At 58.3% G+C, this 138,127-nt stretch overlaps 5 protein-coding genes and 1 long non-coding RNA gene across 12 annotated transcripts in view; 2 read left to right on the forward strand and 4 right to left on the reverse strand.

Annotated features, from left to right (window-relative positions):
- FGFRL1 (fibroblast growth factor receptor like 1) overlaps nucleotides 1-5,805 on the forward strand; it is a 13,299-nt gene extending 7,494 nt beyond the window's left edge. Inside the window, exons 3-7 of one of the 2 annotated variants that reach the window (XM_079920445.1) lie at nucleotides 2,117-2,389; nucleotides 3,549-3,629; nucleotides 3,736-4,020; nucleotides 4,102-4,455; nucleotides 4,550-5,805. In XM_079920445.1, the coding sequence (XP_079776571.1) occupies nucleotides 2,117-2,389; nucleotides 3,549-3,629; nucleotides 3,736-4,020; nucleotides 4,102-4,455; nucleotides 4,550-4,986 (1,430 nt within the window). In that variant the 3' untranslated portion in view covers nucleotides 4,987-5,805. Of the gene's footprint in view, nucleotides 1-2,116; nucleotides 2,390-3,548; nucleotides 3,630-3,735; nucleotides 4,456-4,549 lie in introns of both variants that reach the window. The other variant, XM_079920444.1, reaches the window with a different exon arrangement.
- A 20,394-nt stretch (nucleotides 5,806-26,199) lies between these two features.
- RNF212 (ring finger protein 212) lies at nucleotides 26,200-51,619 on the reverse strand. Of its 3 annotated transcripts, XM_079920641.1 has the most exons (13): nucleotides 50,066-50,078; nucleotides 48,663-48,724; nucleotides 48,382-48,473; nucleotides 45,051-45,125; nucleotides 42,077-42,133; nucleotides 41,785-41,843; nucleotides 40,011-40,063; nucleotides 39,863-39,923; nucleotides 39,060-39,105; nucleotides 35,694-35,757; nucleotides 27,448-27,517; nucleotides 26,464-26,597; nucleotides 26,200-26,313 (listed from the first exon to the last, which is right to left on the reverse strand). In XM_079920641.1, the coding sequence occupies exons 4-13, from the start codon at nucleotides 45,096-45,098 to the stop codon at nucleotides 26,276-26,278; spliced, it is 630 nt and encodes a 209-aa protein (XP_079776767.1). In that variant the 5' UTR covers nucleotides 45,099-45,125; nucleotides 48,382-48,473; nucleotides 48,663-48,724; nucleotides 50,066-50,078; the 3' UTR covers nucleotides 26,200-26,275. The 3 variants fall into 3 exon arrangements, 2 of the variants coding, with proteins under 2 accessions (XP_079776767.1, XP_079776766.1); XM_079920640.1 differs by lacking the exons at nucleotides 48,382-48,473; nucleotides 50,066-50,078 and adding an exon at nucleotides 51,469-51,619; XR_013828232.1 differs by lacking the exons at nucleotides 26,200-26,313; nucleotides 48,382-48,473; nucleotides 50,066-50,078 and adding exons at nucleotides 27,071-27,302; nucleotides 51,469-51,619 and having other exon boundaries at nucleotides 26,501-26,597.
- Nucleotides 51,620-51,963: 344 nt separating this feature from the next.
- On the forward strand, nucleotides 51,964-66,164 carry LOC307186103. The gene is made up of 4 exons (XR_013828249.1): nucleotides 51,964-52,078; nucleotides 52,604-52,815; nucleotides 53,861-53,892; nucleotides 65,589-66,164. It is a non-coding gene; the product is annotated as an uncharacterized lncRNA (long non-coding RNA).
- Nucleotides 53,087-77,227, reverse strand: LOC307186102 (transmembrane emp24 domain-containing protein 11; the record flags this gene model as incomplete). The annotated part of the gene is made up of 5 exons (XM_079920785.1): nucleotides 53,087-53,508; nucleotides 54,291-54,437; nucleotides 55,123-55,248; nucleotides 66,066-66,166; nucleotides 76,978-77,227. The coding sequence occupies 5 exons, from the start codon at nucleotides 77,225-77,227 to the stop codon at nucleotides 53,359-53,361; spliced, it is 774 nt and encodes a 257-aa protein (XP_079776911.1). The 3' UTR covers nucleotides 53,087-53,358.
- A 13,468-nt stretch (nucleotides 77,228-90,695) lies between these two features.
- Nucleotides 90,696-94,136, reverse strand: SPON2 (spondin 2). Its single transcript, XM_079920510.1, has 6 exons — nucleotides 94,021-94,136; nucleotides 93,371-93,596; nucleotides 92,796-93,019; nucleotides 92,526-92,717; nucleotides 92,253-92,424; nucleotides 90,696-91,093 (listed from the first exon to the last, which is right to left on the reverse strand). The coding sequence occupies exons 2-6, from the start codon at nucleotides 93,591-93,593 to the stop codon at nucleotides 90,909-90,911; spliced, it is 996 nt and encodes a 331-aa protein (XP_079776636.1). The 5' UTR covers nucleotides 93,594-93,596; nucleotides 94,021-94,136; the 3' UTR covers nucleotides 90,696-90,908.
- A 28,127-nt stretch (nucleotides 94,137-122,263) lies between these two features.
- Nucleotides 122,264-138,127, reverse strand: part of CTBP1 (C-terminal binding protein 1) — a 24,044-nt gene continuing 8,180 nt past the window's right edge. For 2 of the 4 annotated variants that reach the window (XM_079920781.1, XM_079920783.1), the window contains 8 exons: nucleotides 137,234-137,388; nucleotides 129,029-129,173; nucleotides 127,556-127,762; nucleotides 125,443-125,657; nucleotides 124,666-124,796; nucleotides 123,937-124,064; nucleotides 123,322-123,439; nucleotides 122,264-123,166 (listed from right to left, as the gene is read on the reverse strand). In XM_079920781.1, the coding sequence (XP_079776907.1) occupies nucleotides 122,980-123,166; nucleotides 123,322-123,439; nucleotides 123,937-124,064; nucleotides 124,666-124,796; nucleotides 125,443-125,657; nucleotides 127,556-127,762; nucleotides 129,029-129,173; nucleotides 137,234-137,388 (1,286 nt within the window). In that variant the 3' untranslated portion in view covers nucleotides 122,264-122,979. Of the gene's footprint in view, nucleotides 123,167-123,321; nucleotides 123,440-123,936; nucleotides 124,065-124,665; nucleotides 124,797-125,442; nucleotides 125,658-127,555; nucleotides 127,763-129,028; nucleotides 129,174-129,599; nucleotides 130,352-137,233; nucleotides 137,389-138,127 lie in introns of those variants that run through there. The other 2 variants (XM_079920782.1, XM_079920784.1) reach the window with 2 other exon arrangements.

Raw genomic sequence — 138,127 nt, forward strand, 5'->3', positions numbered from 1 at the left:
TCCAGCCGGGGCCTCTGGACGGGCGCTGCCTCGTCCCCCTCACTGCTCACAGGCCGGCCCACGGGGCCACACTTGCGGCCCATCTGGCGGTCACTTGGCCCTGTCCCTCCACTCCGCAGGACCGAGGGTGGCGTCCCTGCCACCCAGTAGGTGCCCCCCAACATGGTCTCCTCTGGTGGGTGGGGAGAGGGAGGGGCCGCACTGTCAGGCGGGCGCGTTCTCTGCCACTGAAGCGGGCTCCTTCGGGAGTCGGGGGTGTTGAACCAGCCGCCAGCGGTGCCCCCACGATGCCGCTGGGACAGGCGGAGCCCCAGCAGGGAGCGATGGTGTTCCTCGCGCGGGCGCCGTCCTCCCCGCGTGCTGTCCGGGCCGTCGCGTGTGTCCGTGTGGACGTGTGTGGGTCCGTGTGCCTGTGCTTGTGCGTGTGATGCTCGCACCCAGGTGTCAGCCCGGGAAGGGCTGGGGGGTGCCCTTTTGTCCTGCAGCCTGGGAGGCCCCTGTGAATGGTGGAATTTCAGGCAGTGACAGGTGGTGGACAGGGTCTGCCTGGGAATGAGGCCCGGACCCTGGGCGGCCTGGGGGGCCTCAGAAGGTCCACTTGTCTGGGGGCCCTGAAGCCTCTCCCACTGCGAGCTGGGTAGGTGCCTGGGGGGCCCTGGAGACAAGTGAGTGATTAGGGAGAGGCGGGTATCAGGGGAAGCCAGAGGGCTGGCTGGCTGGCTGGTACCTCTGGCATGGCCCACTGTCCAGGGGCTGCGTGGAGGGGGTGGGGCCACCCGAATGGGGCAGGATGTGGAGGGGGGAGGCTGTAGAGGGAAGGTGCCTAGTGTCTCTGTGTCCCTCACACCCCAGTCCCCTGGGACCCCCTCCCCACCTGGGGCCCCAGAGAAGCTGAGCCCTGGGCTGTCAGCTCCCTGCATCCCAACGGGGATGGCCCCCTACCCTCCGTCCGCACCCCAGGCGGAGGCGATGGGGGCCCGTGCTCTGTGAGGGTCCCTGGGCGCTAGTCTCTGGGGGACCCGCAGGAGCACTTTGGCTGTGAGGCGGCAACAGAATCAGCGGCGACTGCACGTTGAAGAAACACCAGCTGGTTATTAAAAACACATGCCGCTCTCAGGCCCGGGCCCAGCGTCTCAGCGCAGCCACGCCCCCGGCACCTCCGTGCGGCCAGGGCTCGGGGCGTGGCCTTCACGGCCTGGAGTGGCTGCCGTGTGGGGTGGGTGCCCCTTCCAGTGGCTGGTGGGCGGAGTCCTGGGAGCCAGGCCCAGCCAAGCCCCTGGGAAGGGCAGCCGGGTGCCCGTGGCTGCCTCTCCTGGTCCGGGGGGGCCGTCCGTGACCATGTAAGAGCCCTCCACCCTCGCGGTCCTCCCGTGGTGTAGGGGCTGCACACCAGCCCCATCTCAGGGCGTCAGGCACGGGGGGCACGGCAGGAGGGGACTGAGGGTCCACCAGGAGATCGCTCCATAGCCTTCTGATGTCCGCAGCGTCCTTCCCAGCTGGCCCGTCTCTCGCGCCCTCTAGGCCTGTCATCCCCATTGTCCCTGGGTGGCCCCGGGCCGGTGGGGACGGGGATGGATTTCTTCCCGCTGGTGAAGGGCACCACGGCCTCAGCCCGGGACGCAGGCTTCTCCCAGGGCAGATAGTGGTCACCCAGGGCTGGGAGGCCCAGCTGCTTGCCCTCTGACTCCAGGGCCTTGGTGACCTGGTGTGGCCTGGCTGGCAGCAGGGAGGCTCTTGTCCAGGCAGGCAGACCTGGTTTGGTGCCGCCCATGTACACACAGGCACAGACATGGGCCACCAGACGCAGGGATGCTCGCACGTGCACACACAAACAGATGGGGTGCCTGCAGGGAGGCGGTGGGGGCCGCCCTCGCTCGCCTGCGGACGTGCGTCCTGGGCGAGCCGCATCCCGGCTCCCGTGCGGGAGCGCAGTGGGCCCTGGGTGAACGCCGCCTCCTGTGGTCTGGGAGCTGGGTAGGCGTATCTGGGTGGAGTCCCGGGGTGGGGGCCCAGCAGGGACAGCCCTCGCCTGGCTCCCAGTGCCCACACCTGCCTTGGCCCCGACCGACCACCTGCTGGTCCCCTCCTCCCTGAGCGAGCCCTCTGACCCCCACAGGCCCCCCGAGGATGGCGGACAAGGTAGTCCCGCGGCAGGTGGCCCGGCTAGGCCGCACTGTGCGGCTGCAGTGCCCCGTGGAGGGCGACCCGCCGCCACTGACCATGTGGACCAAGGATGGCCGGACAATCCACGGCGGCTGGAGCCGCTTCCGCGTGCTGCCCCAGGGGCTGAAGGTGAAGGAGGTGGAACGGGAGGACGCCGGCGCCTACGTGTGCAAGGCCACCAACGGTTTCGGCAGCCTCAGCGTCAACTACACCCTCATCGTGATGGGTCAGTGCTGGCCGTGCCAGGGCGGGGCCTTGCTGTTCGCGCCTAGTCAGCTCGGGCAGGGAGGCAGACCCTCCCTCTGTGCCCACCCTCACCCTGCATGAGCTCGGCCCACTGCCCCCGGGACCAGAGCCGCCCTGCTCCCCTCCCGGCCTCTGAGCCCAGGACACCACCCCCAGGCCGGGCCCCGCCCCCTCAGGCCTCACCTTGGGGTCCCCCTTCCTCCCGACCCCTTGTCCCCCAAAGTTCTGCTGACCTGGGGGCCAGGGCTGGCTGGGGGGGGCGGCAGGGGTGGGTATGGGGGCCCCAGGTGGTGGTCCCACTGAAGGGCAGCCTGGTGGGGCAGGCGGGCCGGCAGCCTTGGCGTCGGCCATGACTTTGAGGCTCAGGTTTCGGAGTTCAGAGGGGCCGCTGGGAAGGAAGGGCCTTCTGTTCTCCTCTGCCTCTGGGGCCCGGGCTTGGGGACTGGGCGGCGCCCCCAGGAACACGCCCTCCACTCGCTGGTACCAGGCGCTGGCGCCTCGCCCTCCCCCTGGGCTCCCGGGCGGGTCCCTCGGGGCAGGTTCCCTGGCAGCACAAAGGAGGAGCCTGACCCACGCACCCCTCCACTGGGTTCCGGGGTGGGGTCCGAGCGCCTGGCCTTGGTCCTGGGCCGTGGAGGCGGCGGCTGTCACTGGGGGGGGGGGCATTCCTCAGCACGCCGCCCCCCCCAGGCCCCACAGGCCTTCTCTGGGCTGTGGAATGGGAATACTGTGGGTGTCCCCCCCAGCGTCCTTTCAAAGGGCAGGACGACCAGGCGGTATGCGAGCCATGTCAGCTCACCAAGCCCTCGGCCCCTTGATGTGGGCTAGGGTTACTGCAGCTGCCGGCTGGGCCTGGTCGCCACCTCCCCCCGGCCCTGCAGACCCCCCGGAGCCAGGGTGGGGGAGCCAGATCTCCGTCCCACCCACGCCTGTCGGGGTCACCTGCACCCAGGGAGAGCGCCGGGTGGGCGGCTCCGGCCCAGCTGTCTCTGGGATTCTGAGACGTGGGTGTGCGCCCATGGGCTCCTGTCGGTGTTTCCAGAGCTTTCCCAGCTGGGCCTGAGGCTGGGGCCCGGGAGCCAGTCCTGGGGTCTTACAGGGGCTGCCGAGGCCCCTCTCATGCACCCTCCCCTCTGCAGACGACACCAGTCCAGGAAGGGAGAGCCCGGGGCACGACGGCTCTTCCGGGGGCCAGGAAGACCCAGCCAGCAAGCAGTGGGGTGAGCACAGGGACAGACGCCGCCATCTTGGTGGGGGGCGGGGCTGTGCCTCCCCCCAGTGCCCGCTGACTTGTGTGCCCCGCCCCCTCCCCTGCGCCCCGCGCAGCCCGGCCCCGCTTCACGCAGCCCTCCAAGATGAGGCGCCGGGTGATTGCGCGGCCCGTGGGCAGCTCCGTGCGGCTCAAGTGCGTGGCCAGTGGGCACCCACGGCCCGACATCATGTGGATGAAGGATGACCAGGCCTTGACGCGCCCGGAGGCTGGTGAGCACAGGAAGAAGAAGTGGACCCTGAGCCTGAAGAACCTGCGCCCCGAGGACAGCGGCAAGTACACGTGCCGCGTGTCGAACCGCGCGGGCGCCATCAACGCCACCTACAAGGTGGACGTGATCCGTGAGTGCCGGGGCCGGGGGCGGGGCCGGGGGGGCGCGGGCTGGCGCCTGGGGCCTGTGCCCAACGCACGTCCCTGCGCAGAGCGGACGCGCTCCAAGCCTGTCCTCACGGGCACGCACCCCGTGAACACGACGGTGGACTTCGGAGGCACGACATCCTTCCAGTGCAAAGTGCGCAGCGACGTGAAGCCCGTGATCCAGTGGCTGAAGCGCGTGGAGTATGGCGCCGAGGGCCGCTACAACTCCACCATCGACGTGGGCGGCCAGAAGTTCGTGGTGCTGCCCACGGGTGACGTGTGGTCGCGGCCCGACGGCTCCTACCTCAACAAGCTGCTCATCACTCGCGCGCGCCAGGACGACGCGGGCATGTACATCTGCCTGGGCGCCAACACCATGGGCTACAGCTTCCGCAGCGCCTTCCTGACCGTGCTGCCCGGTGCGTGGGCCCCGCCCTGCCCCGCCCCGCCCCGCCCGGGCCACGCCCACACGTGACGCTCCCCTCCCCGCTCCCTCCTCGGTTTCTCCTGCAGACCCCAAGCCGCCAGGGCCGCCCGTGGCCCCCTCGTCCTCCACCACCAGCCTGCCGTGGCCAGTGGTCATCGGCATCCCAGCCGGCGCCGTGTTCATCCTGGGCACCGTGCTCCTGTGGCTCTGCCAGGCCAAGAAGAAGCCATGCGCCCCCGCCCCTCCGGTGCCTGCACATCGCCCGCCCGCGACGGCCCGCGACCGCGGCGGGGACAAGGACCTGCCGGCACCCCCCACCCTCGGTGCCGGCCCCGGTGTGGGGCTGTGTGAGGAACTCGGGCCCCCGGCGGCCCCCCAGCACCTGCTGGGCCCGGGCTCAGCCGCCGGCCCCAAGCTTTACCCCAAACTCTACACGGACACGCACACGCACACGCACTCACACACGCACTCGCACGTGGAGGGCAAGGTCCACCAGCATCAACACATCCACTACCAGTGCTAGGCTGCCTCGGGGTGGGCTTGCGGAGGCCCGGCCAGCCGCGCAGGCTTGGGGCGAGGCCACAGAGGAAGATGGACTGCGGGTGCGAGGCGCCCCACGTGAGACACACACACACCTGGACGCACACACATGCATGACATACCTCTGGACACACACACAGAATTACACACACACACACACACACACACACACACTCAGACTAAGAAGCCTTTGGGAAGGTCTGTATTGTAACTCTGCAGTGCGCATGTAGCGATGGGCTAGCTCATGAAGGAATCCCTTGGCCCCGTGATAAGGATTTCATGGGGGCCATGGTCACCCCCCCACCCCGGCCTGGCAGGAGATCTGAGAGGCACCCTGGCTTTGCAAACCAAAAACTCCGACCCCTTCCCTACGCCTGCCCGCCTGTGTCCCTGCCCAGGCTATTTTTGCCACCACCTGTCCTGGGTGTCCAGGAGTCCACCAGTGCCCTGGGCAGGGGGGTCGGGCGGAGCAGCCCTAGGCTGCGTCCTGAGAGGCCGGAGCTGGCTGGGGGTGCCTCCCGTCCCACTGCCAGAGAGAAGGGGCCCTTGATATTTATATTTAAGAAATTAAGATAATAATATTAATAATGATGAAAGGAGGGCTGGGCCACAGAGACTTGGCCTCTCCTGAGGCCCAGGACCCACCTGGCCTTTTGGCCACACTGGATGTCCACCTCGGAGCCGGGCATCCATTGCCCCACTCCCCGTGGCGGCCCCAGGCCTCTGTAATTTTATATAGAGTTTGAGCTGAAGCTTCGTATATTTAATTTATTTTGTTAAACAAGAAAATGTGCATCCTTTCCTCTAAGCTGGTGTTTCTTTCTGTGTCTGCATCTGTGTGTGCCCGTGTGCCTGTTTATATCTTCCTGTGTCTGCATCTGTGCGCGCCCGTGTGCCTGCTTATAGGACGGATGGGGGAGCGCTCAGGAACCCCATCACCAGGCCTTAGGCTCGGGGGCCGAGGCCTGAGGGTCCCCAGGGCCCGCCATCAGCGCTCTGAGCCGGAGGACTCTTCCCCACTCACCTGTACGCGCCTCCTTGGCCAGCCAGAGTCCTGCACATCTGGCCCGGGGGGCCCCCCTCTCTGTGCTGGTGTGGTCCCCCAGCCCTCAGTGCAGGGCCCGTGTTTCTCCCGTCCCACATTCTGGGGTTCCCTGCGTGGCCTTGGTGGGGAGGTGGGCTAGGGCCAGTTGCCTGCAGGGCACCGTCCACCCTGGGTGTGCAACCGTGGCCTCGCTCTCCTCACCCAGCCAGCAGGCAGGGGTTGGGTTTCCCCTGGCCCAGAGGTTCTGGAGCATCTTAAGAAAGGCACTAAGAGCTGGTGTGATTCTAGCAAAGGCCCCGGCGCAGCATGTCCGAAGAGCGGCAGGAGGGGCGAGGCTGAGCCGCTGGCTCTCAGTGCTTCAGGAGACAAGCCCAGGCTCTGCCTGACCTGCCCGTCGGGATGCCCGCCATCCTGACCAGGCAGTGCTGGGCCCACGGCTGGGGCCGAGTCTCCCCTCCCCCGTGCCTCGGCAGTGAGCTGCCGTCCGCCCCCGCCTCCTCCCCAGCTCCGGGCTGGGTCACCTCCCTCTGCTCTCGTCTCCCAGGGCTCAGTCCCCAGTCCCCTTGCCCCTCCTCTGCTGGGACCCCCATGCAGTGCAGGATGGGATCCCCTGTCCTTCTCAATCTCCCCCCATTCTTCGGCTTCCCAGGGTGGACCCCACTCCCGTCTCGTAGGAGGCAGGGGCTAGCTCTGAGGTAAGCCCCGCTGGGGTGGTCCTGACTCCGTGGGCAGTGACCAAGCTCCGGCCTGGTGATGGAGACCACCTAGAGTGGACACCGCGGGAGACCTAGGGCCTGGCTGGCTGTGGGGAGCCGGGCTGCAGTGGCCAGGAGAGTAGCGTGGGCTGCAGGCAGCCCGCAGCTGGTGACCGAACAGATGTTCCCCAGACGGGACAGGCTGCATCCGACGCCTGGTTGGGTTTCAGTCTGAGCGGGGAAGGGTGGGGAGAGGGTAGACGCTGGGCAGTGGGGAGACCTCAGGCTGTGGGCCATCTTTGGGTCACAGGGGATGAGCTGCCCCCTGCCCAGCACCCCTGAGGGTACAGTCCCCCAGAACCTCAAAGGAGACTCTGCCACTCCCAGCCCTGTGCCCTTTTGGCCTGAGGGACAGTGCTGTCCACCTGGGCTCACGTGGGGACCACCCTCGTCATCTGCCCCAGGGAAGCCTGCGGGGCTAATGACCTGACGGGACCTGACGGGCCCCGACAGGCCCATCGGGGCCGGGTCCTGGTTCTCACGAGACCAGTGGCTCCGGGCCCACCCCCCAGTGCCCTTTCAGGAGCGAGGGCTGCTGATGTGCTGGTCGTTCTGTGGACATGTTAGGGCGCCTGGCTGGGCGGGGGGTCTGGGCGACCAGACAGACCCATCCTCTTGGGGCTGCCCGGCCACCACGAAGCCCACCAGGACAGACGTCTGCTCATTGGGCCTCCAACTGACCGGCCCCACTCCCTCTGCCCAACACCCCCTCTTCCTTCCCTCTCCCTGGCGCCCCGCCCCCCTTGGGGGCTCCCAGATTGTGCCTGGGCGGAGCCAATGGGAGCGCGAGTGGGCGGGGCCAGGCGGCAGGCGGGGCCAGGTGGCAGAGCAGGCTGAGAGAAGAGTCTTTGGGCTCCAGAGCCCGGGCTCCGGGGGAGCCCGGAGTGGCACGAGGAGGGGCACCGCGGCAGGGCTTCACCTCCTGTGTTCTGAGGCACCGCGCCCTGGCTTCTCTTGCCACAGTTGCCCCTCCACAAACACCAAGGCCAGGCCCTAACGTGCCCTTGGCCACAGGCAGAAAGACCAGTGCACAGCCACCCGTGATGCTACCAGGACCCCCAACAGGAACAGAAATGCCTCCCGTGCTCAGCTCTGTGGGGCTCCCTGTGGGGTGGGAGTGGGGGCCCCCAGTCTCAAGGGAGCGGAGGGGGATCCAGCTGTGTCTCAGAGGGACTCCCAGGCCGGGCTGGGGTCAATGTCTTGATCTGATTTCACAGCCACTAATGGCTCGTGCTGTTGGGGCTTCTGAGAGCCATTTGGGCCGAAACTCCTGATGTCCATGGTGGGGGTGCTGGGTGGTGGGGGTCCTGGGTGGTGGGTGCTGGGTAGTGGTGGGTGCTGGGTGGTGGGTGCTGGGTGGTGGGGGTCCTGGGTGGTGGGTGCTGGGTAGTGGTGGGTGCTGGGTGGCGGGTGCTGGGTGGTGGGGAGGGTGGGTGCTGGGTGGGTGGGTGGTGGGTGCTGGGTGGGTGGGTGCCAGGAGGGAGGAGCCCCAGGCCAGCATCTTCCCTCTGATCTGGGCTGTGATAAGCTGGTCCCCTTGAAGCCTGGTGAGCCTGAAATGGCGGCCCAGGCTCTGACACCCTCGGGTGTGACCGCTCCCTCCCCACCCCCAAGCCCCGCAGCCCAGCCCTCCTGGCTTCAGAGGGGTGGCCGAGAGTCTTCTGCAGCTGTCCCGGGGTGGGGGGGGCTGAGGCTGATGTCCAGGGACCAGGCGATGTGACAGGAGCTGAAGATGAGGGGACGTGGGGCCACCACAGCCCGTGGACCTGGGGTTGGGAGGGCCGGGCAGGGGATCAGAGCCTCGTCTGGGGGCCAGGCCAGGGGACCTGGGACAGGAACGCAGGATGTAGGACACAGGAAAAGGGACAGGAACATAGGACGTGGGGTCGGGACCAGCACAGACTCAACCTGGGACTCGGGGCATGGGGTTAAGGACCTGCAGGCGCCAGCCAGGCTCTCCCAGCCCCCCGGTGGCGCTGCTTGGGGCTTGCAGGGCCCTGGACCTGCTGCGGGGCCTGAGGTGGCATGGAGGAGCTGGGACCCGAGGGGCCGAAAGGTGAGCGCCCCCGGCGCACCTTGCCCAGACCCAGGGCGTGGGCTGGACTGCCCTGGGACACACGGGCCTGTGAGGCGGGCTGCTGCAAGGTGGGGTACGGAGACAGGGGACTCCCACAGGGTCAAGCTTGTGCGGGGGCCGGGCCCCCTGGCTGGGCTGGGAAGCAGCCTCCACCCCATGCCTGGCACCAGCACCTGGCACGTCCCTGCTGCATCTGGTGGGCAGGGACGGAGGCTGCTGATCAGGGGGAGGGGCGGGGATTGGGCAGGGCAGGGGGCGGGCCCAGCACGGGGAGGGGCGGGGACTGGGCAGGGCAGGGGGCGGGCCCGGCAGCTGGGGCTCCCTCTGTGCCCCGTGCTGACCTCGCCCGGTGCCGGGTGCCCGTCCTGTTCAACCGCCCAGGCCTGGCTGGGCTCAGGGCCCTCACAAGATGGGCCGGGCGTCAGGGGAGCTGAGGGCCAGGGCCTCTCCTGGGAGCCCTGTGGAGGTCCGTGCATTCCTTCCCCAGATTCAACCCCCATCCTGCCAGCCCCACCCAGGGGCTGCCCCGCTGAGCCCTCTCCGGTCCTGCCTTGGCTCAGAGACCTCCACAAGCCGGTGCTCCCCCGGCCCAGTCACCCTGAGCCCTCGACTGCCGCCGTCTGTGGAAGGGAGGGTCGACCTCCCATTCAGGCCAGCACGCGTCAGTGACCCCAGGTGGGAGATTGCAAGGGTCCCCAGACCTGGGAATGTAGGGCCCTGGAGGTGGGATCTGCCTCCCAAGGGGCTTCTCCTGTGGAGACCCCCCAGGGGGTGGCACCCAATGGAGCCCTGGGTCAGCAGCTTCCGACGCCTTTTTCTGGCAGTGTTGCCTGGGGTCACCTGGGGTCATGCCCGGTGGGCTCAAGAGCCCACCCCCCAGTGTCTGCCGAGCAGCCCAGCCCAGACCCCGCGGCCAGTGGCACCCCAGTCAGCGGCCCGCACCGCTGGCACCGCTGACTTGAGGCGTGGAAGCCGCTGACACAGGACTTGCACTGGCCCCAGCTGGGTGTGCCCATCCACCACAAGGCTACTGACGACCCGGCCCGGCATCTCATGCCCCCACCTTGGCACCCTGGGCAGCCTGGGGAGCCGGGGGGAGGGTGCTTTGCCAGCACCCAGCCTGCATCAGCTCGGGGCAGAACGAGGCCCCGGGTCGGGGTTCCTCAGCGCACTCCTCCTCAGGGTGCAGGCTGGCTCCTTTCCGGGGCTCTTGTCTCTGGCACTCGTCTGGGGTGACAAGGCAGAGTGCTTGGGTCAGGCTGGTGGCCAACGCAAGGGGCAGGGGGTCTCGGGCTGAGATACGCACGGCCCCTCCTTCCTTGATCTGGGTGCAGAGCTCGGGGACTGGCTCCCTCGTGTCTCCTGGGCCGCGGGTGTCCAGCCCCAGAGGCTGCGCTGACCCACGTTCCCCCCCGCCCCCCCGCACCTTCCAGACCCCAGGGAAGCTGAGCCGGAAGCATGAGCAGTGCGGTTCTGAGGGCCCCGCCAGCCACCCAGACGAGCCCTGGGGAGGGAGCGCGGGCCGGCCTGGCTGCATGGGGCAGCCTCAGGTTAGGACCAGAGGTCCCCCCCGCCCCATGGTGGCTGGGCGCAGACACACACTCGATTCCAGGATGGGGTGGGGGGATCCGTGAAAGGTCCAGCAGCTCCGGTAAGGGCGTGGGCGGGGCAAGACACCCAGCACCCAGACAGCTGTATGCCCCACCCCCGCTCGCTCCACAGCCGTGGGGCATCTGGCCCCGGGCCGGCAGGTGGTGACAGCTGCCAACAGCTGGCCAGAGGGGCGGGGCCGCTTATCCTGAGTCACGGGTGGGGGATGGAGAGGGTCTGGTTGGGATGACTCGCTGCCTTTGAAGGGAAGGCCGAGCTGTCCACCTCATGTCCCCAAATGCCATCCCTGGGCCCTAGAGAGACCCTGGCGGAGAGCACAGCCCGCGAGAACAGGACAGGCAGTGGGTATCTGGGCCCTGGTGCCAGGACTGCAGACCCCCAGAGGCTCCATCTGCCTCTGCGGGGTCCCCAGGGTCTGGGGGCTCCGTGCTGGGGTTGGGCAAGGCCAGTGGGTGGGGGTCTTTGCTGGAAAGCAGCAGCCGTCCCCCAGCAGCGTCCACCCTGACGGCAGGCAGTGCAGGTGGGTTTTGGTGGGGAGGCCCCGCACTGACGCTGTCTCTTCCCCCAGCTCACAGACTCCTGAGCTTCCTGGAAAACTGGCAGCCCCCGTCAGTGGGTCCCTGGACTCTCGCTTGGGGCCGCTGCCTCATCCCCCCAGGCCCTCCCTAGTTCTGCCCCAATGTTGTCCCAGTGGCCTTTTCACGAAGCCCGCCAGCCCAGGGCAGCGCTGAAGCTGCCCACTCCCTGCTGGAGCCCCCCCTCCGGCACGCCGTGGGGACCTGGTTTGGGATGGCTTTACGCTCCCAGCAACGCCAGGGCCACCCAGCTTCACGCAGGACCTGATGAGCGAGGGGCAGTGAGCTCTTGGTGGCCACGCCCCCCTGCCCCCCTGCCCCCCTGCCCCCCGGATCACAGGGGAGTCACGGCCAGCCTCCAGGACTGCTCGTGTGGCCCAGCCACTGGCAGAAAGTGTGGCTTGCGGTCAACTGCCAGGGCCTGGGGACAGGAAGGTGAGAGTCCGGGGGTGACCACCCTATCCTCTTAGGGCCCTGGGAGGCAGGGAGCCAGGACCCCAGCCTCAACCCTCACCGCGCTCTGTGCAGCCTGAAAGCGCCCGGCAGCACCTCCCACCCAGCGTGCACAGGCCGTCTTCTCGGGCCAGCAGCCTCTCTGTGTCATGAGACCCTAGGCAGATACCCAGCTACTCTGACCCTCAGTCTCCTCGTCTGTGGCCTGGACGAGAGGACCTGGCTCAGGGGCCTGCCTGGGTAGGAGGTGAGCTCAGGCCTGAGCACGGAATGGCCCTGGCGGGGGGTGGGGGTGGGTGGGCAGGACCTCAGCCTGGACCCAGGCCCAGGGAGGGCTGGGGCGGCACCGGGCTCAGCAGAGGCAAATTCCTTCTTCCTTCACAACTTTTTCCTCTTATTTTTTTTTCAGTTTCTTCCAAAAGCCGTCCTCCGCTGTTCGTTCCTGGAGCCCCTCCAAGACCATGGGCACCGGCTCCACTCGAGGCCACAAAGCTCCTTTGACAGCAGCGGCGGGAGCTAAACCAACAGTGGGGGTGGGGGAGGAGGGAGGGAGGAAGGGGACACGGGATGCCCCAAGCGGAGGCCTCTGGGCGTCTTCTGGGGGCAGGGCTCCACGGGGTGGGCGTCGCGCCGGGACCCCAGGCCCCGGCTCGGCCCCGTTTCTGGTGGGGAGGACATTGGCCCCCCTCTGCCTGCCTAAGCCCAGCACCTCCGGTCTCCCCTGGTTGAAGCGCTGCTCTGAGCGGCCCGCCGGCCCCGGCTGCTCTGGGGGAGGCCTTGCGGACATCCCTGTGTCCACCAGCGTCTCCCGGGTGTGGGGGCCGGCCGGGCAGGGACTGGACCACCTGCTAGGAGGTCTGCCGCCACAGGACCCTGGGCCCGACGGGCAAACGGGATGGCGTTGGCCTCAGACTGTCTGCGCCCTGCCACCGTCCCCATCTGTAGGCTGCGGAGGGCTGGGGTTCTGGGGCCCACACGTGCACACGGCAGCGCTCATTAAATGTTTGCCGGAGGGGTGCTGGACGCAGGACGTCGGGCACAGTTCCTCTGCTTCCTTTCTGCCCACTTGGAAACTGAGGGGCCTGGCCCCCGTGGCCCCCCAGAAGCCAGCCCTGAGCGTTGGGCACCCCCAGATGCCCAGTGACGGGGAGGCCTGGCTGGACGGACAGCAGGGGGTGTCTGCCTCTGCTCCAGCGGGGCAGATGGGTGGTGGTGAGAGTCGCAGGACGTGGGGGGCCTGGGCTGGGCAGGGGCCGGGGCTGGAGAGCCGTGCGCTGGTGACAGGAAGTGTCTGCACAGGAGAAGGTGAGGGGCGGGCACAGCCGAGACCGCCTGGCTGCTGCCGCTGGACTCAGGGAGGCCGGCAGGGCGGGTGGCGGGCCAGCTGGGCTTAGGACAGGCTCCCAGGCTCCCGGGCCGCGGCCGGTGCCCGCGGCCGCCCGCTCGCTGAGCCCTCGCAGCGTGGTCGGAGGAGCCTTGCTTGGCTACAGACACAAGCGTCGCCCATGGGGCCCTGCAGGGGCAGCAGCCGGGCGGGGAGCGGGCCCAGAACGAGGCACAATCCACCCTTTGTTCCCGCGGCCGCCTGGAGCCTTCGGGCCAAGAGGAAATGAGGGGAGCGCCAGCCAGCAGCCCTCGCCGCCAGGGCCCCGCGGACGCCAGGGACGGGCCCAGCAGAGGAGCTGGAGGTCCCAGTGGCCTGGACCTGGAGGCCCACACCGCTCTGCACCCTGCACGCCCACCTCAGGAAGGCCTGGCCGCGGCCCCACCCCTGCACCCCGAATGCTTGGCCACTGCAGAGGGCCGTGGCCGGAGCACAGGCCCCAGGCAGCCGCTGCTCCAGGCTGTGGCCGGCCCCCATCCGTGGCCTCCCCCCACCCTCCCTCCTCTCTCCTCTCCTGGCCGCTGACAAGCACCCGTGTCTTCCCTGGCCGAGGGTGGATGGGGGGAGGCGGGGTCTGTCCAGCTGGGGGGCTGGCCCACACCCCACCCTGCACTTCGCCGCTCCCTAGAGCCTCCTGGACGTGACCGAAGGGTCTGTGGCCCATTCTTGAAGCAGCCAAGTTTCTCCCTTCCCCCCCGGGGGTCGTGCTCTGGGCCTGGAGCATTGTCCAGGCAGCCTGGGCCCCGGTGGGAGCGCGCGCACACTTGTGTGTATGTGCACACGTGCAAGTGTGCGTATGGGTGTGAGAGGCTTGGGACCCCTTCCGTCCCCTCCCTCAAATGTGCCTTCGCTCCATGCACCCTTCCTAGAGGGGCCTGGGGCAGGAGGTGTGAGGCCAGAGGACCGCCGGGAGCCTTGTTTGTGAGACTGCCTGGTGGGGTCTCCCTTGGCGTCTCCAGGGCAGGCCAGCCCCAGTGGGGCTCAGCGGGCTGGGGGCCCAGGCTGCCTGATGTCTCCATCCCGGATGCATTTCAGCCTCTCCTTAGCCTGTGTGGAGGCTGAAAGGTGACCCCTGAGGCCCCTTTGTTGCTCCGAGATCAGTATCTCCCCTGGGAAGGGCTGACTCTGCCCGGCGGGGCACCCCGCGGGGCCCAGCTTTGATGCTTGCAGACAGAGATCGCACCAGTCCAGACACCAAAGCAGGTGCCGGCCTCGGGTCCCACCAGAGGCACAGCAGCTTCCAGGTTGCCTGGCAGGAACACCTGCGGTGATCCCCCAACGCGGCTCAGGTCCGGGTGCTGGACCCTCTGAGACGGCCTGGGGCCTGAAGCCCACCCAGAGTGGGAAGGCTGTGGGCGCACGGGGTGTCACCACATCCCTGAGGCCCCGGCTCAGCCGGGGGGCCAGGATGGGGGCCCAGGGAGGGCAGGGGGCGGCGGGCAGCCGACAGCTTCCTCCACCCGACGCCAGACCCGAGTCCACTCCTGGGGGCCCAGGTTCAGCCCCAGCAGGTGGGACTTCGGGTGAGGGGCCTGCCACGGGCTGGGGTCCGCAGGGCAAGGAGAGGGGCTCTGAGGCCTGGGAACCCGGCCGCCCTGCCCTGCGAGGGGCCGGGGCTCCGTGCCGGGGGAGGCGCGTGTGCACACACGTGTGTGTGTGTGACAACCACGCCAGCCGTCGCTCACCGGGGGCTGCACAGTCCCGCACAGACAACGAGAGCTGGGCCCTTGCTGGGCGTGGGGTGGTGTTTGAGCCCCGCCGGCCCTGGCGGGGGCGCCAGCCTTCCCGGCACCTCAGCCTGCGGCCCTGTGGCTTTGTGGGAGACTCTGATGCTCGAGGCACTCCCGCCCCCGCCCCCACCCCCAGCCTGGGCCGAGGGACTGCGCAGGCCCCCTCTGCCTCCCTCCTGAGGCGGAGGGGAGGCTGCGCTCTGCGAAGGGTGGCCGGACCTGTGGCTCCTGTCCCTGGCAGGGCTGGCTTCCCGTGGCCTTCCAGCCCCAGCGTGGCCCCCGGCCCGCCCTGTGCCCCTGGCCACCGGCGCTTGCCCGGGAGGGGGCCGCAGCGGGGCGGTCCTGGGCTGCCCCTCCCGTCCACCAGGGCCTCCCCAAGCGATGTCCCCTCCCGCTGTCTGGCCAGGGCTACCGCACACTCAGGACAAAGGAGCGTGTCCCCGTTTTAGGGGAGTGGCCGCCCACGCCGGCTGGTCCCACGACCTCCTGGTCTCCCTGGAGCCCTCAAGGCAGGGGGGCAGCAGGTTTTCCTCTGGGCCCCAGGTGTGCTGGCCTGTGGCTCCAGGCCCCTGACACCACCCAACCCACCCTCGGCCCTCTGGGCCTGGAGGGGGCCCTCAGCTCAGGCAGGGAGCCTGGGTCATGCGTATCCCCCAGTGCCCACCTCCTGTGGCCCTTCCCCCGCTAGGGGCTGAGAGCGGTGTGTTGTCCCTCTGGGGAAGAGGTGGCCGTGGCGGGGACCCATCTGCCTGCCGGCTCCTGTCAGCTCCAGGGACCCGCAGGCAGCGCCCAGGTGTGTCCAGCCCGTGGGGGGGTCTATCCTCTAGGGCACGTCTGTGTCAAGGACCTGGGGCTCAGTGTCCGAAGTAGTGGGGAGCAGAGGCCCCTGTGGGGTGGGGGAGAGTGGTCTGGGGCTCCCACCCGTTTCTTTAGGGCCCAGGTCCTGGAGTGAGTGGTGGGTGAGGGCAGCCCCGCTGGGCTCAGGGGCTCAAGGCTGGGGCTGGGGACCTCCTCTGTCTGCCCGACGCCGGCGCCTGGAACGGTTGGAGGCTCCACTCCGTGAACAGCCTCGAAGCACCCCTGGGTGCCGCCCTCTGGGCCACGAAGCCGTAAGCACCGTCCCGCGTTTCCCTGGCTTAAGCCAATGCGAGTGGGGACAGCCGCTCCCCCAAGGAGGACAGGTGCGCGCAGGGGGGCCCAGCCCGGGGGTCCCTGGGGAGGGTGAGCGAGAGCCACAGCCCGGCGGTCCAGGGAGTCGCGCTTGAGGGCGCTGGGCTCCGGGGCTTGGCTGTCGGGAGCCAAGTGCTGTGCCGTCTCTTGCGCCCCGGCCGGCCGGCTGAGGGCGGTTCGGTGCCACCTGGGGTCTGAGCAGAGCGGAGGCTGCAGGGCGCGGCGCTCGCCGCAGGGTCTTCCTCCCGGCCCTCGTGTCGGCCAGGCCGGGTGGGCAGCCCTGCCCTCACTCCAGGGTCGGGCCGGTGTGTGCAGGGGGCTCCCGGCGGGCCGGGGCAGGGCAGGCGCTGCAGTGGGACCACCCCGGCCGGGGGGCGGCTGGCCTGGCGTGGCCCCGAGTGGGGTGTCGGCCTCACGCGCCGAGGGGGTTAGTGGGAAGCTTCTGGGCTCACGCTACAGTTTCCACTGGAAAAACAGCCCCATCTTGAACGCTGGCTCTGAGCTTTTAAATAATTGCAAATATATCCAGTTTCCTGACCGGCGCTCGCTCGGTGGTGGCTGAGACCCAGGACAGCTGACGGAGGGCCAGGCGGCAGGCTGACCTGCAGTTCTGGGGGGACACCTCCGTCGGCCTGGCCGAGGGGCACCTGGGGTGCGGGCCCAGGTCCGGGGAGGTGGGGGGGCTGGGGCCGCTGTGGCCAGAGTAGGAGGGAGACGTCAGGAAGGGCTTCTCTGTCCCGTGGGGTCATCCACCGCCCAGGGCTTCGTGGGCTGCACCCCGCCCCAAGGTCAGGGAGGCCGAGCCCTGGGAGCTGCCGTCTCGGTCCCGTGTGTGCTCGGACGTCCCAGGCTGGACATGAGGACCGGGTGCAAAGCCGGGCTCCCAGGGTCTCGGGGTGCAGGGCGGTGGGTTTGCTCTGGGGCTCGGCGAGCTGTCACCTGTCACCTGGTGTTGCCGACACGGTGTGAGCAGAGGGGGCCGGGCTGGGTGTGCACGCACGTGTCCGTGCCTCCGTAAGTGTGCACACGGTGTGCATCTGGGCGTGTCCCCAGCCTCCTCCGCACTCAGGGGTCAGGGCAGGGCTCCGGCACAACAGGGCGAACAGGTCTCCAGGGAGGGCGCAGAGGTCCCGGGCTTCCTCTGTCTGCTGCCCTGGTCCCTGTGTGTCATCCATGCCAGACACCCCCGCCAGGGGTGAGGGGTGCCCAGCGGCCCAGTGCAGACATCCTTGGTGCAGTGCGGCTGCCCATCCAGAAGTGCCCATGGGGACCCCTGCGTCCACCGGCCACATTTCCAGGTTCACAGAAGGCTCTTTCTGATGCCAAAAACCTCTGGAAATGCTTCCAAGGGCTGGACTCAAGCTTTTCACACTTGGAAGTGGGGCTGACTCGTGTAGGATGGGAGGCTGGCAGCTCCGACCTGTGCGCCCGACGACGGCACTGCCCGAAGGGTGCTCCCAGCTTGGCGGTGCGGACAGCAAGCCGGGGGCCTGGGCAGAAGGTCTAGACGCCCAGTGGAAGCTCCTCTGGGCAGGAGCTGGAGGTGGTTCCAGGAAGGACAGCCAGCCGAGGCCGCCCTTCAGCCCTGGGGGAGCCAAGTGTTCCTGTGGGGGACTCTAGAAGCCTCGGTGACCCCAGCTCCTCCCCGGGGTGGGGGACCAGCAGAGGGGCCGGAGGGGGCCCCCAGCACCAGGCCACAAGGCAGGAAACCACGACGCCCTCCGGGTTTACGCGGAAGCTGCCGATTCCAGCTCCACGGAAAAGAAAACAAACTCCGCTCCCAGGATGCCCCCCGGCTCAGCCGCCACGCTCCCGAATCAGCCCACCGGGGCCTCGGTGGGAAAAGCCCTGAGGCAGATCGTCTTTCTGCCAAATTCTGGGGGAAGATGCAGAAAACGCAGAAAACCAGCAGCAATAAAAGTAAGAAGATGCCTGGAGGAGTCAGCTCGGGAGGAAGAGCTGGAAGGGCCCGGTGCCGACCACCTGCCTGGGGGCGTCGCCGGGTCCTGCTCACACCTGCCAGGCTCACTCCCTGCTGGCCTGAGACGGAGTCAGGACCAAGCCACCTGGGGCCAGAAACAGCCGCTGCCGACCCAGACCGAGGCCTCAGGACGCTGTGTGGACGCCCCCCGCAGGGGCTGAGCAGGGGTCCCCGCCCACATCCCCACAGATGCATGCGCACCTGTGCGTCCATCCCGCCCCTCAGTGTGCCCAGCTCTGGTGCCACCTCAGGCCAGGCTGGAGGCCCCTGCTCGGGTCCTGCGCCTCGTGGGCCTGGGGGACAGTGTCGTGGGTGCCCGGAGACGGGAGGGGTTAGCCACAGGCGGCAGAGTTGGCTGGGGAAGGTGCCAGCTGGACTCCTGGACACAGCGACCCAGGCTGGCCCACTCACATGTGGCACCTGTGGCTGGAGTGTGTCCCGAGGGCCACGCCCGGAGGCCCACGCCGCTCTGGACATGGGGGTGAAGGGCGCCTCACCCAGAGCAGGGTCCTGCCCTGCTCAGCACGGGCAGCGCTGTGCCCCCTGCCGAGCCCGCACCCTCAGTCCTGTTCCGACTCCTGCGCTCTCCACCCTCCCAGTCAGCCCCACCCTCTGCGGGGGCTCGGGGCACGCCAGCGACGCTGCCCTGGTTGGCGACACAGATTCAGCTCACCGTGTCGCCAGCCGTCCCTCCACGGGAGCAGGGCGGGGGCGGGGAGGCCAGTGGGGCAGCTCCAGCCTCTGGGCCTGGGCCCCTCTGCTTGGCGTCCCCTTGAGCTCCTGGCCGCCTGGACCGAGTCCCGCCCTGCCACGGGGGTCCGCACGCAGCCCGGAGCTGCCCAGTCTGGCCTGCAGACGGTGCTGTGTGCCGTGGATTCAGGAAGAAAACACGTTTCCTGCAAACGGGCTATGACCTGAGTCATGGAATTCCTCCCGCTCCTCCTGTGCTTCTGCGGCGCCAAACTTCCCTTCCTCCGAGGCTCTGAGGGTCCAAGCACCCACTCCCACGCTGGAGCCTCTCCTGGGGGCCAGGCCGCTGCCTGGAGCTTCCAGGTGCCGGGCGCCATCCTCACGTCAGTGGGAGCGGGCGAGGTCTCAGTGGGCTGCCCGAGCCCCACCCGGCGCCGCCGCGCCCAAGTCTGCAGCGCCCTCCCCCGGCCCCCCCGGGCAGTGCCGGGGGCTGACTGCCGGGGCAGGCGGTCAAGGGGAACAGGCAGGGCACCTATGTCTCCAGGGCGCAGAGCTGTCCGCCTGCTGCCAGAGGGCAGTGGTCCGGTCCCCACGTGGGCAAGGCCCTGCCCGCTGTGGGCCCACACATCTGTGGAGCCCAAGGGGGGGCCCCGAGACCACCGCCATGATGGGCCTCCCCCTTCCCTGCCCTGGACGGCGCCCGAGCCGCCGACTTGGGTCCTGCACTGTGAGCCCCAAGCGCACCCGCCAAACAGACGACAGCGTCACTGCGTTCCCTGCTCCTCGGGTCAGGCAGGCCCTTCCGAGAGCAACTTTCCAAAAGGAGAGGATGGTGATGGAAATACACGGCACTCAGAAAGACGGGGAACGATTTCTCTGCAGCCCGAGCCCCGCCTCGTGCGCAGCCTCACGGGGACTCGTGCTGCCTCTGGACTCCGCCAGCCTGTCCAGTGCCTTCCACTCCCCCGTGCCCGCCTGGAGCGGGCCGGACCTGCAGCCGCCCTCCGTGCCGGGCTCCTGCGAGGCGGCTGTGCGTGCCTGTCCTGAGGCTCAGCCCCCACCCGGTGCCGATATCCTGGGCCGTGGACACAGCCAGTCCTGTGTCCGTGAGTCCAGCAGGCAGTGCAGTGACCACTAGCGACACATGGGCCCTGCAGCTCCCCACAGGGGTGGCGTCACCTGATTCCCATTGCTGTGGACAGTGCTCACGCGCTGGGGCAGCTCCTGTGGGACGCTGGTGCTGCGGGCAAAGGGCCTCACTTCTAGAAGACGCGCGAGCTGCACGTCCTCCGGCCTCTGGGCCCACGTAGCCCCCAGCCTGGCCCTTGACCACAGGCGGGGAAGGCACTGGGCTGGGGGTGCGTTTCCCCTGGCAGCAGTGTGTGCTGTGTAAGAACAGATTTTCTTTCTTTTTTAAAAAAAATTTATTTATTTTATTTATTTTTGGCTGCTTTGTGTCTTCCTTGCTGCGCGCGGGCTTTCTCTAGTTGCGGCAATGGGGGCTACTCTTAAGGCGCGCGGGCTTCTCACTGCGGTGGCTTCAGTAGTTGTGGCGTGTGGGCTCAGTATTTGTGGCATGCAGGCTCAGTAGTAGTGGTGGTAGTGCCACGGAGGTGCGGACCTGGGGCCTTGGTGGCTGAGCAGCTGAGGTCTCCCAGGGCCTCTCCAAACCAGGCAGGGACCCACCCCAGCCCTTGTCCGGGATTCGATCCCTCACCTGGCCAGCAGCCTTTTGTCCCACTTACGATGGTGGCACTGGAAGGAGGCATGTGACCTGACTTCAAAAGCACAGGCTCGGAGCTAGCGTTCCACATCGGTGCAAGTTACATGGAATGTTTTAAGCTGTGAAAATGGTGTTTCTGCGTGTGAGCATCTTGAATTTCAGTGTGCCTTAAGGTTTTTTTTTATCGTGGTAAACTCCACATATCACAGAATTTACCATCTTAAAGTGTAGAGTTCCGAGGCATCCAGCACATACACACCGTGCGCTGTCTCCTCACCAGCTCTAGGACGTTTTCATCACCCCAAGTACAAACCTATCCAACTAGCAGCTCTGCCCCGTCCCCCTGCCCCAGGCCCTGAGACCTTAAAACTCGACTGGCGTGTCCGCACAGCATGCAGTGCGCCAGCTTCAGGGTTGTCGCGGATGAAAATGCGCGTGCGCTCGGTGTTTTGTTTAGCATCCTCTGGCTTCTTATTCTGAAATGCCGCTTTCTGTGCCCCTGCGCATCTTCTGTGTCCAGGTTTGGTGACACATCCTGTTTGAGGCAGGTGCAGTGCCCCCGGCGCCCACCCCCATGGCCTGTGTGCCGTTAACACAGTGTTATTCTCATTTTTAAATCCACCTGACATCAGCTCTGGAGGGTGAGTCCTGTGGATACGTTTGGCCCTCATTCGAGGATTTCAGTGGCTGCACGACGGCTGCAAAGCCTCCCACCTCGGAGCTACCCTGCAGCGACGCCTGGGCCGGCTCTGCCCGGCCTCCTCCTTCCGAGGCCCCGAGAGCTGGCTGAGCCCCGGGCCCCGCCCCATCTCCTGGCCGGCCCCCAGTCTCCCTCAGGACACTCAGACTTTCCACTTCTTACCGGGGGTTGTGGGGGGCAGGGCCTCCTGAAGTCGGAGGGCGGGGGAAGGAGGCTGCTGCGGTCCTCATCCCTGAGCTACTGGTGACCGTCCCTGGAGAATGCTCGGGGCGCAGGGGTCAGCGTGAGCCTGCGTTTGGAAACTTCTGTCGCAGTCGGTCAGGAGATTGTACATCTGTTGGATCTCATAAGAAGGAAACAGGCTTGTGCTTTTGAAATTTCATCTTCTGGTCATTTAAAAGTTTTTAAAATCTCATCTTCTAGCGATTCTTTTCTTTGCCTTATTTACCCAAGTATGGCCCCGTGACAGGCTGGCAGTTCCAGAGCAAAAGCCCTTCCGCGTGGGGAGCGCGGGGCACCCGTGTCCCATCTCACGGCACCGGGCGCCTCCCCCCGCAGCTCCTGAGGCTCTTCCCGCCCAGCTGCCAGACCTGGGCAGGGGCTTGGCGACGCTCGCCTTCCTGAAGCCCGTGCGTGTCTGCACAGGGGCGTCGGGACCCCCACCGCAGAGGACTCCGCTGCGCCGTGCTCGCGTCCCTGAAGTCCAAGGAGGCCGAGGGAGCCGTGTTGAGTGTGGAGGTGCGTCCGCACGGTGCTGGTCGCCAGCAGGGGCGCCGACCCTCGGTGCCTGGAAGCACAGGCGAGTGGGTCTCTGTCCGGACGCCTGCAACCGGCCACGAGAAAACGTCAGACGAAGCCAGAAGGAGAACCACTCTGCTTGAAGAACAGCCCTGGGCGTGCGTGTGCAGAGTACGTGTGCAGCCGAGTGCTGAAGGAGATGGACAGCTGCCCACGACGGTGAGTCTGGGGAGAGGGTGGCCTGCCCTTGGCATCCATGTTACCTGGTAACTTTTCTGTGTGAGATTCCTTCCAAGTGGGAAGTTCGGATGAAGGCTCGACCGTGGGGCCTGAGCAGACTCGGGGGTGAACGGCCAGTGTCCAGGCGGGCGGAGTCCAGAGCGCTCGCCTGCGTGCCGGCTGCATCCCTGTTACAGGGTGATGTGTGGTTTCCATGACTCGGGGCTGGTGGACGTCCCTCCCGGGGCCTCTCCCGGTTGCTGGGCACTGACTCACACAGATGGCGGGTGGGGCCCCGAGTTTGAAGCCTGGTGGGTCACCCGGCCGAGGGTGGCGTCAGGCTGCTCCCGCCGAGGACTGTGGACGTTCCGGCCACAGGACCTGACCCGCTGGGTGCCTTCCTTTACGGCCAGACCCCCAGGGGTCTGGAGTCCCCAGCAGGCGCAAACAGGGAGTACGGGATGCCCGGCCTCGTCTCGCCACGCGCATCCTGGCTACGCCGGCTCCCTGAGCTCCACGCAGGGGCCTGGATTTACCACCGAAGAATTCTAGGAATTTCCTCTTAGTCTGAAAAGAAAACTCCTTCAAAACCTCCTTCGTGTCCCACCGAGGGGCGTGCAGGGGCCTCGGTGCTCTCCATGCGTGCGGCCGTGTGCCTGTGTCTGGGGGTGGGGGCTCTGCTCCCAGGTGCCCCGCCCCAGCTCCCGCTCCCCTGGGGCCAGGCCCGACCGGGGAGGGCCCTGGTGGTGGATGGACGCTCCCTGGGAGGGCCGACCCCGGGGCAGCAGGGGGCTTCTCTCCAGAGCTCAAGCGCCTCCTGGGGCTTCCTGTCTGTCTGCAGGCCTTTCTGGATTATTCTATAAAACTCGTTGTGGGCTGGCGGGTGGAAGCCACGGAGGGCTGGCCCGTGTGCCGGGAAACAGTGTGCTGCTCGGAACCCTTTCTTTCACCTTTGAAAAACACATCCAGCGCCTGTAAATTAATACGTAACTCGACACTATTTGTCCACGGACATTTCCTGGCTGAAAATGAACTTTCTGCCAGCTGGCCTCAGCTTTGTCTCTTACAGACGGCGATGTCCAGACTGAGAGGGTCTGGCTCCTGCACAGCCCGAGGCACTGGCCTCTCCTCCCACGAAGGGCCCCAAACGCCCGAGGACAGCGGCGAGGGAAGGGCGGCAGCTGGGAATACCCGTCTGGGCGCTGACTGCCCGCGACGCCCCGGGCGCAGGAAGTGAAAACATCTTTATCCAAGGAGAAGAGGGGCAGGAGTGCCTCCTCCGGGTGGTAAAGATGGAAGCCCGAAACTAAGACTAGCTCTGTCCAGGGGAGCGGGGAGCAGGCGGGGGTCAGACAGACGCTGGCCTCTTGGAAGATTTCTCTTAGGGTAGGTCTGACTTCAGAAGCACAGAAATACACGATGCAGCTATGAACAGATCAGACTGAAGCACCCCCTAAAAACAGGGGGTCCGAGGAGACAAGTGTGCCTCTCCGCGTGTCCCCGGGGGTCCCCGTGGGGCGCCGTGTGTCTGCCCCGGGTGGCCTCTCCAGCTTCGTGCGGGGGCCGTTCTGCCAAGCCGGCCAGCGTCTCCGCTGCAGCAGCGACCACCAGGTGCCCGCGGCCTGCGGCGCATCCTCACCTGCCCCTCGCCTCGCCCTCTGACTCACCCCGCGCAGCCCTCACCGTGTCCCACCTCACCCGCCGGCCTCGTGGGCCTCCTCTGGGCCCACGTCTCCTGTTCGGGAGGGGGCCCTAGTGGGGGGGCCCAGTCCAGCTCCCCCAGCCCAGTCCCCCGTCAGAACTCCGGGACCCTCCGCATCCCCCAAATGCTCCCGCCCCGCGGCTTTCCTGGGTCACGGGCTTGAGGACGCTCACGAATTGCTGGGGCCTCAGCCCCGCGCCCCTGCCCGTGGGGCCTCCACGTCCCTCTCCGGCCTCGTCCCCATCGCAGGTGCTGAGGGCAGTGTGGCTGTGGTGCTGACCGTCACGCTGTGGAAGCCACACGGCTGTAGAGAGCGGGACAGCAGGCGCAAAGGCCGCCACGGAAGCCACGGGAGGAGCTCACGGCCCAGCCGGCCCCAGGGGCCCGTAGTGGGATCCCATTTTTCATTTAAACCACAACCAACAACCCCACCCACTGAGCCAGGTTCTGAGAGATGGGACGCTCTGGAAGAGGCTGTGCTGCCTGGGCAGGGCAGCCTGTGGGGTCCGCCTGATGGGACTCGCTTCCGCTCCCTCCGTCCTGGGGCTGAATGAATAGGTATCACCTTGTAATTAAAAGAAGATGAGAAACAAGATAAAACCACGTGGTAGATACACCGTCAAGTCTTTAGCCAGCGCCCGCTGAGTGCGCCGTACCTAAATGGATCAGGTATAGGATGCAAGTAACAGCAACGGCACCTCTGAATAGAACACGCTATAGAAAGGAAAACAGGTGCTACCCTCCGCCCCGAGCTTGCGGTCAGGCCCGTGATTTCGCACCCGCACTCTGCACAGGACTCTTGGTACCGAGACCGAACCGGGCTGTGCGGGCGCCTTGCTGCCGCCGACGCTGCGGCGCTCTCTCGGCTGTGGCGCGCTCTGCCCACCCCTCGCCTCGGGGGCGCGTCCCCGCCAGCCTGCTCCGTGGTCCTCACTCTGCAGACCGAGCCTCGGGGCGTAGCCACGTCGCCCATGCTGTCTGTGTGGTTTTGGTTTTCCTTCTTTCCGGCCTAAAGCTCTCATAGACTCGCCCGGCAGCCCCGGCAGCAGCCCCCTTTCCCGAGAACGGGGCCCACGCGTCTGCGCGGTGCTGCAGGAACAGAAAGGCCCCGGGTGGTGAGTCTGGCGGTCACACGACCCCCCCAGGCTACAGGTGTCGAGACGCCCACCACTGTCCTTGTGTGACACGTGGGGCGGGACGGTCTCACTTAATTTCCACATCGCAGACAAGACACTGAGGTCCTGACACGGCCTGAGCAGGCCCGGCGCCCCCGTCTCCCCATCCCCAGGCCCTGGCTGTGGCCCGCCCCTCATGCCACCCCACGACGACCCTTCACCCTGCCGCTGGCCCTGGGCTTCCCCGCCACCTGTTTTCCTGCACTCACACTCCCCTTTGTCGGTCAACGTCCAGGCTGAATCTGGACGTCCGTGCGTCCACAGACAGAGGGTCTGAGCTGGCGTGACACCAGGTGCTGGGCTGCGACGTCGCCTTTGTCTACAGCAGGGGGTGCGCTACTATCTGGATGTGTTATTTAATTCTGCCTCTCCGGTGAGAAGAATTGAAAAAGGAAAGCGATGTGCTGATGCGAGTGGTCAGCTGAGCTGAAAGGGCAGGTGGCACAAGTGCTGACCAGATGCCCACGGGACTGAAGCCCAACTGGGAAGAACAGCAAAGATAAAGAACAGAATATGCGAAAAACGTGGCATCAAAGTTTCTGTCTGAAGAGCGAGGTGAGGTGGTGGAAGAGAGTGGGGTTTCAGAACCGTGGACCGACGAGCAGGCCCCAAACCCGCAGAGCCAGGGCTCCATCTGCAGGAAGCCGGGGGGCGGCAGCGCGTGGGACTCCTCTTAGGTGCCACCCGCCCCCTCTCGGCTCCCGCCAGCCCCTCCCCCTCGTCCCCGCTGCGAGCGGCAAACAGGTGAACTCTGCTCTGCACACGTGCCTACGTTTTCCCGCCTGAGGTCGTCACGCTCACCACGCTAGAAGGCACGCAGGGGCCACAACGGGGCAGGGATTTCACAAGACGCCCCACGGCTTTTGCTATCTCGCGGCAGGGAGGGCTGCACACCGAGAGCCCCGGGGAAGGAGGGCTCCTCCCTGCCCCGCCCCGCCCGGCTACAAAGCTACAAAGGGCAACCTGCCCAGCCTCGGCTTCCCAAGTGCGCAGCGCGTGGCGTCTGCTTCCCGCCCTTAGGCTGTGGGCCTGACCCAGGTGAGAGGAGCCGGGAGTCTGGGGGCAAGTCTCAGGTAACCGCACCACGAAGGATCATAATCATAACCGTCTTTGCAGCCGGCCTTGTCCAGAGCGACACTGGGGTGAGGAGGGCACATCGGCCTGCAGGGAGAAGCCACACACGAAGCCCACGTCTGGAGACAGATGAGCCTCACGTGACAGGCACCCCCGGCCCTGGGGCGGGTCTGACCCACGTGGCCACCCGCAGGCCTCGGTGGTCAGCGCCCATACCCCCGCTCGCCTACCCAGGAGCCGAGGCTGGAAGCCCCCAGCAGGGAGGAGGCAGGGGACGGTCGTCCCTAAGGAAGTTCTAAGGTACCAACTGCAAACACATCATACACTGCTGCCCCGAGAGAGTCCAAAAAACACTTTATTCACTCGTATCACTGAGTCACTCCATCAGGAAAACGCAGAATCACGGTACTGGATACGTGCACGTGCTGCAGGCGGGCGCAGAGCCGACGCCCAGGCGGGCGGGCGCTTGCTCAGTGCTCGTGCACGAGCCCCCCGCGGCCGGCAGACCCTGCAGGAAGCGGCAGTCACAAGCCCCAGAGAACGCACAGGTGAGCGCGGCTGGGGTCTGGACTGCTGCCAAGGGCGCAGAAGCACAGCTCTCGGGGGCCCCAAGCTGTGTCTGCTCCTCACAGCGTCTGCCTTTCCCCGCGGCACTTACCTAAATGCCGCCTCTGCAGCAGCCCCGAGATGCTGAGGGGCTGCCTGGGTGCCGCCCCTGTCCCGGCTCTGCCTGCCGCCTGGGGCGCAGGGCTCTGGCTGGGCCACTCCCAGCGCGTCTGCAGGGCTGGGATCCTAGCGGTAAATTTAACAGACAAAATCACCAGCGCCTCTGGCCACGAGGTCATTTTCAAGGTGGCGCGGCCAGCCTGGGGCCACGGCAGGCAGGCCCGCAGGAGGGCTTCTCTGGGCCGTGGGGACCGTGGCAGGGCCCCCGAGAACTGCTGCCCGTTACCAGGGCCAGGACCTGTGTCGCTGGACCCTCCCACAGGGCCCCTCTGTGCTGATGCTGAAAGAGGCAAGTTACAGTCAGAGGGCGCGGAGCTGGGGCGGCTCCTGCCGTGGAGTGGGGTGCAGCAGCCCCACAGAGGCCACGGGCGCAGCCTGCGGTCAGGGAGGTAGGGGGGTGGCCCTGTGAGTCGAGGGGCGGCGGGCACGCAGTCTGGAGGCCAGTGGCTGGACTGTGCCGAGCCGCAGAGCGTGGACAGGCCTTGGGAGAGGGGTCAGGGGTCAGGGGTCAGGGGAGGGTCCACCTTTGGAGACAGCACCTGAGTGCCCAGCGCTGAGGAGAGCGCCCCGCGTGGAGGCGGCCCTGCGTCCAGGAAGGGCACGGCTGCTCCTGTGCAAATGGTGGCGCTGGGACCTGGCCAGGCAGAGGGGCAGCACTGGCCACAGCGGCCACCTGCCCTTCAGGAAACCCTGCCGACCCCGGGCTGTCCTGGAGTAAAACGTCCTGCAGCCGTAATGGCTCTTCCGCGGTTTCTCGCGACAGAGCACCTGCTTAAATTACGTTTTAGCTTCAAGAACATGACGTGGTCTTCTGGGCACCGCCTCACTCGGGGCCCGCAGACAGCACCGGGACGAGCGGGTCCCTCCCGCCCCCACCTAACCCTGTCGCCCCCCAGGAGCCACGAGCGGGACCTACCTGAGTGCCTGGGGCTCGCTGGCGTGACGCGGTGTCAGGCCGAGGTGCTGAGGGCGGTGGGCAACGCTGCCTGGGGGTGGGTGAGAAGTGAACGAGCTGCTTCCCCATCCCTGCCACAGGTGGAGCCCTGCCCCCGCCCCGGGAGGGTGCGGACCCCACCCTCTTCCCCATCTTCTCACCCACGTGCGCCGTCCTTGACCGCGCAGTCTCATGCCCGGACCGGCCGGGGCTGGCCTTCAGCCGCCGCCCACACCCACACTGCCCGCGGACTCCGTTGGGGGCCACCCTTGGTACGCGGCAGGCGCTCAATAAATGTCTGGACACCTGCTTTAAGCCTTGGCTCCTGTTACTCTGACAACCACTCCGGGTGCAAGAGGGAGGGCGTGGGGCTGCGGGCGACCCCTGGCGCCAGGACAGCCGTGTCACCTCCACCCAGACCGCAGGAGTTTTACACAGCTCGACTTCTGCCCGTTGACAGCTTCTGGGCTAATAAGAAGCTTCTTTTGAAGATGCAAATGAACCCTGGTAGGCTTTAGTCACCCCAGGGAGCAGACGTGAAAGGACTGCTCTTCCTCAATACCTGAACCCCTCTGCATCTAAATTTTGGAGAGTTTCAAGAGAAGGAAGCCAGGGAAAGAAGGGTAGACAGCATTTAGGTTACGCTCCCTCTGTGTCCTTTCATGGTACCCCTTTCATAACCAAAGAACCTGGACCAGAGAGGGTGAGTGCCTTTCCCAAGGCTGCACAGCATGAAGTGGGCAATGGGGGTCTCATCTCTTTGTCTTGGGCCGTGCGGACTGTGAGGACACTGCCCACTGCAGGTGACCCTCAGGAAGCCCCAGAGAACAGCTGAGAACCAGGCGGACAAACCATCTGGGCAGCTACGTTCACCGTGTTTGTTGTTTTCTGTACTTTACGAGGGTCTGGCGTCTGGGGGCCTTGCTGACTCCCAGAGGTGGCGCCGGTCTGCCTGTGAGCGAGCGCAGCCGCCAATCCAGAGCCAGCTCTGAGCCCCCCTCCATCTGCTGCCCCACTCGGCCCTCATCAGCCCGGCTGGACCTCAGACAAGCGGGGCGGCCCCCACACCTGCGACCACAGAGACGGCTCAAGCCAGCCAACCTCAAGCCTGCCAGCCTCTCCCGCGGCCCTGCCGTTCCTCCCTTGAAAACCGCGGCCCAGGCTCCGGCCCAGGCCTCCGCCTCACCCCTCCTGGCGGCTGTGCCGCCTGCTTCCAGGGACCGTGAGTCCACCTTCCTCCTGCACGGCGGTGGCTCCTGATCTGTTGGCCTCACACACCCGACGGGTCCCGGGTACAGTCCTCTGTTCAGTGGCTACACGCTCGGCCCCACGACGGCAGGCAGCAGCACTTTCTCACGCACGCTTTACAGGACTTCATGGGGACAACGGCTGTCAACACAGCCGAGGCTACCGAGGCCTCAGGAAGTCAACAACTCATGGGTCGTGTGGGCAGCGCTCTGGCCACAGGAACAGCGGGTGCCAGGCCCTCAGTAGACCCGAGAACCATGAGCCACGGCAGGTCTCGGCCCTGAGGGCAGTGACCCGGGCGCTGCAGGAGGCCCGGCAGCACCGAGGAGCCGCCCCCTGGGCCGGTGCCACTGAAAGCCAATGACCAGACGAGGCCCCACAGCCAACAGCACACATCCAAGTCAGGGCCGAGCTTCTGCTCAGGAAAGTGGCGTGATTCAGTGCATTTGGAAAGATTTCCATTGAAAAAGTTAAACGGAAAACATGGTGACATTTAAAGAGGGTAAGTTTCCAGGTCGAGAGTGTGGGGACGCTCGTGTCCCTGTGCTGCCAGGTGGACAGGCTGCGTCCTGTGGACGAGACCTGGGCACTGGCGGGTGGGCGGCCCGAGACGTGGGAGCGGGTCGGCCTCGTGCACAAGCTCGTGGGACAGAGTGGCAGGGGGCAAGGCTGAGGTGCCCGCGGCGCGTCAGCTCACCCAGGCAGGGCTTGCCGAGAAGGGGCCTCCAGCTGGATGGAGCTGACATCCGCGAAGCTCCTTCCCAAGACCGAGCATGAGACGGGACCATTTTAGGACATCGTCTAAGACAGACAACAGCGCCTGAGCCCGGACGCCCGCTGCCGCCTGCCTGGGAAGGGGGCTTCCTTGCCTGGGCCGTGAGCGGGCCCCTGTGCACCTGCGCCTTTGCGCTGGGGGTGAGAGCAGGAGGAAAGAGCACGGCCGGGGGTGACCCTCCAGGACCTGGGAGCGTACAGCTTTGCTGCGTGCAGAGCAGAGACCGAGCACAGAGAGGCTGCCCTGCCTGAGAGATGCCTGGGCGCCAGCTCGCGCAGACCCGCAGAGCAGCCACGGTCACCCTGGAAGAGAAGCGCGAGGTCAGGGGACTCACACTTGACGAATTCGAAAAGTCCTCCAAAGCCACAGTGAGCAAAGGGCAGAGACAGTCCTCAGAGCAAAGGGGAAAAGCGACTCGTCACACACGAGGACACGGCTGAGGGCGGCGACCCCTCACCAGAAACAAAGGAGGGGCCAGAGGCAGCAGGACGACTCGGCAGAGTGCTAAGAACAGTCATCTGAGAATTCTCTTCCCAGTGGGATTACCCTCAAAATGAACACATCATCATTCAAAGGTGACAAAAACTGGGAGAATTCACAGCTGGCCAAACTGCCCCACAATAACACGGTACTTGGGTCTGAAAGGAACACCCACCGACAAGCACTTGGTCCCACAGGAAGGACGTGGGCCCAGAAACCTGACGAGCGCGAGGGGCGCGTGTGCGTCTGCCTCCTCTCCTGATCTCTGGGGCACGTGAGCTTCTGTAAGGGACGTCGTCACAGGCCTGTCGCTGGGGTTCTATGTAACCTAAGTGGCTACACGTAATCAAAGCATCCCAGAGCAGCGGGTAAGCGGACCGCACGGGCAAAGCTGCCGCATGGGACCAGAATCCAGCTGGGCGGCCCGTAAGGCGCAAGGCTGCCCCCGAGGCAAGACAACAACGAGACAGCGCAAACATCAACGGAAGGCCGAGCCTCCCAGTCCGCTCTGGTTGCCACGCCACCAGCGCAGGCTGGGGCTTCAGCAGACGCTTATTTCTCACAGTCCCCGAGGCTGGAGCCCAAGATCAAGGCGCCGGCAGACCTGACTCCTGGTGATCCAGTGGATCCCGCTTCCCGCCTGCAGACGGTGCCCTCCTGCTGTGTCCACACGTGACCTCTTCCCGTGCGTGCCGTCTCTCGTGAGGACACGAATCCTATCGGATTAGGGCCCACCCTCAGGACGGCGCTGACCTCCTAGAGACCCCCGACTCCGAATGCAGTCACAGCTCTGAGGGGACACGGGGCACTAAAAATAGTTAATGCCAAAGAAGGCAGTTAAGGAGATACAGATAAACAAAAAATCCCAAAAACACATGGCAAAGAGGCAGACATCAATCCAAACCTATTAGTAACCATGCTGACTCAATGGACTGGACACTCCAGCCAGAGGCAGAGATTACAAGCAGCATCCCACCACACACTGTCCACAAGAGGCACACTGTCCACAAGACAAGACACACACTGTCCACAAGAGGCACACTGTCCACAAGACACACACTGTCCACAAGATACACTGTCCACAAGAGGCACACTGTCCACAAGACAAGACACACACTGTCCACAAGAGGCACACTGTCCACAAGACAAGACACACACTGTCCACAAGACAAGACATACACTGTCCACAAGAGGCACACTGTCCACAAGACAAGATACACACTGTCCACAAGACAAGACACACACTGTCCACAAGAGGCACACTGTCCACAAGATACACACTGTCCATAAGAGGCACACTGTCCACAAGATACACACCGTCCACAAGAGGCACACCGTCCACAAGAGGCACACCGCCCACAAGAGGCACACCGTCCACAAGACGCACACCGTCCACAAGACGCACACCGTCCACAAGACGCACACTGTCCACAAGAGGCACACTCTGGCTTCAAAGACACAATCAGGCGAAAGCGAGGAACGAAAAGACGCCCCACGTAAACTGTACCCAATCTGAAATTAAAGAAAATTCCACCATCAAGATAACTCACTACTCGGGTACCAGCTTATGGATAACGCCTAAGACCCATACACTGAAAACGACGATTCCTCAGGTCAATCGGGGTCCAGTAAGCGGAGAGGCAGACACGTCAGGTCTATGGACTGGAAGACGCAGGAGTGTTGAGAGAGCAACTCCCCCCAAACCGATGAGCTCCTATCAACCCCCAGCAGGCTTTTTTGGTAGAATGTGACAAGTGGACCTTAAGATCCATATGGAAATGCAAAGCCCTTAGAAGAGCCAAGATTACTTTGGTAAATTAAGAACGAAGTGTCTGATCTCAAAACTTAACCGTAAAGCACAAGTAATCGTAACAATGTGGCATCTATGAAAGGAAGGATGGAATATACTCGTTGGCAGAACAGGAAGTCCAGAGGAAACCTTGACAGTTACGATCTATCAGCTACGTGCAATTTTGGACCGTTGGTTGCTGGTATACAGAATTACAACGGAGTTCTGCGTATGGATCTCGCAGCCTGTAGCCTCCCCAAGCTCATTTATAATGCTTGACAGTATTCTTACAGACCCCTTGGGATCTTCTACAGTAAGACCAGCTGTCTACACAGTAGTTACACCTCCTCCTTTCCAACCTATGCGCCTTAATTTCTGCTCCACTAGCGCCTCCAGGACAAGGCAAGTAGACGTGACGGCTGTGGGCATCCTTGCCCTGTTCCTGGTCTCCAGGGAAAAGGTTCCACCTCTAGGGTCTTGGCCACTCTGTGGAAGTGCCCTTCTAGTGCGTGTCTCCTAAGAGTTTCTACCACGAATGGCTGCAGAGTTTTGTCAAATTCTTTTTCTGTTGTAAAGATCTTGTTTTTTAGGTATTTCATTCTACTAATATAGTTAACTGAGCTTCAGATGTCAATAACCTTGAACTCCTGAGATAAACCGCGCTTGGTGATGGTATATAAGTCCTTTTATATGTTGCTAGATTTGATGGCCTCGTATATTTCAAAGAATTCTGCACCAGTATTCACGAAGATTATGGTTCAGTTTTTTCCTCGTGTTATCTTTGGCTGTGCTATGAAGACACCACTGACATAAAATGAGTGGGCAAGTTTGATCCTCTCCTACTTTCTGAAAGAGTTTATGTAGGGCTGGTATTAGTTCTTCTTTAAATGTTTCAAAGAATTCACCCATGAAGCCAGTGAGAATTAGGCTTTTCTTTGTGCAAAGATTTTAAAATTACTAATTCAACTTCTTTACTTGATAGAGGTCTACCCAGACTTAGTATTTCCTCTTGAGGTAGTTTTGATATTTTCTAGGAATGTGTCCATTGCATGTAGGTCATCTACTTCGTTGACAGAGTTGTTCATAATATTCCTTATAATCCTTTTATTATCTGTAGGATGTGTAATGATGTTCCTTCTTTCATTTCTTATACTAGTAATTTGTGTTCTCTTTTTCTCTTGGTCAGTCTAGGCAAGAGTTTGCTAATTTTTTCGAAGGATAAACTTTAGGTTCCATTGGTTTTCTCTATTGTTTTTGTTTCCTGTTTTGTAGATTTCTACTCTGTTCTCTTGCAGCTTCTTAAGGTGGAAGCTTCGATTACTGCCTTTAGATCTCCTTCCTAATCTAAGCGTTTAAAGTTATACATTTCCCTCTAAGCCCCGCTTTACCTGCATCCTATAAATTTGGTACACTGTATTTTCTTCCACTCAGTTCAAGCTACTTTCTGATATTACTGTTGACGTTTTTTCTTTGGTCCATAAGCTAGTTATAATTGCATTGTTTAATTTCCAAATATTTGTTTTATTCTCAGAATTTTTTTTCCTGTTGATTTCCAATTTAATTCCATCGTGGCCCCAAAATACACTCCGTATGAACAGTCCTAAGTATCAGGCCCTGTTTTATGTGCCACTGTGCGGCCTTTTCTGGAGAATGTCCCATTTGCACTTGGGAAGACTGTGCACTCTGCTGTTGCTGGTGGTATCACGTTTGTCGGATAGGCAGTCTCTTGTCTTCTTTCTGGTCACTTGTCTAGTTGTCCACCAACTACTGATAGTGGGCTACTGCAGCGCTCAAATCACGTGTTGAATTCTTTCTTTTTAACTCTGGCCTTGTGCATTTGGGGACTTTCTTCTGTGGCGTGTTTGCACTAACGGTTACGTCTTCCTGATAAATGACCTTTACTCATCATGCAATGCCCGTCTCTAGAGACGTTTCCCATCTTATGACCGTGTGTGTGACGTGAGGACAGCTGCTCCGGCTCTGCACTGGCTGCTGGCTTGATCCACCCTGTACGTTATCTCGTCTCAGCCTATTGGCGCCTCTGGCTCCGAGATGTGTCCCTCGCAGACAGCGCGCAGCAGTCTGACGTCTCTGCGTCTGCTGCACACTCATACCCGATGCTGTCCGTGGCTGACATCAGCGTGTCCACTTTGCTCTTTGTTCCCTACACGTCTCGTGTCTTTTTCGTTCCTGCTTCCCTCACAGCTCTCTGTCTCTGAAGGGAGAGCACTGAGCACCCCAGACCGGATGGTTGGCTCTTCTCTCCATGGGCAGCTTTTGCTCCACGTACCTGCTCTGCTGTCAGGTGTATACACATTGGTAACTGTTGTTTTCCTGACACCCCGTTACCACGGGGTGTTCCTTCTGCTCCTGGTCTCCAGAACAGTCCTCGTCCCGGTGTGTTTCTCTGGTGCTCACGCCGCGCCCCAGCCCTCCTCCGGCTGCCACACGCACGGTGTCCTTCCTCTTGGAACGTGTCTGTGCTGCTGTGGCTCAAGCACGTCTCTCGCGGGGAGCGTGCGGGGCGTCTCTTCCCTGGTGTGGCCAGTTGCTCACGGGTGCTGGGTGGCTGACGTGCGCCCGCACCTGCCATTCTATTTACTGGCCACACCTCACTCTCTTTTCTGTTAGTCTGCCCGTGTCGCCTTCTAAATGCTTTTCAATGTAATTATTTCAGTTCCTCTTTTAAACTGCATTTTTGTTTTTTAAAAAGCTGAAGTATAGTTCATTTATAATGCTGTGCTGGTTTCAAGTGTACAGCTATGTGATTCGGTTATACACACATATATATTCTTCTTCAGATGCTTTTCCATTTCAGGTTGTTACAGGATGTTGATAGAATGGATAAACAAGGTCCTACTGTACAGCACAGGGAACTACATTCAGTATCTGCCAGACGCCCGTCTCCTGAGGGAAGGATGCTCCCAGCGCCGGGCTCTGCCCCGCAGGCCGGCCTGCAGACGCTGACCTGAAACCCACACCCGCACGGCAGCATGACGGTGGGGGCACAAGGCGGGGACGCTGGGCCGGGCACGAGGGCGGAGAGGACGTTGATGCCCACAGGACACCCCAGGGCCCAGGGGAAACGCCACCTCCAAAACCAAGGGAACCCTGATGGGCGGACACTCCAGCTGCACAGGAGGATGGAGGCGGGAAGCATGAGGAAAGGGCCCTGGAGTGACCGATGGCCTGGGATCCCAGGGGAGGGCAGGGAAGGGGGACAGGAAGACACAGGCCTGACCTGTGAGCTGAGGCTGGGAGCACAGCGTCCACGAAGGGGAGAGGAGGGGAGGGGAAGGGAGGAAGGGGCAGGTGCAGCAGCGATTCCAAAGTGCAGAAGCAAATCAAGCCCCAACCGGGTGCTCAGGTGCAAGGGCGGCAGCAAGAGGCCCTAGACAGCCACGGCTCAGAAAACGTACACCTCAGAGGCAACTATCAGAATCTCAACTTCAGCACGAAAAAAAGTGAATCTAAGGACGGAGATGCAAGAAGCAATGGCAAGAAGGAAAACAGAGGGGCTGACGATTAAGAATGGATAAGCACCGATCTCAAATGTAAGTATTTCCATGGCGACACACACCGCGGAAACTTCCAGGGCCTTGGCCCGAGTTTGGTGAGGGAGGGACTTGGGGTGGAGATGGGCGTGCGCCAGAGCCTAGTGCTTTGGGCAGGCGGGCAGGCCCACGCTGACCCCCGGGGAAGGGCCGGGTGCTCCCCCAGCAAGCACCAGTAAGCACGGCAGGCCCTAGGATTCCTGTTCAAAGCCCAGGAGACGGGCCACGAGGGCCCGCCTCCCCTGTGCCGGGTCAGGTGGGGCCCTGGATGGACCCAGGAGGGGCCCGCTCTGGGGGAAACGTGCCTCCACATGGACCCACACCCACTGGGTAAGTCCTTCAGCACGTGTGGACCGGGGTAAGGTGGCGGGTCTCCACTTACCCATGCGTCCATCCCGAGGTGGACTGAGCAGGGAGATCCTTGTCAGGCCGGTGGCGACCTCACGCTAGGTTGTAAGAGGAAAACAATTGGTAACGTTCCAGACCTGCCGCTCTGGAGGAGAGAATCTCCTCATCTGCTAAGAACACAGCCCCTCAGTCTCATCTGCCTGAGAAACAAACTCCTGTCTGACCGCGTTCTGTGCGGGAACGTGGCCGAGTGGGCAGGGCCCACGGCGGTGAGTGGACGAAGGACCCACCGAGTGCTTTTAAGAGTCTCAGAAGAGGAAAAGTAAGCCAACTTCTTGGCTGACATTAGGAATTGCAAAGTCCTGAGTAAATCACTTGGGGAGCGTCCTGTCACCTTGAAATCCAGATGCTGACGGGCGTGGCTAGGGCTGGCGGGCAGTGCCCGGCGCCAGGCCTGCTCCACGCCACGCACGCGGCAGCGTCCGCCAGGCGGCGCCCCACCCCACCCCACCCGCTCTGCCCCTCGCTGTAACTGCGCGGTGGGACCTGGGGCGGGGCACACAGCCACTGCCAGGATCTGCCCCCCTCACTGTAACTGCGCGGTGGGGCCTGGGGCGGGGCACACAGCCGCTGCCAGGAGCCCAGGCTTGGCGCTGCTTCTGTGCCCGTCTCTTCATCTCCACAGCCCGTCCTGGCCCTTCCTGGGGCCCTAGACTCGGCCACCGCCCCACCTGCGCCCCTGCTGCGACCTCGGGCCCACCTTCCCAGCTCCCGCGCCCACGACGGTCCTTTGCTCCTGTCAAGCAGCCTCCCCGCCAGCTCAGCGGCGGCCTCGTTTCGGGGCACTCTCTGCAAACGTCCCCACCCCGGCCCTGCCTCCGGCTCACGCCTGCTGGCAAGACTCTGACCTTGGAGGGACTGGCCCCCACCCTCGAACGTCGCACTGCCTGGCAGGCTGCTGCCCACCCACCGGAGCAGCCTCCCCTCCCTCTGGCCTCCCTCCCCGGCCCACCCACTCCAGGCCCGTGCCCAAGGCGAAGGCCTCTCCAGGGTCTGCGAGAACGGCAGGGCTGGCTTGGGGACGCTCACTGCTCAGGGTGCCCTCATCCCATTGCTGCAGTGGCTTTAACGTGGCTCGCAGTGAGCAGGGCCTGACCTCACAGCCCTTCCTGCCGCTGCTGTCTCTCGGCTGCGTTCAGAGCCTCCCTCCAGCTCGGCCACCCTCCCCGGCCCCTCTGCGGCCGCCTGTGCACCGGCCTCTGCCCCTCCTCCCACCTCCGGCACGTCCTACATGTCAGGCCACGAGTGTCCAGCACAGGCCAACTCTGAAAAGTTATCGAAGAGAGGAGACGAAGTCGCTCCTGTCGGGTTAGCACCTATCTGGGGGAGGCTCCAGTAACAGGCGAAACAGAAAGAGTTTAAAGATGCGGAGTGTCCAGGATGGTGGCTGTGACTCAGGTGAGCGCCGGCCGCGGCCCAGGCCGGGGAAGGGCACGGGCGCAGCACCTGCAGGAAGCGGAGGTGCCGAGACAGGCCCCCACAGGCCCTGCTTCTTCGAGCGCGCCGGGGAGCTGCTGTCGAGGATCTGGGTTGCTGGCAGCCGTACTCGGCTGCCCTCAGGATCTCAACGGTCACCCGGGCTCGGCTGCGAGCACATCTCTGCGTGGACGGCCAGGTGGTGAGGCTGGTGTGGCAGAGTGGGACCACACCCGACCAGGGCCGCCAAGGCCAGGGATGGCCCCGACCTTGGGCCGCATTCTCCACCGGCCCAACAGCCACCAAGTCCCCATAATGCAACCGGGCTGGCTTGTGGGACGTGACTGACACGCTGCGTCACGGCCTCCTCCACACACCTCACTCCGCGGGGAGCTCCTGCCACCAGAGGACGGGTGTTCTGGAGAGGCCCAGGCCCCGTGCCAGGAAGGTGTGGTGGGGCCGTGCGCGTGTGCGGCCCCTCAGGGTTCCACGGGGCCACGTCCTCACTGGAGGCCACATCCTGGAGGGGACGACCGGGAGGCCCCTGCCTGCTGCCCGCAGCGCCGCCTCCCCACGGTTCACGGGCTCAGGCACGCCCTCACTGTACACGTGGGTCACCCCCTCCGGGGAACCAGCACCTGCCGAGCTAGCCCTCGAGCACCCACAGTCCAAGTCCCCACGCGGAACCTCACCGGCGGGTCCCCCTCTGCTCGCAGGCACGGCCGAGGGCAGGTGGCAGGCTCTGCCTCTCCCTCCCTCCTAGGACCCAGGCCCAGTGCAGGGGGGTGGGAGGGGGGCAGGATCCCGCTCTCCTCCTCCAGGATCTCCCTCACCAAGGCCACCAGACTCCTTCCAGGGTCACCTCAGGGAGCATGGGCACTGCCCTCTGTTCCACGGCCACAGGGTGGGCCCAGCCATGCCATCTGCGGGACCTCCTGGGGGGTCTTGGGGTTTCCAGGAGACACCTCACTGCCCTGCTCGGGGTCTCAGGGCAGCCCCACCAGAGAGGCGTGCGCACACCCACCCCAGGGCTGATGGGGGTGTCCAGGAGGTGGGCCACTGGGTGGACAAGCTTTCCCTGAAAACGCGCGTCCCGTTCTGGCAGCCACAGCCTGTGACTGATGGCTTTCCTGGAACGTGGCCGTGCCTGTTTGCTCCCTACCGCAAGGAGTGAGTGCTGAGATGGGGACATGGGCCCACGAGGGTCGACCCAAGCCCTCGTAGATGCTGGTCTAGAACCTCACTTTGGAATCTCAAATCAGTTTGTGGCGTTCTGGTCCCAAGGCACAATTTCCAATGTGCCGCCCAGGAACACATCATCGCTGAGCCGTCAGCCTTAATTTCTGGAACGTTTAACCTCCAGAATGGGGCCACGTGTGGGCCGAGGCTCGAGGCCCAGCTCCTGGGGCAAAGGCGAGCTGGCAGGGACCTGTGAGCTCCAGGCTGGGGGGACTGCCTCATGAGCGGCTGAGGTCTGGGGCAGGGCGGAGGTGTACCCACGCCCCCTTCTGGTGCTGGGAGACGGCTGACGAGGGGTAGTGGGTGGGAAGCGTCTCCCCACCGGAGCCCGGAGCGGCTCTGCTGCCCACCCGCCCAGAGCACCGCTTCTCGCCAACCAGCCCACATGCTGGCATCCACCTCACAGGTCGTGTGTACTCGGTGACCACAGCAGCACGAGGCCTCCAGGCAGGACTGAGTTCAGATGCCAGCGGGGGGAGGAGGGCAACCCACCCCGCCCCAGCCCCGAAAGCCCAGTGGCCCCACAGCCGCCCCCCAGCCTCCCTCCCAGGTCCCTCCTGGGAGCCGCCTGGAGATTGGCCGCCCAGAGTCTGCGGAGCTGGCGTGCTCGAAGGTCATCAGCGACGAGAAAACCATCCACGCGGAGCATGTGGGAACCAGGCACGCGGAGAGCAGGTGCACTCACCTTTCTTCTCGGGGAGGGTGTGAGGTCAACCTCCATGGACTCCACCCTGTTACAGACAGTGAAACACGGTCACGGGCCTGGTTACGACCAAGTAACAAAAACACACGAGGCCCCGCGGGCGGCTCTCCCTCCGGCAGCTGCTGAGCACCAGGGGAGCCCGGGGATCACAGCCCCGCCGTGGCCAGCGAGACCTGCAAACCACCGCGCACCCACCCGAGGACACGGAAGCCCCCGCTGTCTGCCCTCCTGCCGCCTCCCCCCGAAGGCCCCCGCGTGGCCACCTCCTGGCTGGCTGCCCCCCTCCGGCCACTGTCGCTGGGCCCCTCCGCTTCCTGCTGGGCTTCCCGGAAGCAGGAGTACTACTTCCGTCCACCCTACTGCCGGGCCCACACGTTTCATGCAGGTAGGGCTCGACCCACGGCAGTTCCCTAATTAATCAGCCCAGAGGCTGGCGTGGGATGTGGCCGGGCGTCCCCGCAGGAGCACAAGGCGGCGGGAAGAGGGCGTGCTCCCTACTTTCTGAACGAGCTTGGGGTGGGGGCGGCCTGGCTGATGGGGCCTCAGGCGCCCTCATCCCACTGCTGCCCGTGGGCTCGACTCCAACCTCCCAAGAGAAACACCCCCCCTCTCATCCTGTTTCCTCCACGTCCCTCTGTCCCAGTGTCAGAGGAGGGTCCTGGGGACGACACCCAGCTGCCCAGCCCGGGTCACGTGACCACCCCCACCGATCCCTGCGGCCACATACCCCTGCGTCTGAAACACTGCCCGCTGACGTTCGGGGGTTGGGGGCTGGGGGTGCACACCTTGCAGAGGCTGATGAGTCAGGCGGCAGGAAGAGCGGCCCGTTGGGCTTTGTCGAAGGAGCTGTGGCGAGAAACCTGGTGCTGGAGCCGATCGGGTCCACTCCGTACCGCGTCACAACCCTCCCCTTCCGGGCGTCACTTTACTTACTTGAAACTGGAGTCTTGATCGTGCTGCAAGCCGTCTGTTGTGACAACCTCACACTAAATAGATGGAGAAAAGGCATTAATTGAGCCAGAAACGTTTACTTCCAGGTAATTCCTTCCAACCTGAAGGTAAAGAAAACAGAAACAGCCTCTGTTCTCCATGGCGCTGCCCCTGGCCCCTCCACAGCCTCAGTGACTGCACACGCCTGGCTGCATCCCACAGGAATGGAGGGAGCTCCTTCTGACTCACCAGAGCCCAAGACAGTGCTGAGAACACAGCAGGCGCTGAATAAAGGCCTGCTGAGCGGCCCATCGACCGGCAGGGGGACTGGCCGTGCTGGGGCCCAGCTCCCTGAAGGGCACTCACTCCCGCTTCCAAGTGACTCAGTGGAACAAACTGGGTGCCACGCTGGGTGTGTGGGGAGGGCGAGTGTCCAAGGCCCCGCCGAGACAGGCCCTGTGACAGGGTCAGCAGTGGTGACACCATGCCGTGCTTGGCGGGGCAGACCCAGGCAGGCGCGTCGGGGGCACAGGCTCCCCCCAGAGGGAGACGCAGGCCAGTGGTGCATGCAGAGCCGCCAGCGGGTGGGCCTGGCACAGAACCACCGCGCCAGGAACGCTCCACCTGGAGCCCGAGGGAAACGGGCAGATTGGGACCCTGAAGACACCAGGTGGGAAGCAAAGCGCTGTGAGGCAGAGCGAGAATACAGCACCAAAAATGGCCAGGGATGGGCTGGAAGGGTGAGAGCAGCCGGACAGACGCGGGGAGAAGGCGTGCGCGGTGGGGCGGAGAGGGCGCCGCAGGTACCGGGGTCTGAAGGAGCAGGCCACCAGGTGCAGACACCAGGTGGGGACAGAGCCACAGAGGGAGAATGGGAAAGGTAAGGGCTGGACATTTTCCAGAATTAAGGAAAGACATGATTCCACAGAAAGACAGCGAACTGCACACCAAGGAGGACAGATCCCAGGGACTGGCCCGGGGGCCTCTTGTCCCCGTGTCAGGGTCAGGCCTCGCCCGCCACAGGAGGTGTCGGCCGCGCTGTTTCCCGCAGTCCTTCAGGGAAGGGAGGGCCTCCTCTGCCGCGGCGCTGGCCCGCAGCTCGTCGGCCCCAAACACGCCTTCACGGGCGGCACCGGCAGCTCATGCCCCATCACGAAGGCGGGTGGGTGGAGGCCTCTTCACCCCAGACGAGGCTGAGTCCACACTGGCAGGCGCCCAGCTCCGACTCTGGCTGGTGGCCCCGGGCGCCCACGCTGCCCGGTGCAGCGAGGAGGCAGGAGTCCACGCACTGGGGCGGGGGGGGTCACTGCTGGCAGACAGCAATCCCGCAGCTTAACCTGTGGCCCCCAAGCTGGGACTTCTGAACGTCCATTGCGTTCATACCAGGTCTCATGAAACCGAGAACGTGGCTGAACACGGGCGGTGCCGTACTGACCCCCGGGGGCCAGTGGGCCCAGGGCTGCCACAGGGCCCGGACCAGGGCACGGGTGTGCTGCACGCCCTCTCCGGGGAACTGCAGACGGGGTTAACTCTCCTCCAGGCCCCCTCCCGTCACCCCAGGAACCACTGGGGGGCCCCCCAAGGGGAACCACTCATGTTTTTTAAAAATCTTCTTTTTTGTCTCCCTTTCCTCCCCTCCAGTTTCCTGCACTTTTGCTTTGACAGAAGTTTCTAGCCAACGGAAGTGCTCTCTCCTCTGCACCCCTGGTTACGACAGGGCTGAGACAGACGAGCAGTCACGACAGGCCCACCGCCACCCTCGCGCCCCGGGCCTCACCTCTGCGGCTGCCCCATCCTCAGCGCTGACTTCCTGAGGGACTCTTCCAGCTGAGAAATCTAAACACAATTGAACGACTTCCAGTTACCACACGCACTACACCAAGCGACAGTTCAGACGAACACGTGGATCCTCAACTTCTTAAACCACAAAGCAGAACGTGACTCATGTGGCGGTGGCCCTCACACTATTCATGAGGGAACGTGCACCGAGTCCAGGTCACCAGGCGTGTAGGGAAAAGCGCTGGGTGACGCGACCGCTGTTCTCCTCGCCGCCAGCCAACTGGAGTTACCTTTTCTCCGTAGAAGGCTAACAGTCTCCTCCTGTGCTTTTCTTGAAATTCTAAAACCTGCAAAGACAACACGTGTCAGCGGCTGATGCGCGCGTGGCGGCTGCCGCAGAGGCCGCTGGGGGCTTCCTGCAGCCGCCAGCTCTTCCCAGGACGTGGCCCCACTGCAGCCTGGCAGCCAGAGCAGATGCCGGCAGAGCCCAGGCTGAGGACGGTCACGGCCAGGCGCACTCCACGCAGAGGCAGCGAGGGCCGCGGGTTCCACGTGAGGACCGCGTGGGCAAGGGGGCTGCTGTGCCTCCCTTCCGTGTGGCTTCAGTGGCCCTTGGGGCCCAGGCCATGGGATGCGACACATTTCACAAGGGCCGATCACCATGTGCTGTCCCTCAGGCAACAGCAACTGGATCACAGATGGCCTCCTGACCAGACAGACCAACCAGGAACCCCCTGACCTGCCACCCCGACTGGGCCTGCGCCGGGCAAGAACGCCACCAGGCAGACAGGCAGGGCCGTGCCATTCCAGGAGCCCAGCGACCTTGACTGGACATCCGGGGCCAGCAGCACCTGCAACCAGCAGCGTCCCTGGTCCTCCATTTATACGAGCCCCAACCTCCTTGTCTGTGGTGCCCAGAGCCTGGACTGGCCCCTGAGAGTGCCCGTGTACATTAGAAGACGGCGACTGTGATTTCCTCAAGGGAAGAGGCTATTTTCACCACTAGAGTTTCAGACGACGACACCCACTCTCTCAAAACACCACACTGAATTGCTTAAAGCTAATTCTTGTCGCTGTCCGCGCACAGCTGACACACAGCAGAACCGGGTGCGGGGCAAGCTGGGATTTGAAGTCCACATTGTATAAACGCGTCACCCACTTCACTCCCCCCAGGAATCTGCCAACGTGAGTGCAAACATCCAGGGACGGTGGCCTTTTCCCTGGGGCTCACTGGTCTGGTCCAAACTGAGGGAAAGGAGGCTGGCCCAGCCCACCTCCAGAGGGTGGGGCTGTGGTCAGGAGGGACAAACCCTCTTCAGAGTCTCCTGACCTCCTGGCTCCTACATCCTGAGGGATTCAGAGCCCTTGGGGCAGGGGACATGCTCCACAGTGCTCCAGTGAGCCCCCCCACTCCATGAGACCAGGGGCGCGTGTCTCCACCCAGGGGAGGGGCGATGGGCACAGGCTCTGCCCAGAGCGTCAGCCTGTGGAAGGGTGCCCCAAGGGGACCCCAAGGCCGCCGCTGCACAAAGTCCTCATGATTTGCGAGGTCCTGTCCCAGAAAGGCTCGGGACCGCACCAACGGCTCTCAAGTCCTGCCGCCCCCGGGCCTCAGCAGGCAGACTTCTGAGTCCTCACTCCGGGCGAGGTGAAGCCCCCGTCAGCCCGTGACCGGGTGCCTTTTCCTCACAGCGTGCAGGGCACTGAGGCAGGGCCGTGCACAGCTGGGAGGGGTTTTGTACAGACAGCTCTCAAGCCACCTTCCCCAATCACCTTCAGCAAGACACAGTGACAGTCACCTGTCTCCACAGCTCACTCCTCCGTGTGTCCTACGCCTGCAGCGAGAGACTAATGTCCCGCGCTGACCCCTGACCTCCTGTCTTGGTGCAGGGCCCAAACTGAGAAACAGGCAGCACCGCCTCTGGGAGCAGCCCCGGGCCGTTCTGGAGCGGCTGGCACACGGGACCCCGCCTCGCAGGCGCTGGGGCTCAGCAAGGCCTGTGGACAGGCCAGTGGCTACCTCGACTCTGGCAGGCCATTTCTGAATGAAGACCCTGGTGAGGACAAGAGTGCAGGCCCTCTGTGGCTGACACAGACGCAACAGGACAGGTGAGGCCGCAGCAGGGGCGGGGCCCCGGGCAAAGCTGGCCCTGGGAGAGGGGCCGGCCGGTGGGGTGCCTGAGCGGCAGGCGAGAGCAGCCCCACTGAGGGCGCAAGGCTCACGCGGGCTCGGGGGCAGCCCGGACCCTGTGGCCACACGCCGTCTGCACTGGCTGGGGCGCCCGAGGCTGAGCGCTGCGGCCTCGGCAGGGGTCAGATGGTCCCAACAACACAAAATGAAAAAGGGCTCGAGTCCTCATGCAGCTCTGGCCCCGGGGACCTGGCCGGAAAGAGGGGCCCACTGCAAAAGGGGCGATGCGGGCAGTCCCTGACCCCCGACCCCAGCACTCACCTCGTGCTGATGCTGAGCCTTGGGGCACCCCTGCGTCCCCCTGGAGCAGTCCCGGGATGATGGGGGACAGCCATGGCCCCACCGGTGCTTCTGGCCACGTCGGAGCCAGAGAGCAGCCTCCCAGGGGAGGGGATGGTCTCTGCAAGCTGGCTGACCACGGCCTCCAGACATGCAGGCCAAAGGGCGAGAACGGTCAGGCCAGCGGCCCTGCCCCAGGGAAGGGCCTCGGCCTCAGGCAGCTCCCGGCCGCTCCTCCACACGGCCTCCGAGGGCAGGTGGCAGGCAGCCAGCAGTGGGGGTTGCGCCTTTGACAGAAGGACAGCCGGGGGGACCACAGGCTGTCCAGTGACGTCCAGGGAGGAACGTGCAGAGGGCACGGATGGCGGCATTAGAGGCTGGGCACGGGGGCGGGGCGAGTGTGTGAAGCAGCAAAGGGGGCACGTGCACAGTGACGAGGAGGGTCGGGCAGGCACAGATGCCACGGGGGCCACAGGGTGGGCGAGGGCTGCACAAGTGACCCCCGGGAGAGGACAGCGTCACAAAGTGGCCCACCGCCCGGAGTCCAGACAGCCCCAGCCCCACCTCCCAAACCCCAGATCTAAGGTCCGTCCCTCGCATCGTGAGGCTCAGTGGGGCGTCCTGACCAAGCGACCACTGTGTCCTGACACCCAGCAAAGGCACAGAGACCACGGGACAGAGAGCGCGGCTTCGCCACAGCGGGGGTGGGAGACACTCGCCGACCGTGTGCCCAGAATGGACTGGTCTCCACAACACCAAGTCTCCAAGGGCTGAGGGCAAAGCCTAGGACTCACCTGGGAGGTCTCCCTTGCGTACTTCCTGCACAGGCCGTCTATGCCCATGAAGAGCGCCTGGATGTCGGAGTCCGTCTGAAAGAGAAAAGGCTGTTTCCTCTGCCACGGGCCAGGGCTCTACGTGCTTCAGGGCCCAGACTCAGCCACAAGGACGTCACGGCTGCGTCCAAGGGGCACCGAGTACTCCACGGCGCGGGTGAGGGACGGTGCCCCCTCCTCGAGGACCAAGGGCAGTGCTGAGGGGCTCCAGGCGGCTGGGGGGAGCCGCGTACAAAGGAAACAGTGAAATCAGAAGTGGGAAGAGCGATGGGCACGACTTCAAACTGCTCACAAGTACGTGTTATTTATTTTATTTTTTAAAATAAATTTATTATTTATGTTTGGCTGCGTTGGGTCTCCGTTGTTGTGCATGGGCTTTCTCTAATTGCGGAGCACAGGCTCGGCAGTTTTGGCACGTGGGCTCAGCAGCTGTGGCACGCAGGCTCTAGGCGTGGGGGCTTCGGTACCTGTGGCTCGCAGGCTCAGTAGTTGTGGCTCACGGGCTCTAGCACGCAGGCTCGGTAGTTGTGGCGCACGGGCTCAGTAGTTGTGGTTCACAGGCTCAGTAACTGTGGCACGTGGGCTCAGTAGTTGTGGCGCATGGGCTCAGGAGTTGTGGCTCGCGGGCTCTAGAGTGCAGGTTCGGTAGTTGTGGCACATGGGCTTAGTTGCTCCGTGGCATGTGGGATCTTCCCGGACCAGGGCTTGAACCCATGTTCCCTGCGTTGGCAGGAGGATTCTTAACCACTGCGCCACCAGGGAAGCCCCGTGTTGAGTTATTTAAAAAGCAAACATGAAAAAGTAGGGTTTACGAACTGGCACCTGCCCACGTACACTCCTCGTGCAGATACACCTGCCTCCCACCGCCACCCACCACCCGGCCACAGCAGCACGAGAGACACAGAAGGGCCGGGACAAGGACACACACAGGCCGATGAGACCAGGAGCCTGGGCCCCTCCCAGTCTGTACCAAGCGTACAGGCCCAGCCGCTCCCCATCTCCGCTGAAATGACAGGAACACTGCACTTAGGGAAAGCGAGATCCGAGCTAGAAACTAGGAAATGCACTCGAAGGGCCAGGGCCCCCAAGGAGCCTCTGGAGGACCCTGTGGAGGGGCGGCTGCAGGGGAGGCGGCTCCAGAACCCACTGCCGGCTCGGAGGGGGGCTGAGCAGGGCGCCAAGAGGGCAGGGCGCCCGTGGCAAGGGCTCCGTGTGCACGCGAGCCCCGCGCTTGACCTCTGCCCGAGACCCTGGACAGCACCCAGTGTCTCGAGCCCCGTCTTCCAAGGGAAACAGGACAGAAGCCACACCTCCCCTGAGGGCCTGGGTGAGGCCTACACCCTAGGGGCAGGGGCCCCAGTGAGTGGAGACCAGACTGATGCCCACACAGAACCCGGTTCTACACAAAGACCTCCATGGGCCAGGAGGGAGGTGAGGGTGTCAGCACTGACCTGTCAGGGCCCAGGGCCTTCCTTTTTTTTTTTTAAATTTATTTTTATTGGAGTATAGTTGCTTTACAATGTTGTGTTAGCTTCTACTGCGCAGCAAAATAAATCAGCCATATGTATACGTGTATCTCCACCTTCTAGGACACTGCAGCGCATTAGGTAGAGGGCCCTGTGCTGAACAGTGTGTTCCCATCAGCTGGCTATTTTATATACGGTGACAATAGCATATATGTGTCAGTCCCGATCTCCCAATTCCTTCCACCCCACCCCTTTCCCCCTTGGTGTCCATACGTTTGTTCCCTACGTCTGTGTCTCTATTTCTGCTTTACAAATAAGATCATTTATATCATTTTTCTAGATTCCACATATATGCATTAACATATGAAATTTGTTTTTCTCTTTCTGACTTACGTCACTCTGTATGACTGTCTCTAGGTCCATCCACATCTCTACATATGACCCAATTTCATTCCTTTTTATGGCTGAGTAATATTCCACTGTATACATGTACCACATCTTCTTTATCCATTCCTCTGCCGATGGACATTTGGGTTGCTTCCATGTCCTGGCTATTGTAAATAGTGCTGCTATGAACACTGGGGTGCATGTGTCTTTTTTTAAAAAATTTATTTATTTATTTTTGGCTGCACTGGGTCTTCGTTGCTGCGTGAGGTCTTTTCTCCAGTTGCGGTGAGCAGGGGCTACTCTTTGCTGCAGTGCGCGGTCTTCTCATCGTGGTGGCTTCTCTTGTTGCGGAGCACGGGCTCTAGGAGTGCGGGCTTCAGTAGTTGTAGCACGTGGGCTCAGCAGTTGTGGCCTCGCGGGTTCTAGAGCGCAGGCTCAGTAGTTGTGGCGCACAGGCTTAGTTACTCTGCAGCATGTGGGATTTTCCTGGACCAGGGCTCGAACCTGTTTCCCCTGCATTGGCAGGTGGATTCTTAACCACTGCGCCACCAGGGAAGCCACATATGTCTTTTTGAATGATGGTTGTCTCTGGGTATATGCCCAATAGTGGGATTACTGGGTCGCACGGTAGTTCTATTTGTAGTGTTTTAAGGAACCTCCATACTGTTCTCCATAGTGGCTGTATCAATTTACATTCCCACCAACAGTGTAGGAGGGTTCCCTTTTCTCCACACCCTCTCCAGCGTTTACTGTTTGTAGATTTTTTGATGACGGCCATTCTGACCAGTGTGAGGTGATACCTCACTGTAGTTAAGGCCCAGGGCCTTCCTGAGGGGAAATACGGATGGAGTCCCCGAATGGGACAGAAGGGAGAGGGAGTGATTGCACTCCACACGCACGGAGACCCCAACAGAAAGCCCTCGCTTTCCCACTTCTAGGAATTTATGCTCTAGAAATAGTCTTACAAGTATGCGGAACTATGGTAAAAAAAAAAAATGTTCACTGTAAGATTGTTTGAAATAGAAAAAAAAACAAAAAAACCCAAAGGTTTACCAATAGGAAAATACTGTCATACCGTGCAATCACTTCTAGAGAATGTGGGTGTGTACATTTTAGAAAATGTAGTGTCAACTGGGAAACACCCCATAAAAGGTAAATCACACTAACACGCAGAGAAGAATCCAGAGAAGGACCCACGCTCCTGGCTGTCATCAGCGTCGGGAAGTAGGGCCTGGGGGACTTGCACATGCTCTGTTATGATTCTCTGTTACGTTTGAGTTTTGTGTAATTTTATATTTGTAATCAGAAAAGCAATTTTTATAGATTAAACATCAGATCAAATACACATCTTAGACCTTAAATGTGAAGGAATCAAATTCACCGACTTTCCCTCAGCCCTCTTAATTGGAAATGACCCCAGGAAAACCAAACTGCACCACCTTCCTGAGGAGCTGGTGTTGTACTGAAGAAACACAGGCACCCGACTTCTGTTCCCAGGAGCACCACACCTCCTAATGGGGCCAGGCTCTGGCTAAAGAGAAAGTTGTGCAAGGTATTCAGAACCACGCTATTGGACTTTATGCAGAAAGCTTGTAAGATCTCCTACTGCACGGAGCAAAACAAACAAAAGTTTTAGACACCGCAAATGACTAAAAATTGAATGTCACATTTAAAAAGAAACACTGTGATTCACTTTCAGATACTACAGATTTCAACTTACACGTTTCGAAAGCAGAACTGTACGACATGGAACTTTACAGATCAAGCATTCATCCCTTTTACCTGTAATAGAAAGCATATTTTATTCTATTAGAGTGAGTAGTGCTTTTAAATACGTATAAATGCAGACCTTCTTGCAAAAGTACACAGAATTACAGCACTTGCAGTGGACATGCCTGTGGGCGTGCACATAGCCGAAAAGACTTCCCTAAGTAACAATCTTTTTTTTCTTGTTTTGCAAAAATGCTCCAAAATGGTGGCCATTAAGATCAACAACACAAACTTAGATCAGTCCCAGATATTTCTTACAATCAGGTTTTATAGGAAAAACTTAACTTAAAATTTTAAACTCTACAAAATGAAAAGCTCCTCCCACCCACCTGGGGGCTACAGTGTTCTGCTCTGCCCCGCGGCCTCACCCCTGTGGCAGCTGGGACAGCTCGCCTGGCGTCGGAGCATTTACTGAGCTCCTGAGACAGGCCAGGCAGTGCGCGGGGCTGAGCACGGAGGTGTCACGTCCCCCGGGCCGCCCCCACCCCTCGCTCGGCCTCCTCCCTGTGGGGTGCCCGCCTCCACAGGCCCCTCCCCCACCAGCTGGCCCCGCACCCCCAGGGCTCCCCCCACTCCGTCCCCCTCGCTTCCAGCTCCTGGTTCGGCCCTGCCTGGTCCTCACAGCCTCTGATCTTGGCTTCTCCACTAGGCAGCTTGGAGGCCAGCCGTCGGTCCACATCCACCGCCATGGGTCCTTCCAGGCAGCACAGCAGCCCAAACCCGGGGCTGCCTCCCCGCCCCCCCAGTTCAACACGGCTGAGAAGCAGGATTCCAACACTGCGGAATCTGCAGCATTGCTGGGCACCCCTCTGCTTTTCTTGGTCATTTCCCCCCAGTTCCCTGCAGGGGGTACTCAAACAAGCCCCCATGTCGTCTACTGAGGAAAAGGCCCGTCATGCGCACCTCTCTCCGCCTGCACCACTCGGCCTCCTTCCTCTGTCTTAGGCCGACAGCCCCCCAGGCCAGGCCTAACCCTCCACCCTGTGCTCACCTCCTCTCCTTCCCACAGCCCTGAGGGCTCCCGTCCTGGCTCAGACGCCCTCCCACTAAGCTCCGCCCCTAGCCCTCCCTGGTACTTCCCAGCCCCGAGCCAGCCTGTCCCCACCATCCCCATAGCAACACGCAGGTCACCCAGCCACTAAGGCCAGGGCCACATGCGGATGTGCTGGCTGACTGTGCTGCGATGCCTGGTTTGACATTTCTGCTTTCTCTTCTCCTCACAGCCTCCTCCTGTCTCCACCCACCTTCTTTAGGAAATGCTTTTCCCCAGGTGAGAACGGGCTCCTCCATCCCCTGCCTTCAGCCCTCCCGTCACCGTCACCGCAGCATCTCCACTCTCTTCTCTGCACTAACCTCTCCCTGCTGCGCTCCAGCTGCCCGGACTCCCAGACCCTCGCGTGTCCTCACAGCCCCTCGGTCTCTCCCTGCATGGCTCTCCTTGGAACCTCCGTGTCCAAAGGTAAGGTCCTGGGCCTCACCCCAAACCCGCTGTCTCCCCGCAGCGTCCTGGATGGCCACGGGAACCCCACCGCCAACCCCGGCGAGCTCCACACGCTGGAAACCGAGATGCCTTTCTGCACCCAGGTCTGCCCAACCTGCCCGCTGCTTCTGTCCAGCCCCGTGGGCGGCTGTCCTGCTCTGACACCTCTCCCCTGTGCAGGGTGCCGCTTCTTCCCCAAGTCCTGCCGCCCGCCAGGTTCCACTTCCCCCGGCCACGCAGACCGAGACTCAGCCAGCCCACCCCTGGGCACGCGATGGTGCTCACCCCCAGACCCCGCATGAACATGCCTGCAGCACCACCGGTGACAGCCAAAGCCTGGAAGAGCCCGAGGGTCAGCCGCGAGCTGGGAAATACACCAGGACACGGCATCGGTCCCGAGCAGCAGGCAAGGGGCACCAGGGGCAAGTGTGCACCGAGGATTCCGCAGCGAGGGGCCCAGGCAGGGGCCACCCGGGGCGGGCGTGTGTGTGGGGAGCCTGCTGCCCGCTGGACCACCCGCTCACCGGCGTTAAACAGTCCAAGGCGATGGACACCAACGCGGGTCAGGAGAGTGGTTTCCCTTGAGGAGGCCTGGGGTGTGTGTGTGTGAGACGTTCTGATTCTTAATCTGTGACCTGGTCTCACAAGTAGGTCACTTTATGAGAATTCACTGTTTCCATTTAGGCTTTTTTCTGTATAAACTCTATACGTCAATAAAAACATTTCACAAGAAAAAAAGTACACGTCGATCACGTCACTGCCCGCTGCCCACGGTGGGGGGGGCCGGGGCCTCCCTCGCAGTCCTCTCCCGCCTCAGGCCTCCTCCTTCCTCCCACCCCCTCTGCCGGGGACACTTCTGCATCCCCCCCCCCCCCCCCCCCCCCCCCCCCGCTTCTGGCTGCGCTTGTCCTTACAGGGACCAGCCTGAGGTTGGACCCCACGTGGCAGGCGGGCCAGTGCCGGAACTGAGACACTCGGCCGGGGTGCTGCCCGCCCTCCCTGTGGCCCCTACAGGCCCTGCCCCCCCAGACTCTTGGGCAGGCAAGCGCCCAAGAGTCGTGAACGGGAGCCTCTCGGCCTGTGCCCCGCCACCCCCCGCACGCCCCGCCCTCCCCCAAGGCCCCCTGCTCCGAAGGTCCTCTCCCCACCCTCCAGGCCCGCTGACTCTCTCCCCTAAGGGCCCCTCCCCCGGAAGCCCCTCCGCCCCCCCCACCAGCCCAGGGGTCCAGGTGTGGGCCTGGCCCGAGGGCCCTCAAAGCCCTGACCCCACCCTGACCTTTGCGCAAGCAGACATCGCAGTACACGTGGCCGCAGTTAGTCAGGCTGAAGCACGCCGTCCCCTGGGGTGGCTGGAAACAGCGATTACAGAACACCCAGCCGGCCATGCTTCGCAGCGATTTCCGCTGCCGCCAATGCTGCTGCCCAACCGAAGCCCTCCTGAGACCCACGCGAGACCTGGACGCGGGATCTGGGCGTGGCCCGAGGGCTGCAATTCCACGCCTGCGCACCGCCGAAACTCATGTGTTGGAAGGTACCAACCCGGGAAGACAGGGAGGTTGGAATTAGACTTTCCTCTCTGAGGGTTGTTTTGGCTGGACGTCGGGGAGGAGGAACATACAGGCGAGGACCTGGCCTCGCTCTTTCCAACGCTGCAATCTCCAGCGATTCTCCTGAGGGCAGCGCGTTATAGTCCACGACCTATGTGGGCCCCCGGGGAGGCGGCGCCGAGGTGGGTGCGCCGGGACGCCGGCGCAGGCGCAGAGCTGTGGGAGGCCGCTGCACCTCACAGACCGACAGCGGGCCGCCAGAGTCAGGTGAGACCCACGCCTGAGGGTTGGGTGGAAGTAATCACATGGAGGCGGGATGTGCATCGACCTTGAGACACGGTGAGCTGAGCGGACCGACTAGGTGGACCAGGTGGCCCCTCGTGCCCTCCATTTTGCGGGGCGTGGGGAGGTCAGGGGGAGGGCCCCTCGGTGCTCGCCGTACTGGGAGTGGGAGGCGTAGGGTCCTTGGGGCCCCGGAGGATGAGGGCCGGGAGACAGGAGGGACCAGAGGAACAGCAAGGGGGTCTGGGCCGTCGGAGGTAGGGGATGGGAAACTCTGGGGCCGGGGCATTAGGAGACCTGGTAGCCCAGGACGAATGTCAGGATCACGATGGGGTGTGAGTGGGGCCCGGGGCCCACTGTCCGGACCCCATGGTCGAGGTGGGCCGGGTCGGGCCAGGCGCCGTTGCTTGCCTCTAACACGCACATGTGAAAAGGCTTGAGCTGGGGGAGGTTATTTCGCTTTTAAAAACGGTGGATAGGGGAGTTGGTGGAAGGGACTCTCTGTACTGGTTTTTGTAACTTCTAGTGAGCTTACGCTTATTTTAAAATTTAGAGGAAATAAATGGAAGTTGCTTTCCCTAGAATTACACTCCTCGCGGGATGCCCCATCCTCTCCAAAGAGCAGTTTCCATCCGCCTATGGAGGTGGATCAGAGTGGGACCCACTGAGAAAACTTGGTTCAGAGAAAGTCTCTGGGCCATTCACTTGTGTGGAGAAAAGTGGCCATCTTTCAGGGAAATAGAGAAATGCAGAGATTCAGGACCACTCGAAGTGGAACGCCATGGGGAAACGAGGTACTCCCTCTGTCCCGTGCTGTAGCCATGAACCTTGTGTGGCCATTGGCCTCTGAAATGTGACTGGTCCAAATTGAGATGTGCTTTGATTGCAAAATACACCTGGGTTTCTAAGACTTCCTATCAAGAAAGGAATGTAAACTACCTCATTAATAATTATGTATTGATTACATGTTAATGTGGTAATATATTTGATCTATTGGGTTAAATATAGGTCACTAGGATTAATTTTACTCTTTAAAAAAAACTTTTTTAATGTGGCAACCAGAAAACTTAAAATTTACATATATAGCTCACATTTATTTCCGTTGGACAGTGCTGACCTATACCAATTTTAAAATAAGACCTGGATCATGTATTTATTTTATCAAACTCAGAAGCCACATTGTTAAAGTGACATTTTATCAGTGTTACAATGATATAACATCAATTCCAACCTCTGATGTCTTTGAAATCAGAAAAGTTATGCACACTTATGAATATATTTTGATATTAACTCAAACATGCAAGGTAGAAGGTAGTTATTTGCCTTTATTAATATTTTTAAACAAGTTTCTTAGCTATGAAGAATTCTTTAAGGTACTTTATTTGGAAAATTCCAACTGAGATAAAGATTAGTGTTTGTGCAAAGGCCCACCATAAAACGTTGCTGTTTGTATCTTCACTGGTCATTCGAAATTCTTCTTCACGGTCCTACGCAGAAGAGAAATAGGCAGGTTAAGTTTCTTAAGGTACTTCATGCATGAATTTGAGGGGAAGGTGCTGTATGCATTCAGGGTACTTCATGTCACCCAGGTAATCTCTTATGCCAAAGTGCAGTATCATTTTCTAAGCCAAGGGATGTTGTTAGTCAAAGACAAGGAAGAGTCAACCTTATAAAACACACTTTTGTGTTTTGGCGTAAAGTATCAGGTATTTGATCTATTACTTTATATGTTTTATTTGTTACCATCAAACAAAGTGAACATTACCTAATTGACAGATGTTCATCATTCAGGTTCTTACTTTACTTTAAGCTGGGCACTGTGCTCATTTTATTTTCCAGATAAAGAAACAGAAGCTCAGAGACGACAGAAGGTTAGTGAGTGGGGGGGCAGATTTGAGCCCACGTCTGACCAGGGTCCACTGAGCACAGTGACCCAGGAAACGCATAATGTCACAAGAACAAAATGGTGATTTAGAAAGTGGGCACACTGAGACGCTGCGGCCATGTGGGGTGTGTTTGGAAATGCTTATTTATTCATTCTGTGAGCTCACACCCCAAGGCGAGTGAGCCACGGTCCCCTTCCTAGAGGAGCTCATGGTCCAGCGAACGGTGAACGAGCGCTGTCCCCGCATCCCCTGCATGTCCACGCAGTCCTAGCTCTGAGGAGGCCCGGGGAACCGGCAGTTTACTCTTTCCTTGGTTCGCGGGCTTCGTGGAGAATTACGTACTGGGCAGGAAGAGGGAGCATAAGCTGAATAGGCAGACTGACCCTTTGATAGTTTTGTTCTTTGACTATTTGCTCCATTTGCTCAATTAGATGTTCAAGCTTGAAGCTAACTTCATTAACTTTGTCCTTTGCTTGAGCAATGGCTGCATCAAGGTCATGTTCTCCAACTCGAATATCTAAGTGGATCCGCTGTGCAAACAGTAAAAAGGAAGAAACATGTTTTTAACGTGGCTCACTCTTTTTCTTTGCTTTTTCCCTCCTTGTGTCCTCCCATTCCTTCCTTTTTCTCCACTCTTCCTTTTTGAGAGCAAACACTACTTCATTCTCGAGCTCTCTATTTTTCTTCACCGCCACTCTATTCCCTGTTATACCCAGTAGTCTTTCTTTGTAATAATAATGCATTAAACAGTACCTGCTGACCTGAAAGGGTACTTATATTAACAATAGACTGTTAGGCAAGAGCCTTTGCCCCTGAGAGAATTTGATTTACTCAGGAGAATGTTCTTTACATATAACTAAATTTCTGATGCTAAAGTACAGATTCTCTTCATCTGTTCTCAGCACATTTAGAAAATAGCCAATCACCATCTACCATGTAAGAGTTTTATTTATTGGAATTCCATTATTAATTCACCCTTCAGCCTTCAATTGTTTTCAAGCCTGAATAATCACAGTTCTCTTAAGCTTCCCTCCCAGTTCTCATTTTTCAAGCCCTTTAATCAACTCCGTGGCTCTCCTTTGAACCCCTTCCAAGCTCTCCAGCTCCCTCTTTGGTTGCTGTGCTGAGGTCTGGGTATAATGGTCTGCATATCATTGTCGCGCCTGAATAGTGCTGACGCTGCTCATCACCAAGTACTCGGAGGCACGTACTTACCAGCTTACTCCCTCCAAATGACACGAGCCTCGTAGAATTAGACTCTAAGCAAATGATGTGTTCGCCAGGTGAATGTGAAGTGAAGTAGAATGTTCCCTGTGGGCCATATAACTTTGACAGTAATACCTAGGATTGAGGATTTCCATAGTTTAAGTTTATTATTCTCTACTTTCCATTTAAAAAAAATCATCCCCATGTAATCTAGTGAAAACTGTGCAATTCTTAAAGAAGAAATCAAGTGGCCAATAACATGCAAAATACTCAGTCTTGCTGGTAATCAAAAAAATACAGACCACAGTAAGATATTCCTTGTTGGTTTTCAGATTGGCAAAGACTTACAAGCACCTGGGGTGGGGACAGTATGGAGAAATACTATCTCTAGACACTGTTCTGGGAATGTAAGTTGAACACCCGTTTCAGAGAGTGCTTTGGCCAAGCGTATAACACCATTCACCCAGCAGCGCTACATACAGAAATTTATCCTATGGGAATGCCCAAATGGACAGTTATATGTAAAAGGATATTCAGTGTGATGTTATTTATTTAAAAAATTGTGTTTTGAAATAACTAATACCTTTGAGTGTGGATTGATTAAATTTAGGCAAAGCCAAATGAAGAGGTGCTAGGTAGCAGTAAAAGAGAGATTACACCCATATCTATACGAAAGGTGTCCACAATATTCAGGGATAGTCTGTATAGAATCCTATTTTTGTAAAAAGTATCGTTTGTAAAACTACACGTGCTTAGAAGAAGATTCTAAAGAATATATACCAAGTTATTAGGCAGTTATATTTGTTGGGGAACTTTGACTTTTCTGCTTAGTACATTTCTGTATTGTCTGGCATTTTAAAAACAGGTATAGGACTTCAAGTCTGGCATATAAGGAGCTTGGAAGTTGTCCCTCTGTCTTAAAAAGTAAAAGCTGCATAGAAAGAAAATCAGTTCTTAGATCTGTCAGAGAATTGAGGTCACAGGGTAAACTGCCCCCAAAATGGGAGAGGCGAATGCAAAGAGTCCGAGCTTAGCCTGAGCACAAACCCCTGTGGGAACCAGTACGGGTTCCTTTTACCCAGCACATCACGTCCAACTTTCAACAACAACAGAAAAATAATAAGACATACTCGAAGGCAAAAACCGCAGTTTGAAGAGACAAAACAAGCCTCAAAAGCAGATTCAGATATGGCAGGGATGTGGGAACGATCATATAAGGAACTTAGAAAACCTATGATTAATAGTCTGCGGTCTCTAATGGAAAGAGTAGACAACATGCAAGAACAAATGGGTAGTGTGAGTAGAAAGATCAGAATTCTGTGAAAGAATAAAAAGAAATGCCAGAGATCAGAAACACTGTAGCGGAAATAAAGAGTGCCTCTGATAGACTCCTTAGCACACTGGACAGGACTGAGGAGAGACTCTCTGAGCTTGAGGATATGGCAACAGAAACTTTCAAAACTACAAAGCAAAAACAGACTGGGGGAAAAAAGGAACAATATCTAAGGACTACAGGACAACTATTAAAGGTGTAACATACACATAACGGGAATACCAGAAGGAGAAGAAAGAGAAAGCAACAGAAGAAATATTTAAATAAAGACGGAGAATTTCAGATTAGTGTCAGACACCAAGCCACAGAGCTGGGAAGCCCAGAGAACACCAAGCAGGATAAATGCCAATAAAACTACACCTAGGCATATCATATTAAAACTGCAAATATCAAAGATAGACAGGAAATCTAGAAAGAAGCCTTATTTATAGAGGAGCAAAGCTAAGAATTACACCCGACTTCTCCTCAGAAACCATGCAAGCAGGGAGAGAGTAAACATTTAATGTGTTGAGAGAAAAAAACTCACCAACCTAGAATTCTGTATCCTGCAGAATTCTCCTTCAAAAGTAAGAGAAAGATTTTCTCAAACAAAAGTTGAAGGAATTTGTCCCTCATAGACCTGTCTTACAAGGAATGTTAAAAGTTATTCAGAGAGAAGGATAATGATATTGGTCAGAAACTCGGAGCTACGTGAAGATTGGAAAGCATTAGAGAAGGAATCAGTGAAGGTAAAATTAAAACTTTTATTTTTCTTATTAACTGAGTTAATAGATACGTCTTTCAAAATAACAGCAATGTATTTGATGATTATAGTTTATATATAAATGAAATTAGCAACAGCAAAGATGCAAGGGATGGGAGATAAGAATTAGCATTACTTTGTTATTATAAAGTACTTGTACTACCTGTGAAGTGATATGGTGATATTCAAAAGTGGGCTTGGAGTAGTTGTAAATGTATATTGCAAACTCTAGGGCAACCACCGACAAAAAGTTAAAAGAAGTATAATTGATAACTATGAAAGGAGATAAAATGGAATCGTAAAATAATTAAAACCACAAGAGACAGAAAAAGAGTGGAAAACAAAAATAGGAACAAATAACAAGGATGACAACTAGAAAACTAATAAATATGATGAATATTAACTCAGCTGTATCAACAGTCACTTTGAATGTCAGTGGTCTGAATGCATCAATTAAAACAGATTGTCAGAGTGGATCCAAAAAAAAAACCAAAACCCCGACTATGTATTGTCTACAAGAACCCCTCTTTAAATATAAAGACACATATATATTAAAAGTTAAGGGATGGAGGGACTTTCCTTGTGGTCCAGTGGTTAAGACTTTGCCTTCCAATGTGGGAGGTGCGGGTTGGATCCCTTGGTTGGGGAACTAAGATCTCACATCATGGCCAAAAATCCAAAACATAAGCAATATTGTAACAGATTTAATAAAGACTAAAAATGGTCTACATCAAAAAAATCTTTAATTAAAAAAAAAGGGACGGAGAAAGATGTATATGTCAACTTTCAGCTAACCTTAATCAAAAGAAAGCTGGAATAGTTATATTAACTTCAGACAGAGTAGACTTCAAAACAAGGAAAATTATCACGGATAATTACATAATGGACCATAGTAATAAATAGGTCATTTCTCCAAGAAGACAAACCTTAATGTGTATGCATCTAACACCAGAGTGTCAAAATACATGAAGCAAAAACTGATAGAACTGCAAGGATAAATACAAGAATTTAGTATTATAGTCGGAGACTTGGATACTCCTCTATCAGAAGTGGGCAGAGCCAGCAGCAGATCAGTAAGGACACAGTTGGACTCAATGGCACCATCAACCAACTGGATATAATCAATATCTGTAGACTACTTCATCCAACAAAGCAGAATGCACATCCTTTTCAAGCTCACATGGAACACTCACCAAGATAGACCACATTCTGGGCCATAAAACACACCTTAACACATTTAAAATAATAGAAACCATACAAGGTATGCTCTTAGACCATAATGGAATTAAAGTAGAAATCAATAACAAAAAGATAGCTGGAAAGTCCCCAAATATTTAGAGATTAAACAGCATACCTCTAAATAACACATGAGTCAAGAAAGAAATCTCAAGAGAAACTAACAGTATTTTGAATTGGAAGAGAATTCTGGGAAGATGGTGGAATAGGAGGCACCAGGAATCTGTCTCTAGGCAACAATTACACTGGAAGAATCTGTCTGATGGAACTGTTTTGGAACTCTGGAGTCTATTGAAGGCTTGCAACTTCCAGGGAAAGACTTGGATGGTAAATTGTGGTTAATTCTGGTCAATATCAGCTCTTAGAACAGTGGCAGCTGCCTACCTCCCACCCCCCACCCCCTGCCAGCCACATGGCAGGCAGCTGCGCAGGTGTTCCTGGAGCAGTTCCCATGCATCTTTTAGAAGCCAGGGTAGGCAAAAAGGACCCTGTCCTCCAAATATCAGGGTTTTTTGTTTTGTTTTTTTTTTTTTTGCAGTGCGCGGGCCTCTCACTGCTGCGACCTCTCCCATTGCAGAGCACAGGCTCCGGACGCGCAGGCTCAGCGGCCATGGCTCATGGGCCCAGCCACTCCACGGCATGTGGGATCTTCCCGGACCGGGGCACGAACCCGCGTCCCCCGCATCGGCAGGCGGACTCTCAACCACTGCGCCACCAGGGAAGCCCTGTCAGGGGTTTTTGATGTCATCATATAGAAGGGATTCTCAATAAGATTAACAAGATTTCTCATCAGAAACTTCGGAGACCAGAGGCAGTGGCGGATACATTCAAAGTGCTTCAAAAACCCCAAACAACCAGAAAAGGCCAACAAGCACATGAAAAGATGCTCAGCTTCACTGACCATTAGGGAAATGCAAATCAGAACCACAGTGAGGCACTACCTCACACACATCAGAACGGCTGCTATACAACAAACAAAGAACGTACTGGCGAGGATGTGGAAAAATTTCAACCCTTGTGCATTGTTGGTGGGAATGTAAAATGGTGCAGCTGCTGTGGAAAACATTATGGTGGCTCCTCAAAAATATAAAATAGAATTATCATATGATCCAGTAATTCCACTTCTGGGTATATACCCCAAAGAATCCAAAGCAGGGTATCAGGATATCTGTACCCCCATGTTCATGGCAGCAGTGTTCACAATAGCCAAGACGTGGAAGCAACACAATGTCCACTGACAGGTGGATGAAGAAGCAACATGTGGTACATACATAACAGTGGCATATGATTCAGCCTTAAAAAGGAAGCAGATTCTGACACGTGCTGCAGCATGGGTGAACGTTGTGGAAATTATGCTTACTGAAGTAAACCAATCACAAAGAGACAAACACTGTATGACTCAACTTATACGAGGTATTTAGTCATAGGGGAGTTATTGTTTAACGAGTATAGAGTTTCAGTTTTACAAGATTTAAAGAGTTATGAGGATGATGATTATACAACATTAAGAATATATTTAATACCACTGAATTGTGCACTTAGTAATGGTTAAGATGATGAATTTCATGTGTACTTTACCACAATTTAAAAATCTCAAAAAATATTTTGAACTGAATTAAAATGAAAATCCAACTTAATCAAAACTTGGGGGATACAGTGAGAGAAGCATTTACAGAGAAATTTATAACATTGAACACATATATTAAAAAGAAAGAAAGGTCTAAAATTAATCATCTAAGCCTAGGAAACTAGAACAAGAAGAGCAACTAAATCCAAAGTCAGCATAAGAAGAGAAATAAGATCCGTGCTGAGAAAGCTAATGCAGAAACCAGTGAGAACAGGAGATACGCAGAGAAAACCAGCCAACAGAAAGCTGGTCCTCTGCAAAGATCAGTAAACCTCTAGGGAGGCTAACTAAGAAAAGAAGACCCAAGTTAATAACACCAGAAATGAAAGAGGAAGCTTACTACAGGTCTCACGGACATCAGTGGGGTAGTAGAGGAATACGATGAGCAGCTCTGTGCTCACAAACGTGGTAACCTGGATGAAATAGACCAATTCCTTGAAAGGCGCAATTTGTGAAAACTCACACAAAAATAAATAGACAGTCTGGATAGGCTGAGAGCTAGTAAAGAAACTGAATTGATAATAACTTTCCAAGCAGAAAGCACCAGGCCAAGATGGGTTCACTGGTGAATTCTACCAAAGATTTAAGTAGGAAATCAGACCAATTCTCTACAATCTCTTCCAGGAGTAGAGAGAATACTTTCTAAATCATTTTCTGAGGCCATCATTAGCCTAATACCAAAACCAGAGAAAGACACGAGAAAACTATGGACCATTATCTCTCATGGACATCGATACAAATATCCTCAACAAAATATTAGCAAATTGAATCCAACAATGTATGAAAAGAATCAGGCACCATGACCAACTCAGGTTTATTCCAGATACGCAAGGCTAGTTCAACATTTTAAAATCAGTTAATGTAATTCATCGCATCAACAAGTTAAAGATCACTTGATCATAACAATAGGTGTAGAAAAGGCATTTAACAAGATCCACCATCCATTCATGGCAAAAACTCTCAGCAAACTGAGAATACGGGAACTTTGTCAATTTGATTTAAAAAATCTATAAAAACCTTACAGCTAACATACTTCATAGTGAAAAACTAGAGGCTTTCCCACTATGATCAGAAACAAGGCTAGGATTTCCTCTCTCACTATTCCTTTTCTTTTTTATTATTTATTTATTTTATTTTTGGCTGTTTTTGGGTCTTAGTTGTGGCATGTGGGATCTTCATTGCAGCACATGGCCTCCTCGCTAGTTGTGGCCTGCGGGCTTCAGAGTGCGTGGGCTCAGTAGTTGTGGCACTCGGGCTCCAGGGTGCATGGGCTCTAGTTGTGGCATGCGGGCTCACTAGTTGTGGCACGCAGGCTTAGTTGCCCCACGGCATGTGGGATCTTAGTTCCCCAACTGAACCCGCATCCCCTGCATTGGAAGGTGGATTCTTAACCACTGGACCACCAGGGAAGTCCCTCAGTATTCCTTTTCAATATCATACTTCAATTCCTAGCTAATGCAGTAAGAGAAGAAAAGAAAACAAATGGTATACAGGTTGGGAAGGAAGAAATAAAGCTGTGTTTGTTCACAGATAACAGGATTGTCTATGTAGAAAATTCAAAATAATAAAACTTACTGGAACTAATAAGTGATTATAGCAGGGTTGCAGGATACAAGGTTAATATGTTAATCAGTTTCTCTGTATCAGCAGTGAACCAAGTGGAATGTGAAATCAAAAACAATACCATTTACATTAGCATCTCCCCCAAATGAAATACTTAGGTATAAATAAAACAAAGTATGTTTAAGAGATATATGAAAAAAACTAAAAAACTGTAATGAAAGAAATCAAAGAAGATAAAATACATGGAGAGATGTTCTGTGTTCATGCCAGGAAGACTCGATATTGTGAAAAAGTCAGTTCCTCCCAACTTAATCTATAGATTTGACACAATCCCAGTCAGAGTGTCAGCAGGTTATTTTGTGAATATCTTCAGGCTGATTCTAAAGTTTCTATGGAGAGGGAGAAGATCCAGAAGAGCCAACACAATATTGAAGGATAAGAATAAAGTCAGGGGACTGACGTTCCTGATTTCAAGACTTACTATAACTGTGTAGCACTGGGAACTCTACTTAATGTGCTGTGGTGACCTAAATGGGAAGGAAATCCAGAAAAGAGGAGCTATGTGTGTATGTAGAGCTGATCCATTTTGCTGCACAGCAGAAACTAACACAACATTGTAAAGCAACTACACTCCAATAAAAGTTAATTTAAAAAAGCCTTACTATCATGCTACAGTAACCAAGGTAGTGTGGTATTGGGGAAAGAGCAGACAAAGAGATCAGTGAATCAGAGAGCCCAGAAACAGACCCACGCAAATATAGACCCACTGATCTTTGACAAAGGAGCAAAGGCAATACCATGGAAAAAGGTGGTCTTTCCAACAAATCGTGCTGGAACAACTGGACATCCATATGCAAAGAAATGAATGTAGACACAGACCTTACACTTTTTAGAAAAATTAACTTAAAATGGAGCATAGGTCTAAATGTAAAATGCAAAACTATAAAACTATTAGAAGGTAACATAGAAAGTCTAGAAGACCGTGGATTCAGTTATGACCTTTTAGGCACAACACCAAGAGCACGATCCATGAAAGAAAGAATTGAGAAGCTGGACTTCATTAAAATTAAGCTTCATTAAACATTTGACATTAATGTTGAACGTTGAACGTTGAATTTCATTAGAATTAAAAACTGCTCTGCAGAAGAGAGAGCTGTCTGTCTCTCTGTCAAGAGAATGAAAAGACAGGCCACAGACTGGGAGAAACTATTTGTAAAAGACGTATCTGATAAAGTACTGTTATCCAAAATATACAAAGAATTCTGAAAACAACAAGAAACTGAACAAATTAATTGAAAAATGGACAAAAGATCTGAACAGACAACTCACCAAAGAAGACATATAGATGGCAGATAAGCACATGAAAAGATGCTCCCCATCGTATGTCATTAGGGAATTGCAGTTAAAAACAACGAGATACTTCACACCTATGGGAATGGCAAAAATCCAGAACACTGACAACACTAAATGCTGGCGAGGATGTGGAGCAACAGGAACGCTTGTCACGGCCGGCGGGAACGCAGAATGATGTTCCCATTTGGGAGACGGTTTGGTGGTTTCTTACAAAACTAAACATACGTCTACGTACAGTTCTGCAGTTGTACTATTTATTTACCCAAATAAGATGGAAACTTATGTCCACATGAAAACCTGCACACAAATGTTTACAGCAGCTTTATTTATAATAGCCAAAATTTGGAAGCTACTAAGATGTCCCACTGCATGTGAATGGATCAGTAAACCATGGTATACATCCTGACGATGGAATATTGTTCAGTGCTAAAAAGAAATGAGTTATCAAGCCATGAAAAGACACGGAGGAAACTTAAGTGCATATTCCTAAGTGAAAGAGGCCACTCTGAAAAGGCTGCCTGCTGTACGACTCCAGCTGTATGCCATTTTGGATAAGTCAAAACTGTGGAGACAGTAAAAGGATCGGTGGTTGCCAAAGGTTAGGGAGGGGGGAGGGATGAACAGACGGGTTCTGGAAGATTTTTACGGGCGTGAAACTACTCTGTTGATACTATGATGATGGATACATGTCATCACACATTTGTCAAATCCATAGAATGTGCAACGCCAAGAAGGAGCCCTAATGTGAGCCCTGGGCTTTGAATGATGTGTCAGTGCAGGTCATCAGCTGCAACAGCTGTGCCATCCCAGGCCTGCTAGTGGAAGAGGCTCTGTTCACGTGGGGGCAGAGGACGTACGAGAACTCTGTACTTCGTGCAGAATTTTGCTGTGAACCTAAAACTGCTCAAAAAGATAGTCTATTAAATCACTTTAGAAACAGGTATGTATTACACATAGAAAAATGCAACCAAGATTCTTTTTTTAAATCTTTCAATTTTGATTTGGAGAAAATTAAAGGATCTTGCCATGTACTTAATTTCACTTAACAGAGTGTTGATAGGGAAACTTTGGTAAATGCAGCGGCATTCAAGGTCAGGTTTGCATTTGATTTCTAATTTTCATGAATAACAGAGTTACTCTTCCCTGGAAAAATATGCAGTGATGACTCATCACCTGTTAAATTCCATTTCTGACCCTTAGTGTTGGGTCAGGGTTCTACAGAGTCTGCTTCCAGTGACTATTCACGTCAGCAAACATGTCAGTCAGCAATGCCTGTTAGTTTGGTGTGTTGGAAAAAGACATGCTTGAATTTAGACCTCAGTGTTTCCACTTGCTGATGATGTGATCTTGTATAAGTCATTTTACCTCTCAGGACCACAGTTTTCTCTTCTACAAAATGGAATAGGAATATTGGACACGGAATAAGGGACAATGGAATACAAAATGCATAGTTTGAATGGTGCCTGTATATTGTCATTGTCTGCCCTGCCTACCCTACCAGCCATGTTACGCCTTGGCCTGCCAGTCACCTGCCGTAGGAAGGGACATGTGTTCAGGTTAGCATCCGAGAGTACCCTGCGTCCAGGCACATCGACCCGGGTAGGAGCAGTCCGAGCCCTTGGCGGGGTGCTGTTCAGGATCTTCAGAGAGGATCTTAGCTCGTTAGGAATGTTAAACCAGAGCTGTGTCTGGTCCTCTTACTTCCAGAGGGAGAGAGCCTTCCTGAAAATCAGGCCTTTGGGGTGAGAATTTTCTCTCTCCTAGGCCCGTGGCAAATATCTGTTGGATGTTTGCAGAATGAAAACACTTCTCCTCCCATCTAGAAGGGGGTATTGTTTCGAGTAAATGTATTTTTTGGAGAATGAAACAGCTCTGTCTTAAAAACAGTGAACAGGTTTTTCTGTGAAGCTGTTTTGTCCAACTAAAATTTGGGTTCTGGGTTTAACAAGCTATGCAGACATTTCCAGATCAGTCATGAAAGGTTACAGGGAAGGACAGCAGAGAATTCTGTTTTGGTTTAACTGGGCAGGAAGTGAAGGAGGCGGGGGTGTCAGGAGGAGAGGGTAGCTGTACGAGAATTAGGAAAATGGCCCCAGTGGAACTGTTGCCAGGGAGGTGCCTGGTGTACCAGGAGAAGGCTGCTACAGCGGGCCGGAATCAGGTGTCCGGTCCAGTTGGAATGGAGTCTCCTGGGCTCCACGTGAGTGGGGGCGTCACAGTGTCTGGCTTGAGCGCAGCCCTCATGAGGACAGGAAATTGGGCCTGTCTACATCAAGTACCCTCTCCTTGCCAGCTAGAGAGATGCCTGTCTGTTCTGTGAGGCTCTGCTCCACCACCATCCTGCTACGTCATGAGCACATCCCCAGGACAGCAAGTCCAAAGGGAAGTAGTTCCTGCAGTCACGTTGGAATTATTGGACGGAGCAGGTCACAGTCCCTTGAGCTGGCACGGTGGGGACAACATCTGCTGCGACCGTTGGACAGAGGAGAAAATGGAGGGTTAAAGCAGCCAAGTAACCCCTCGAGGTCCAGCTTGTAGATGACCGTCTGCACTCACACCTGCCTCCGACCCCAAGATCCACATTCTTTCCCTTTGACCGTGGTGCCTTTTCTACTCTGCAGCTCCCAGTGAGGAGGCGCCCCGTGAGGCCAGACAGACCCAGAGGCAGCACTCCTACAGAAACCCCACCAGACGGGCGGAGGGAGAGGCGGCCTAGCCGACCCTCGTGTCTGGGTGAGGCTGCGGCACCTGCAGAGCAGGCGAAGCCTGGCCCCGCACGACCAGCGGGATGCATTGGCCCTGTGGGTTCCCTCTGCCCAGCAAGACCGACAAGACCTCGGGATGATGCGTGCGAGGCCTGCCCTTTGTACTGTCTCTACCTTGTGTGTTAAGGAGCCTCTGCTCCTCAGCTGGACTGTAGGCCCGTTGAAGGCAGGCGTCTGTGTCTTGGTGCAGTGCCTCTGTCAGGGCTACACATGTCAGAAATGAGATGCTGGACAGTGAGCGCTGTGTGGAGATGTGAAGTGTGTGGGTGTACATGACACGTGGCTTTTTAGAAAACAAAAGATTTCAGTAGCAAGACAAAAAGTGTGTTTTACCTCATCATCGTAAGTTGTAACAGTCACAACCATTCCCAGACCAGGAGCAGATTCAAGGAAATCGTGTCTGCCCAAGTCCCACTGTTGTATCTTGAAAGTCCCTGTTTCAAAAATATAAGACATTTATTTTTATTTATCTTTTTTAAGTCTTTATTAAATCCCATTGAGAAACATACAACTAGTAAATATATAACGTTGAAGATGTTATATATGCCACAAGAAGAAGCAACAGACGGGGTGGGAGTGGTAGGGGACTTGGAAGCATTATGTGGGGAAGTCAGGGAAGGCTTCTCTGACATTTGAGCAAAGACCTGAAAGGATAGGGGAGTAAAAATATATCCGCTTCTATAGTATTTGTTTATCACATACATGCAGATTACATCCATATCTACCTATACATCACATTCAGTGCTAATTGTGTGCCAAGCACCGTTCTAAGAAACTTACACGTGTAATCTGAATTGTCATGACAACAGCGCTATGCAGGTAGCTAATATTTTATGACGATTTTACGTGGGATGACACTGAAGCATAAGGTACTGTGCCCGAGGCCACGTACCCAGCAAGTAGCAGAGTCAAGATCCAGTCTAGGCAGTGTAGTGCCTTTTTCCTTACTACCTCGTGATGCTCCCTCCACTGGTGAAAGATCGTCCCATGCACGAGGACATGCAAAGGTCCTGGGGCAGGAGAATGCTTGGAGTGTCCAAGGAACAGCAGAGTGCTGGAGTGAAGTTAACAGGAAGAAAATCACAGGAGATGCGGCTGAAGGGGTAACGGGCCAGATCGTGGATGGTCTACAAATCCTTTTTAAAATTTTGGGGAAAGGCTTCCCTGGTGGCGCAGTGGTTAAGAATCCACCTGCCAATGCAGGGGACACGGGTTCGAGCCCTGGTCCAGGAAGATCCCACATGCTGTGGAGCAACTAAGCCCGAGCACCACAACTACTGAGCCTGTGCGCTAGAGCCTGCAAGCCACAACTACTGAGCCCGCGTGCTACAACTACGGAAGCTCGTGTGCCTAGAGCCCGTGCTCCGCAACAAAAGAAGCCACCGCAATGAGAAGCCCGCGCTCCGCAGCAAAGAGTAGACCCTGCTCGCCGCAGCTAGAGAAAGCCCGTGCGCAGCAACAAAGACCCAACAGACAAAAATTAATAAATTTTAAAAAAAGACCCTATTCCCCCCCCCCAAAAAAATTGGGGGGAAGCAATTGGGCAGGTGAGTGAAATGATGTGGCTTTCATTTGAAGATTTTTTTCACATGGAGTAAGGAATGAAGAAGGATAGGAGTGGAAGAAGGGAGGCTGTCATCATAGTCTAGGTGGCTTGGACCAGGTGCTAGTGGCAGAGGTTGTAAAAAGTGTTGGATTCTGTATTGTCCCTATTTCCCAAGGCGGAAACTGAGTGTCAGAGTCACAGCCCAAAGTCACACAGTGAATAAGCTGTAAGTGCAGAATTAGATCCGAGGTGGTTTGATCCCGAAGCCCAGAACCAGCCTGACTCCCTGGGAGGCAGAGGGAGACGCATCCCTGACGGGAACCTCACCCTGGACACGACCACACGGGCAGCCCTGGGGAGAGAACGGGTTTCCTGGGACGGGCGGGTGGCAACGCCCCTGAGCCCTGCCTGCACTTCGGAGCGGCTTCAGTTCAGGCCTCACTGAGCAGTCCTGGTTGTCTTGTCTCCACAAGTTTGTTAACTCTGTGTCGTGTACGTTATAGACTGTTTAGAATGTTCCAGCTGAAGAGGATCTTTAAAAAAGGTGTCATTGGTGATACCAGAAAAGATGGGGTAAGCCCATTCCACCCTATTTCTCCCGCTAATTACAACTAAAAACCCTGGGCAAAATGTCTAAAGCAAGTATCAGAAGACTCTGAAAGGTGGAGAAAAGAAGGTGACTGCCAAGGACTCAAAGTGTGACTCAGCTGTGAGTTCCCTGTCTGTCCCCCACCCCCATATCCTGGCCTGGGTGCTGGAGCAAACAGCAGTCCCCACGAAACTGAAAGAGAGGCAGGGAGGAGGAAAGAGAACCCGCTCAGGAGAAGTCTGCGCTCTCGTGCAAAAGGATCTGGAATAGGGTGACCCAACAGGATGGAACCCTTTGACTACACCCGCCCTACTCCAGACGAAGCCTGTGAAAGAAACGGCACCCTCTCCACGGGCTGCTTCATGTGGGGACTGGGGTGAAGACCTGTGGAGATGCCTGACCTGCACTTAGTGAAGGACAGTGAAGAGGCAGAGATGGGGAGGGTGACAGAGAGGCGGGAGCTGGAGAGGCGATCTTTAAATCTGTGTATGGGTGTCCTGGGCACACCCGTAAGCAGCCTATGCATGAGGCCAACCAGAATAAGTACAGCAGAAACTCTGAGAATCCAATCGTGGTGTGGAAAACACCCAGGTTTCAGATTGGCCCCTGGGTAGTACGCAAGCAGGGTAGGCCAGAATAGCAGTGCAGAGTCTCAGAGAAATAAGGTTAGGATGTGTGATCTGAAACTAAATGGGTTGACTACTTGTTAGAATAGAATATTTAAATAGGAACCAGAGTTATAATACTCAAAATGTCCAGGATACATTACAAAATTACATACCATGTCAAGAACCAAGAAAGCCTCAACTTGAATGAGAAAAGACAGCTAGTAGACACACCAAAATGACATAGACATTGAAATTATCTGACAAGAATTTTAAAGTCGTCATAAAAATGCATCAACAAGGAGTTTGAAACCCTTAAATGGAAAAGTAGAAAGTCTCAGAAAAAGAATAGAGATATAAAAAGAAATAAATGGACACATTAGAACAGGAAAAATATAATATTTGAAATTGAAAAATAACCAAATGGACTCAATAAAAGAATAGAGACGACAGGGAAAGAGTCAGTGAACTTGAAACTAGATCAATGGAGACGTCCCTGGTGGTCCAGTGATTAAGACTCCGCGCTTCCACTGCAGGGGGTGTGGGTTCCATTCCTGGTCGGGGAACTAAGATCCCACATGCCGCATGGCATGGCCAAAACAACAACAAAGAAAACCACAAACAAACAAAAAACTATAGATCAATAGAAGTAATCAAATCGGTCAATGGAGAGAAAATAGATTGAAAAAAAACCAAAACTCAAACAGTCTTACGAACTTGTGGGACAATAATCAAAGGTCTATAATTTGCGAGTCCCAGAAGAAAGGAGGAAGCGTGTAAAGCTGAGTAAACACTGGAGGAAATGATGGCTAAAGACTTCCCAAACTGGGGGAAAGAGATGAAAGAGATAAGCCTACATACTCAAGAAGCTAAGTGAACCCTACAAGGTCAGACTCCCCCAAATCTACCACCGGATACATCATGATTAAATTTCTCAAAACCAAAGAGGGGGGAACCTATGAAAAATAGCCAGAGGGAAACACTGCATTACTGATGGGGAAAAACAATTTGAGTAACAGCAGACTTCTCATCAGAAACATGGAGGCCAGAAGGAAGGGGCACATTCCCAAGTGCTGAAAGAAAAAGCATTGTCAAATCTATATCCACCAAAAATACCCTTCAGAATGAAGGCAAAATATTCTTAAGCTCAAGGAAAACTAAGGATTTTTTCACTTGAACACCTACTGTAAAACAATTGCTAAAGGAACTTCTGCAGACAGAAAGAGAACGGTAAGACGGAAACTTGGAATAGCAGGAATGAAGGGAGAACAATGGGGAAGTCAACACCGGGGAAACCACAATAGAGGATTCTCTTCCCCTTTAAAAAAAAGCTGTTTGGGGCTTCCCTGGTGGCGCAGTGGTTGAGAGTCTGCCTGCCGATGCAGGGGACACGGGTTCGTGCCCCGGTCCGGGAAGATCCCACGTGCCGCAGAGCAGCTGGGCCCGTGAGCCATGGCCGCTGAGCCTGCGCGTCCGGAGCCTGTGCTGCACAACGAGAGAGGCCACAACAGTGAGAGGCCCGCGTACCGCAATAAAAAAAAAAAAAAAAAAGCTGTTTGACAGTTGAAGGTAAAAAACAAAATCAACATTGCCTGGTGGTGTTCTCAAAGTATGTAGACATAATATTTACAACAACTATGTTACAGGGTGGGGGGCAGAGGGATTTACATGGTCATAAGGTTTCTGTATTCCTCTTGCTATGGTAAAATATTGATCCTTGTAGACTGTGGTAAGTATGTGTATTGTAACCCCTAGAGCAACCACTAACAAAAACTATACAAAGAGATACAGTGAAAAATACTATAGATAACACAAAATGCATTACAAAACATTCAAGTGACCCACAGGAAGGTACAAAACAGAAAATGGGAACAAAACCCAAAGGGAGCAAAAAGAAAACAAATAATAAAACAGCAGACCTAAATCCTGACGTATCAGTAATTACGTTACAAGCAAATGGTATAAACGGAGATAAGACAAAGATTGTCAGAATGGATTTTTTAAAAAATGAACCAACTATTCAGTCTTTGAGAAAATCACTTTGGGTATAATGCTATAGGTAAGTTAAAAGGATAGAAAAGACATCATTACGACAGTCAAAAGAAAGCTCACGTGGCTCTATAAATATCAGATAACGTAGACTCCACAGCAAAGGAAATTACCAAGGACGGAGCGGGGCCTTAACGTAATGATAAAGGGGTCAATTCAATATGAAGACATAACCATCCTACATGCATCAACAGTTTCAAAACACATGAAGTAAAACTGCCGAAAGGAGACGTGGACGAGTCCACCCCATGGGTCGTCAGCGCTCCTCGGCCGTGGACAGGGCTAGTGGACGTGGGAGAGCTGACTTGCACCGTCCACCAGCAGGGCCTGGCTTGGCACTTTTGGGATGGCCCCCAAACAGCAGGGTACATATTTCAAGTGTACGTGGAACTTTCACCAAGTTAGGCCACAAAGCCCTAAACCTGATGTGGCACCTTTGCTGAAGCAGCCGAACGTCCTGGAGAAAAGCACACAGCCAGGCAGGCGGACAGCGCCTGGAAATGCCCGCGTGGGTTCCCGTCCTCCGAGACGACGGTCTCCTCGGGAGCCTCTTCCAGCCCCTCGCCCGTCCGGGGCTTGCCTTGCCCACGTGGACGCACTCAGCGTCTCCGTCCTCCACCTCGAGCACCCTCACCCCGGCAGCTCACCGCCCTCTGCCTCCCCTCCCTGCCCTCTAGGGCTCTGCGCTTGTCACTCTCCCCACACTCACCATCCGCCCTCTTCTTGTCCGCGTGCCAACTGTCCCAGTGCCGCCCCCCCACCCCCGCATTTATTCTGGGAGGGGCTGGAGTCTGGGGACGTACGGCGTCTTCCTCTGTGGGCCTCCTGGGCCCGGACTGAGCGAGGGCAGAGCCCGCTGAGGATTTGTACGTGTTCGATAACGGGTTTTGAACGGATGCGCATCCTTGGCCCCTGGTTACAGCGCCGGTGTTCCTGGCCCAGAGGGAGGTGTTATGCCCTATGGCTACCACCAGGTGGCAGAAGAGTAGCACTGCTCGCGGGTGAATGGGCCCGGCGGTCCTCCCAGCGTGGACAGGACAGTCCATGTGACGGACGCCCGGAGCGGGCCAGGCTGCCTCACGTGTTTCTCATCAGGATAACAACGGTGTATACCCCTTGGGGTGTGAAGACCCAGTTAGTATTTGTAAACGGCTTAATGCAGCACTTATCACGTTGTAAGCGCTATGCAAGCACTTGATGAATTATTCCTTACGTTATTATTGGGCTTTTGATGTCAACGCCCATTAGGGCCTACAACCCTGGAAAGTCGGTATAATAATACCCACCTTTGCAGACGAGGCTACGGGACTTGTCTAACACCACCCAGAAAATAAAAGGCTGAGCCCGAATGAAAACTCCGCAGGCTCGGTTCCCAACTCAGCGCTCGGCCCCTCATCACAAACTCCACCCCGGCTCTGCACGCAGCCCCGGGCTGTGTGGCGCGTGTTAAGCCCCAGGTGTAGTTCTGGCAGAACTTCTGTGCTGACCTAGCTCCCCAGGGGCCCTTCCTCCTGGGGGCTCCACTCAGTGACCCTGGGTGGGCGCTATTGGGTGCCAGGTGTGAGCCGCGTGCCACAGGAGGCCACCTGCCTCCCTGGGACCCTGTGTGCGCCCCGTTCAGGCACTCAGCTCGTCCTGCGACCCCTGAGGTGGCTCTTTCTTCTGCTCCGGCCTGTGAGTCCTTGAGCCTGGAACTGAGGGCCATCTGAGTTGATACTAGAAAAGTAAAATGCATCTCTTGTAGGAATTTTAGAAAGTAAAAATCCCCTCCAGAAGCCTTTGGTATTCAGTATTATCCTTCTAACCTTTTTTCCCTGTAAGTACACATCGTATATTTTATAAAAAAATGAAATCATACTGTACATCTCTGATTTGGTTTTTCCACCCAATTTTTTCGTGACCATGTTTCTATGTCCTTGAATGTTCTTCTGTAACCTAATTGAGGTCTATTCAGAGAGCTGAAGAAAGATCCAGTGTCGTTTGTCCAGTGCTGAGCACAGAGCTCTACAGACAAACTGGCCACACAGTGTCTGAGGAACGAGAGAAGGAACTGGGATGGGCCGCCTGACAGGAGGGGGTTCAAAGCCAGCTCATCCTGTTGACCCGGGTGCAACGTGGGCATAGAAAGCAGCTGCTCCCAAGAGTCGCCGTGAATACAGAGTGGCCTCTTCCAGGCGCTCCAGGCTCCCCGAGCACCTTGGCTTCCCTCTGACCTGTGAGCCTTTCTGAGAGCCTTCCTGTGTGGAGGGAGCGCAGGAGGGGACGTGTCACTGACACGAGAGCACACACTTCCTACGCCACACACGCCATCAGGGTACAGTCAATGAGTCATTGCCACTAACTCACCAGCCGAAACATTGCTGGCGCCCCAGACACCCCGCACCCTCACCACCCGTCCCCGGAGGCCGCCAGCCCCCTGGCTTGTGAAGACAGCGTTTTTGTGTCTTTGTACTTTATATAGTGCGTGTCCTCCTGTGAACACCGTCAGCGTGTGTGGGGGTCCGTCCGTGTCACATGCGGTGGAGACCGTCCCTGTTGCGGCTGCTGAGCGCCTCGTCATGTGAACGGTTGGCTTTATTGTCTGTCTGTCCGTGGATGGGCACTGGACGGGCCTGGTTTGGGCCATCTTGGGTCGTGCCTCTCTGAAGGTTCTTGTGCAGCTGAGCACGTGTGTGCATTTCTGTTGGGCATGTCCTGCATTTACCCAGCTTGTGGACTGGGCCTGTGTTCATCTTCGGGGGGGCACCATTTTGGGGGTGAAGTCTGCAGCCTGGAGCGGGGGTGGCGGTGCACACCTACCGGCACACTCGGTTTTCTCACCGGTGGGTGCGTGGCAGCGTCTCATGGGCTTTGTGTTGCCTGGCGGGCACGGAGTCAAGCGCCTTTCCCCCCCGCTCCTGGCCGTTTGCGTTCCGCCTCCTGTGAAGTGTCTGCTGCTCTTCAGCTCGCGTCTCCCTCCCGTGGATGGTCCCCTCCACGCTGGTCCCTTCCGTGCAGAGGTGTGCATCTCAGTTGCACACTCGTCTGGGTGTCAAAGTTGTGTCACCAAGGAGAGGCCGGACATGCAGACACGTCTCCCGAAACCGTGTCTGTAGAATCCGGGGGTGTCTGCAGACGGAGGGCCTGGGGCAGGCGGGGCGTCCAGAGACGTTGGTGCCGTTGAGACGGCAGAAAGAGCGGCCGTGACTCTCATAGCTCGTGCGCCCCGAGGCTGGAGCGGGGCCTGGGAGGGGTCCCGAGCGTCAGAGGCAGCGTGTGGGGTGGGGCCCAGCCGCCAGCTCCTTTGCTGGGAGGTGGGAAAACTCTGGGGGGCTTCTTAGCCAACTACTTTTTAAGTTTTTTAAATTGTGGTAGAACATATATAACAAAATTTAACGTTGTAAGCATTTTAAGGTGTGCAAATCGATGGCATTAAGGATGTTCACTTTGCTGTGCAGCCGTCACCATCCGTTTCCAGAACTTCTCCACCAAACAGAAGCTGCACCTGGTTAAGCAGTAGCTGCCCTTCCCCTCCCTGTCTAGCTCCTGGTCACGTCACTCCTACTTCTTGATTTTTGAATCTGACTCTTCTAGGGACCTCGTACAAGTGGAACCACACAGCATCTGTCCTGTTGCGTGCTACAGTGGGTTCTGAATTTCATTTTTATTCATTTCACTCCTTTTCACGACTGAATAATATTCCACTGTGCCATGGACCGCATTTTGTTCATGCATCCGTTTGTTGACGGACACGGGTCACTGCCTTCTTTGGCTGTTGTGAATGATGCTGCCCAGACGAGGGGTCTGAGGGTCTGTCTGGGTCCCCAGCCTCACTCCCAGGTGTCCTCTCGGCGGTGGGGGCACTGGGTGGGCATCTGCAGTGCTGGCTCACGTTCCCGAGCTCCCCGGGCTCAGTCTGAGCCTGGCCTCTCTCCCTCCTTCCCCTGGGGGACGCCCCCTTAATGAATCACTTGCGCTTGACTCCTTGGCTCGGAGTGGGGGGGCTTCAGCAGGCACCCAGCCCTTGACCCCCTGAGGTGTGGTGATGAGCGATGATCCTCGTTTAGCTTTGCTTCTTCCTCCTCCATCTCCTGGTCTTGCTGAAGGTTTGCACTCTGAAGAAAAAGAACTACAGAACCCTGGAGACTTCGGCCGAGTGCAAGGGTCATGTCCAAGGACCCCGTGAAAGGGAGCGACCAGGAGCGAGACTTCATTGCTTCTGAATTCGACTTCTTTTCCTTTTAATGAACAGCCTCCCACACAGGATCGCTGTGCTCCGCGGTACTTCTCGCCTTCTCTCAGCACCTGCTTTCTATAAGAACTGACAGCCTTGTTTAAAAAGTGTTTCCGCACTTACCTGGTGGTGCAGTGGTTGAGAATCCGCCTGCCAACGCAGGGGACACGGGTCAAGCCCTGGTCCGGGAAGACCCCACATGCCGCGGAGCAACTAAGCCTGTGCGCCACAACTACTGAGCCCACGTGCTGCGTCTACTGAAGCCCATGTGCCTAGAGCCAGTGTTCCACAGCAAGAGAAGCCACCGTAATGAGAAGCCTGCACACTGCAATGAAGAGTAGCCCCCGCTCGCCGCAACTAGAGGAAGCCTGTGCACAGCAATGAAGACCCAATGCAGCAAAAAAATAAATAAATGAAAAATAAATGAATTTATATTTTAAAAAAGTGTTTCCAAGGATCAGCAAGTAGGTGGTTGTAAAGCTCGTCGGGCCAGCGGCGGTCACTTACCCCACAGCCCCCCAGAGCTCCCTCATCCCTCTCGTCCCTCTCCTCCTAAAAACCTCGCCCCCTGTGTTCATTCAAAATAACCTGGAATTTATCATTAAAGAGCATTACTAAGAGGAGCTAAGAGAAACAGTATAAAAGTACACAACATATTTGACTTTGAAGTTTCCAAGCAAATTTACAGAGCGAGGATTTCTAGTCCTGCGCTTGGCTGCAGTGCCCTGCACTGGCACGGTTCACAGGTGCGCAGGTGGGTTTGTCTCCCTTTCAGCCTCCAGCAGAGGGATTCCAGGCTCTCCTCTGCTTCTCAGGAATTTCCTTCCTTTCAGGGAGGGGTTGGAGCCAGAATCAGGGCCACGCCTGCTTCTCTGGTACCTTCGGACAGACCCTGGGAGGCCGAGTTGACAGGTTGGAAACAGAGTCCAAGAGGCTGGGAGAAAGTGGGACGCACGCCTGCAGCTGGTCGGGGGCCAGGTGCTCCAGGCAGGTGCTGCCTCCAGCTCATGGATAAGGGGACGAGGCTCAAAGTCGCCACCAAGCTGCTGGCAATGACGGCGATGGCCGGCACAGCTCTGTCCTCCTGCGGTGCCCTGCGCGGCCTCCGCCCGGGGAAGGCGGCAGCCTACTTTTAGTCCCGAGGAACAGAATCACGCTTTTAGGTAGATTTGACTAAATGACTGGCTCTGAGGTCATCTCTCTTGGACGTTGGAGACGGTGTGTTTCATCGGACTTCATAGGGACTCAGAGATGTGAAGAGAAAAGGCATAGCTGCCGTGTACTCTTCCTAGACTTGGGCCACCAGGCGTGGCCTCAGGTCCCCACAGATCCACAGAAATTCTAACATTTGTTTTTCCATTTTAGTGGTGATCTAAACATTAAATCTAGCATATTCTGGATTGACGCTTCTTAACCAGGCAGGGTTTGACACGTGCATTTATGATCAAGTATCACTCAGTGAGAGGCAGGGATTTGACAGGCAGCGAAGGTTCAGGGATAGTTCAGTGAGACAGGAGTGGACACAGTTATTTGGGGTGCGGGCAGCCTAAGCGCGGGGAGCCCACGGCGGTCGGGAATGTGTTCGCGCTCAGAGCAGACGGGCTGAGCTAAGGTCCTGGCTGCGGACTTCGGGGCTTGCAGCGCACAGCGAACAAAAAGCAGAGAGTACATGTGCAGTGGAATTGTTCACAAAAAGGACTTTTAAAGGAGATGTTTAGGAACTGTGTCGAGGGGACGCTGTTACAGCATTTGGCGCATGTGAGTAGCAGGCTGCTGCTTAACTCAGCCTCTGGAAGCTGAAGTTCAGAAGACACACTGACCTCTGCTGCTTTGTCTCGTGTTCCTGGACCCGTCTACAGACCTCACTTATCCTTTGAGAATTCAACCACAATTAGCATGATTAACGGCATCAGAGATTGTTTTACTTAAGGTAACCTGACAACTGGAAAAACAAATCAAGCTTGGATCCTGGGGTCCTGTGTTTGGGTTTCCTGTTTTACGAATTATGCAATTCCCTCTTAAGGCTGTTTTCAAGCCAGTTCTGCATAATTTGCTAATGTGTCTCGAGAGAAAAGCGCACAGCTTGAAGCTCTCTGCCAAAGAGCATGCACGTCAAGCGGATAGCACGTCCAATAAAGATGTTAGAAACAGAAGAGGTTAGCGCGACACCACCGGAGGTTAGCGTGACACCACCGCAAGATGACATCTCGAGTTCAACGTTCAGCAGAGTTCATCTAACCCACCTGTTATCCAGGTGTCACTTGGAATGTCTTCTATTATGCATTTCTCCTCTCTTTCCCCTACGTGGAAATAAAAAGCCGTTGAAAGTGAAAAACAAAAACTCAAAAGAAATGTTAACGTTTGCATTTCTGTTGCTTTTGCCGCCTCTGGTTCTGCTTCTTTTGCAGTGGATCCGTTGCAGGTGATACTGCTTACCGAGTGCTTACATTTCATTGGACAGCTTTGTAAATTGATTTTTGTGAGAAGTGACATATGGTGGCTGCCCTTGGGCAGGTGATTGCAGCAGGTCCCAGAGAACAAGATCAAAGACGCCTGAACCCCGGGACCTTGCCAAGCGTGATGACATCAGAATTCCTTTGGATCGGTTCCTTTTAAGGATTTTGAAATGTTCCAATGGAATGAAAGACAAAGTGAGGCCAAGGGACAAGCCATGGACACCCCGAAGCGCCTCACCCGGCAGAGGCCCAGAGATGGCCTGAGCTGTGCGGGAGTGACCAAACGCAAATGGCCATTCTCTGGTCGCTTCCACTGCTTGGCGGGAGGTGGGGGGAGGAGGGAGTGAAGGCTGCTTCGGGGGGGAGAGAAACGCAAGTCCGCCGGGCCTGGGAAGGGGTGAGAGCTGGAGTCTAACAGAGTCCTCACCCCAAACTCTCTGAGTCTCTGTTTTCTCATTAAAAAACAAAACAGTTAAAGTCGCCCAGTGTGATTTATGATGTTCTTTCAGCTCTGGCACGCAATGTTTTCTTTTTAAACCTTTTATTTTGAAATATTTATAGACTCAGAAAAAGTTGCAGAAATCGTACCCATCGCCCAGATCCCCACAGCGGTAACATCTTACGTGACCAGCTGACTGCACAGCCGTCAAGGAAACCAGGACTTTGACATTGGCAGAGTGCAGCTCACTAGACTACAGACCTTACACGGATTTCATCAGCATTTGCACACTCATTTTTTGATGAGACTCAGAGAGTTTGGGGTGAGGACTCTGTTAGACTCCAGCTCTCACCCCTTCCCAGGCCCAGCAGACTTGCGTTTCTCTCCCCCGCGAAGCAGCCTTCACTCCCTCCTCCCCCCACCTCCCGCCATTTTTTAAAAATGTGAGTGTGCTGTCAAAAGAATGCTTCAGCAAGTAATTACGAATACTCTTGAAACAAGTAGAAAAACGGGGAAAATGCAGCATTGCTTTTGGATTAAGAGATTAGGCTCCTATGGCTGGGTTGTTTCACTGACCTGCTTTTTAGCTGTGAGAACACAGACAGGCCAGCAGACCCCAGGGTTGTCATCTGTAAAGCAGGGAGCTAGTGGTAGCACTGACCTCACAGCAATGTGGTTGGGCCTAGGTGAGGCCGGTAGTAGGAGGTCCTAGCTCTGTGCCAGGCACACAGTAGGCCTTCAGTGCAAGATGTGCACGGTGGCCTTTCTGGCACTGGGTGGGGCGGCTGCTGGGTGCATTCCTAGTGGGAGGCAGTGGCCACCAGCCACAGGTCCTCTGTCTCTGTCTCCACCTGTGACCGCGCCCCCAGCCCTCCTGGCACTGGAGCCCTCCTCCTTGTCGTCAGGGACCTTGCTCTATCGGGGGCTTCAGCCTTTCCCTTCCTGTTGACCCGTGTCCTCCACGCCATGTCCCTCCCTGACCACCCGCGTAGTCTGTTTGGGCTGCTACAACCAAACACCACAGACCGCGCAGTGCACGGTTCTGGAGGTTGGTTGGGTTCTGGTGAGGGCCTGCTTCCGGGCTGCAGAGGGCCACACTCACACTGTGTCCTCATGTGACAGAATGGGCGAGGGGGCTCTGTGGGGCCTCCTGTGAGGCACTGGTCCCATCCGTGACCTAATCGCATCCCAGAGCCGACCTCCTAACACCGTCATGTTGGGCGTTAGGGTTCCAGCATACGAATTTTGATGGGACATTTAGACCATAGCAACCACCATGCTTTCCCTTTGAGAAGGGCTACGGGGTGGTGTTCACAGCCCAGACGTGGGCCCGTCTGGAATGCCTCCTCACGTACCCCTGTGTGACCTCGGACAAGCTCCTTAGCGGTCCCTCATCAGCTGGTGGGTTACCCTGAAGTACAGTCCGCACAGCAGAGGCAGGCTGCATGCTTGATTCTTTCCCTGTAATTATCAACTTCCAAAGTGAGACACCGGTGCCTCAGTAACCTCCTGTGGTGACCAGTGGGGCTTCCGTCTTGTATCATCATGAACTCATGAGTTGTTACGTATTTAATGCTTTCCCCATATATTGTAGTCGTTATTCTTCTAGATGCGCACGTGACCCCACATTTGGCCAGTGGCAGTCCCTTCAGTTTGGCTCCTATGTCCTTTTATTGTGTGTGTGGTAAATTACACATAACAAAATTTACTTTCTTAACCAATATTAAGTGTACAGTTCAGGGGTATTAAAGACATTTGCACTGTGGTGAAACCATCACCACTTTGCATCTCCATAATCCTCTTCATCTCATGGAGCTGAAGCCATTGAACAGTAGCTCTCCTTTCCCCGCTCTGCCCAGCCCCTGGCAACCACTCTTCTGCTTTCTGTCTCTATGATCCTGACTGCTGTGAGTAGCTCAGCTAAGTGGAGTCATGCTGTGTCTGTCTTTTTGTGACTGGTTTATTCATCCACGCTGTAGCATATCGTGGAATTTCTTTCCTTCTTACGCCGCTTTATGGACGTAGCACATTTTGTTAATCCATTCGTGCATCAGTGGACACTTGGGTTGCTTCCACATCTTAGCTATTGTGAATAATGTTGCTACGAACATGGGTGTACAGATATCTCTTTGAGGCTGCTTTGACTTCTTTTGGGTATATACCCAGAAGTGGAATTGCTGGATTCTAGGGTAGTTCTACTTTTAACATTTCGAGGAACTGCCATACTGTTTTCCACAGTGGCTGCACCATTTTACATTCCCGCCAGCAATGCACAAGGGTCCCAACTTCTCTACATCCTGGCCAACACTCATTTTTTTCTGTTTTTTGATAGTAGCTCTCCTATTGGGTGTGAAGTGGTATCTCGTTGTAGTTTTGATTTGCGTTTCCCTAATAATTAGTTACATTGAGCATCTTTTCATGTGCTTATTGTCCATTTGATATCTTCTTCGTACAAATGTCTATTCAAGTCATTTACCCATTTTTGAATCGTGTTGTTTGTTTTTGTTGTTGTTGAGTTTTAGGAGTTCTCTATATATTCAGGATATTAATCCCTTATCAGATATATGGTTTTTTATTCTGTTGCTAGTGTCTTTGATGCATAAAAGTTTTAAATTTTCATGAAGTTCAATTTGTCTGTTTTTTCTTGTTGTTGCCTCTGCCTTTGGTATCATATTCAAGAGATCATTGCCAAATCCAATGTCATGAAGCTTTTCTACTGTTTTCATCTAAGAGTTTTATTGTTTTAGGTCTTATATTTAGATTCTTGATACATTTTGAGTTAATTTTTGTACATGGTATAGATAAGGGTCCAACACCATTCTTTTACATATGGAGATCCAATTTTCTCAGAATCATTTGTTGAAAAGACTGTCCTTTCCCCATTGAATGGTCTTGGCACCCTTGTCAAAATCATTTCACCATATATTCAAGAGTTTATATTGGGGCCCTCTATTCTATTCCATTCGTCTATATCCCTGCCTTTATGCCAATACCAAATTGTTTTGATTACTGTAGCTTTGTAGTAAGTTTTGAAATCCCGAAGTTTAAGTCCTCCAGTTTTGGTCTTCTTTTTCAAGATTGTTTGGACTATTTGAGTTTCCTTGAGATTCCATATGAATTTTAGCATGTTTTTTTTTATTTCTGAAAAAACATCATTGAGATTTTGATAGGGATTGCATTGAATCTTTAGATTGCTTTGGGTCGTTTTGGCATTCTCACAACTTTAAGTCTTTCAATCCATGAACATAGAATGTGTTTCCATTTATTTATGTCTTCTTTAATTTCTTTGGCAATATTTTATAGTTTTCACTGTACAAGTCTTTCATCTCCTTGGTTAAATTGATTCCTAAGTATTTTCTTCTTTTTGAGGCTGCTATAAATGTAATTGTTTTTGTAAGTTTCTTTTCAGACTTTTCATCGTTCATGAATAGAAATGCAACTGATTTTTGTGTGTTGACTTTGTGCCCTGGTACTTTGCTGAATTCATTTATTAGGTCTGACAGATTTTTGGTGGGATGTTTAGGATTTCTTATGTTTAAGAACATATGCAAACAGAGACAATTTTACTTCTTCCTTTCCAATTTAGTTGCCTTTTATTTCTTTTTCTTGTCTAATTGCTCTGGCTGGAACCTCCGGTACTATGTTGAATAGAAGTGATGAAAGTGGGCATCCTTGCTTTGTTCCTGATCTTAGAGGAAATGCTTTTTTCTTTCACCATTGAGTATGATGCTTGTGGTGAGTTTTTCATAAATGACTTTTATTATGTTGAGGTAATTTCCTTCTATTTCCAGTTTTTTGAATGTTTTTATCATGAAATTTTGTCAGATGCTTTTCTGCATCAATTTGAAATTTGTCAGATGGTTTTTCTGTATCACTTGAGATGATCATGTGTTGTTTTCTTTTGCCTTCATTCTATTGATGTGTCATAATATTCAATACATTGATTGATTTCCATATGTTGAACCATCCTTGCATTCCAGGAATAAATCCCGCTTTGTTGTGGTGTGTAATCCTTTTAATATGCTGCTGAATTCAGTTTGCGAATATTTTATTGACGGTTTTTGCATCGGTGTTCATAAAGGATATTGGTCTGTAGTTTTCTTGTAGTGTCTTTGTTTGGCGTTGGCTCAGGGTGATAATGGCCTCAAAGAATGAGTTAGGAAGTGTCCCCTCCTCTTAAATTTTTTTGGAAAGTTTGAGAAGATTGGTATTAGTTCCTCATTAAATGTTTGGTAGACTTCACCAGTGAAGCCATCAGGTCCAGCTTCCTTGTCAAGAGATTTATTATTATTATTACAACTGATTCAATCTCCTTACTAGTTATAGTTTTATTCAGATTTTCTGTTTCTCTATGATCCAGTCCTGGTAGGTTTTGTATTTCCAGGAATTTGTCCATTTCAGCTAAATTATCTAATTTATTGGTGTACAGTTATTCATAGTATTCTTGTAATCCTTTTTATTCTGTAGTATTGATTTTAATGTTCCTACTTTCATTTCTGATTTAGTAAGTTGAGTCTTCTCTCTTCTTTTCTTAGTCCATATAGATAAAGGTTTGTCAATTTTTTTGGTATTTTCAAAGAACAAGCTTTTGGTTTCATTGACTTTTCTCTGTTGTTTTTCTATTCTGTATTTTGTTTATCTCTAATCTTTATTATTTCCTTCCTTCTGCTAGCTCTGTAGTTTTTTCTTCTTCTAGTTCCTTAGATTGTAAAGGTAGATTGATTACTTGAGCTCTTTCCTGTTTTTTAATGTGTTTATAGCTATAACCCCCCACCCCCACCCCCCAGCACTATTTTCACTGCATCCCATGCGTTTTGGTATGTTGTGTTTTTGTTTTCATTCCTTTCTAAGTATTTTCTAATTTCCTTGTGATTTCCTCTTTAATCCATTGGTTTAAGAGTGTGTTGTTTAATTTCCACAAAGTTGTGAATGTTCCAGTTTTACTTCTGCTGTTGATTTCTAACTTCATCCTGTTGTGGTTGGAGAAGATATTTGATATATCACCTTTTAAAATCCATTGAGACTTAATATGTGGCCTGACATATGATCTATTCTGTAAAGTGTCCCATGTGCGCTTGAGAAGATTGTGTATACTGTTGTCATTGGGTAGAGTGTTCTGTGCATGTCTGTTAGATCTAGTTGGTTTATGGTGTTGGTTAAGTCCTCTGTTTCCTTACTTATCTTCTGTCTGGTGGTTCTATCCATTATTGTGAGTGGGGTATTGAGGTCTCCAACTATTATTGTAAAACCGTCTATTTCTCCCTTCAAATTTGTCAGTTTTTTCTTCATATATTTTGATATTCTGTCATTAAGTGTGTAAATGTTTATAATTGTTATATTTTCCTTTTTTTATTCTTTTTTTTTAAAAAAAGATTTTTTGGCTGCACCGCATGGCATGCGGGATCTAAGTTCCCTGAGCAGGGATCGAACCCACTCCCCCTTCAGTGGAAGCACAGAATTTTAACCACTGGACCACCAGGGAAGTCCCTATATTTCCTTGTTGTATTGAAAATTTTATTAATGTATAATGTCCGTCTTAGTTTCTTACAACTATTTTTGATTTAAAATTTGCTTTATATGATATTAGTATAGCCACCCCTGCTCTCTTTAGGATTTAAATGTAATCCCTGTGATAACCACAAAGAAGATAGATATAAAGTACACAGAAAAAGAAATGGGAAGGAATGTAAACACTCCTCTACAGAAAAATCAACTAAACACACAGAAAAGACAGTAATGCAGGAAATCAGGAAGGAATGTCGTCTCTTTCCATCCTTTCAGTTTCACTCTATTTGTGTCTTTGGATTTAAAGTGGGTCTCTTGCAGACAGCATAAAGTTGGATCATGTGTTTTTATCCATTCTGCCAATCTGCGTCTTTCGATGAGAAAAATTAATTCATTTAAATGTAAAGTCACTACTGATAGGGAGGGACTACTGTCACTTTGCTGTTTGTTTTCTATAAGCCTTAGAGGGTTGTTTTGGCCCCGATGTCCTGCATTACGGTCTTTTCTGTGTGTTTAGTTGATTTTTCTGTTGAGGAGTGTTTACATTCCTTCCTCATTTCTTTTTGTGTGTACTTTATGTCTATTTTCTTTGTGGTTGTCACAGGGATTACATTTGAATCCTAAAGTTATAACACTCTCAATTTGAATTTATGCCAGCGTAACTTCAAAAACATCCAGAAACTCTGCTCCTTCACAGCACTCTTCCCATCCCTTTCAGTTTCTGATGTCACAAAGTTACATTTTGAAATTTTATTTTTATTATTATCATTTTTGGCCATGCCCTGCAGCATGCGGGATCTAAGTTCCCTGACCAGGGATCAAACCTGTGCCCCGTGCAGTGGAAGCACAGAGTCTTAACCACTGGACTGCCAGGGAAGTCCCACAAAGTTACACTTTTATGCATTGTATGCCCCGAAACACAAACTCATAATTATCTTAAATGCATTAGTCTCTTATTTCTATTATGTAGAAAACAAGATTCGTTGTTACAAACCAAAGTTATAGTATTACTAGATTTTACACTAACAATTTTTTTCTTTAAACGTATTCGTCTCTTAAATCATGTAGAAAATGAAGTTGCAGTTGCAAACCATTGTTATAATGATACTAGCTTTTATAATTGCTGGTGTATTTACCTTTACTGGGGTATTTATTTCTCCATACAGCTTAGATGTCCTTTCATTTCACCTGAAGGATACTTCTTGCAGGGCAGGTCTAGTAGTCATGAACCCCCTCAGCTTTTGTTTTTCTGGGAAGGTCTTCATTTCTCCCTCACTTTTGAAGGACAGTTTTGCCAGATACTGGATTCTTGGTTGATAGCTTTTTTTTCCTTTTGGCACTTTTAATACATTAGTCTTCTGGCCCCCACAGTCTTGTTAAGGGTCCCTTGTATGTGACAGTTTGCTTCTCTTGCTGCTCTCAAGATTCTTCGTCTTTTGAAAGTTCGATTATAATATGTATTAGTGGGGGTGTCTTTGAGTTCATTTTACTTGGAGTTCATTGGGCTTTTTGTCTTGATGTCTTTTATCAGATTCCAGCGGTTTCCAGCCGTTATTTGTGCAGATGTTCTCTCTGCCCTTTCCTTCCTCTTCTCCTTCTGCGACTCCCAAGCATGCACATCGCCCTGCTTGATGGTGCCCTGCACATCCCTTAGGCTCTGTTCACTCTTCTTTCATCGTTTTCATTCTATTTTTCAAACTTGATAATTTCCATTGTCTTAGCTTTAAGTTTACTGATTCTTCTACCTGCTAAAGTCTGCCTTTGAATCCCTCTGGTGGATTTTAAATTTCAGTTATTAGGCTTTTCAGCTCCAGAATTTCTTTTTGGTTTCTTTATGGGTCTTCCATCTCTTTACTGGTATTTCCGTTTTGTTTTCACATTGTTTTCTTGATTTTCTCCATATCTTCCTTTACTTCTTTGAGCACCTTTAAGGCAGTTGTTTTAAAGCCTTTGTCCAGCGTGTTTGCCGTTAGATCTCTTCTCAGGAGCAGTTTCTGTTGATTTATGTTTTCCTCTGTGTAGGTGTGTAGGCCGTACATTTCCTGTTTATTTGTGGGCCTTGTGATCGTTCTTTTTTGTTGCACACTGGACAGTCGGATCTCATAATGTGGTAATTCTGGAAATCAGATTCTCCCCCTTCCCCAGAGTTTGCTGTTTGGTGTTATTACTGTTGTTCGTAGTTGTAGGCTGTCTCTGTGCTGAGGACCAGCCTAAGGTGTAAACCTAAGGTCTTCTCAGGTCATTTCTGGGCGTGCATGGTCAGTTTCTATCAATAATTTTCCCTGCGTTTGCAGTTGTTTTTGAATGTCCCTGTCTTTAATGTTTGGTTCCCAAAAGGGAGAAAAAGTAAAAAATGAAGGGGTGGGGAAGGTTGCCAACCCTTTTAAGTCCCCTGGAAGTCACTTCAGCTGGAGGGGGAGGGTCTTGCAATAATGGGGGAGGTGCAACAACAATGGCTGCGGGCCTGTTCATCTGCACCTCTGTGATCAGAAGCAGCAATGAGTGATCAGAGCAGAGGCCCCCAATATCTGTACAGGGTCTTTTTTGCCCCACCAGTTCCTGCAGGCTGTGGGCAGGCTGCTCCAGAAACAGGTGCATGGCCTCCTGGCCTCGGGCCTCCTGTCTGGGGGAGGTGGGGTGGGTAGCTTCTATGGTACCAAGAGCTGAAACTGACCAAAATGAACTGCGGTTTACCATCCAAGGCTTCCCCTGGAAGCCATCAGCAGACTCCCGAGTTCCCAGACGGTTACATCAGAGGGTTCTTCCCCTGCAGTTGCTGTCCAGGTGGGAGACGGAGTCTCACCTCACAGGTGCCTCCTACTCTGCCATCTTCCCTGTCTCTTGGTTCCTGTGTCCGTTGGACAGAATAACACTGGTTCTTAAATACGAAAGCATGTGGTCTAAAAGGTGTTTTTTATTTTAGCCAGTTCTGTAACTTTTGTACTGTTTTTTCTTTAAATATTATCTCTTCTCCATTATCCCTATTATATCCTTCAGAGTGTTTAACTTAAAACATTTTATAACTTTATATCCCATATCTTTTTGAATATTTCCATCTCTTTGTCTCTGTGTGCTGCATTCTGGGTCATATATCTTCCAGTTCACTAATTCTTTCTCCAGCTACGCCTAGCTCAGCTCTTCAACTGACTGAGGACTTGTCATTCTGCACAGTTTTTCCTTTCCAGATTTATCTGTTTGTTTCTAATTATCCCGTGTTATTGGTCATTTTTTGTTGCCATTGTTCTACATTTTATTTCTGACAATTTCATTACCTGTGATCTTGGGTCTTTTTCTGCTGACCTTCAATTTTAGTGACTTGTCTTCTTGTTTAATTGGTGATTTCTGTGTGGCACTCACTGCTTGGTTTTGATGGGTGGGAGCTGGGAAAGCTTTCTACAGAGAGATTACTTTCTGCTCTTCCCTTACGCAAGGGGCTGCTGCTGACCTTGAGGGCTGAACTTGGTGCAGAAGACTGGTCGTCTTCCCCGTCCTGCCGCTGACCTAAGCTCAGCCCCAGCTCAGCCCTCACCCCGCAGCTCACGCGCTTACTTATGTGGCTTAACCCCAGCTCCTCTTTGCTCCAGGCCCCGTTCAGTTTTTTGTTTGCTTATTTGTAGAAGTGGACGAGGAGGTGACAGTTCTCCCCTATCTCTTAGGAAAAGGGCAGCGTCTCAAGTGGCGTTTCCATCCAGAGTGTGGGGTCTAGTCGTGCAGTGGTGGTGGAAGAAGCCTCCTCAGGGTGTACGAGCAGACCTAGCGCCCCAGGCAGGCATCTGGGTCATGCCATCTAAACAGTGGGGTTTGGGTGGGAATAGGGTTTGCAGCCCACCATCTCTGCCAGGAAGCCCCCTCTTGTCACTCCTCAATGTCCTACCCTCTGCCTCCGTCCCCCCAGTGCCACCCACTGCTCACCCCATCCCCGTGACCTGCTTGCTTTCATGATCTCCCCTTCCTTCTCCAGCAGTGGACATTCTCACCACTTCTGCCTCCTTTGCAATGGGCTGGCTCTGTGTCCGGCCACCCACACAGACGGCTGCTGTCTGTCTGGCCCAGCCAGCAGCCCCCTGAAATCCCAGCAGACGCCTTTCTAGCCCATGTGCGGGGCCTTCAGGCATTAGCATAGATGCTGGGATCACTTTGCTTGGCCCGGTGTCCCTCATCTATTTGACATGTGGTGCACTCCCTCAGGAGGGAGCCTGTCCGCGCTGGGCCCCCCGTACCTGGGCCGACCCAGCCAAGCCAGGACCCTCCTGAACTTAACGCTCTGAGGTGGGCTGGGCCGACGCAGCCGGCTGGGGGACGCACTGTCAGCCTCCAGTCTGTGAGTACCGTTCCTGCCTTTACATCAAAGCAAGCCTGGGATTCATTAACTTCCAACCCCTTCCACCGTATCCTTGTGGCCCAAACCTCCCTCTTCTCTGGGTTAGTGCAGTGGCCCCTAACTCTCTCTTTTTCTGCCTTTGCCCCCCTACACTCTGCTCTCAAAATGACCAGACAGCCATTTAGAACGCGCACTGATGAGTGATTTCTCTACTCAAAGCCCTCCTGTGGCGCCCCATCCACTCTTCACCTCTTCAGGGGCAGAAGCTCACAGCCTGTCTGCCCGGCCTCCTGCCGGGCTACCCCTGCCCTCTGTGCCGGCCACACAGGCCCCCTGGCCGTGTCCTCTGCCTCTCGCTGTTCCTCTGCCCGGACACTCATTGCCATATCTCTGCAAGGCTTTCCCTCCCTCCTTCAGAGCTCTGCTTGGAGGGGCCTGTCAGGAGGGCGTCCCCAACCACCTTCCTGAAAGAGCGTCTTGTACCAACAGCACCGCCACCTGCATCACCACCACCACTACCACCATCAGCGTCACCTCCGCCACCACCACCAGTACCAACACCATCACCAGCGCCAGCGGCACCGCCAGCCCCACACCCACATCGCCACCAGCACCGGCACCAGCAGCGCCAGCCCCACACCCACATCGCCAGCGCCAGTGGCAGCAGCGCCCCAGCCCCTCTTCGTCAGAGCCTGAGCGTCACCTAGTGCAGGATTCCTTTACAGTTTCCTTTCAGCATGTGCTTCCTTCAAGTCTCGTTCCTGAACACGCCAAACTCGTTTCCGACCCGCTCTAAGCCCTGGGCACTGTCCAGGGTGCTGTCCTCCGGGTGCCGGCCCGGGAGGCTTCTGCACAGGCGCCTCCACGTTGACTCGCGCTCCCACGCGGGCAGTGGATGTTCTGGCCCCACCCAAGCCTGTGCTCCAGAAGGAGGGGGGTGGACGTGGGTGTCCCAGGGGTGCCCCCCACTATCTTTCCCCGGCCTTTCAGTGTTCTCACAGGGTGGCCCCTGTCCTGTAAATGGCGCGTGCTTTGTGAGTCCAGCCTACAGTCTCTCATTTGACCGGAGCGTTTAGCCCATTGACTCAGGTTTCAATCTGTAATTGCGTTACATGCTCGGTTCAGTGGTACCCTTGAGTTTTGAGCCCAGGTGTGGACGACACAGTCAGCCCGCTTCACCGCGTCTCACACGGGATCATCCCGAGGTCAATGGCCGCGTCTCACACGGGATCATCCCGAGGTCAATGGCCGCGTCTCACACGGGATCATCCCGAGGTCAATGGCTTTGTGGTCTGATTTTGGAGCTTGGTGTCTCCCGCAGGTGAGGGGCGCCGCTTTCCCGTGTTCGGGGGGTTTGAGTTGAGCGCGCGTCAAGGTGGGGACTCTGAGTCCGAGTCCGCAGTGCGGCCTGCAGGGGGCGCCTATGCTTATTTCTCCTCAGTGCCTCGGGATGTTAGTTGGGGTTTTCAGACCTTTGCTGTGGTCTCAGACCGCAAGCCCGGCGAGCGTCGGGGTGCGTTCGGGAATCGTGTTCTCTGTGCAGAGCCCCGTGCCGGAGGCTGTGCTCTCGCAGGGCCGGCTGTACGCTGGCTCCCATGCTGGGGCTGCCGCTGCGAGCGCCTCAGACACTAGGCGGAGGGTTCAGAGGTCAGAGGGGCTGTTCAGGGTGGAGTCTGGCTGCTGCGCCACTGCTGAGCAGTGGCCGCCCTCTGCCAAACCAGCCAGCTCCTCTGTCTGGTACTCAGTGTCAGGGCTCCTGCCAAATACATGAAGCAAATGAGGCTTCTCAATCACTTGAAGTCCCGCTGCCCCTGCCCTGCACCCCAGGGCCGCTTGCTGGGTGCCTGCGGGGCAGGAACGTCTGTGCCCCTGGACTCCCAGGGATCTGGACAGGGTGGCGCTCCAGTGACGTGCAGGGAGCCAGGGATGCGGGATGCGGGTGCGGCGCCTGGTGGGGTGCGGGCTGGCACCCCCACTGGGGAGCACTGTGCCCGTAAGTGCATGGAGCGCGTCTGCTGGGAACCTCGGGCACACGAGCCCCCTCCTAGCACCCGTGCCGTCTGTCGAGCAGGGCTCCGCTGGGCTTCCAACCCCTGACTGGGAGCGACTGCTTCCACTCCTTCCTCCCTGAGGTCAAGGGTCAAGATGACCGTGGGGGATAGAAATCTGTTGTGGAGAGGATGAGTTGGGGGGGTCCGAGGTCGAGCTCGTGGGGAGGGGTGTCAGGGAGGAGAGGGGCGCCATCAGAGGAGACAGGCCAGTGGGGGGTTGGGGCGGGAGCCTGGGGGTCAAGGGCACATGCGGGGCAAGGAACAGGAGCAAAGTCACGGGCCCCCAGGTGCAGGGATGGGCAGACAGGGCCCTGGACGGCAGGGAGGGGCGGCGGCTGCGAGGACGGGTAGGCGCTGGTGGGAAACGCGAGAGCCCTTTCCAGGCGTGTCTGCAAGCCGGCGGGGGCGGGCCCAAGAGAACCGTGTCCTTGGGTGGAAGGGGGAGCACGTCTGCTGGGGCAGAGGGACAAGGGGCACAGAGGGGAGACTGGTGACGGAGACCCCGCGGCAGGTGCGCGGAGCTCGGGGGAGGGCCTGAGGAAGCCGCTTGGACGGGACACGGAGGGTCACCTGTGCTGACTCGAGCGAGGACCGAGGCCGTGGGGAGCCCGGGGGGCCGCCCAGAGCAACCTTCAGGTGGACAGGTGACCCTAAGGGAATGGAGAGGGTGGGCGAGTGGATCTCCACGAGGGAGAGAAAGGGCCCGAGAGCCGAGAACCGGCCGGAGCAGGCTGAGGAGGGCAGAGGGCGTGGCGCTGGGCGGAGGGCGGCCGAGGGCTCTGCGTCTAAGGAGGCCAAGCAGGAGAAAGAGTGGTCTGGGGGCGTCAAGGGAGCAGGCAGTCCCCTGAGGGACCAGCCGGGATCCACACCAGCAGGACGAGGTCGTGAACCCCGACCTCAGACAAGGGCTAGGGCAGGTCGGGAGTGAGGCCTCAGGGCCCCCCCTGCGAGGCCAGGGGCCTCGATGGTCAGAGGCCCGGGGGGGGGGCGGTAATGCTGGTCCTCTGAGTTCCCCATGTGCCGTGTGTGTGCGCGCCGCGTGTGTGTGCGCGTGGTGGTCCACTGGCTCCTCCCCGCAGGGTGACACCTGCTCATCAGGGAAGTCTGGTGGCCCATCTGCCGGCCCCGCCTTCACCCGGCGCCTGCCCAGGACACACAGACCACAGCACCGGGTGTCAGGTCTCCTGCTGGTCTTTATTCAAGAGCTGGGATGGGAACGCGAGGAGGCAGGTGTTGGTCTCGCGCCGGCGACCCGGCGGCCCCGGGCGGCTGCCTGGCGACCAGGTCTGAGGTATTTCACGGCCGGGGTGTGGCTGTCGTGCAGCGCGGCCGCCGGGCCGGGGGCCAGTCTCTGCGCGGAGGTCGCCGGCGGCGGGGCTCAGGGGGCTCGGAGGCCCCGGCGTCAGACGCAGTTGTCGGGGACGCACGGGGCCTCCTCCTCCAGCCCCGGGCAGGGCGCCCCGTGGTTGGCGGGCCGCGCACGGACGTAGCGCGTCCTGCTCTTGGCCCCGGGCCGCCCGCACGGGCCAGCGCACAGCCCCCAGGACGACCACAGCGACACCTCGCAGTCCAGCGGCGTCTCCGGAGCTGGGGGCGCAAGGAGGACGGTGAGCGAGGCGGGGCTGCGGGAGAGGAAGGGGGTCCTCGCCCGACACCGCCTCCGAACTTGGCCGGGAAACTCCTGATTTTATCATTGCGCTTTCCAGCCACCTCCAGGGCGACGCCACCAAGCACACCCCCGAAAAGCCACCCCCGAGCGACTGGGTGAAGGTTTCCGCCCTGAGAGCCCGATGCCGGCTGGATCCCCGCTCTCCGGGGTGCGGGGCGTGGGGCTGGGGGAGAGCGGAGATCCTGTCGTGAAACGTTCTCTGACGTGGGCACAGACCGGCAGGGTCTCCACCGCTGCGCTGCTGTTCCAGGTGCGGACCCTTCGGGAGGCTGGCCACACTGGGGCCGCGGCCCCCCTCGCTCGCCCGGCACCTGCGCACCGCTCGCCCCTCCCCTGCGGGCGGCACCGCCCCCACCGACCCGCTGCCAGGAGGGCACACAGGGGTCAGCGGGGACACCGGGCGGGGCCTGGGGCCTCTCCGACTCACTCTGGGCTGTGGAAGTGTGAAAGGCTTTCAGTTGAAAATGCTGGGCACGAGTTAACTCTTCAGTTTGGAGTCGAATGAACCAAACCCCAAATCTCTCAGAACCAGCGTCCCAACCAAATGCTCCCATCCTGCTTTTGAAGCCGCTCGGAGACGCGGGTTCACGCAGCCCCGGCGGCGCTGCCCCGCCCTCTGAGCACCGGCAGCCTCTCCCGGTTTGACCCGTCCTCACACTCCACGCGGCCACGCAACCCAGCTCTGTGGCCTGGCGACGGGTGCTGTGCGTGGGGCGGGCCGGCGGCGCAGGGCTGAGCCCTGGACCAAGGGCCCTGGGGGCGGGGCGCACGCGGGGGCGGGGCTGCCCCTGTGAAAGCAGCGGGTGTCACTTCACAGGCGTTCCCCCTGGGGCGGGCACTGGCCTTCGAGGGTTATTTAGGGTGAGAGGTAAGAGCTGGAGCGGGAGCTCAGGGCCAGGTGATGTCCGAGCAAGTCCCGACTGACCCCCAAACCCCAGTGCTGCTCCTGCTCCGGCGCAGCCAGGGGTGAATGCGCGGCTGCCCGCCAGCCCGAGCGCCTGCAACCCAGGAGCACGCGTGTGAAGCGGGGCTGGGGGGTGGCCGTGGGCGCTACGGAGGGGTGGGAGCTGGGCTCACCTGGCGGGCTGTCGGCGACCTCGTTGCCCCCGCCCCCGAAGCCCGGGGCGGGCGGGAAGGCCCTGGGGCTGTGCGGGAGCCGCGCCAGGGTCACCGTAGCGATGGGAGGCAAAGACTTAAGCCGCGGGTAGTAGAAGGAGTTCGCGGGGTGGCTGGGAGAGGAGGCCGTGATCTGCAGGAGGGGCCCGGCCCGGAGATGGGTCAGGAGGGGCCAGCCCCGCCCCCTCACTGTCCTCCCGGGGAGCGCCGCCCAGAGAGCTGCCATCCCCTCACCTCGGTCACCGTGTCCTGCGGGACGGTCGCGAACTTGGGGGATGAGAAGGTGAAGCCGCTGTCGGTCCCGGCATCGTAAGGGTGGAGGTCCACCACCACCTGCTCCCTCCAGCGGCCCCCGTCACACAGGTCCAGGCTGTCGATGCCCACGAACCAGTCGGGGCTGGGGACGATGCGGACCACGAAGGACACCTGGGGGCCGAGGGCTCAGCGGCAGCCCCCGCGCCCCCCTCCTGCCCGCCCGCCCACCGTCCACGCCGCCCCACTCACGAGCGAGTGCCTGGAGTGGGCCTCAAACTCCGCGGACGTCTGCCCGGTGCCGCTGGGCACGGCTGGGGCCGAGAACACGCCATGCACGCTCTGCAGCTTCTCCCCGGCAGCTTCCATCTCCCGCATCAGTGCCCAGGCCTCGCTGCGCTCCGCGAAGTCCCTCAGCCCATTGCTCACATACTGGCCCTTCCTCCACAGGCTGTAGTCGGGGCTGTGCGCTGCCCCTGCGCACCACCACCACCCACCCGTGTAAGCATCACCCCTGGGCACCGTCCCGCCCCTCGTGGGGCCGGGCGGGATGTCCCGCAGGTGGCCTCACACTGCCCGGCGCCTCGCGGGTAGGACGGGCAGCCGGCCGGCCCTTCCCGTGACCCAGGCCACCCTGCCCCGCCACGTCCCCGAAGCCCAGGACACTGCTGCTGGCACACAGTAGGCACTCAGCCAGGACCTCCTGCACTGAAGTGAATTGGGTGAGGTCCCCTCCACGCTGTGAAGTGCGGGGCCACGGTCATCTCCCGAGCAGTGGGGGTCACCGCCAGGCCCGCCGGGCACGGGACGGCAGGGACTGCACTCACCCAGCAGGGATGACCACTGCGCGGGTGGGCGGAACAGCGGGTACTGCTTGGGGAAGGATGCCTGGCTCCACTTGCCCGTGAAGGTGATGCTGTACTTGGCCAGGGGCTGGGCCGTGCACATGGACTCTCCCCCCAGCGGCTGGCCGGCCGAGCAGCCAAGTGTGGCCAGGAGGAGGGCCCAGAGGGCTCCGCCCCAGGGGGCAGCCGGACTCGGGGTTCCCATCACCTACGAGAAGGGGGGCCACATGCTGCACCGCTGGTCCCCGATGCCCTGCGCACGGCCCCTGGTTACAGGTCCCCGAGGACGCCGGGCACCTCCCTCCACGTTCCCTCTCCAGGCTCCAGCTGGGCCTCACCCCGTGGCTGGAAAGCCAAGCCGTGTTGGGTTACAGGAACCCAAGGTGCCTGGCCGGTTACACCTGGCACGGAGCTCACAGCCAGCTCAGCGCCCTGCGGCTTTCCTGGGGGAAACACCTCTGGCGCTGCCGTCTGAGGGAACCCCGGGAACCAGGAGGGTCGCCGTGCCCCGGACTAGATGGGCCTCCCTCTTGGGGTGCTGCCCCTCTTGGGGTGCTGCGGGTTTCTGGGCGGGGGCAGCGCCAGGAGGCCAGTGCGGCTGCGGGGCCGGGGCCAGCGCACGCAGTACTCACCCAGCAAGAGCGACTGGAGGCTGTGGGCAGCCGAACGTCCCAGCACGAGCCCAGAGCTCCAATTTATGCTGCAGACGCGGCACCCAGCCGGCCAATGAGGCCCCAGGTCCGCCACCGTGGCCGCCGGAGAGGAGCGGCAGATAGGACGCGGGGAGAGGGAGAGAAAGGGACCTCAGTGCTGGAGCTGGCCTGGCCGCCCGCCTGCTCTGACGCGAGCAGATGCTGCTTCAGCGCTGAGGTCACTCCTCCCTTGGGCGCCGGCCACTCGCCGCACCCCTTCCTTTGTCTTTTCCTCCCGCCCCCCCTCTCCCCCCAGTTCTCTCCTTTCCCATCAGGCCCTCCCTGGCGTCTCCCCGGAGGGGGTGCCAAAGGCAGCAGCTGGGAAGAGAGCTGGGCCAGGGCCGCCAGCGCGCACTGCCCGCAGGGCAGGCTGGGACGTGGGGGCCACAGTCAGGCCTGACACCTGTCCGTCTGAGTGCTGGGGGCGGGCGGGGAAGCAGGGGTCCTGGGTTCAGCGGGCACAGCTGCCTTCTTCCCGCGTGCAGAGCTGCATGGGGGAGCCACGCTGTCCACGCCGTGGCCAGGGCATCTGGACCGTCCCCCCGAGGGGAGTCCAAGCCATGAGGCCGCCTTCCCCAAGGGCCAGGAGGTGACCCCGGGCCCCCCAACTTCCCTGCATGGGGAAGAGCTCCAAGGATGCCTGGCATACGGAAGAAGATGCCAGCGGATTCTTATCTCTGCTCCCTGTCAGGAGAACGTTTCCAGAACCCTCATCACGGGGCCTGGGAGCCGGGAAGGACAAGGACAGTGGGGTGGTCTGGCTTGTAAGAACCGCCCAGGGAGCTTTAAAGCTTAAAAGGAAGCATTCGGAGTTTTGAAACCGCGTCAATGTTTTACACATTCCAAAAAAGAGAGAGAAAAATAAACAGAACCCACAAGAATAGAACGCAAACAAAAACAAATGACCTAACCGTATTTCAAGTAAACAACACAACCGCCGGGAAGCGGCCGTGAGCACCGCGTTCAGACTGCGGGTCCTCAGGCTCCCAGCAGAGCCCAACGCAGTGGTTCTCAAACACTTTGATCTCGGGACCCCTTACACTCTGAACAGTCACTGAGACCCACAAGGAGCTTCTGTTTGTGTGGGTGACATCCATCGATCTCACCGTGTTTGAGATCCTAATGGAAATGCTTGGAATACTTATCAATTCACTTAGAAATAACAAAACTAAACCTACTGCACATTAACATAAATAGCAATGCTTTATGAAAAACAACTCTTTTTCAAAAAGAAAACCTTTGTGAAAAAAGCGGGGAGTGTAGATCTTTTTCTGTCTGGCTTCCTGGGAGACGTGGGACGGTCACCGCCACCCCGCAGTCGCTCCGAGGTGCGTGTCATGCTAGTTGGCATCCGCGCAGAAAGGCCAGCCGTGCAGGGACGCAGCTGGAGCTCGGAAGGCTCGTCACACGTGGATGTGCCACGTGGCCTCTGGGGACGTCCCCACACCCTCGCGAGCGCCAGCAGAACAGGCAGGGGTGTCTTTGCTCACACCGTGTCCTTGGAGAAGTGGCTGATCCGGGTTTGAGGAGAGAAAGTGGGAGGTGGGCCTGGGCCGTTTCGTGCCAGGAAGCGAGGACGTGCTTGCGCAGCCCTGGCCCGCCGTCCAGTGGCCGCGGGGGCCTCAGGGCTCGCCCCATTTTACAGGAGGCTCCCGTCCTACGCCTCACACCCACAGCTCTGCCCTCCCGGGGCCCCACCTCGACGTGCGGCCAGTGCGGACTGAAGGCTGGCCCTTCTGTTTGCTCAGGGCTCCCCTGGGAGGGGCCCGGGGGAGGGTGAACAGGGAGGTACTTGCTTTGGTGTTGGAGTGACCCTGAGAGCATGCCTGAGGAGTCCTTGGGACGCAGCGGGGCACGGGGTGCCCTGCTCAGAGAGGGATGCAGACGGAGCCTTGGGAACCGGCGGCCTGTGGCCCCTTGGCCTGGGCTGGGTCTCCGGCGGGGCAGCCTGGCCAGTCGGGGTCAGCTTACACTCTGAGCCCCGGGCTCCTGCACCAGCCAGGATGCGGTGCCCCGTCCGTCACAGGCGCCAGGTGAGGCGGCGTCTGAGCAGCACCTGACGGCAGGCTCCTCTGCACACAGGTGCCCCCGCCGGGTAAAGTCATCCCTTTGCAAACGCATGTCCGGCACCTCCCGGGTCTCAGCGCCGGGCACACGGGAGTGGCCCCAACGGACAGAGGCCCTGCTCCCCGAGGCTGTGGGGCTGGGGGCCCGGGTGCATCTGTGGGTGGGATTCTGTTCTTCGGCGACTGCGTGGTTCCTTGGCCGACACTGAGGCCAGGGTCCCCTCCCGTAAGTCAGTCTATGGTCAGTCACCCCGAGGTGGCTTCGGGGGACCGAGGCTCAGGGCTGTGCTGTGGCCAGGCCTCTGCAGACTCCACACTCGCTGACTGCTGCTCCTCCCCACTTGCCCCAGTGGCAGAGCCCTGTCCAAGCCCCGCTTCCCAGGCCTGCCTACATCCCCCGCCCACCCACGACTCCGACGGCTGCACCGGGCACCCTGACCCCAGACCCCCCCCCGCCAGGGCCACTGTAGCTCAAATGAGTGCACAGCGCAGGGCGAGCCGCTGACACTGTCCTCCCAGGGGCTGGCGGTTCTCAAAGGTGTCGTCTAGCTGATTGTTGCCTGTGGTGGACTTGGGGCGGGGTCTGGGCCGCCCCAACTGGCCCCGGTGGGGCGTGGAGTTAGCAGGAGTCCCTGTGTGAGCCGCTGAGGCTGGGCCAGGCACACGGGATGCTGGGGACGCAGTGGTCATGTCCGTGCCCCGGGCTGGGGCCCTGCCACGGCCCAGGACCCAAGGGGCCTGAAGGGCATTGGGCTCCGGCGGGACCTTCCATTTGTATCCTGGCCAAGGGGCTCTTGAGGCCGGGGTAACAAGGGCTCTTTCAGGTGGGGCCCTGGGTGTGGGGACGCCCATCTCCTTGGGAGCACCCAGACCGGGCGTGGAATCTGGCTCCTCAGGGGCCGGCTGACAGGCACGCGCTTGTTGCTGGTCTGTCCCCTCACCAGACGTTGACCGAGGGCCAAGTTCCTGCCAGACGCCACAGCCCGCACACGGGCTTCCCATCCCCGAGGCTGAGCCCTCCCAGCACCCTGCTGGCCCCTTGCCCGCCCACCCTCCTGTCCCAGCACCTCCTCCCCGTGTGCCCCAGGGCCTTTGCACTGCGGCTCCCTCTATCTGGACAGCTCTTTCCCGGCCGGCCTCTTCCCGTCTCAGGTCCCAGGGAGAGCCCCTCCTGACGGCCCCGGAAGGCCTGGTCGGCCCTGCCTTGTTTGCAGTCTTGGCTCCTCCAGAGAAGTAAGTCTGCCCGAGCAGACAGGGATTTGCCCCGGGAGTCCTGCAGCCCAGAGTCTGAGGAAGGCAGCTGTGAGCAGCTGCCCACCTGCCCGGAGACCTCACTCCATCCTGGGTTCAGGTCTCTTAGCACTTCCGATTGGTGGGGCCTGAGTCAGGTCAGGGAACCCTGGGTCCGGGAGGCACCAGGATGGGTGCTGGGCGAGCTGAGCCCCCCCACAGCACCCGGCTCCCCGTGCTCGTGCAGGGAGGCCCAGTGGGGGCCTCGCCGCTGGCTCGGCCTCTGTGGGTGTCACCCCTGCGAGGAAGCCTGGCTTGCAGAAGGGCCAGGGGAGCCGGGGCTCTCGCCAAGCCTCACCTGCACGGAGGAGGCCCCTGTGGCCGCCGACCGCAGGCCTGGGAGGAGATATGCTTCCGTCTGGCTGTAAACATGAGCGTTCCCTCCTCTGCTCAGCAGCCGGCTTCCAGAAACACAGGACTGTCTGTGCAGCAGAATTTGCTGTGTCTCCATCCCAGTTAAGATGCCAGGACCTCAGCAAAAATGGCAGAGTGAGGACCTCTGGAAACACTGTCCGCTGTAATAGCAAGGAGAAAACAGGCAAACGCGGTCAGAACCGACTTTTTCTGTGCTCTGGAAATTAACCAGAAGCTTGCAGCAGTCCTTGGAGAGCTGTTTTTTGTTTTCTGTTTTTCAATCAAGAACACTAGCTGAATCTCGGGAAGGGCAGCCGTGAGGCCTTTGTTTTTTCCCATCTCGACCATTTTGCAGTGACAGCTCAGTGGCATTAAGCACATTCGCACCGTTGTGCCGCCGTCACCACCCTCCGTCCACAGAACTTTGCATCTTCTGAATCTGAAACTCTGTCCCTTTCCAGCAATGGCTCCCCGGCCCCTCCTCTCAGCCCCGGAAACCCTCACGCTACTTTTCGTCTCTGTCGTTTTGACGACTCTAGGGACATGATCTGAGTGCAGTCATACAGTGTGTGTCCTTTTCTATCTGGCTTATTTACTCAGCATAATATTCTTGGGTTCGTCCATGTTGTAGCAGGTGTCTTTTGATGTCCCCGTAATTTTTTTTTCTTGTAAGTCAATGTTTACAAAGTGTAACGGACATAAAGAAAATTATATTTTTCCTTGACTGTAGCCCAGTGGATTCTCAGAAATGGAAGGCATTCATGTAATCAGTAATTGGATCAAGGAGTAGAAATTTAAGAACACGTGAAACCCCCTCTTCTGTTACCTTCCAGTCACTACCACCCCCAAAGTGAGCACTGTCCTAATTTCCAACTTTATCAGTTATTTTTGCCTCTTGTTATGCTTGATGCAAATAGTCACATAGTGGCCGGTTGGTGTTTGACTTCCTTCATAGGATTCCCTTCCTTTTCAAGGCTGAATAATAGTCCACTGTACGTATGCACCACACTTTGCTTATTCATTCATCTGACGATGGGCACCTCCACATCTTAGCTGCCGAACAAGCTGGCACAAATATCTCTTCAGGACCCTGCTTTCAAGTCTTTTGGGTAGAAGTAGAATTGCTGAATCATATGGAAATTCTTTTTTTAAATTTTTTTTTTGTTGAAGTATAGTTGGTAGCTCCGTTTTTAATGTTTTGAGGGACAGCCACATTGTTTTCCACAGCTGCTGCACCATTTCACATTCCTGTTAACAGTGCACAAGGGTTCCAGTTTCCCCGCATCCTCTCCAAGCTATTAGGTGTTTTAATTTGCCCTAGGCCCGTGCCCCACCCTCCAGCTCTGCAGTAGCGTTGAAAATTGACAGCCCAGATTCAGGGTGAAAACCAACGACCCAGCGCCACTGGAGGGATCAGAATGGAGCCGAGCGTCCCCAGAAACTTGTCATTATTTGACCTGTCCGGTGGTTTCCTGGAAGACCCCCGCTTGCAAGGCTGTCTGTATTTGACTTGGTTCGGAGCCCCCCCATAAAAGGATGAACCAGATGAACCAAACGGTAAACAAAAGTGAGAGTGACTCTACCATAGGAGGCAAAAGAGGCTTCAGGACAAATACGGTTACAAGAGACAGAGAAGGGCGTTTGATAATGATGGCAGGCGAATCCGTCAGGAAGATGTAACCGTTATAAAGTATATGCGTCTCACAATAGAGTCCCACAGCGCGTGAAGCAAACCAGACAAATGAAGGGTGAGATGGGCAGTTCAACAATAATCATTGGGGACTGTCAACTTTCAACAGCCTGTTTTCAATGACGGATAAAGCAACAAGACAGCAGATCAAAAGGAAACAGAGGACGTGAGCTGCTCTGCAGACCCAGGGTACACTCGGCCCAGCAGCCGTGCTCTTCAGCGCACGGAGCATCTCCAGAGTAGACCACGTGACAAGACGTCTCAGCAAACGTAAAATGATGGAAATCAGGCAAGATATGTTCTCTCACCACAACGGAATGAAATTAAAAATCAGTAACAGGAGGACATTTGGGAAATTAAAAAATACATTGAAATTAAACCTTGTACTCCTTAGTAACCAATGGGTCAAAGAAAAAAATCACATTATAATTTAGAAAATACTTTTGAGATAAATGAAAATGAAAACACTATATATGGAAACTTATGGGATGAAGCAAAGCAGTACTTAGAAGGAAATAAATAAGATCTCAAAGCAGTAACTTAACCATCCACCTAAAGAAACTAGAAACAGGAGAGCAAACTAATTCCGAATCAAGGAGAAGGAAGTAATAAATATTAGAGCAGAAATGCATGAAACGGAGAATTTCAAAAATTGAGAGAAATCGATGAAAACAAAAGATGGTTCTTTGAAACGATCAAGAAAATTGACCAGCTAGACCAAGAAAAAAAAAGAGGAGATTCAAATTACTAACATCAGCAGTGAAATAGGAGACATTATTCATGACCTTACAGACAAAAAAGAATTACAAGAGAATCCTATGAACAAAAGTACACCAATATAACCTACATGAGATGCATAAATTCCTAGAAAGTCACAAACTACCAATGCTGACGGAAGAAGAAATAGAAAATCTGAATAGATCTATAATAAAGAGATTGAATTAGTAATAAAAGATAACTTACCGTAAAGAAAAGTCCAGGACCGTACGGCTTCACCGGTGAGTTTCACAAAACATTTAAAGGAGAATTAACACCAATCCTTCTCTAAATCTTCTGAAAAAATAGAAGAGGGAACACTTCCCAACTCATTCTACAAGGCTAGTATTACCCTGATACCAAAACTAGGTAAAGCCATTGCAAGGAAAGAAAAAGGAAAGCTTTCCCCCTAAAATTAGGAACAAGACAAGGTTGCCCCCTCCTGTTACTTCTATTCAACATTGTGTTGGAGGTTCTAGCCAGGAAAATTAGGCAAGAAAATGAAACAAAAGGCAACCGGTTGACAAAGTAGAAGTAAAACTATCTCTGTTTGCGGATGACATGATTTTGTATACAAAGTCAAAAGAAATCCGTACAAAAAATATTGGAGCTAATAAATGAGCTTAGCAAGGTTGCGGATATAAGATCAATACACAAAAATCAGTTGTATTTCTATACGCTAGCAAGAAATGATCTGAAAGTGAAATGAAGAAAACAATTCCATTCACAACAGCATCAAAAAGGATAAAAACCTTAGGAATCAATTTAAGCAAAGAAGTATAAGAGTCGTACACTGAAAACTACAGAACACTGTTGGAAGAAATTAAAGAAGACGTACAGACATCTCACGTTCGTTGATTGGGGGAGTTAGTATTGTTGAGATGGAAACATTCCCCAAATTCATCACATATTCATTACGATCCCTATCAAAATTCCAACCTCTCTTTTTTCCCCTCCAGAAATGGAAAGGCTGATCTTAAAACGCATATGGATTTGCATAGGGCCCCAGATAACCAAAATAACCTTATAAAAGAGGCACTAAGTGGGAGAACTCACACTTACCAATTTCAAAAATTATTACAAAGCTACAGGAATCAAGACAGTGTGTCACTGGCATGAGAATAGACATAGAAGCCAATGGAACATTACTGATAGTTCAGAAATGAACCCTCACATTTATGGTCAATTGATCTTTGTTTGACAAGGTTGCCAAAACCATGTGCTAGAGGAAAGAACAGTGTCTTCACAGATGGTGCCGAGACAAATGGACGTCCACATGCAGAAGAGAGAACTTGGTTCCCACCTCACACCGTATACAAAAATTAGGTCAAAACAGATCAAAGACCCAAACGTAAAACTAAAACTATAAAAGGAATCTTAGGTATAAATTTTGTGACCGTGGACTTAAGCAATGATGTCTTAGCTTTGACACCTGAAGCACAAACAAACAAAGGAAAAATAAATTATGCTTCATCAAAATGAAAAACCTTTGTTCTTCAAAAGACACCATCATCAAGAAAAGACAGTCAAGGACTTCCCTGGTGGCACAGTGGTTAAGAATCCACCTGCCAATGCAGGGGACACGGGTTTGAGCCCTGGTCCAGGAAGATCCCACATGCCGAGGAGCAACTAAGCCCGTGCGCCACAACTACTGAGCCCACATGCCACAACTACTGAAGCCCGTGCGCCTACAGCCCGTGCTGCACAACAAGAGAAGCCACTGCAATGAGAAGCCTGCACACGGCAACGAAGAGTAGCCCCCACTCACTGCAACTAGAGAAAGCCCACGCACAGCAACGAAGACCCAACGTAGCCAAAAACAAATAACTAAAATAAATAAATTTATTTTTTAAAAAAAAGAAGAAAAGACAGTCAAAACAATCGGTGACTCCTGTGTGCCAGGCACAGTCCTCAGCACCAGATACGTCAAGGGGTGGAGCAAAGATGCCAGCCCGAGTGGAGCCTGGTATTCAAGATGAGATGCAAAGGAGAAAAAACAGAGGAAACCAGACACGCACACGGGTTCACAATAAACTGCTGGTATTTCCAGAGAGAAGAAGACACAGGGAAATTTGTCTCAAAGATACAGCATAGTAAGTTCCCTACGTACGAACAAGTTCTGTTCCAAGAGCGTGTTCATAAATCCAATTTATTCGTACGTCCAGCAAAGTTAGCCCAGGTACCCAACTAACACAATCGGCTATATAGTACTGCACTGTAATAGGTTTATACTTTTCACACATATAATACATAAAAACAAACGAAAAATAAAACATTTTTAACCTTACGGTATAGTACCTTGAAAAGCACAGCAGTACCAGCTACATCACTGCTGCTTTTACTCTTGCTTCCGGACATCCTGGCCCTGAAATAAAGATGCTTTGCTACCGTACTCTGTACGGTACTGTACAGTAAAGCACACAAAACACAACCACTGTCAGAGGCTGCACACGCGACAATGTACAGACACATGACTAACTTGCGTGGTTGGACATGGGAACACACGTTCGCATCTTTGAAAGTTCACAACTTCAAGGTCGGTATGTAGGGGACTTAGTGTAGAAGAAAACGCCCCTTCAGCGAAGGAAGTTCCGGACGGGCAGATTCACACAGTGGTACCGCCGGGAGTAACCGAGAGTCTGGACATCTCAGGGGTGGGGGGGTTGGTGGATACGTGGACCCCGAGGAGAAGGAACCCAATAGACCCATGAGCAACAGTCCTGGGGGAAGGCCCGACTGCCTGCACCGCCCCTGCAGAGTGTTCTGGAAGACGCAGCCATGGGGCTTTGGATTCAGGGCAGGAAGCCTTTTGGGGCTCCCGTGAGCACTCAGACCACCAGCGCTGCAGGGACCACGCGCCTCAGAAGGGTCTGGAAGGAGCCCCGCGCCAGCAGGGCTGGCAGCACCCAGGGCCCCGCGTGGGGTCTGCTCTGGTTATCGGCCGGCGCTTAACCGGCCAGCTGGGGACCGAGTGCCTGGAAACCACCGCCCTGTTTTGCCCACAAACCTGCACGTGGGCAGGGCTCAGTGGGCAGCTGGTCCCTGCTCCTCTTGGTGTCACTGGGTGGCTGGAAGTCCTCCAGAGGCCCTTGCGCTCACTGCCAGGGGTTTCGTGCTGGGCTGGGACCTTGGCGGGGCCTGGAGCCCCGGCACGTGGCTTCTGCGTGCGCCGCGCTTCCTCTCGGCGTGGTGGCTGCTTCCCGGGCAGGTGCCCTGGGCACACGAGCCAGGAGGAAGCTGCATGGCCGTTCCCGACCTGCCCTCGTGCGTCATGGAGCCACAGCCCCGGGTCACGGGCCAGGCAGCGGACGCCCCCTCGCACGGGGGGTGGCGCCGTTCTAGAAGGCGTGTGGCCCGAGGGCTTGTGGGCATTCGGGGCTACGAGCTGCCCTTGGGTCTTGCTGTGGCCGCAGCTCTCGGGAGCTTCCAGGTCCCTGCGGGGACGCACCAGTTACAGGGTCACGCACCCAGGGGCCAAAGCGTGGCGTGCTGAAGAGGATCAAGTGCCCCAGGTTTCTTGCAGACCCCGGTCCCAATGCAACCCACCCATCAGAGGTGGGCTCCAGAGGTGACACTGAGTCACCAGCTGAGCAGCGTCGAGCAGGGAAGCGGCTGCAGGGCAGCCAGAGGTCGGGCGCTCAGAGAGCAGGTGAGAGCCTTGTAGGACGTTTACCCGGGGGGGCGGGGCTGAGATACAGACGAGGGCTGGGACCCCACGCCATGCTCCCTCCATGCCCAAGCCCACGACAAGGGTGCCCAGTGTGAGCTCCCACCCAGCAGGATATGGGGCGGGTTGAGGCTGTGCTTCCCCGTCTGCTCTGGGTCTCGGCCACGAGTGCAGACAGACAGTGCTGAATGGTCGCACACGGGAAGGACCGGGGGGCGGGGGCAGGAGGGTCCTCACTGCTCTCACCCAACACCCGGCCCGATGGCCTCTTCCCGGGCTGTGTGCTCCGCTGCCTCTTACACCCTCTCTGGGACCCTGTCTAGCAGAGCTCGGCCTTGGGAAGGGCTCTGAGATCTGCAGGGACAGCCTGGGGGTCGGGGGAGGGGTGCACTGGCTGGAGTGGGCAGCAGGGGACGGTGCTTGAATGTCTGTACAGTGCAGAGGGGATGCTGAACCCACGGGCAGGACCCCAACACACACTCCCGATGGGGTTTGGGCCAGGGCAGGTGGAGGGGGCAGGCCCCCAGGACAGCAGCCCCTGCCTCTGGGCCTGGGCGCCCAGCACCAGGGTGGTGGCCCTGGGCTTCTGGGCTCTGACGGGGCGGCAGACGCTCCGCGCCCGGGGCTGAGCTGGGCTGAGGGATCCCCGAGCCAGAGTTGCCTCGGTGTCTCTGCAGAGTGTGGGGTGTGACCAGCTCCCTGATGGCCCTCCAGCCCCTCTGGCTCCCGGTGCTTTCCCACAGAGGCAACCCCTGTCCTCATGACCCCACAGGCCAGTGCAGCGGCCGTGCAGGAATGGAGCTGCGTGCAGGCCCTGAGTCAGAGGCCCTCCCTGGTGGCCAGGCTGGCCGTGGATCCTGGGGAGTTTTGGAATTTGGGGATTTACGCTTTAATTTTCACATTTTCTTCCTTCCCCTGGATTTTCCTCTGTTGCTGTCCACGGGGCTGTGAAGTCATCTGCTATATCGGAACCTGGAAGCTGAGTTCTGATGGGCTCAGGGAGCTGAGTCTCCACAGGAAAAGCATCTTTCCTTGGAAGGACATGTGGTGGGGAGAGGGGCCGCTTTGGAGAGAGCCAGCAGAGGGGTGCTCCTAGCAGAGGGGTGCTCTCAGCAGAGGGGTGCTCCCAGCAGAGGGGTGCTCCCAGCAGAGGGGTGTTCCTGGCAGAGAGGTGCTCCCAGCAGAGGGGTGCTCTCAGCAGAGGGGTGCTCCTAGCAGAGGGGTGCTCTCAGCAGAGGGGTGCTCCTGGCAGAGGGGTGCTCTCAGCAGAGGGGTGCTCCCAGCAGAGGGCTGCTCCCAGCAGAGGGGTGCTCCTAGCAGAGGGGTGCTCTCACCAGAGGGGTGCTCTCAGCAGAGGGTGTGCTCCCAACAGAGGGGCGCTCCCAGCAGAGGGGCGCTCCCAGCAGAGGGGTGCTCCCAGCAGAGGGCTGCTCCCAGCAGAGGGGTGCTCCCAGCAGAGGGGCGCTCCCAGCAGAGGGGTGCTCCTAGCAGAGGGGTGCTCTCTGGCCAAGCAGGGGGCCCCAGGAGACGCCTCGCTCCTGGGGCAGAGAGCACCTGCATCGACGCCTCCCCCCTCGTCTGCCGGTTCACAGGACTCACAGTCGGTTACAGGCTGGGGAGGGGTGGGGCGTAGAGGGGGAGGCACAGCCTGTTGCTGCTGAAAGCCTGGGCGTGTCCCGCTGTCCGGGGTGCCCCAGCCCCAGGGCATCTGCCTCAGCGCTCCCTGTGCCGCAGCCTCACCTGGTCCACACCACCCCCTGATCCTGTCAGCAAGGAGACAGAGCCATGGGGAAGGGGCTGGCTGAGGCTGCAGACGGCGGGCAAACCCTCGGGCTGGGCTCTTCTGCGGAGCAGAGCTGGCCCAGCACCGGGGGAGGGAGGCGGGGGGCCGAGGTGTGCGGGTGAAGAATCCGCGGGCCGCAGGCCTCGGTGTCTGGCGGGACAGGGGCTGCCGGGCTCTGCTTCTCTCCACCCGCGCCGGGGCACGGGGCGGCACACGCGTACACACCCCACGCACAGCCCTGCGGCCCCGTGATCGCAGCCCGCGTCCCAGGCTGACCCTGCAGCTGTTTTCGAGGACGCACCTGCCCCACGCCCCCTCGCCCCTGTCACTTTGCTGGGGTAGCTGTCCTGAGATGGGTCCACCCGTCTGTCCAGTGGGGAGAGACCACACTGCAGCTCAGGGACCTGGCCCTTCTCCCCAGAGCCCCTGCAGTGCCAGCGGCCCTGGCCTCAGGGCCGGCACGTGAGGCCGTGACACCCTTGGTGGCCTCACTCGCTGTGGCCCTCAGCATTGCTGGAGGGTCCTGGGGGGAAGCGACAGCTAGGGCTCCCCATCGTGGGGGAGACACACCGCCTGGGCTTTGAGCACAGCAGGCGGGGCTACTGGAGGGCAAGGAACCCTCCCCAAGCCGTGCCCCCGGCCTCCATCCACCCCTCCCTCAAGGTGGGGAACGGCCCCTCCGGGGGTCTGTGTTGCAGCGTCCAGACCTGTCCTGCCTAGTCAGGGTGTCAGGTTCAACCAGAGGGAGCCCGGTCAAGGGCCCGCCTTCAGACGGGGGGCATCACCGGAGGAGCCAGCCCCAGGGTGGGGGCCCCCGGACCAGCCCTGCTGGGGAGGGGTCGCCAGGGCGGAGTGCGAGAGCACCGGGCTCTGCCCCTTTCCCCCTGCCCAGGCGGCCTCCCCGCTTCGCCCCACAAGCCTGGCGAGGCCGGCACCCCGAGGACCGGGGGAGGCCTCCCTCCCCCTCGGGACCCACTTCCCAGCCTAGAAATTCTGAGCCCACAGCCTTGCGGCCAGACGCCCTGGCTCCAGCCTCGCGGTGGCCTGCTTTCTGCCGGGCGCGGTGGAAATGTGGGTCAGCGTCAGCTCACGTGGCCGGGGGCCAGAGCCACTGGTAGGAAACACATGCGGCGCAGCCCTGGCTGCCGGCGGGGCCCCTGCCCCGTGCATTCCTGCTGCCGCTGCTCAGACTGGGTCAGGCTGGCCCGCTGCCAGAAGAAGGTGCTGCACCCCGCCCTGGGGCCCACCTGACAGGGCCTGCCTGCCCCGTGGGTGCCCCTACCGCCTCTGCAGGGGGTCCGCAGCACCTCCCAGAGTCCTCGGCCCCCCTGAGCAGCCCACAGGGCCCCGATCCTCCAAAGAGCTCTGCTCGCGGGTAGAGGAGCACCCCAACTGGAGAGGGCGCCCCTGGCGCGGCACCTGCTGCGGCCCCTACAGACCGCGGAGAGCAGAGCGGTGGGGGGCTCGGAGGACCCCGCGCACCTTGTGCGATGCCCCCCTCCTTCTGGGACTTCCCAGAGGACATCTTGCAAATGTGGAAAGTGGGCCTTGTTCTTAGTGATTTAAAGCATCAGCTGTCCCCCCAGCCACAGAGAAGGAGAGGAATGGGCGGGAGACCAGCAGCCGCTCATCGGCTGGGGGTGCACAGAGCCCGCCTCGGTCGGGTGACGGGACGGGGGTGGGGACGAACGTCCAGCCTCTGCTGAGCCAGCGTGCTCCCCGGGCTTCCACAGGCAGACCACGAGCCCTTGCCCCGCGCCACCCCGACTGCAGAGACACTTGTGAAGAAAACGTTTGTTTCTGAACTGACTTTCGGCTTACAGAAAAGTTGCTGGAACAGTCGAGTTGCTTGTCCCGTCCACCGTTAAAGCTTCAAGTGCCCCAGAGAGCGGTCAGGACAGGAACACTAACGCTAACACCTGTCGCTAGCTTGTCCCGTCCACCGTTAAGGCTTCAAGTGCCCCAGAGAGCGGTCAGAACAGGAACGCTAACGCTAACACCTGTCGCTAGCCAAGCCGCAGACCCGCCCAAACGGCAGCAGCCTTCTGCTGGCGTCCCTCCGTGCAGGAGCCCCTCCCGGACCCTGCGCTGCCCTGTGGACCCGTGAGTCCTGGGCGGTTTGAAGGGTGTGATCAGGCGTCGGAGGCTGGCTTGGGCAGCAGTCCCGTGGGGGCGGCAGGGCGGTCGTCCCCCTCAGGGGTCAGGTCGGGATGCTAATGTGTGGGTCCCTGTGTTCAGGCCGGGGCGAGAGTCCCCAGGGGTCGGCACCTGGGCCCCAAGCTGCTAGGGTGAGGCCCCCAGCCAGGCACAGGCCCTGCGGGTGCAGATGGGATTTGTGGGGAGACGGTGGCTCTGGCCAACCTTCCCCAGGTCCTCTGCAGAGCGACCCTGTCCTGTCTCCGCTCTCCTGGCTCCCCCTGTCCTGGGGGTCCTGCCTTCTGTGGGCGAGGGGCTGGCAGCCAGACCCCTGATGTCCTGGACGTCCTGACCGCAGTGGGCCTGGGAGGGTGCCAAGCGGTGTGGGCTTTGGCTCGGCCCCTCGTCAGCTGGCTGGGGGGCAGCCCACCCTGGGGGACGCAGTGCAGGGAAGTGGGTACACCTGGGTCCCGCAGGGCCTGGCGGGGGCTGTCCACCACTCCCCTCTTAAGGCAGTAAGTTTCCCCTTTGCCGTGGTGATCTGAGCTGGGGTCCTGTGACTGATGTGAGAGGGGGCCGATTCGGGGAGTTCTTGGCACCCTGGCCTCTTAGGAGGCTTGTGGAGGCTGGAGGCTGCCCGCCCTCCCACCGACCTTTCCCCTTCACCCCCAGTGGGCCAGGAAGCTGTACCCAGAGGGAGCCCAGGGGACGTGCCCAGGGAAGGAGCGGCCTCTCCCACTTCCCTATTGGGCCACGCCCGCAGGAGGCCGTGGGGAGCCTTTACTCACCAGCCACGCGCCTCCAGGGAGGTTCTGTGCCTCTCAGGGCCTTGCCTCTCCCCGTCTGAGCACAGGGTCTGCAAGGCACTGAAGGGCTGCGGGGCTCTGTCTTGATCTCTCACGTCTGCCGCTGTACTGGGCAAACCCGCAGGTGTCCCACAGGGTCGCCGACTGAAAGCACGGAGGCGGGTGCGGCAGCAGCGCAGCGGGCGCCAGGCAGGGGCTCGCAGAAGCTGCTGCTGTGATCGTGGCCGCAGCAGCCCCGGCGCCCTCCTCACCCTCCCAGACCCTCGCAGGCGGGGAAGGTTTCGTGCCTGCTTTCAGAACGAACATGTTACTTCAAGAGAGAAAATACTAAGGAGGGCTGCAGTTCTCATCGGCAGCCCTGGAAGTGGAGGACAGTGAGACGTCATCCAGGGGTCTCAGAGGGAGGAGGACACCCCGCAGCGTGGCACACTAGCCCAGAAGTAGTGGCTGCGAGCGGGCATCCACACGTCCCACCCAAGGGGAATTCCAGAAACAGATCAGCACTGACCATGGATCAGAATAGAGGGTACAAGCTGCTGTCCAGACGCAGCTGAGCACAGGAAGCAGGTTGGGCACGGAGACTGACGTAAGCACTGGACGCGCTGACACACGCGTTCGATGAGCAAGCAGGTGTTAGGAAGCCGTAAACATGCGCGCCAGATAACACAGGGGCTAAACACGTAAAGCCAACTGAAAGGTAAAACAAGGACTGTGGATGCAGACGTGGGACTTCTCCCTGGACCTCTTCACAGTTAGGTCTCGTGGCAACTGGAAAACAAGCAGATGTGGGTGTAGATACGGATCTCCATGTTCCTCAGAGAGAAAACACTGTACTTTCTATGAGGCCATGATGTGGACTCACCCACAAAGGAAACCTCAATGAGCGAAAACTAGGTTAACAAACATGATCTTATTATAATCCAACAAAATTTAAAATAAATTTTAAAAGGTGTCACGCACATAGCCCCAATCTTGACCACTCAGAAACTAAGAAAGACATTCCTAGGTAACACTTATAAAAGTGGGAAGTCAAATCTGAACACGCAGGCTCTCTGGAAAGCTCAGGCGCTCCAAGGAAAGAATAACGGGGATTTCGCGCCCATCTTAGGAAATGAGAATGAGAGCAGTAAGGTACAGTTTAGGAAGTAGAGCGAGGAAATTATGAAGGTAAAACCAGAAATTAGTTGAGTGACAACAAATAAGAAAAAAAGAGAAATGAGAAAAGTGTTTTTCTCTAAAAGAAAATAAAATGGAGCTGCCTGGCCCTGCCCAAAAGCCCGACGAAGGAATGGCAGTCCTGATTTAGAATTTACGTATGAAATTTAGAAACCCGCCTATAATTAGGAACGAGGAAGGAGACTCAGGGACAGAAAAGGTGGGAAGGATGACACACACCACAACTTTCAAATCCGGGACAACTGTTCTGAAACCTGAAGCAAACTGGTAATTTTCTAGTGGATGCAAATCACCAAAATGACCTAAAATAGGGAAAACATGAACAGACGAGTGCAAGAGCCTGGGAAGGTGATGTAAAAGGAGCAAATTGGGAGAAGCACCCGGGACAGATGTTCCCAGCTGAGTAAGCTCTACCTCAGGTTACAAGCAAAGTTATTCCAGTGTTAGTTTCACTTTTCCGAGACACATAAAAAGATGGAAAACTCTGTAATTCACCTCATGAAACCAGGATAACTTAATACAAAAACCTTATGTAGTACAGAAAAAGAGAACTATAGACAAATATTACTTACAAATGAAGATGAGGGAAATATCTAAATAAGAGAGTAGCAGAGACAACCCAGTAAGAAGTCTGCAGAGCTATGTGCTACGACTGGTCTAGGGCAGGCTTCCAAGGGTGGCTCAGTGATTCACCTAAATAATTTAATGGACAAATTAGCACAGAAAGTTCATAAAACCAAATCAATAAGTGCTGAAAAGAAATGTGACAAAATTCAGCAATTATTAATAGCAACAACGTTAATTAAAATAGAAGGAGAAAGTGAAGACTTTGCCCACAACAGAAGCAAGATCACGCTACGTGGAAAACCCAAAACTGTCTCAAATGCAGGAGAGGCAGTGGTGCCCCCTTGTCTGTTGTAATTCAACATTTTCTTGGAGGTTCTAGCAAATGCAACAAGAGAAGAAAAATAAATGACATCAGCCTTAGAAACAATAGATGAAATGTTTAGTGCCGATGACGCGTTTATAAATCTAACGCCTCCCCCGCATCCCCGAGCTTAAAAAATTAAAAATGAGCAAGAGGACGACACTAGAGTAATGCACAAAGCCAGCGACTTCTCGAGCGACGAGCACCTGGAAGCCAAGGCAGCAGAGGTTCCGTTCAAAGCGGCAGCCGTGGTCCAGCGGCCCCACGAGTACAGGCGACGGGAATGGCCAAAGGCACTCACAGCGCTCACCCCGGGGGCCGCTCCGCTCGCGCAGGCCCAGGAACCGGCCCCTCCGCCGTGCCTCCGCACTGGCCTCCGGGGCTGCCTTCCGGGCTGCGGGAGGAAGCAGCCGCCGCCTCTTCCGAGGCCACATCTGGGAGGTCCACGTCAGCCCGTCTGCTTCGCGTGGTCACTGCTCGGCCAGGCCTCGCCAGGCTGCCGGGGGCCCGGATGCAGCCTCGCCGTGTGCGTGGTGAGGGCACGATGCCGCGGAGGGGCACCCAGCGTGGCAAGCAGCAGTCTCCCCACGAGAGCAAAACGGCAGGAGCAGAGGCACACCCGCTGAGTGCAGAGCAAGCGAGACCTAAACAGATGGACGAGCTCCAGGCTCTCGGAGGCCTTGAAACCCACACGCAGCTGGTGCACACGCTCCCGGTGGGATCCCAGCGTCTCCCGCGATGGACACTTACAGTCGCCGTGGAGGGCACACGTGGAACACATGGAGGGATGGAGGCCGAGGGGCAGCGGCCCTGGGCCAGACCCAGCCGAGGGACCTTGGGCGGCCACTGCGCCTCCAGAGCCCGGGCTCCAGGCTGTCGAGGGGGCTGTTCCGCGTGAAGTGTGGGGACCCGCGAGAGCACATGGCGCCTGCCAAGCGCTGGGCGAAGGTCAGCTCGTCTTGGTGCCGGTATTTGCACGACTCAGAACATACCTACCACCACGGAAGCCCCGTCCGTGCGCTAGTGAGACGCAGAGTAAGTCGTCTGCTGCCCAGAATAGAGGCCGGAATCGGCTTCTGGAATATGTGAGTAAAACCGGATAGACAGTCGGTGCAGAAGACGGTGGTTTGATCAAGTCATAAAGAACCTCTTGGTGAAGTAGCCCGGAGCGGTCCTGCAGTGACAGGGCTGGGGCTCGGCTGGGGTGCTGAAGGGGCCCCGATGAGGGGCCGCCGGAGGAGGTGTGGCCTCAGAAAAGCCAGCCCCGGCGCGGAGGGCGAGGCTCTGGGGGGCGCGGCTCTGGGAGGCGCGCTGCCTCAGCACCGCGGGGCCCGTCCCCTCCCAAGACATCTCATTGGTCTGCGGAGAACGTGTAGCCATGAGCTAACTGCGGGGGCGTGGGCTTCCTGCTGGGCCCGGGGCTGACAGCTGCTCCCCACAGCCCCCCCAGCAGGAAGCACGGGGCCCCACGGCTGCGGGCCGGGTGTGGACGCCCCTCCCGCCCCTGCCCTGCTCCAGGCAGCCCTGTGGGGAGGACAGGCAGGGCCCAGGTACGGGGGGGAGCAGGCCTGGGCCCCACAGTCCAGGCAGAGTATGGGATGACCTCGCAAAACCACAGGGGAGGACGGAGGCCCTAAAGGAAAAGAGGAGGCGCCCTGACGGGCAGAAGGGCAGAGGGCTCACACAGCCTCGGGGGAAGCCACCCTCCACGCCGTCCTCACGGAAGGGGGCCACACTCGGGACGCAGCGCGGCTTCCTGCCGGCGCATCACGGGCCCCGCCGTTGCCCCCGAAGCCAGACGGAGGAAGCACTTTGGATTTTCTAAAAACGAGACCTTTCCTGAGACATAATTCCCATGACATAAATTCACCCTTTTAAAGGGCGCAATTCAGTGGTTTTCAGTTTCTTCACAAGGTTGTGCAACCGTCACCTCTAATTCCAGAACATTCCGCCACTCCCCAGAGAAACCCTGTGCCCATTAGCAGTCACCCGTTCCCTCCAGCGGCCCCCGGAGTCCACCTCTGCCTCTTGGAATCTGTCTGTGCTGGGCGTCTGCACAGGAACCTGCAGGTGTGGCCTTCGGGAGCCGCCCCTCGACGTCACATCACGTCTTCAAGGTTCATCCCTGTTCCTACGCGTGTGAGGACTGGCTTCCTTCTGGGGGCTGAACAGTCCTCCCTGTGTGGATGGAACACGTCCTGTTTATCGCTTCATCCATCGACGCCGCTGGGCTGTTTCCCCGTTCCAGCTGCTGTGAACACCCGTGTGAACATCTGTGTACTAGGGTGCACATCTGCTTGTGTGGACAGGTGTTCAGACTCTCTCGGGTTTGTGCCGGGGAGTGGAACTGGTGGGCTGGGTGGCGACCGTCTAACCTTCTCAAGGGCCCACCTGGGCCCCCAGAGGCCGCTTCCAGGTGGGCGTGAAGCCCTGACTCGCAGATCTGCTTTCCTCGATGACCACAGACGCTGAGCATCTCTTCACGTGCCTGTCGGCATTCGTGTCAATTAGCAGGAACCCGTGCGCACGTGTGTTTCGCCCGCTCTCCCTCTCAGCTGTTCATCGTTTGACTGTTGACTTGTAGGAGGTTGTTAGCACGTCGGTTCATAACTGCCTCACCCTGGGGTGACAAACATTGCCTCTGTCCAGAAATAGTCACAGGACCTCTTGAGCCCAGCTCGAAGGGGGCGCAGGGCACGTTTTAGGGGTGTCGACTGGGTTAGAGCCCAGGAAGGGGGTCGCCTGCCCCCCCCCCCCGGGTGGAGAAGCTGCCGCGCCGCCCGAGTCCCTTGTGTATCAGGTCCACCTGCTCTCCGGGCCGGGAATGGGCGTTAACATCTGGCAGAGTCCCCACTGCCCGGTCCCTCCAGATTCTTCTCATCTCACTCTGCTTTCCAGCAACTGAGAAGTTCTTTGGTGACCTCAATGGCCCGAGTCCCGTTTCAGATGAGCTCAGGGTGAAATGTCATCTCGGGGATGCTGGGACTCCCCACCTCGGGCAGTGTGGGTGCGGGTGGAGGGTGGCCGGCCGCCTTCTGGGGCTTTTCCACGGAGACCGGGCGCGATGTTTTTTTTTTTTTGCGGTACACGGGCCTCTCACTGTTGTGGTCTCTCCCGTTGCAGAGCACAGGCTCTGGACGCGCAGGCCCAGCGGCCATGGCTCACGGGCCCAGCCACTCTGCGGCATGTGGGATCCTCCTGGACCGGGGCACGAACCCATGTCCCCTGCAACGGCAGGTGGACTCTCAACCACTGGGCGCGAAGTTTGAGCTTAGACCATCGACAGCGTAAGCGCCGTGCGCTCCTTATCGTCTCTCCTAACTGGAAGCTGCCCTGCTTTCTGAGCGCTGGTTCTGTGCACAGCCGCCCTCCTGAACTCACCTGTGGCTTCTGTGGTTCCTGCTTGTTCCAGGGCCGGCACGAAGTTGCAGGGGGGCCTGTGTGCGTGCGCGCGCGCGTGGTCTGGGGGACACGCGGACGGGGCATGGTGGGCTCTGGAGGCCAGGCCCGGTGAGGCCTGGGCCCGAGCTGTCATCACTGGCGAGGGGCCGCCAGGCTGGGGCCTCGTTCTGAGGAGAACTGCGTCTGTCTGCGCGTCTGTGCGTCTGTGCCGTCTGTGCGTCTGTGCCGTCGTCCGTGCTGTCTGTGGCTGTTGCCGAGAGTGCCTGGCACTTGCGGGCACTGGGTGGGTGTCAGGATTTGGGTCACTAAGAGGAACTTGAGTCTCCCTTGGGGAAGCCAGGACACAGCCCAGCACCCACCACCCCAGGGCCCCCGCCGGCACCTGCCGGGTTCACCCTGCCCGGCCAGGCAGCCTGAGGTGTTCACCTGCAGGGATGGTGGCCTCAGAGAGGGTGGGGTGGCCGCAGTGGGGATCCTCACTCACCCAGATGCCTCCTCCGTAAGAGCCCCAGGCTGCCCACCACCCAGGCCCCCTCGAGGTGCCCCCTCCCCCTGTCACCACGGGTCCAGCGGGGCAGCTCCCACCTCTGAAGCCAGGCAGCCTTTCACAGGCTGGGGAGGCTCGGGGCTCAGCGGCCAGCAGGAGTGGGGTCCCCAGGCCCCAGGAGGCAGGGTAGCAGGAAGCAGCCTGGTCCCTGGCCCCACCTTGAGCTTTCCCGGGGCACCAGGTGGACTTGAAGGTCCGCCCCGGCCAGGGAGGGTCTGGGAGCAGCGCAGCGTGGGGACGGCCTGGGGGACGGCCTGGGGGGCGGCCAGGCCCCAGCGTGTGGTCTTGACGTCGGGTGATGGCGTCTCCCGCCAGAGTCCTCCTGCCCCAGTCCCTAGACCGGGGGCCACCAGGGCGACCCTGCTCTGCCCAGGGCCGGCACAAGGCCCTGAGTGGGAGGTGTCCCTCTCTGGCGTCCCCGTGTCCCACCACGCCAGCCGGCGGGCAGCTCCCGACCTCAGCCATCCCTCAGGGTGCCTGCCTGAGGGCCGGTCCAGCCCAGCCTCTGGAACTAAAAGGGCCCAGCACAGGGTGGACTGGCACTGCCCACCCGCTTCTCCCGTGGAGGGCCCAGCCGCGGACCGCGGCGTGCCCACCAACGCCAGGCCCCAGCTCCCCTGGGCCGACCGTGGGCCCACGTGGAGCTGCCACAGCTCTGCCAGGGCAGAGGGGCCGGTAGCCAAGGTCACCTGGCTAGAGTGCGACCCTGGCCAGTGTGTCACACAGCCACCACCCACCCCTCCGACTGCTGGGCGTCCCCATCCGCCCATTCACACTTGCCACCCAGGGTGACCTCGGTGGGGACCGCATCCCAGGGGCAGAGACCAACGATGAGGGTCCGCAGGTGACGAGAGGCCTGAGGCCTGGGACCCCCAGCAGGCACCTTGGCCCTGCACCCGGGTGGGGACCAGTCTGCCCGGCGGAGGGCCACTGGCTCAGCCAGGATGCCAGGGCCGCTGGCCTCCTGGGGGAGGGGGCACCTGTTGCCGACAGGGGTCCTGGAGTAAGAGGGGTCTCCTTCGGAGACGGACCCCAGCAGCGTTCACGGCAGCTCAGGATAGAAAGAGCCCCCCAGCAGCCCCGCCTCTGGGCTCAGTGCTTGGCCTAACTCTGCGGAGAGCAGGGGAGGGTCCCTCGACGGGGAGCAGGCCTGGCCTGGGGGGCTCTCGGCCATGGGGCAGAAGGGCTGGGGCAGCCCATGAGGTGGGTGGGTGGAGCTCTGCCAGGAGCACAGGCGGTGCGCAAACTGACGCCCAGCCCTGCGTGTGGGGGTGAGAGCAGGTGGCTGGGCCACTGGTGGAGAGCGGTGGGGGGAGGGAGGGAGGGGCACTGTTGGCCAAGGTCAGCTGGGGGAGGGCCCGAGGGAGGCCCTGAGGCCTGTAGGGTCATCACTGCTGGCCCGGGGCAGGTGGGCCCTGAGCGTCGGGCACAGCTGAGGGAGCAGCACAGACCTGCTAACCCCAGGCTCCCTGAACGGGGCCCCGGGGGGACGGCTCCAGCTGGGGGCGCCCGGGGTCTGAGCTTGCCGGGCCCAGGGATTCCATTCCAAAGAAAACCAGTGTCCACAGCGCGGCCGGGGGTAGGGGCAAGGGCCAGCCCCGTCCTCCCCACGGCCACCCGCGCACCCCTCTTCTCCTGTGAGTCCAGGGGGCCCAGGGCGGCTACTCCTTTGTGGTCGTCCCAGCCAAGCCAGATGGGCCCAAGGACTGGTTTTTTCCTCAGCAACTTCCAGGACCTTCCATCTGTCAAAACACTCACTGCTTTTATTGGAAAGCTGGTCCCCAGCCCTGAGCTCGGGCTGCCACCCCTGCCCTGCCCCCACCCGGGTACCAGGCCCCCAGGGGACGGTGCACTGGGCAGCCTGCCACAGCCCTGAGGCAGCAGTGACCACCCGCTGCTCAGATGGGGACACCGAGACTCGTGGGAGGCGGGGGTGGACGTGGGCGGGTCTGGCTCCTGGAAATCCACGTGTCCCGAGAGCAGGACGGAGGTGGCCTCTCTCCCCAGCCTCGCGTCCCCAAGGGCCCAGCCTGGCCCTCACCAGAGGGACCTCCGCTGCCTGCCCTCTGCCCGCCCAGCCCCAGGCCTCCTGCCTGTGCCTGGGTGGGAGGGGACAGGACTAACTCCGGGCCCGCCCCCCCACCCAGCTGCAGCTCCACACCCAGGGGACAGGCCCAGCTCACACCGGATGGGACGCACCGGGGTCAGCTGTGGGCCAGGGGCAGGCGAGGGAGAGTGGCTGGGAAGAGCTACTTCCTGGAGCAGGGCCACGGGGCAGGGGCAGGCTGCTCTCGAACGATCAGGGGCGGAGGAAATGCCCTGGGACAGCCAGGCGATACAAGGCAGGTGGGGACCTCCAGTGTCCTGTGAGACTGGACGTTTGCCGAAAACCATGCATTTCCTCCTCAAGGACAGGAAGGAGGGGGTCTGCCCCGTCCCCACCTCCAGGCCCGAGGGCTCTGTGCTCTGGGCACCACACACCAGCTCTGACCCTGCTGTCGATTTGGGGCTGTTCTCCTCCGTGGGACATCTTAGTTTCTGGACCCAGTGAGGACCATCAGACACCAGCTGCCCTGGACCGAAGGCCTTTATCAGAGTGAGGAGGGAGTCCGTCCTCCCGAGTGGGGGCCTCCTGGGGGTGCACTTCTCTCCTGACCCCCCAGGGGCCCACCAGCCTCTTGATCTGGGCCCTGCCCTGGCCTCCACCCCTGGCAAAGTCCAGGGCACCGGGCAAGGAGAGTCTCACCTGAGCCAGGTCTGGGTAGGGCAGGCTTCCAGGTGAAGAGGACATGGTGCCGGGGCAGCCAAGACACTCCCCCCCGGGGCTGACCTTCCCAAGGAAAGTCAGTAAACGTGTATGCAAACAAACCACAAGTGAGGAAAGTATTTACAACTCATGTTGTAGATAAGTCTAATTCCTTAATATATAAAGAGCTCTTACAATATAAGAAAAGGACCAGCCATCATTTCCCGAATAGAAAACGAACAAAGACACGTCCCAGGACAGTGTGCAACTGCACTAGTACCAGCAGACAGGCACACACAGAAGCGCCGTTTCTCACTGTGACATTGACGTGAATTGGGAAGTCTGATAACCAGTGTCTGGGTGGCTGTGGGGAAATAGCTCTCGTAGACGCAGTTGGGAGTGTAAATTGGCCAGTTGGGGAATATCTCCCCAGATTACACAGAGGCTATTCCACTCCTAGGAAGCACCCAGGACAATGACCGAGGACAACCCCAGGCTGAGCTGCTGTTTGTAAGAGCAAAAGAGGGGAAGGCACGTGGATGGGGAATAAACAGTGACTCATCCCCATGCTGGAGTCCCATACAGACATCACCAGACCCCTGGCCGTGTGAGAGGGACGCAGGAAGCACGGGTGCCCCGGTGGGGGGGCGGCTGCCGGGCTGGGGGTCTTGTGCCCCTCCCTTCTGTCTCTCTGCGCCTCTCGGAGATGGTTCCAGGCCGTCTGGGATGCCCGCCAGAGACATCCCTTGATTCTATGACGAAGCCCCTCTGGCTTCTGTTGGAGTAGCCTGCGGGGGCCGGGAGCCTGGAGCAGAGGTGGACTCGTGCTTGGGCCCCGGTGCTTCAGGTCTGAGGCCAGAGGGTCAGGAACACAGATGGGGGCAGGGTGTCCCTGCCAGGGCCACTGGGCGAGGCGGACTGGGCTCCGTGCCATGACCAGGGCAGGCCTGGATGCCGTGCGCCAGAGGAGAGGCCGGCAGGGCAGCCCGGGGAGCAGGGATGGTCACGGGGGCCCGAGGTCCTCCTCCGGGTGCCGGGCGCCGGCCCAGAGGACCAGATGGTTCTCTTTACGAGGGGAGCGCTGGCGGCCAGGGGCAGAGAGCCCGGAAAAGCCTGCAGCTGGCCCTCGTCTCCATGCTTCTCCCTGATGTTGTTTTTTGCTGGAAAATCAATTCTGCGAATCCAGCTGGGCCCTGGCCCGGAGCAGCTGGGGGCGGAGCAGCTGGGGGCGGAGCAGCTGGGGGCGGAGCAGCTGGTTCTCTGGCAGATGCGGACCCAGTGCCTCTTCCTGCCTCCTCTGGGCCCTTTCTGGGCCCAAAGCGGGGAGGCGGGGCAGGAGGGGGCCAGCCGGGCAGAGACTCAGAGGGCGCAGGGAGAGAGCCTGCCCCCCGCCCCGTGTCCTACTCAGGCCACCCCCAGGACAACTGTCCCGAGCTCCGGCCCAGGGCCCGGCGCATTCACAGACCCTGGCAATGGGCACCCACTCACGGTCCCCATGGCCCTGAGCCCCAGATCCAGGGCAGAGGCCGGAGGGCAGCCACCACTGGGTTCCTCGAAGGACCACGGCGGGGGCAGCCCTGATGGAGGGGAGGCCAGATGGCCGGGCCTGCAGATGGGCGGGCAGTCTGACCTCGGCCCCCACTCCTGCGCCAGGTTCTGCTTTGCTCTGCAGATCACAGGACCGCCAGCGGGGTGTGCCCTGACCCCCCTGTGGTCCCGGCCCCTCCTTGGATGGAGCCCATGACGGGGACACGCAGATCCAGCCGTTTTCTCCCTCGTGGGCTGCGCTTTTGCAGTCCAGATGTTTAAGGAGCCGTTCCACCCCGATTCCGGCCACAGGGAGATGCCGTCCACAGAAGGGTGTCCTTTCCCATTGACTCATGTCCCCGTGGCATCTCAAGGTTCCACGCACAGATACACAAGTGCACACAAGCACACACACCCCGAGCCAGCTCTCTCCGGGTTCTCTTCCGTTTGGCCCCATCTCTGTCTCTGTTGCTACGTCTGCTTTTTAACGTGCCTTCGAGTTTTATAAGCTCAAATTCACAGACCCGTTAGTCCGTATACACTTGGAGATAAGAATCTGCTGACGATAAACAGCTGGCGTTTTGACCAGGCTGCAGTGAACCCCAGTGCTCCTGTGCAGAGAAGGTGTATTTCAGTGCTACCCCCCCGACGCCACCCACCGACAGAGACCGGTGGTCGCGTCCTGATGGGTCAGCGCCTCCCCAGAGGCCGGTGGCCTTTGCTAATTGCTCGTCAAGCTTCTTTCTTCTGGAGTCGGCGCAGTGTGTCGCACACTGGATCTTAAGATCGGGGAGGGTGTTGAAGGACGTTTGCTCACATGTCTTTCCGTGGGTTCATCAAAGCCATTTGTGAGCCGCCGGCAGAGCTCTTGGTGTGAAACGGCCCTGCCGTCTTCTGACGGGTCCTGGTGGAGCCCGGATTTCTGTGCCGATGCCTATTGGCACACGTCGGCAGGCTTGTCTCTTCCTTTCCCATAGCCCGACCCCTTCCGTCATGCTCCCGCCTCGTAGCTGTGGCTGCGACTCCCAGCCTCAGCCCTGCGACCTCCATTCCCAGAGGGAAACCCTGGCTGCCAGGGTGGGACCCGCTGAGGTCACAGGGTGTGCGGAGGGGCTGCCCTGGGCGCTGAGGGGCACCTGGGGCCCACGGGGGCCTGAGGTCAGAGGGAAGCTCCTTGCCTCCCCGCCGCCCTCCCTGCAGCCCCCAGCCCCTTCCAGCCTGTGCCCGAGACCCTGGAGTCACCCGGACCGCCCCCTTCGCTAGCCCACACCCCGAACCGGCAAGGCCGGCGGCTGTTTTCTCCAAGCACGTCTGGAAGCCGCCCCCTTTCCCACGAGGTCAGCCACCTTCGGGCTCTCGGGTCGCTCAGCAGCCTGGGCGTCCAGGCAGGGCCGGACGGGCTCCCGGGGCTGCTGGTGATGAGGTGAGGGACCCCCGCTCCAGGTGCAGGCCTGTGGGAGGGGATCCCAGGACGCGGTGCAGGGCCTGAGGACATGGGGCCTGGCGGCTCTTGGGCTCCTGACTTAGGCCCTGGAGCCGATGGGGGCTGCTCCACGAGGCAGTGACGTGTCACAGGGGCCACCTGCGGGGTCGGCCTCGAGACCACAGGCACTGGCCACACCTGCCAGTGACCTCCAAGGAGTTGGGACACCTGGGGGCCCTGTCCCTATAGGGCCACCCTTCAGCCTGGGGGACGCCTGGGGGCCCTGTCCCTATATGGCCACCCTTCAGCCTGGGGGACACCTGGGGGCCCTGTCCCTATACGGCCACCCTTCAGCCTGGGGGACACCTGGGGGCCCTGGTCCCCGTAGGCGGCCCCGTGCACCTCCTGGGCTGACGGTGTAGGAGTCGCCCCACCTGCACTCACTCCTGGAGATGAGGCTGGAGTGTCTTTTTCTCCTAGGAGATTTGAATCAGAGTTAATCTCATAAAATGACTGCAAGGTGCACCTCCTTTCTTTCTGTCCTGTGGAATCAGTTGGTAATTCGTGTATTTTCTACTTTAAATATTTTTTAGAACTAACCATTGATGCCACTTGCAATTTTCTTTCAGGAAGTTGTTTTTTTAGTTCGATTTCTTAAGTCATAGAGCAATTCAGATCTTTTACTCTTTGCCTGTTTTAGCAAAAGTGTGCTTTCCTTTTTTTCTAAATTCTCATCAGAAAGTTGTCATCACATTCTCTGTCATTTATTGACATCGCCAACTGTTGTAACAGGCTCCTTTTCAGTCCTGTTCTGGTGGTAAATTCCTTTATCTGAATTTAGTCATTTTACTAATTTAGAGAACCAACCAGCGAACTTGACACTCTTCTATATATTTGCGTTCTATTCGATTAATTCCAATCTTATATTTATCACGTACATCCATCTATAATTTAAAAGTTGATTTTTTCAGTGTTTTTCCTAGTTGCCAAGATACATATAAATACGTCCTTATTCCAGCCTTTATATTCTTTTCTCAAAGTCGTACCGCCTCTCACTTTTCTTCTAAGTCCCTGCTCCGCCCGCTCCCAGGTACGTTAGCTGCTGCCCAGCTTGTGCAAGTTGTTCTTTCACTGCTGTTCAGGACTCCCGAGGGGGCCGCTGAAGACGGAACAGCTGAGAACCTTCCACAGTCAAGTTAACAACTCGAGGGTAAGCGGCTCCAGAAGCAGAGATGAACCCTAACCCGGCGTGGACGCGAGTGGTGGGGACGGTGGCCGCGGGGAGCGTGGCAGGTGGCGAGTGTGGAGCGCGACACGGCTCCCGCCCTGGGCTCCGTGCCCACACCCAGGCGGGCACGTGGGCAAAACCGAGGCGCTTTCCCAGAAGTTTCCCGTAAGCGAGTGTTTGCCCTCGCAGGACCCAGGGAGGAGTCCAGGGGCGAGAGGCCGAGGGGCCGGAGCTGGCGGGCCCGGGACCTGCTGCGGCAGGTGGCAGGAGGGACGCGCCCCGTCCCCGCCCTCAGGCCCCCGTCTAAGTGCAGCCACGCATCCCAGCCACGCGGTGCGGCCGGACCCACGGGCGCGGCGGGGCTTCCGGAGGCGGCGGCGTGACGAGGACAAAGTGGTGTCGCTGGGCACGTCCCTGCGAGCCCGGAGCCAGCGGTCTCTGCCGCCCCCAGGGGCCCGGGTCCAAGGCCGCCCGAGGGCGGAGGGCGGGGGTGGCAGAGGCCAGCACTCAGGCCGCAGCGCCCCTCCTGTGGTGACAGCGGGGCTCACTGGGCCGTCCATCCAGCCCCAAGGCCACCAGCGCTAGGAGAGAAGAGGACTGACCCCGCCTGTGTCCCGGTGAGACGCAGCCGATAAAACAGATGCTAGGCGTGCCGGCTCTTTCTGGGACTTTTATTTCTTTAAAATAATTCATACAAATGGTTACGGTCACAAACATGATTTTAACCAAAATATTGCTAGCCTACCACATCAGCAGGACGGCACCGCGCGGCCAGGCGCCGCAGCCCCGCCGCCCGGGACGGAGGCCCGCGCGCTCCTCTGCACCGCTAGCGACGCCGTCTTCGTTTGGAACAGGGGGGGTTCATGCCAAAGTTAGGAAAGACAGCCTTTGTTTTGTTTTTCTAAATTATTCTAAAAATAAGACAAGCAGGTAGAAAAAACAATGCACTGAGTGGCGTAAAAAGAAAACGGGGAGGATTCATTGTCCTGAGAAGTTTGCCAACTGCTTGGTTCGGGATGCGATCCACACACAAAAGGGAGAACGTCTGAAGCAGACCCGCTGAGCCCTGCCTCGGGCTTCTCCTGCCGACAGCTAAGCAAACAAATCCTTTGCGACGTTCTAAAGACTGTACACAGACGGGGACACTCATGATAGAATTAACTACTGACTCTTCCGCTGCTGAGCGGGGACGCAAAGGACACGGCAGCGGCCGGCCCTCGGGACGGGACAACTACAGCTGATGCGGGGAGAGGGCGTCACCTCTCACCCCTGGCGCCCGGACCGTCCCGGAGGCCGTGGCCGCCTGCGGCGCCGCCCCTGCACACACCTGTCCGAGGGCTTGGCCGGTGCCCAGGCTGCGGAGCTCTGCCCGGGCTACAACTGGTCGCTCGCATGGTCTCTATCTGCCTCGGGCTTGACGGTTTGGCCGGGAGAAGGCGCGTGGGGTGGGTGGGACACGGGGGGCAGGCCGTGGGACAGGGACATGGCGCTGGGGACGATGCCTTCGACTGCGGCGGGGATGCCGCTGGGGGCCACGCCCACGACGCCTGGGGGGTACCTGCTGGGAGAGGAAGGAGGCAGGTGAGGCCAGCGGGGCAGGACCCCGGGCTGCGCCTGAAGGCCGCCTGCTGGGGGACGCCGTCCCACTCCCTGTGTGGCCACCACCCAGACAGACGGTCTCACGCCCACCGGGCCCTGAAGGCCGCCCCCGCTCACCTGTAGGCGGCCCCGTTGAGCTCGGGGTGCACCACGGCCGGGTCCACACTGGCCCAGTGGGTGGCGGCTGCCAGGTGGTCTTTGTTCACGCAGTTCTTCAGACTGTCAGGGATCCGGCCTGGGGGACGTCGGGGAGAACGGGAGGGACGGCGCCCGCGTCAGGCGGCTGCCAAGGGGACCCCAGAGGCAGGGGCTCCACCGGGGACACGGGCAGTCTCCACAGACTCGCTCCCCTTAGGCACAGCCGGGTCCTGTCTGGGCAGTGTTGCCCTCAAAGCTCGGGGACCCCCAACCCCAAGCAACCGATCTCAGCTCAGCAGTGCCCCCCACCCCACCTGCTTGGCCCGGGGGTTTCAGTCAGAAGCTGACAGGGCCAGGCCCGGAAGGCTTACACGTGCAAGTGACTTTTTACAAGGTGGGGGAAACACCCCACGAGCTGGCACCCTGAGCAGGACAGCCAGCGAGCGCCACACACGCGACGCGAGGGCCCGGGCTGCGCTCGGCCCCTCCGTGCTTGGGGTCTGCCACGCCCGGCCCCGGGCGGCCGTCTCCCTAGCCACGCCCCCCCCCCCACCCCGCAGAAGGCGCCGCGGCCTCGGGCCCCCGCCGGCGCACCTGTGACGGCTCTCCGGATCTCCCGGGCCGCCTCCTCACGCATCTCGATGGAGGCCTGCTCGCTGTACCAGGCCGCGTGTGGGGTGCAGATCAGGTTGGGCGCGTCCTTCAGGGGACCCTGGCTAAAACTGCACGGCACACAGGAGGTCAGAGGCCCTGCGCCTGCCCGGAGCCACACCCCACCCTCCGCCAGACTCGGTGGCTCCCCCCGAAAGACAAACCTGCCCACGGGCTCCTGACCGCAGTGGGGAGGGGCCTTCACGGGGGGTGGGGATGCTGCCCGCCCCTCCCGCAAGTGGCTGTGAGCTGCAGACCCCAGGCCCTCCGGACACTGCTCCGTCCTGGAAGGGTGAAGACCCGCCTGGAGCTGCCCGGCTGCCCCCGACGGGCGTTTCAGCCGGGAGGCGTCTGACGTGGCCACGTGGGGGCAGCCGCCTCGTGCCCCCGGGCACTCAACAGGACGCCTGGTCTGAGCCCTTCCCACCACGTGCAGGGGACTGGGCCGTCCTGGCCTACAGTGGTGGCCTCCCCCCGCTCTGAAACTCGGCCAGGGAGGAAGGTCTGCCCCACGTGGGATCTCAGTGCCCGAGGCCGGGGCCTGCAGGCTGTGGTGGGCGTCGGGGCCCCACTCCCTCGCGGCGCTGTGGCCGCCGGGTCGGACGCAGGCAAGCGCGGGCCGTAAGCGGGTGAGCGCCGGCTCGGGGACCCCAGGGCACCCCCGGCAGGCACCTGAATGGCTCTGACTCGTGCACGTCCAGGGCCGCACCGCGGATCCGCCCCTCCTTCAGGGCCTGGGCCAGCGCCTTCTCGTCCACGAGGCCGCCCCGGGCCGTGTTCACCAGGAAGGCCCCTTGTCTCATCTGGAAGACACGACAGTGCGGCCTGAAGACACTCCCCCGCCGGGCCAGGAAGTGGCTTCCCTGCTCCCCGGTGAGGGATTCCTTGTGACCCCATCTCACCCCAACTAAGCCCACCCCGTCGTGGGGCTCCGGTGGCCGTCCACCAGCTCGGGGCAGCTCGTGCCTGTCCGGGCCCCACTGAGTCCTCGGGGACCGCACAGCCCCCGGCCACGCCCTGTCCCCCAGAGACCCAGACCCACTGGGTGAGAACCAACGAAGGTGCCTGGCCTCACCCTCTCCAGGGCTTCAGGAGCCTGGGGCGGACAGCAGGTGAGGCCCCAGGCGGGCACACTGAATGTACACGCACGCCCACCCACACGTACACGTGCACACATCAATGTAAGTGGCCGCCCCACACTTAAATACACGCACACACACGTGTGTACAAGCCCACGTGCACACACACACGTGGGGTGGGCACCATCGTCGAAGCTGACCCGCCCCCACGTGCATACACTGTGCACGCCTGCAACACAGATCTCTGCGCACGCGGGCACTTGAAAGGCCCTGTGCCGCGGTTCGGGGAAGAGAAGGCCCCGTGGCAGGCCCGCGCGGTGGCCGGTGGCCGGCAGGCGTGGCGGGCAGGCGGGGGCCCCGGGCCGCACACCTGTTTGACGGTGAAGTCGTTGATGAGGTGGTGGTTGTGCTCGTTGAGGCCGCAGTGCAGGGTCACGCAGTCGCTGTGGAAGAGCAGGTCCTGCAGCGTGCTGACCCGCTGCAGCCCCAGCGCCCGCTCCGTGCCGTCCGCCAGGTAGGGGTCGTAGAACAGCACGTTGAAGCCAAAGGCCTTGGCCCGCAGCGCCACCGCCTGCCCCACGCGACCTGGGGGGCGACAGGGTGTCACCGCGGCACCTCTCTGGCCGCCCCGCCTCGGTTCCCCGTCTGCCCGGGGTGAGCCTGAGGCGTCTGCCCCCAGAGGCCCAGCGGCAGGACGTGCGCGGGACGAGGCTTTGCAGAGAAGGGGCGGGGCTCCGGGGGGCTGGGGAGCGCCGACGGGGGCCCCGCGGATGCACGGGGCGGCGAGGCAAGGGCTGCAGTGTCAGGATAGGCCCCAGTGCCCCGGGGGCTGAAGCCCTCTGTCCTCGGCTCCCGAGAAGACAAAGCAGGGGAGCAGCGCAGGCCAGGAGCTGGTGGGGGGGGTGGGCAGGCACGCCAGGGCCCTGCGCTTGGGGCCACGGGACACCATGGAGGCTGGTAAGGCGCCAGCGCAGAGGGCCCGGGGAGGACGGGCACCCAGCGGTCCTGCCGACCCGCCACGGTGCCAGCACCTCGGAGCAGTCACTCACACTGCCCGGTGGGCGACGCTGGCACGGAAGCCCCCGCTCGGCTGGCCTCGCCTGAAGCCACTTCCCCTACGACGTCAGTCCCCGGTTCCAGGAACCAAGAGAAACCCGAGGAGGATTTTCACTTTTATGAGAAAAGGCAAAAGCGAAATTGTGCTCAGTGTGTCTGGCAGGTGCCGTTACAGAGCCCCTCCTGTCCCCGGGAACCGCGCTCCGTGTCTCAGTGTGGAGCTGCTGTGGCCTTGGCCTCCACGAGCGACACGGGTCCAAAGGCTGCTGCTTCTTCCCTTTACGCCACTCGGGCCACAGGTTTCAGGGGACCACTCTGCTTGGGGCGGTGGGGAACCAGAACAGAGACTCTCGGAGTCCCGAGGGGCGTGGGGAGGGCCAGAGCAGGTGCCCAGGGGCCGTGGTCCCCAGGGCCGCCGGGCGCTGGTTGAGACGCAGCCTCTGGGGCGTCCCCGCCGCACTGAGTGTCTTGACAGACACTGCCTGGAGGTGGCCGCCCCAAGCCCACTGGCCAGGCACAGCAGCTCCCCATCCTGGCTCCTTCCTCCCGGCCTGCATCCCATCGCGTGGCCGGGCCATCCCTGCCCTCAGACAGGCCGAGGGCGCGGGGGGCCTAGGTGCCGGGTGCAGGGCACTCACGGGGCTACGGGGCTCTGGCCAGCCCTGGCATGTGTGTGTGCACATCCAGCAGGACAGCACGTCGTGTCGGGGAGGGACACCCCCGTGCCCCACGGACGCCCGTGACCCTGACCCCCGGCGCTAATGCAGGCGCGTCTCCGCCCTGCAGTTCCCCCACAGCTGCACGAGGCGGCGCCTTCGCCGTGGAGAACCTGTGAAACAGCTGATGGGGCTGCAAGGAGCTACGGTCCCGCCCATGCTGGGTGGCCCAGGTGGACGGGCAGGCCCCTCCCGCCACTCTGCCCTCCCCTGCCCCCCCAAGCCCTAAGGCCCGCACCACCCCGGCACCTCTGCCCCCGCCCCCCGCCCACGTCTCCGTTCCCTGGTTTGCTGTCTGAGCGCAAGGGGCCCAGGGCTGGCCCAGGACACCGGCCTGCAGGGCACGCGACTGAGCGGGTGAGTGGAGGGAGCAGCCTCCGTCCACCCAGAGCAGGGCTCAGGGCAGCCTGCCCGGCCACCACCCGAAGGCCTCGTGTGTTCAGTCGCGGGGCAGGGGAACGGCAGAGCGAGCGTGCGTGAGTGTGCGTGACCACACGAGCACGTGTGACCCCAAGAGCACCTAGTTAACATCTGTTGTGTGCGTGGGCCCCACTAGGTGCTCCCGGGGTGGAGAAGGACCAGCACAGTCTCTGGGGCAGAGACCCCTCAGCCCCACGCTGTCCCCTGGCTGGGGACCACGCGCTAGCAGCATAGCGCAGCCCCAGCCTCAGGGTCCACAGAGCCTGCGCACGGGGCCGAAAGCCATCGCACCTAGCCCGATGATGCCCAAGGTCTCCCCGCGGATCCTGGCGGCTCCGGAAGCCACCTCTCGGATCTGCTCGACGCTCTGGACCCGCGTGCCTTCCCGGAGCGCCTGGTGCAGCCACGTGGTCCTGCGGTAGAGGTTCAGGATGTGGCACAGGGTGGAGTCGGCGGTCTCCTCCACGGACGCGGCCGGCACGTTGCAGACGGCGATGCCTGCGGACACGAGATACGCGGGGCAGTCGCTAGCACGGTCCTGGGCCTCACGTCCCTGCCCCAGGATGCTAGGAGACAGATGCAGGTTACCTGCCCCGTGCCGTGTGGGAAAGCCACCCATGGGTCCAGTGGGCAGACAGGGTGGGGGACAGAAGAGAAAGAGGCCACCTGGGCGGATGCCCACACCTGCTTCTGCTCCTCCTGGACCACTTGCCACTGAACCTTCTGGAAAGGGGTTTTGGCCAGGCCACCCCTCCCCGGGCCCCGCCCCCCCCACCCCCAGCTCGGCTTGCGACAAAACGTTAAGACAGGGTCAAGAGATCACGCAGGGGAGACCGAGCGACAACAGAGCTGGAGGCCCCGTCACACTCGGGAACAAGGCTGCCGCCTGACAGAGGACCAGGCCCTGCGGAGGTCTGGCAGGGATGACCGCACAGCACGCCCCAGACTGTCCCTGGACGAAGGACGGAGCCCCAGCCCGTGAAATCGCGAGGCAACGAGGACCCGCTCCGCGAACGGGGACGAGGCCCGGAGGGCGGCCCAGCTCGAAAAGTGCCCAGACCGCAGCCTGACACCGCGGTGCCTTCCTGGGGACAGGTGATAGCGGGGTGAGGGAGCTGGGCTGGCAGAGCAGAATGAACCCTGGGACGCGTGGCAGCCGACAGCGGGAGCCGTTTTCACGCTGCAAGTCTGAGGCTGCCGTCGGTGACCGCGGGCCGTGGCAGGGCGCGTCCTGACCTGCCCTTACGCCGTGACCAACACAGAGGATATGGAGAGACTAGACCAGAACGTCACAAGAGGCTGAACACTGCACCCGGAGAAGCATGCTGCAATCTATTTCCGTGAGTGTGTCACACACCTGTGTGTACACGCTCCCACGCGTCCTAAATCACAACACAAACCTCCTTTCCCAGCAAGTCTCGTGCACAGGGCCGCGCAAACCCCGACACAGATGTGCTGGCCGCCCCCCCACCCCGGGCTGATGTCCCTTCCCCGCGGTCCCCAGGAGGCAGTGCAGGAGGGCGGCGGACACGCCGCCCACAACGCCCGGGGGCTTTCTGAGAGATGCTGCTGCCACCCTGCACCTGCCTGAGGGGAGCTGGCGTGGGGCCCACACGCTGCCGGCCTCCAGGCCACCTCCAACCAGGCAGTCGGCTGCAACGGGACTCTCCTCTTCCCAGTAAAACCAACAGACAAAACGTGATGAGGTCACACCAAGGGAGCAGTGCGCAGAGTTGCAAAAAGAAGAATCCAAGTCCGTCCTACCTAAGTCCCCAGCTGACTTGATGTCGATGTTGTCAAAGCCGCTGCCGATTCGCACGATTATCCGCAGCGCCTTGAACTTCTCCAGGTCCTCCCTGGTCAGCGTGATGGTGTGATACATCAGCGCCCCAACGGCCTCGTTCAGCACCTGCAGTGAAGGGGGCACGTGAGCCGGTGCCGCTGCGGGAGAAGCCACGCGGGCACTCCCCCCAAGCGCGGCCCCCGCTAGGCAAGTCCCAGGGCTCCAGCAGGTTCCCACCCGAGCGGCCTTCCCTCCGGTGCGCATGGCAGGCCCTCTCAGGGGGAAGGTGCCCGATCCCCATGTGAGCGGCCTGCAGTGACCCGAATATGACAGATCAGCAAACGCGCGAAGCACACCGAAGGTCCCTGCCCCGGTCGACACAAGGGACGGCGCTCTGCCTGCCTGACGCAGGGGGGTGGGCGGGGGCTGCCTTCTCCTTGGGCACCAGGCGCTACGACAGACGACAAACACCTGGCGCTGGGAGGACCCGGCGCACCCGAGCCCTCCAGACCCCGCCGATAGGATGAGAAGCCAGCGGCCACTTTGACACACCGTTGCTAGAACAGGAGCGGCCGCAAGGCCGCAATGCGCTCGGAGCGTCGGATAAGTCCCTGGGGACAGTGAACGTGCCGCAGTGAGCAGGGCACCCCTTTCAAATGGGGAGAGGGCTGATGTGCCGACCCCGCCGTCACCGTGCACAGAGCCCGGCCTCCAGGTCCGCCCTGCACGGCCCAGGGTTGGAGGGTCACCCCCCAGAAAGGAGCAGGGAGCAGCCGCAGCCCCTGCGCACTATCCACCGCGCCGCGGACCTGGGGGGCCGCCTCCCCCCAGCCCCCGCCCACCACTGGGAGGGGCGTCAAGGTCGGGTACGCGCTCCGGGCGCGCCTGCGCCTAAGGTGGGCCTAGCCAGCTGCAGCCCGCAGGAGGGGCCCGCCAGCTCTGTCTCTGCACCCGTCGGAGCGTGGCCGGGGCCGTCGCCCCGAAGTGCGGGGCTCCAGGACACCTGGGGGCGGCCCGCGTGTCGCGGTGAGTCTGTTCCAGGCGAGGCCCACGCGGGCAGGTTGCTGCCAAGCGCACAGACCTCCCCGTGGGCGACGTCCGCCCACCATCGCGCCCCGTGCAGAGCCCCGCCCACGACCCCCCTCGAGGAGACCCCCCCCACCCACCTGCCAGCTTAAGTCCATAAGCTCTGCCGGGGCCGGGCCCACCAACGTGTGACGCACCTCGCTCCTGGGGGGTGGGGGCGGGGAGCGCGGGTCGAGGAAAGCGGGGCCACAGCCCAGGACCGTGAGCCCGGTCCGCAGCGGGACGCAGTCTGGCCAAGGCCAAGGACGCATGGTCTGCCATCTCTGGGCCCAAAGGCAGGGTCTGCGGAGCAGGCCCACCCCGTTCCAACGCATCATGTAATCCAAATCCTGCCGTACTTGGGAACGAGGTTTACTCCTCCCTAACGGGACGTTATAATCAATGACGTCTCAAATTCAGTGAAACAGAGTCCGCTGGGAACCCATGACGATGTGTCTGCGGGCCCCCCTCTGGACCGAGCTTCCAGTGCTCACCCTGGGTCCCCCAGGGCGACAGAGGCTGGTGGACCACAAGGGGCCACATGTGAGCTGAGGCAGCAGCTGGCCCGTGGCTGACGCAGTAAGCGGGGTGGAGCGGGCTCTGAGCGTGGGACGCAGGGCAGGGGACTGCAGCCCCGGGGAGACTGCTAACGGCCCCGGCTCGCCCCTTCTACGATGACTGAGCCCTGGTCCCAGCCGGACACGTGACCACCCGGAACTCAGTTTCCTCTGAGGCTGGCCTGGCCTCCGTTCCCCTCCTGCTGCCTGCGGTGGCCTGGAGGACACGGCCACAGGGGACCTCACAGAAAGGACCAAGGTAAGGGCAGCTGGGAAGCAGCGCAGGGGGTCCTGGGCCCCTGACCCTGCAAGGAGGCGACGGGGCGCTGCCAGCCCCACTCTGGCCCCAGCTCAGAAGATCTAGGAAGCTCAGCTCCGGGAGCAGGGGGCTGCCAGTGGGCGTGTGAATGGACCGGCTGGATCATGCCCGAGTCCTGACAGCTTCCCTGACCTCCTGGGAGGGCCACAGACGCAGGCGCAGACTTCCGGTGCCGTGACTCGACGGGACCCGGTGTGGACGGGGTGAGGCCTGACGTGTGACAGCAGAGCAGCAGCAGAGGACATTAAGCAGGGGCACGTGGGGAGAGTGGGCAGGAAGATACAGGGCAGTGGACATGGCTAAGGCCACGGGCAGGTGCAGGGGAGAGGGAAGGGCTCGGCTGGCGGTTCCCCCCGAAGGCCCCTCTGGCCGCCCTGTGCTGTGTGGACGAGAGCTGCTGAGGAGGGCCCCCTTGGGGCAGGTGGGCAGGAGCTGGGGGGCAGGCTGCATGCAGACAGAGATCTGTTGGTGCCCGCGTTGTCCGGCACGGCTGGATGCTAGAACCAGAGAGACGGACACGTCCCTGCCGGCACTGGGAGGGGCTGCCCCGGACACAGGGGCAGATGTATCAGCTGGACGCCCGTGGGGCCCTCGGCTACAACGGGCGTGCGGATGGGCTGTGGGCAGGCGGGGCGGGGCAGGTGGTCCTCGCGGCTCAGGCGCGTGTGCAGGGCCAGCTTTTCCTGAGCATTGCACCCAGCTGTGGTCCTTAAGTGTCCTGGGCTGCACTTTTTTTGTTTTTTTTTTGCGGTACGCGGGCCTCTCACCGCTGCGGCCTCTCCCGCTGCGGAGCACAGGCTCTGGACGCGCAGGCTCAGCGGCCATGGCTCATGGGCCCAGCCGCTCTGCGCCACGCGGGATCCTCCTGGGCCGGGGCACGAGCCCGTGTCCCCCGCATCGGCAGGCGGACTCCCAGCCACTGTGCCACCAGGGAAGCCCCCGGGCTGCACTTTTAAGCAGGGATGGTCCACGACGGTCTGAACGTTTCTAAAGCTGGAGAGACTGTGTGGCTTCCAGCGCTGGCTGTGCTGCAGCAAAACCCCACGTTTGCTTGTTTCCTTGAGGTGAGAAGTGAGCGGATCCCTGCAGACCCTCTTCAGGCTCCAGTCTTGCTGCCGCTGCCCCCGGGGCACAGTCTGCCCATCGGCACCGACCGCCCAGTACCAGGCATTCCCAACGTCCAAATACTCCGTGTGACGCACGCCGACTGGAACTGTTATTTCAGCTTTCACTTGCATTTCTGGGTGTGACTCAGTCACCCAGGTACGTTTCTGGGTAAATTATTTTTTTCACGCCTGGTCCTTCTACCGAGCGTCTCTCGAATCCCAGGGTACCCGGAGAAGTGTTCTCAGAGGGGAGCCCGGGCTCCCCTCAGAGCAGCGCCCACCCTGTACCAGCTACAGGAAGAGAGCACTGCAGGGGCACCACGCTGCCCCGTCCAGACTCCAGGTCCACGCTCCTGCTGGCTCCTGACCCCTTTCCTGGTTGCAAAGTGGCCGTGACACCCCCGGTGTGGCACTGACCTCCCAGCGTCCACTGCTGCCAGCCTCTACCTGCTGTGTCACCAGCTAGTCAGTGACCTGGCGTCCTCAGGTCCACAGGAAGAAACGCAGCCCACCTGGCCAGGCGCTCAGAGCAGAGGGCCTGAGGGGTACTCACTGGGCACCACACCAGAGGCAGGCCACCGGTCAGGGCGCCTCCTCGGCCCGAGTCTCCCCTCCCAGCATCACACACACAGATACACACACAGACACACACACACACTCAGGGCACCTCCTCAGCCCGAGTCTCCCCTCCCAGCATCTCACACACACACACACACACTCAGGGCGCCGCCTCGGCCCGAGTCTCCCCTCCCAGCATCACTCTCTCTCACACACACACACTCACACACACACCCACCCTCAGCGACTTCTCATCTTTCCAGATGGACATGTTCTGTGAGAGGCCACGCAGACGGCTCGAGGGCTTTCCCGATGACAGGAGGCCCAGGTAGAGGGACAGCGGGCTGAAGACCGCAGACAGGTTCCCACAGGCCTGCTGGAGCGCCACCCAGACCTGCAAGCTGACAGCCCGGCTGCCCCTGGGGGGGGCGGGGGGGCAGTGTCACCTGCTCTGTCCACACCCCCCCTCCCGTGCCCACTTCCCACTGGGATCTTTCTCCTGTGGGTTGAGGAGTCTGAGTATTTCAGCTCTTCCCCCCCGACTGTTACACGCACTGCAGTCGCGTCTCCTTCGCCCCCTCACTTCCTGTTGTGTGTGATTTCTCTTGCAGGGAGACTGTTGTGACCGCCTTGTACGCGGATGCCCCTCCTTCCCACGCCGTGCTTTCTGCAGAACTGCCCACGTTTGGTCCTGTCCTGACCAGGGCAAACACGCTCCCCTCAGACGCCCCTCTCACTCTTGGTGACGGCGGCCGCGCACGAAGGTGCTGGCCAGCATCCCCAGGGCTCGTGGGCTGACCAGTCCTCTCTGCCTCCAGGGTCCTCAGGTCCCACCGACTGGGAGCCACCCCCCCGCTGGCTGCAATGCCTGTTTCTGCGTTTCCCCTGGATTTTACTTCATGTCTTACCCGGCCTCGGCGCCTCCCTCCTGGGACTGGGCGCTTCACTCCAACGAGGCCCCCGCTGGTGCCCCTGGAACCCCAGGCGCGTCCCCGTGTCACTCCCACCCTGGCCCGGCCCCTCAACGGGACCCCAGGTCTTCCTTTTCCACGGCCCCCTCCACCTCACGGGCACCTGATCTCTGAGGAGCTTCGGAGAGAGCGGCGGAGGGGAGAAACGCCTCCGCCGGCCCCGCGCGTGGGCGGGCGAGCGAGCCTGGCTAAAACCCTCCTCTCAGGGGCTTTGACGCGCCCAGCTGGGGCCGCTCCGGTTCTCGTCCCCCACCCCTGACGCTGGTGAAATCTGGATCCTGAATGGCAGGGCCTCTCGGGCCCCCGACACTCATGCTGGGTTCGTGGCAGGAGCCCGGGAGCCTCTGTTCAGCTTTGGTAGTTTTCCTCGTGTTGTGGCGAAAACGTCAGCCTCTCCTCCTTAACGCTCAAATAACGTCGGATGGACGTCCAACCAGCTGTGAGGAGGTAGAAACCCCTGATCAGACGTGACGCGTAAGACAGGCTGATACTTCCCTTCTAGGCCAAAGCCTGCAGCCAGGTGGTCCACGGACCCCGTGTCAGCTCCAGAGCCACCAGGGTCCTGGGCTCCTGTCTTGCTGCCCCGCCATTCCCAGGCTCCCCTGGCTCCACACGGATTCCTTTTGTGGTCTGGGTGGCTGCCCAGGCTCCAGCCATCACATCTGGTTTCCAGCCAGCAGAAAGAGGGAAGGTGGCTCTGCACACAAAGGCTGCTGTCCTCTCCCTGGCTGCACTTAGTCATCTGGCCACCCCTGGCAGCAAAGAGGGGGAAGGAAGTGCTTGCCCGGGATGGGGAACGGGAAGTTCCCGAGAGCGGCTGCACTGGCCAGCTGGGCCCGGCACCCCCACGGAGTCTACGAATCTCTCCTCGCTCCTCATCGCTTGCATCTTTCCTCTGGGCTTCCCCTGACTGTGTCTTGTGAGCTTCCTATTGAGGTTTAAACCTTCCGCTCTCATTTTAGTTTCCAGGAGCTCCCTCTAGTTCTCCTGTGGTTCCTTTCTCACTGCGTCCTGCCTGGTGTACAATCAGGCGTCACCTCAGGCCTAAGGACCCCAATTACACAGTCCTAACGTCTCTTCTGTCAGGAGCATAAAATTCCGTCCCCAGGACACTTTTTCTGCCTGTTCTTCTCTGGCAGGCAAGGCCTTTCTGTGGCTTCCCGTGGGTGTCAGGAGGCGTAGGGCTCGGGGGGGACGCCGCCTGCCCGTTGGGGGGGGCTCTGAGGGCCCTATGCCCCTCCCCAGGGGTCTGTCAACATTCATTCATTCCTTTATTTATTTATTTATGGCTGTGTTGAGTCTTCGTTTCTGTGCGAGGGCTTTCTCCAGTTGCGGCGAGCGGGGGCCACCCTTCATGGCGGTGCGCGGGCCTCTCACTGTCGCGGCCTCTCTTGTTGCGGACAACGGGCTCCAGACGCGCAGGCTCAGTAGTTGTGGCGCACGGACTTAGTTGCTATGTGGCATGTGGGATCCTCCCGGACCAGGGCTCGAACCTGGGTCCCCTGCATTGGCAGGCAGACTCTCAACCACTGCGCCACCAGGGAAGCCCTGGGTTTTATATTAACTTGTTGAAATAGTTTTGGTAAGTTACAGTTCTGAAAAAAACACGTTTTGTCTCAGTTTTCAAATTTACTGGCAAAACTTGTTTTAGTACTGCTTACAGTTTTTAAACTTTCTCTCGGTATATCTCTTTTTCATTCCACTACTGTTTTTTTAAAAAGTATCTTTTCAGTTTGAAGCGGTGTAAGGTTCACAAGATGCTGCCAACGAGGGGGATCCCGCGTCCCCTGGCCCGGCCCGTGGTGGGCAGCGAGCCTGCGCCCGGGAGGTAATCTGTGCGCCAGGTGCCCTTGGCCGTCTTGTCCTTGCTTGTGTGCTGTTCTGTGGAACTTCACCGTGGGTCTGTTCAAGCAGCCGCCTCACAACAGGACACAGAAAGCAGGACTGCCGTCGCCACAGGGACACCCCCGCGTTAGCGGCACCTGAACCCGGCACCTCGGTCCCCTTTGCCGGCCCCGTCACGGTGGCTGGCCAGAGTGACGACGCCCGTGACCCTGAAGAGCTGGCTGCTCTGGCCCGGCCGACGCCGGTGCCCGTGGCTCACCCTTCCTGCTCTGCCCAGTGGGGCTCCTCGGTACCCGTGCCAGGCGGAAGGCCACCTGGTTCCCTCTGCTTCCGGCCCCGAGGAACGAAGCTGCTGGGGGGCTCGCGGGAGGTGTCTGAGTGGACGTGTGCTCCGCTTCTCGGGGGGAAATGCCGGCACTGGGGCGGCCAGCCAGGTGGCCCGCACCTGCTCAGCTTTGGGCAGCCGCCGGCCCGAGTTCCCGGAGGGGCGGCCCGGGCGTGCACGCCGCCGCACTTCTCTCACCCGCTTACTGCTGCCTCCCCTCGGCTCTGGACCGTCGTCAGCCTTTTCCTCATCCAATTCTGCCCGCGGCCCATCCCCTCCCCTCGGTCCCTGAGACTTGTGTCAGAGGCTGGCTCCCCACCGGGCCCCGCACCCCAAGCCTCCGTCCTGCCGCTGACCCAGGTGGCTGTCGAGTCTGCCCAGTGAGCTCTCACTTTCAGCTTCGCTGTTTCTGCTCCTAGATCTTCTAAAAACTCCCCCGAAGCCTCTGCCGTCGTCACGTCTTCTGCTCTCGGCTCCCTTGCAGTGCTCAGGCTTGGTTTTCACGCTGTGCTGGTAGCAGCAGACACCCCGCCGGCCCCGTGGGTCCCTCTAGTCCTTTGTCTCTGCTGGTTTTGCTCAGTTCTTTCTTCTCCTACTATCTTGTTATCTTCGACTGTGCGCTGAACGTTGTGCTAGGAGGTGGTCTGCAGAGACAACTGGGGGCCCAGGCCTACGGGCTCTTCCCGTAAAGAGTGCCGTTCTCCCTTGTCTCTGCCAGCCACCTGAGCGGAGGGCACAGGGGCGCCTGTGATCCAAGTTCAAGGCTTGATGTGGACGTTGCGGGGCCGGTGGGGGGACATGTGAGGGTGCATCTGGCCCCAGCTCGTCCTTTCTCCAAGGGTCCAGCCCAGGGCCAGGGTCCAGCGGGGCTCCAACCTCACCAGCCCATGAGGCTGCCAGAGCCGCCCTGGCCTCTCAGCCGCCTCTTCCGGCACAGCTGACGCCCCGGCCCGGCGAGCACGACCTGTCCACCCCTGCGGCATCGGGGCCTCTCCTGACCCTGTTGGTCTCCGAAGCACCTTGGTTTTATAAACCTCGGTCCAGCTTCCTCACTGACTCAGGGGAAAGGTGCTTCTGAAGTACCCGGTTGGCTGTGACTACAAACAGAAACCAGGTTAACATACTTCCTGTCCCAGGGAAGCTGAGAGCTGCGAACCGCGTGGCACAGGCTCAGGGCGTCCCGGCGACTGCCGCGGCCTGAGTCGTCAGGTGATGGTGGTGCAGCATGCCCGCCCCCAGCACCGTCCACCGCAGCCACGTCCCCAGATGCCACTTTCTGGGAAAGAACTGGTTATAATGGAGACATCCCACCCCCGCCTCCCGACAGGCCAGGTGGTGAGGGCAGCGCCACACCTGCCCACTCCGGCAGGAACCCTGCGACACCTGCCTCAGCGCTGGCGAGGCCACGGCTCCCCACCTCCCCGCCCCCGCCCGTGGTACCTTCTCGTGGATCTCCTGTGTGGACTGTGCGTCACAGAAGGCCACTGTGGCCACGTCCTTCAGGATGGGCATCTCCACCGTGCAGTCCCGGCCGTCCAGCAGTGCCACCAGGGGCCGGGGGTGCAGGGGCCCGTTCATGATCGGAGGTCGGACGCCTGCAACGACAGGGCCGGACGCTCAGCTTCCCGCGGCAGCACAGCCCCCGCTGAAACCTCAGCCCACCCCAAGGACTTCCAATTCTACGTGTCCAGCCACCAGGATCTTTGTCAAAAATAAGTTAAAAACCAGGAAGGAAAACACACTGATGTTTGCCACAGCTCAGTGCCACCTGAGTGGACACCGACGGTGGTGACTGCCCCCCTCCACGGATCAGGGCCTCAAGGATGCAGAGGCCCTGGCAGCCCCGCGCTCCAGCTGGCGTCCAGACACGCAGGTTGGAACGATGGGCTCGGGGACGCACCCGACGTTTCTCTTGCACTCGATGCTGTGGTGTTGCCACCCAAAAACCCGGCAGGGACCCACCCAGCACCAGCGTCGCCTCTGCTTGTAGGTTTGAGGAGCAAGAAACAGTGTAAGGGTAGAACAGGGTCAGGACACGGGAAGAAGGCCAGAACCCCTCACCGCCCCAAAATGAGACAGCGAAGAATGATTAAACACTCACTCCCTCCACACGAGGCCCAGGTGGAGACGGTAGGGCTTCACAGGTGACACGCGAGACAGTGGGGGCCGCACCAGCCCGCCCCCTCACCATGGCCCCGCAAGGCTCGCCCTGGGACGTGGCAGCCGGCGCGTGCGGTGCAGGACGAGAACCGGGTGTGGGTTCCGCGGCGGCCCGCCAGCGCCCACCACCCACGAGAGCGCACGGCCGTCAGGACCGGCGGCAAAGGCGCCAAG

The sequence above is a fragment of the Stenella coeruleoalba genome (assembly GCF_951394435.1).
Source record: "Stenella coeruleoalba genome assembly, chromosome: 4".
Classification (NCBI taxonomy): domain Eukaryota; kingdom Metazoa; phylum Chordata; class Mammalia; order Artiodactyla; family Delphinidae; genus Stenella; species Stenella coeruleoalba.

Coding starts and splice junctions, on each gene's coding strand:
- SPON2 (XM_079920510.1), bottom strand. CDS start 93,593: ATGGGAACCCCGAGTCCGGCTGCCCCCTGGGGCGGAGCCCTCTGGGCC. Junction 93,020..93,370: donor GCAGTGGTCATCCCTGCTGG/GTGAGTGCAGTC, acceptor GGTGGTGCGCAG/GGGCAGCGCACAGCCCCGAC. Junction 92,425..92,525: donor CGCAGGACACGGTGACCGAG/GTGAGGGGATGG, acceptor CCCCTCCTGCAG/ATCACGGCCTCCTCTCCCAG.
- RNF212 (XM_079920640.1), bottom strand. CDS start 51,577: ATGGCCGGCTGGGTGTTCTGTAATCGCTGTTTCCAGCCACCCCAGGGG. Junction 39,924..40,010: donor GATCAAGACTCCAGTTTCAA/GTAAGTAAAGTG, acceptor TTCTCGCCACAG/CTCCTTCGACAAAGCCCAAC. Junction 26,598..27,447: donor AGCGAGCCCCAGGCACTCAG/GTAGGTCCCGCT, acceptor ATTTACCGCTAG/GATCCCAGCCCTGCAGACGC.